This window comes from Canis lupus, chromosome 11 (genome assembly GCF_011100685.1).
Source record: "Canis lupus familiaris isolate Mischka breed German Shepherd chromosome 11, alternate assembly UU_Cfam_GSD_1.0, whole genome shotgun sequence".
Lineage (NCBI taxonomy): Eukaryota > Metazoa > Chordata > Mammalia > Carnivora > Canidae > Canis > Canis lupus.
The window spans coordinates 71868919-72013097 of record NC_049232.1 but is presented as its reverse complement, the minus strand read 5'-3'; the positions used below and the strand labels follow the sequence as shown (position 1 = coordinate 72013097).

The 144179-nt window shown below is 39.3% G+C and overlaps 3 long non-coding RNA genes across 5 annotated transcripts; 2 read left to right on the top strand and 1 right to left on the bottom strand.

The window, feature by feature from the left end:
* Positions 1 to 23316: 23316 nt before the first annotated feature.
* LOC102152863 lies at positions 23317 to 110011 on the bottom strand. 2 transcript variants are annotated; one of them, XR_005367235.1, is made up of 6 exons: positions 109440 to 110011; positions 87729 to 87877; positions 85054 to 85335; positions 35807 to 35902; positions 24348 to 24584; positions 23317 to 23624 (listed from the first exon to the last, which is right to left on the bottom strand). It is a non-coding gene; the product is annotated as an uncharacterized LOC102152863 (long non-coding RNA). The 2 variants fall into 2 exon arrangements; XR_005367234.1 differs by lacking the exon at positions 109440 to 110011 and adding an exon at positions 109032 to 109285.
* LOC111097893 lies at positions 109460 to 133585 on the top strand. 2 transcript variants are annotated; one of them, XR_005367237.1, is made up of 4 exons: positions 109460 to 109612; positions 127786 to 127895; positions 130676 to 130740; positions 131448 to 133585. It is a non-coding gene; the product is annotated as an uncharacterized LOC111097893 (long non-coding RNA). The 2 variants fall into 2 exon arrangements; XR_005367236.1 differs by lacking the exon at positions 109460 to 109612 and adding an exon at positions 121953 to 122220.
* Positions 133586 to 138375: 4790 nt separating this feature from the next.
* Positions 138376 to 142621, top strand: LOC119873989. Its single transcript, XR_005366453.1, has 3 exons — positions 138376 to 139245; positions 141189 to 141244; positions 141770 to 142621. It is a non-coding gene; the product is annotated as an uncharacterized LOC119873989 (long non-coding RNA).
* The last annotated feature ends 1558 nt before the right edge of the window (positions 142622 to 144179 follow it).

Genomic DNA, 144179 nt, shown 5'->3' with positions numbered 1-144179 from the left:
TCTCTGCTAAATTAAAATAATTAGTGCCCATCTATCAAGTACCCACTTTACAGCAATCACTGATTTAGGAATATTTCATGTATATTCTCATTCATTTCTCACAACACCTCTGCGAGGCGGCTGGAGTTTTTCCATTTATGGAGAAAGTGAGCATCTGAGATTTAAAGTCCCTTGTTCACAGCTAGTTAGCTAGTAGGTAGGGTGTCTTGATTGAGATTCATATCTTGTTTGTCTGATATACTGGATTTAGGTATCTTTTGCGGGGGTGGAGGGAGAGGAGGAGTCTTAATGTGTTTCTTGGGCCCAATCATATAAGTCAACAGGAGTCTATTGCATCTGTGGTCAAATTTCCTTCTCAAAATATCCCTCTCTACTGGATGAAGAACAGGAAACTTGGAAAGGATAAATTCTATGTGAAAACACATAATCGTGATAGACTCGTACTTAAAACTCAATCATTTTGGATGATTCAGATTATTACTCCAGGCCACACCCTCCTTCCCAGCACAGCTAGCTGCAAGCCCAGAGATTTAGGGATGTGCCATGCCGCATATATCCTCTCCTTGGCTTCCAATTCCCATTTCTTCCCTAATCATGGGAGGAATTCCATAGAAAGTAGTAATTTCTCCATGATCTGAGATCACAGCATGCAGCTAATTATAGAAATAAATAACTGGTGACTGGAACCATCTGTCCTTCCTTTGGCAAACACCTTTCTTTCCTGTGAAATTAGTGCCACCTGCAACCTGCAGGCCCCTCAGAGACCCAGGGGATGCCCCCTCCACATTCGGAGGTCGACTCCTTTGTTGCTCTCAACCCACAGTCACAACCCTATGGGCTGACACACATCCCCAGGGAGACACAGTTAATGAAGCCACTTGTGTTCCCAAGCTCTTTCCATGGTTGAGGGAACAGAGAATAGGGGCAGAGCTCGGGCCTCTGGCTTCCTCTCCCATTGTTCATTCCTCATGGCAGGAGGAGTGAGTTATACTCACTCTGTATAGTAGCAACATGGATTTCTAAAATATCTCAGCTCTTCCTTGTTCACTTTGGAAACAGGTAGTTCTAGTTCAATTCCCACCTCTCTACACTGTGATCTCAGATAAATCATTGTACTTCTTTTAGCTTCAATATCCTCCTTTGCATTTGAGGGAATAATAGGACCTACCAGTTAGGGCTGTTGTGAGGATTACATGAGATATAATGCATGGTATAGTGTAATATGTTAGTATTATATATCAGACTCCATATAGTGTGGCTTTCATTCACCATAAGTGAAAACTCTGGTTATAATAGAACTTGAAGGCTGTTAATCTGGGTTCCAAAGACTCTAAGGAATCCACAGATGCCTGAAAATATATGAAAGAGGCATGCATATGATGATTCTTTTAGAGGGTATGATATTGTGATTCATAATAAGAAACACTATTTGGCCTTTGTCCCCGTTTCTGGCACAGAACTCCTAAAACCCTTGGGATTTACTAATGGATGAGTGTGACCAAGGTGTTTCTTGCTATGTTAGTGAGGTGACTTTTGAGAAGCACCTGAGGATGGGAGTTGGTTGTCAGGGGAACCAACCAGGTGATTAGTGGGTCGGAGCTTTTAGCCTCAATCCCTGACCTCTGGGGAGGGGAGAGGAACTGGAGATTTAGTCACTAAAGGCTGATGATTTGATCAATCCTGACTAGGTAGTGTAGCCTCCATAAAAATCCAAAAGAATGGGGTTCTGAGAGCATGTAGGTTGGTGAACATGCAGAGATTTGGGGAGAGTGGTTCACTCAGGGCATGGAAGCTCCACAATATTTCCCCCTACTCCATGCCTCTCTTCCATCTGGCTGTTTCCGAGTTACATCCTTTTAATAATAATCCAGTAATCTAGTAAGTAAAACGTTTTTTTTTCTGGGTTCTGTGAGCTGATCTAGTAAATTAAACCCAAAGAGGAGGTCACTGCAACTTGTGAGCCATCGCCAGTCAGGAAGAAGCTTAAGCGACAGCCTGGACTTGCAGTTGACATCTGAAGTGTGGTGGGAAGAGTCACAGTCTTAGAGAACTGACCCTTTAACCTGTGGGTCCAGATGCTGTCTCCAGGTAGATAGTGCTAGGACACCCAGCTGGTGTCAGAGCATCGGTAGTTGGTGGAGGGACCTTCCCAATGGTGGAATTGGGTGCATAACCCATAGAGGGGGTGGAAACCATCCATAACCTTAATCAGAATCTCACTGGTGTTTTAGGACCTCTTCCTACTTTCCCAGTTTAGAGATTGGAAACTTGGAGGATTTTCTCCAGGTTTTTCAATTAGATTTCCTCCTGCTGTGGAAACTGCTCATAACAAAGCTACTCAGTGTCTTAGGGACCAAGAAGCAGGAGTTGTAAGCAGGCTTAATTCCTCTGGTCTCTATCTCACCAAAATAATGAAAAGTAGGTATCTCTATCACTACCTTTATAAGTATTTCATTCTATGTTGGTGATTCATTAATTTTATCACAATACCCTGTATGACTTGTCCAGTGTTGGGAACAATATTGTTTGGGAGCCCCCTGGCATCCATTATTACATGGACACAATTTCAGTTGTGGTTTCCTTGGCAGAGAATAGGAACGGATGCTAATAATGCTGCCAACCTTGGTAGCATCTAGCAGCTTACAAAACGATTTCACATTTATTCCTGGATCTCACCATAGATCTATTATGTATTCAAGGCAAAGGAATTTGTTCCCATTTTGTAGATAACTGAGGCTCAGTGAAAACAAGTGTTGGTATTAAATTGATTTAAGAAAACTCTCCCACCATTCAATATCCATAAAACCTAGATTTGTACAAACACCTGCTATCAGTTTTTACTTTTCTTTTTGTAGAAAGAGGAATTCAGAAAATGCTTCCAAGTACCCAGCTACCCACCCACATCCAGGATTCATTCAATTATGTGATCAGCCCAGATTTAACATTTAAGTTATCTCTAAGATTGACCCCATCACCTTCCACCACTAGATAATTGTTGCTATACTTCTATCTCAGCAACTAGGTACTGATCTTCTCTGATCATGAAATACTGATATATATATATATGTATAATATATACACACATATATGTATATGTATGTACACATAAATACACACGTGTATATACACGCATTAAAATATACAAAATTATATAGTTTTAAATCTGTAGAAAAAATCTAATAATTTATTTTATTTTTTTTTTTGTTTTTATTTTTGTTTTTATTTATTTATTTTTTTATATTCCATGCTCATGGATTGGCAGAATTAATATTGTGAAAATGTCAATGTTACCCAGGGCAATTTACACGTTTAATGCAATCCCTATCAAAATACCATGGAGAGTTAGAACAAATTATTTTAAGATTTGTGTGGAATCAGAAAAGACCCCGAATAGCCAGGGGAATTTTAAAAAAGAAAACCATAGCTGGGGGCATCACAATGCCAGATTTCAGGTTGTACTACAAAGCTGTGGTCATCAAGACAGTGTGGTACTGGCACAAAACAGACACATAGATCAATGGAACAGAATAGAGAACCCAGAAGTGGACCCTGAACTTTATGGCCAAATAATATTCGATAAAGGAGGAAAGACTATCCATTGGAAGAAAGACAGTCTCTTCAATAAATGGTGCTGGGAAAATTGGACATCCACATGCAGAAGAATGAGACTAGACCACTCCCTTGCACCATACACAAAGATAAACTCAAAATGGATGAAAGATCTAAATGTGAGACAGGATTCCATTAAATCTAATAATTTTTTAAAACTATAATGTTCTTTATTTGACATCTAGAACTCTAGGAATCTGCAAATGGGCTTCAGGAGGTCAAGAAATTCACATGCCCAAAACTTTTAAGAACAACTTCACAACATTGTGATAGTCACTCATACAAACAAAACTCTTCTGGAAGCCTGGAGGAGAAGTAGAAATTGTTAGGGTAAAGAAGGACCTCATGATTAAAAAAAAAAAAAAAATTTCAGAGGGACTGAACAAGAGATAATAAAGGAAGAGAAGTGGTGTGTACAAACTCTTATATCACTGTTCGTTTTGTCCAAAACACAACTTCAGATCTGTGGTTACCAGTTCCCCTGGGAATAGATACAACCTAGACTTTTCTTATATAGGCATTGCCTCATTAGCCGAAATGTTATTTTCATATTACCAGGATTCAGACCACTACTGAGGTGAGTAGAGGTCTCCCTTCATCTACCCAGTGTTTCATTAGTCCATTCATTCATCCAGTCATCTAATATTCATTCGTTGAGCATTGACACTATAGCACATTTGGTTAAAATCACTGAAGCAGACTGGAGGGAGAAATAGACAAGGAAATCAATGTCCCCAATACGGTGATAAGCACTAGGACAGAGGTATGGACTGGTTGCTACCAAAAGGTAAAAAGGAGAGGTGGACACATCGATCAAACTGGAGGCTGCAGAGAATGCCTCGCAAGGGTAGTATTGCTTGAGATAATTCTTAAAGGATGTGCTTATGTAGATATTATGGTTGGGAAAGTGGAGAGAAAACAGATTCCAGGTAGAAGGAACAGCCTGCATAAAGACCTAGAGATCTGAGGCAGCCTCATTGCTCCTAGTTGCCTCTGATTTAACCACCACCCGTACCTACAGCTCCATGCGTGGCTCCATCCCCCTGATGATGTCTGCTACGAAGACTTCCGTGGTAACTGCCCAGGATTTCTCACGTTAAGCAGCCTCTTCTTCACAGAGGGCCATTCTTACAAACCACAGGAACTATAGAGCTGATTCTGCACATTTAAAAACATTCATCTGCTTTACATAAAGGACATAAGGTTTAACATAGGATGTCCTCTTGATACAGGGATCACATGATGTGACATAAAAGGATGGTGACTCTCAGTTCTGCAAAAGTACATGTTTTGGATTGAGGGACACCCACCTTGGACATATTTTAAAGTTACATTTGCAAAATATCAAGATTCCAGAAATATCTGTTTTTAGGTTCTGTCTGTAGCCTCTTGCCTAATCAGAATCACTGACCCATTTTCTGTTTACATGCATGCATTTACTGAATGACCTTTGCCCTCTGTATTGCTTTGTCTATTCTCTCAAACTCTCATCCAACTCCCAAAAAGCTCGGGAGGTACTCCAGTGGAGGAAGTCTTTTTTATTTTTTTTTTTTTCTTTTTGCTTAGTTTTTGATCCTCCCCCTCCCAGGCTCAGCATAGAGGAATGGGACCTCAAATCAATTTTAAAATCATTATGAATTATTTGCATTTGACTTTTTAGCAGGAGCTTAAAAATATTTCAGAATTTTAGAGCCATAATTAGACCTATCATTTTAGACAAATGCCACATAATTTGTCCACTCCTGAAGCAAATCTGGCTTCTGAGAAGGAGGGCAAATATTTAAGAATGAAATGAGACCGAGGCTCACATGAATTAAAAAACAAGTGGTTTAAATCTTTAAAATGATTTCCCCAGTTCTTGCTCATTAGTCAATATTGCAAAAAGCCCCGTGCCAAAATTTTGAGCAGTCTCTGAATCTCAAAGACCATTCCTTTTCCCCCTCTTCATTATTAATGCTAATTTACATGAGCCTTGAGGTAAGCAATCGCTAATGTTCCTATCGCACCAGTTCCAGCCCTGGGAATTATAGGAGTGAAATGCTGGGCCTGGCACCTAATTTATGGTCATGCCCCCTTTTCACCTGAGCAAAGTAGAGAATGGAACATACTTTCAGGGGGAAACAATGAGTGCAAGGACGGCAGTCTGGGAGATGACAAATAAAGACGGGAGAGAAGACCCTCTCAGCCAAAGTGGTAATCAGAGAATTTAAAAATTATTTTTTGACAATGCAGACAGCCCTTGCAGAATGCCATTCCCTTTTAGATGAAGTTACTCAGTGAACCAATACAATGGAACAAGAAATAAAATGTCAGACAATGCATGAAACAGAAATGATTTCTCTTTACACATCTTATTTCCAAACCGTAGCTGGGGCAGCCTATCAAAACGTGACCCAGAGTTTCCTGTGGCTGGAAGGGCACCAGTCTCACACAATGACAAGAACCCAACAGTTGAAATAGATAGCTGACTGAATTCCCCAATCTTCTCTGCCATGTTCTTTGAAAACCCGCCCCTGCTTCAGTGATAATTATGATAATGATGATGACAGCAACAGCACCAGCCCAACGATAATAAAAGTACTTATTATATGGTATTTATTAGTGCCTACATTAACTTAACAATGGTATATATCGGGGATCAGCCAACCATGGCAGTGGGCCAGAGCCAGCCCATGACCTGTTTTTGTATGGTCCTTGAGCTAAGAATGAGTGTTACATTTTATAGGGCTATAAAAAAAAAAAAAAAAAAAAAAAAAAGGCAAGAATGTCACAGACACTCTGTGGTCTATAAAGCCCAAAGTATTTACTGTTTGGCCCTTTACAGAAATGTTTGCCAACCCTTGGTATATATTAATATTCATGTAGCATTTACTGGATACCAGCTTGTTGTATAATAAAGAATTTTGTTGGCCTTTGTTTTTGGTTCTTGGGAGAAAGCCTCTACACCCTTGGAATTTATTCATAGTGGACCTCTCAGACCACAGGTGACTTTATGCTACCGAGATGAAATTATGGGGAGATCCAAGGCAGATTAGGGATGGGGACTGGCCATGCCAGGGACACCAATATGGGTGCTTCTAGGTTACAGGTGCACATGGATTTGCAGGAGGGTGTTGTATCCGGAGGACATAGAAGCTCTACATTTGGGATTTCCTCGGATCTCATTCTATGTTCTCTTCATTTGATCGCCCTGACTTTGTTATCCTTTATAACAAAGCTGTAATCATACTATAGTGCCTTCCTGAATTTGTGAGTCACTCTACAGAATTATTGAGCCTGACAGAATGGCGGAAACTCCTAAATTTGTAGCCAGTTGGTCAGAAGGGTGAGTGGCTTGGGAACCCCGGATACTGTGGCTGATGTCTGCAGGAAGGGTGTCTGTGGAAGACCACCCTTAGACTGTGAGGTCTGCAGTAACTCCAGATAGTTAATGTCAGAATTGCACTGGCACTAGGCATTTTTAAAATCAAATTATAACAAGTATTCATTCTGAAACAACTCTATGAGGGAGGTGCTCTTTTTCCATATTTGCAGATGAGGAAATTGAAGCACAAAGAAATTGGGTAATTTGCCCCAAGCCACGCAGCCTGAAAGTGGTGGAGTCATGATTCAAATTCAGACAGTCTAGCTTTGGAGGCCAGCTGAGATCGTAACTATCATGCTACTAAATCATGATCCCTCGGGACGCCTGGGGGCTCAGTGGTTGAGCGTCTGCCTTGGGCTCAGGTCATGATCCCGGGGTCCTGGGATCGAGTCCCATGTCAGGCTCTCTATAGGGAGCCTGCTTCTCCCTCTGCCTGTGTCTCTGCCTCTCTCTCAGTGTCTCTCCTGAATAAATCAATAAAATCTTAAAAAATAATAAAAATAAATCATGATCCTTCTAAACGTCATCCGATGGTAGAAGGATGGTTGCAGAATTCTGTGTGCTCTAACACTGGGAATTCAATCCCTCCCTCGGTGTTGTGCTCTTTGCCTTGGCCTTGAAGCTCAGTTCTGATCCTAAGCTTCGGACCTTATAACCACAGTGTGTCCCAGTTTTACTGGCTGCATCCTTGATTTGTTCCACGTGTTCTCAATACCAAGACAAGGGTTGTCCAAGAGAAAAATAAAGGACTATGGAGTAGGGCAGACTTCACTGTGAATCTTCGCTCTGTCACATTCTTGCATCAGACATGTTACTTGATGTTCCCACACCTTGGTTTTCTCATTCATAAAATGGAAATGTGGAAGCAAAAGAATAAAAGTGCATTCAGGTGTTTTGATCGGAGCAGAACTGGGGTTAAAACTTTTCTGGCATGTGGAATTGAAGGCCGTACTTCAGTTTCCATCCACACAGCATCTACTTGGATCCAAGGATTGGCAGGGCAGCTAGGGTTCTCTGTGGGCGTGGGGAAAAGAGCACACCTGAAAGGGACGAATCGCAGGGAGGGTCTGTGTGTCTGTGTGTGAGCGAGAGCTTTCCTTTCTCTTCATCAAAGAAGAATCTAGGGAGAGGAGCCAGATTGAGCAACAGGGTCTGAAGGTGAGCTGGAGACGGGTGGTGGTTGTGACTCTACTAAACCTGTCCTTACCAAGGCACCTTGTTAACATGTGTGCCCCAGGGAAGGAAGGGCCGTGCTCATCAGCTAGGAGATGTTGCATTAGCTCCAACTCCTCCAGCTGCATGATCTTGCTGTGCATTCCCCTCTAACTCAAAACAACACAGAGGGAGGGTGGTTGCTCCCTTTTCCCTTCACAGCAAGGATGGGTTTAAAAACAGCAGGGCCCTGTGAAATCAGAATTTGCACTTCAGCAATGTGAGGGCAGTGAGCCCAGTGGATTTCAGGTTTGATTATCACTCAGTATAGCTGGAATACAGTAGGGACCCCTAACTATAATAAGGTGATTAGGGTGGGGGTGGCGTGTGGGAGAGGGAGTGGTGGTTTTACATATATAGCCCCCTACGTGGTTGTGATGTTATATTTTGGTTGCTCTATTTTGCATATGATAAGTACTGAGACTTTATATACTTTTTTGTTCTTCCCTTTACCTTCCTTCTTCCTCTTCCTTTTGCTTTTCCATTCAAGATATTCTCTGGTATAGTCTTGTCATACTCTGCCTTCCAGGGTGCGACCATCTGCCCTGAGGCCCAGTCCTATTGCCTGGTTCTCACTCCACCTTGCTGCTGCCTGCCTGCTTCGGCAGCTCACTCCTGCTCCTTTGTCCTCTCTCCCTGCTGTGACAACATTCCGAGAAGCTGGAATGTACTCAGGATCAAACAACAGAATATAGGGGACCTTCTGGAGGCAGATTTCAGTGGATGTTACTGAGAATCTTGGTTTCAGTCCCTGCTCAAGGCTTCAAGCTAATTGATGGCTGCCATCTAGATGGATCTATTGCCCAGAACCAACTCCATGCAGACCTACCCGTGCCTGAGTGCCCCACAATAATAAGCTTTAGGCTTCCAGATTCCTTCAGGTCTTGTCCCTGCCCCACCCTCAACCATTCTCTACCCCAAACTCTTTTCTATCCATCACCTTTTATGCCTGCACTGCCTCTAGTAGCCTCCAGCCACATGTGGCTATCAAGCTCTTGAAAAGTGGTTAGTTCAATCTGAGATGTGCTGTGAGTATAAAATATACATTGGATATTGAATTCTTGGTACAAAGAAAAGAATGTAGAATAAACCCGTTAATGTTGTTTGTGTTGATTTCATGTTGAAACAATAAAACGTTAGGTACATTGTATTACATGAACTGTATTAAAATTATTTAAATCTATCTCCTTTTTTAGAAGCTCCTAGAACGTTTAAAATTACAAGTGTCATTCACATTTTGGTTCATATTACATTTTTATTGAAGAGCAGTGTTAGGCAGACTCTTTAAAAACATAATCTGACCACTCTGTTCCCCTGATTGAAACCCTTCAAGGTTTTCTTAGTACAGTGCTCAAATTTCCTAGCAGGATTGGAACATTATGTGATCTGGGCCCTGTTTGCTTCTTCATCTCTCCCTGTGCTCCTCCCTCAAGGAGTCACGTGCAGCCATGCGAATGGGCTGTTTCTCCTCACCTCTAGACCTTTGCTCATGCCAATTTTTCCACCCGGAAAGCCCTTTCTTCCCATATTCCATCCCTAGCTCCTCTTCGTATTTCAGGCTAGATGTTCATTATCCTTGAGGTGCCCTTCCTCAATCTTCCACAGTGTCCAGTTCCTGAACCTCTTAGGACCCTCATCACATCATGTGACCACCACCCCTCCCCACTCCTGCACTCCATTATCATCCCTGAGTATGGGTCCTACCTCATTCACTGATGTGTATCTAATGCATTTATTAGTGCTTGCCACATAATGGTTACAATGCCTTTAAACTGAAGTAAAACATACACCTTTTTGAATAAATAAATGCATCAATCAATATTCATTCTTTTAAATCAATAGAGCATACCTGAGATACTGAATTCATCAACACACTGGTGAGAGAGCTATGTAGGATTGCTTTGGGGACTATCCCTAAGGACTCAAATTGCTTGGAAAGGGGCCTGATTCCATTTTCCCAGTGACTCATATCTAAGTTTACCAAGGTCATGGGTGCTGGAGGCAGCCATCCTCAAGTGCCTGCACAGCTGGCATTGGCCCCAGAAAGCCAATTGAGGAGGGTGCTCTTCTCTCCCCTTCAAAGTTGTCATTGTTCGTGCACTGTGGAGTAGTAACAGTACAAGGCCTTTGCTCCAAGACTCAAACCAATTATATTTCCAGCTAATTATTCAGGCCCCAGACCCTTCTCTGCACGATGTTTACAGAACAAGGGATCTTTCTGACCTTCAGCTTGTAAGTGTCCATGATAAAACCTGCTCCCCGTGTTTGATGTTGAGGTATTGTCTTCACCTACCTTGCCATAGTAAAGACATTCAAAAGTAAAACTGAGAGATCATTGCAAATCAGGATTTAATAATGATCTGTTTTTGGAAACTCCATTTTATGAATTCCAGTTCTCACAGTTGGGACATAGTATCCTGGAAACTCATGTTTCCTCATTCTCTGATCCAGCCAGCCCTTTTATGCATTGTCCCTCCAATTTATTTAGGTTCACCTATATGCTCTGCTTCTACTTGTGTCTTGCCTGACTTACCCTAATATCTTCTTTTTAAGGAGATCTTACCTATCTTTAATATCTTGGTCAAAGTTCTTTTCCTCTATGAAACAAAAATAGATCAACTCAATCCTCAATAATGTCTTCTTATCTCCCGTAATATTTATTATCCTTATTGTTCTCTTTGGCACTTCAATTTGGTCTTAATGCAGTCTTGGGATATTGATTATATCACTGTGTTAGTATTACTTAACCTTTCAAAAGATTATGTCATGTGTCTTCAAATATATCATATGCTCCCTGAGGGCACAGTCTGTCCTGTATGTCTTCATAGTCACCCTGGAGCCTAGCATATGGGTCAATAAATTAGTTTTGACTGACTGGTATGTAATAAAAAGAAAGCAGGATAATATCAAATATAGATTGAGTTAGTAAACTAGATCAATAACATTAAAAACTGATATACTTGAATTTAATGGAAGACCTTGGTTAGTCAGAGGAAAATGGGCTTAGAATCATCCATTTTTCAGCTTCATTCCTCTGAATAACTTGGAGTATAAGTTCTACCTGCATGCTGAGGATCTAGTGTTGAACAAAACAGGAACCTTTTGGCCTTTACAGCAGGGCTTAGAATTCTAGTGATAGAAGCAAATAAAAGCAAATATACTGTCTAACATGATACCTATTGTTTAAGTATTATGAAGAAAAAGGAGGCATGCTAGGGAGGTAGATGCTGCAATTATGAATTTTAAATTTTTAGGTCCAGCAGAATTAGGTTCAAAATAGGCTCAATCCTTTACACGGGTCATGCTCTACTGGGTTCCTTATGTAAACTTTATAGCTTTCTCTTTCTGTAAAATGATTAAACACGAATAACTACTTGTGCACAGAATATTGATAAAAAAGTATAAAATTCTTGACATGTTGTAGGCATTCGGTATATCGTACCAAATACAAGACTACATAAAAACCCACAGAGGTGAAAGTACTCACATATCTGCATAGTTGTAGTTGCGTTCCCTCCTGCATCTCTGCATCCTAATCTAGCCTTATTCGAAGACATGCTTCACATACCACCACCTTTGTGAAGTACAACCTAGGCCTCTTCTGCACTCCACAAAGCTTTTTACGTTTGTCTCTTATTTGTGAGCATATTCTCTCCTTACTAAGGCTATAAAGACTTTGAGGAAAAAAATGTGATTATTGGAATTTTATGATTTTTGACATTTTACTCACCATTGACATGCAATCTAAAGCCAAGGGCCATAGAATCTGCTTGCAAATTAGCTCTCGATGTCACCCATTTTTCAACTGTACTGCTTGAGTATAAGCAGTTACTGTCTCTCCATTGATCCCTGACCCTGCAACGTCCTTTAACTGATCTCCTTATTTTCGTTCCTAACTGCCTTCACTTATTTCCATCTCACAGGCAAAACTATCTTCTTTAAAAATGAATCTAATGAAGTTGTATCTTTTTCTTAAACCCTTCTGTAGATTCTCATTAAACTTAGAATAAAATACACACTCCTTATGCAAAGCCGGTGTGACCTGGCTCCGTCTGCATTTCACACGTTATAGCTCAGCAGGCGCCTCACTCACTGCCCTTCAGCTATTGTGGTCCTCTCTTAGTCCCTTAAAGTTTCCAATTTTTCCTCATTCTACCAGAAGCAATCTTTTTTTTTTACCCCCACCCCAATTCTTTGCCCAAATAAAGCCATATATCCTCTGAGTCTCACTTCAAAACTTATTCCTTCAGAGAAGCATTCTGAAATTGTCTAAATTTTCCACTTGTTTTCTTATTTCTAAAAACCCAATTAAGTTAGTTAATAGTACTTACCACAGTTTGTGGATTTACTTTTATTTATTTATTTTATTTATTTATTTATTTATTTATTGTGGATTTACTTTTAATCCCTTATTAGACTATGAGCTGCATGAGGGCAGAGCAGCAACTATGACAAAAAATGTCGAATGAATTAATGATTTAAAAAAATGCTTGATACCTTCTTGATAGGTGCTGCTGTTTGCTAGCTGAATTCATGGTTATCTGATTTTTAAAGTATTTTAAAAATATACTCAGCATTATGGAAACAGTGTCCGTTGAGGCTCTGATTTTGCAGAGTGCCTTCCTCTACCCTTCTTACCACCAGCAACCATGTTGCTGGAAACTGATGATTTTCTTAGCCATTCTTCTCCCCACAAGACATCTTCTTTCAGTGTCCTGTTCCCAATATCCTTTATCAGCTAATCTAGAAGGAAAAATGTATGACTCCTGTCAGTTTCCGGTTTCTGTGCGTGAGACTACGTTCTTGTCTACCTTCTTTATAATTATTATATTTTAATTCATGACAAGGGCTTAGTCATAGTTGGTTGAATCAAATAGGTTACATGAAAAGATTTGTATCTGAAGAGGTTTCCATAACCTGGATTGATAACGCTAACCAATTAGATGAGATTTCACATGAAGAAATGCAACCACCTGCCACTCTTCACTTAAAAAACTATAGAGGATGGGAAGCACATAAGTTAAACTCAGCATGGGTGAAATAGGCTCGGGGCTTTCAGCCGACTCAATGTGGTTCAGGAATATAATACATGTGGAGATCAGAAAAAATATATTTGATTTGGAATGAAGTAATAGAAATAGAATATGGAGAATATGTGTGATCAGACAATGTAAACTAAAACACTTCAGGACATGATAATTTAAGGAACATATTTACAGAGTGAGACACAGAAGGTCACTGGGAAGGTGAGGGAAGTGAAGACATGAAACTAGAGTAACGGAGTTATAGATCTTAAAAAAGAGAAAATAAAGCATACAGTAGGCTGGATAGAACAATCAAAAGAGCCAAGCTTAAAAATTCTTCAAACATAAATTTCAATTCAAGTCCTTCTAGTTTCTGGATATATGACCTTATATCTCAATTTTCTCATCTGAGAAAAACTGGTATATCAACTTCATAAATTATTTGTAGTATAAAATGAAAGCAATTAGTCCAGACCCTAAGATGTAGCAATTGTCCAATATATATTAGATGTAATTATTAATATTAATGTGAATAACCTTATAACGGAGTGGCTGAGAAGGAGTGATCTCCCTGTCAGTCCAGGAATTCAGAGATTGGATGGATGTAGGGGGATGTGGAAGAAATCCAGTGTCATAGAAAACTATAGTGACTTTCCACTCTGATTTGCTATTATTTTTCAATAACTGGTGGGAGGGGCAGGGGGCAGCTGAAAGAGAGAGATCCAGTCTTTAATGAACTACTTTCCATCTTCCAACATGTTTTCAGTCAGCTCATCATCAAAACACCTCTCTAGGCACCTCAAAGGCCACTCCCTTACCGTGTGTGTGTCCCCACCACTGCCTTGCCCCAGACAAGTTCCCATCCCATGCCAGGCTGGCAGGAGACCCACCCTGGAGGAGAGAAGGGCACAGGTGTGCAGGACTAGGTCTGGTCTGCTTCCCTCCGCCTCTCTTCTTCAGCCCCTCCCTCCTGCCTTGGTTTCAGTCAGCACATCACCCCGGGGACTGATAAGGCTCTCGTAACCCGTGGCAACCAGCTGCCTTTGGCTAGAAAATGGCTTTTCCATAATTTCATAATGTACTTCAGTGGAGGGGGCGGGGGAAGAAAATTGGAAAATAAATAAATAAGTCTGGCGGGGAAGCTGTTGTACTCAGGGCAAGGAACGATGGGTTGTAATATTCTCCAAGTTGATTACACTGCCCTTTCATAGGGAAATCAAGCTCTCTTTCAATAAATTTAGAAAGGCCCTCCTTAGTATGCCCTTTGAAAGAGCTGGAGGACTACCCACGTTCTAATTATTTTTAACATGAGTGTGGTGGCCCAATTTGGAGAGAGAGACTGACACCAACCTAAGTTGTTACCAATTTTTGAAATAGGTCCTTAGAATACACCTGGAAACTTATTTCTCCAAACGATGTACCTTCCTCAAGCCACCATAATTAGTACCCACCACCCATATACTAAGAATCACAGAATTGAGGGGCACCTGGGTGGCTCAGTGGTGGAGCATCTGCCTTTGGCTCAGGTCATGATTCCAGGGTCCTGAAATCAAGTCCTACATCGGGCTCCCCGCAGGGAGCCTGCTTCTCCCTCTGCCTGTGTCTCTGCCTCTTTCTGTGTCTCTCATGAATAAATAAAATAATAATAATAAACAAAGTAGAAAAAACTCATTGTCAAGAGTTTTCAATAGAAATCTCAGTGTTTTACAAATATTTACTTAAAATATTTTACTCATTTAATAAATGCTTATTGAGGGTATACTCTGCGCAGAGTCCTGTACAAGGCCTCTAAGAAACACCAACTAGCCTATTGAAAACTGTAACAACAAAAATAATAAAATGCATCCCAAGTGTTATAAGCCACATTTTAACAAAATGAGAAAACTTTGATTCTTAACCTTAGTTGCTCAGTTAACATGTTTTATTTATTTATTTATTTTTTAAATTTTATTTATTTATGATAGGCACACAGTGAGAGAGAGAGAGAGAGAGAGGCAGAGACACAGGCAGAGGGAGAAGCAGGCTCCATGCACCGGGAGCCCGATGTGGGATTTGATCCTGGGTCTCCAGGATCGCGCCCTGGGCCAAAGGCAGGCGCCAAACCGCTGCGCCACCCAGGGATCCCAGTTAACATGTTTTAGTGTAAAACTTATTTCCTTAATCTTGCTCACTTGAAAGATACGCTTGATATGTATTGTCAGGTGCATTGCTGAAAGACTGTTACCATTTAAAATTACTTTTCTATGCTATCAGAATTCTCTATTCTAAGATTTTAAAAAAGCAAATAGAACTCTGAGACTGACCCAACAATAATGACCTTCTCCAATCTTTCATTCCTATATTCATCAGAGTAACCTCATTTTTATTTAGGAATTAATGTTAATTTTTAATTTGACGTCACCGTTTTTTAGGAAGTCCTCATATCTTCAGTGTACATTTGAAATGTTTATTGAAGATATGATAGGGGATCCCTGGGTGGCTCAGCGGTTTGGCACTTGCCTTTGGCCCAGGGCGCAGTCCTGGAGTCCTGGGATCGAGTCCAGCGTCAGGCTCCCTGCATGGAGCCTGCTTGTCCCTCTTCCTGTGTCTCTGCCTCTCTCTCTCTCTCTCTCTCTCTCTCTCTCTGTCTATCATGAATAAATAAATAAATAAATCTTAAAAAAAAAAAAGACATGGTATAGTGAGGGGACAGCTGATTAAAACAGGGTGTTGGGGAGAGAAACGATGTGGCATTGGCCATGAGTTGACAATTATTGAATATGGGTGGTGAGCACCTTGGGGGATATTTGCTCAATAGCTTCTACTTCTGTATGTTTGAACTTTTCCATTATAAAAACATTACATTAAATATAACCTATTTTTTTTTTTCTCACCGAGGAGCTTCCAAATAGGGAAACAGCATACATTTGGGCTCATGAAATATATTTGTACTAATGACGTACTGCCCGTTGGTTTGTTTTGTTTCAGCACACACACAGTAAGATTTGTTTGGAGGTCTGCTACCTGTGGATGGTGAAAGTCCCTGTGCTATCTCATTTGTAGCTAATGCTCTCAGAGGTGGGTGTCACCAGCAGGCCAAGCAGAAAAGACAGCAGAAGGGCCTATAGGGCCACATGTCCAGCTAGGGACAAGCTGGGACGTAGACCCCATTTCCTAACCTTGAGCTGTCCTTCACCTAGAAGAAAAAGCAAATTGCCCTTTACAAATTCAATAGCTGAAGGAACAAAAAGTTATGGTCCTATGATAGATAGTATATGAGCTCTGTATACAATAGGCCTTTTCTACGTGGAAATGGCATTATCATAGTTTCACCATCCAAAGGTTCATGCTGACTCTGTGCCCCTACACTATATTAAATGCATTTATAGGCAAAAAGCTATTTCCCATGCAAATACAAGTTTATAGGAGAACAATCAACAGGCATTTGATGTAGTTGGTGGCAAACAGGAACTATCTGTTGACATTTTTGTGTTATTTTATGTACTGTGTGTGTGTTTATGCAATTTTTTTTTACATTAACTTCTCCCTTAAATATATCTTCCAGCCATCTTCATGATTGGATTTTCTTTTGTTATAAGAAGTGAACATAAATTACTCCTGTCGGGTGCAGATTAGGTTCCAGGATTTCTTTTCTTCTGTCACCATCAAAACCTGGGTGTCAGAAAGCTTTAATATTTAATGCAGGCCTAATTAGTCTCAGTTGGGCCCAGGGCACTTAGCAAAACCTGACACCAGCCATAGAGTCAAGTTCATTTAGAGAGCATAATTACCAGTTATTTCTATACTGCAATAAATGCCCCTATTAGAGTAGCCTTCCTCTCACCCTCTGATTTTACAAGTAAATTGAAAAATAGAGGAAAAGAAAAGGCTTTGATTCCCGGTGACAGTGGACAAAGATTATGTAATTTGATTCTGGGTCTGACATTTCTGAGATAACTTAAAGAACTTGCAAGTATATAAAAATAGAATCCGAGATGGCTGGATAAACCTGCCGAAGATGAATCTGTAACAGGTTGTTAAAGAAAGTTAGAAATTCATGAGGATAAATTGCTGTCCATGACCAACATTCTGAAAATAGTTTTTACATATGTCTGACCAGTCATTCAGAAAATGTGTATTGAAGCCTTATTATGGCCAGACATCATCCTGAGTCCTAGGGTTACGATGGTAAAAAATGAAAAGATTTCTGCTCTTAAGATGTACGTTCTAGCAAGGAGCTATAGAATGTTTTTTTGGAGCTATAGAATTTAAATCACATATTTAATTTGTATTTACACTTCTACTGACTGCTACGCTACAGAGTCATAAGATGCTATGATGATAGCAGGGTGACCTGACCTCAACTGAGATATCAAGAAAAGCATCCTTGAGGTATGGACATTTTCACTAAGATATGAAAAAAAAAAAAAAAAAAAGGAGAGGAGTGATGGGGAAACAGTAACAGAGAGAAGTACACGAAGTCTCTGGACAAGGAGGAAGCAGAGTGGCTTCATGGAATGAGAGAAGGCCTGTGTGATGACTCCCCAAGAGCTCTGGGACACGAGAGGGTGAAGTCCTTGGAAGTCAAATAATGCAAACCCTGATGGGCCACGTTGTGGGACTACACAGTAGTGTCATTAGCTGTACAGTGTCTGTCTTACTCTCTTCCCAAACCTGAGCACCTAACCTGCATGCATGGAATGAATCCATTGAATAATCGAGCAATGACAGTCACAGAGTCCCACACCCAGATTCTATCACAGCTTGCTTTTTATTTTTTGCACCAATTTACAATTCCAAACCCCCCTTTTCCTGTATGATGTAGTCCTCAGTGCCATCACCTAAGGCAGGCATGTATAATCATTGCCTTTAAATCCTAGGGAAGTTGGCTTCGATGGAACTCCTATGACTGCAGAGCTGAGACAGAAGGAGAGGTTCACATTCACCCAGAAAGGAGTTTGTTATCTGAATTCTGCAGTGTTTCTAGACAAACACATCCAACCTTATCTCCTACAGCAATCCCCTCCCTGCCTTCATCCCCCGTTTCCCCTTGTCAGTCCATGGTACCCACAAGTCTCTGTTCAAGACTAGACTTCCTTTGTGAGCTTCCCAGCTGTTTTAGCAGGTCAAGTCAGTATTACACGTTTTATCACTTGACTCTTCATGCTCTTCCTGTTCTTTCATTTCATCTGATAGTGAGCCTTTCTGCTCGAAATAGAGCATATGTCCCATGAGGGCAAAAACCTTGTGTTTGTTTCCGTTCTTGTTTTTCCTCCTCCTGCAGCCAGTACACAAAGCACAGGAGATGCTAAATAAACACTTGCTGATGGATTGGTCCCTGGGAGAAGCAGCAATTCCCTCACCTGAGTAGGAAGGACTTCTATCCCCCTTTTGTTTACCTATAAGATCCGGAAATTCTGAGAGGCTGACTATGGCTGAGTTGATCTGATGAATGGTGATGTGAGGGCAGAAGGATGGGAGGAGGGAGAGGTTACATCAATGATTTATCTGAAAACCCTTGCCAGCCAGAATTTGAAGCAGCCCCAGGTGACCCTCTTGATGGCTATCGATGACCTTTCAGTAGCCAAATTCAATGACGTTTGCTTAGTCCTCACCCGACTTAAATCTGGGAAGCATTTTTCACTGTGGATCTTTCCTCCCTGCATATTTTTGGAATTCATCCGCTCCCATATTAAAAGGATGTTGATTATGATCCTGTGCTTATCTCCTGGTTAACTCTTTCATCTTTCTAGATGTTTCTTCCCCTCCTTTATTAATGCATTTAAACAAAACATTTATAGTTTATGAAGTCAATAATTCAAGTTTAAAACAAAATATAAAGTAGTCCCCTACCTCATTTCTCCCCTTGAGTGAACTTCTTTCAACATTTTTTTTTTGTTTCTTCAAGTATTTATCTCATCTCTAAAACATAAGGTTGGCATTTTGTTTATAAAAACGCATAGCTGTCTTGAAATTATACTCTGGAAGAAAAGAATTTGGCTCTCTTACCTGAGCCGTCAATTAAAATTCTTTTCTCCATCCTCTCAATATAGTTATATCAATTTTATGCTAAATCTATACTCACAGCTTATATTATTATGACAATATAAATATAATTCACAGCTGAAGCATACAACATATCGCAATCGTGTGTGTGTGTATATGCATATACACATATACATTCTCCTAAAATTAGCAAGTGACTCATATTTTTCTGTTGGCTCCCTTTTCCGTGTTCTTATCACTAATTCCATCTCAAATGTCTTAATGTACTAAAATGCATCAGGAAATACTAATCCATTGTTTCCTTTTCTTCCCTTGGTCTTGGAGCAATCTACCGGGAGCCCTCCAGCTCTTTTAACCAGCACTGTTGGTCCATAGGCTGCTCATTAGCTTTTGACCCAGGATGCTCCTTAGTCCTCATACTGGGACCCACTTTCACTTTTTGCATGGGGGGGGAAGCCTATTTCCCGATTCTTGGATCTTCTTTCATGGATTACTCTCTCATTTAGGTGGCATGCAACCTCCATCCTCCTGCGAAAGTGTACACAAGGGTTAAGTATGTGAGTCACTTCCTTGATGTCTGAAATATTATTAATACTGAATCATGGTGTGTGTATAGAATTCTATGTTTGAAATCAGTTTCTCTCAGAATTTCTAAAGTATTTCTCTGCCATCTGACAGGTTCCAATATTGTCTTTAGAAAGCCTAATGCCATTCTGATTCCCAGTCCTTTGTATATGAGCTGTTTTCTATCTCTTTGAAGCTTTAAGAATATTTGATTTATTTGTCATGTTCCGAAATTTTATAATGATATGCTTTGATATGCTGGGTACTCCACAGGCCTTTGTTGAATTATTTCTTTGGTAAATACCTTTCTTCCATTTTGTCTGTTATTTGTAACTTACTTTAGTCAGATAGTAGACTTGCTGTAGTAATATTCTATGTTAGCTTTTATTTTCTATTTATTTTTCTAGTTACGTTTGGGGGGATTTTTGTGACTCTAATGTCTCTTTCTTTTGAATTATAAATGCGTTTGATTTTTGCTACCATTTTTTAAATTTCAAGATTTTTTTTTCCCCCATAACATTTTTACAACCTTGCTTTTTGTTTCAATGATCAAATGTCTTTTATTTTCTCAAAGGAGCAATTATATTTTTCTAGGCATTTCTTTCTGTTCTCTACATTATTTCTGTTTCCTTGGAGTTCCTCTTCTAAATTTGTTTTGATTTTTTTTTTCATATAAGCTTTAGTTTTATATCTCTATCTTACCTATTTATCTCACTAAGAAGCTTCTTTAGAGCAGCATGTGTGGTGCAGCTTATCAATCCATTGGGCTTCACTGAAAGGTGGTTGGACCAGGTCCTGGCCTTTATGCTGGCAGATGTCTGTCTGCTCACATAGATTTTTTCTGTTGGACCAGTCACTTTCCTCGAGATGAATATCTGGGGAACATAAGTTTTGATTCCAGCATTCTGGAAGCTGAGGAAGACAGACTTCTAATCACTACTTCTGTTTCCCATGCATTGCCCTTTGTCTAGCCTCAGCTATACCTACTGTGTCTGAGACTAGGGTAATCTCGAATTAAACTTTTAAGGGACTAAGTCTCCTGTCTTATTTTGGAGAGGGCAATCAGGCTTTTGAAGGAGTTCATCTGAGGCTCTAACTGTTCCTTCAATACTTTCAACCAACTCTTTTAATTACCAGTCCTATTGTTCATCCCTGACTTTACTGCTACGTGGCATCTCCAATTCCCGACTTTCTCCAGTTTCCGTGATGCCAGCCATTCAGACTTCTCTGGCAGGCCAGGTCAGTCACTACTTATCCACACACTTTTACCTTTTATTATTCAATGAATGTAATTTTGTTGACATTCTTCATTATTTACCAACTCTTCTCTCATTCTCTTTTACTCCATAGATTTAGTTCTTTTTTGGTCAATCACATCATTTCAGTTAGAATGGGGAAAGTTCAATTTACTCCTTTGTTTAACTCTAAGGCCATACTTTTCTCTAGCATGTTCTTTTTCTTTTTCATAAGCTTTTAGTCATTTTATGCCCAGAAAAGCCTTGCCTATACAGTCACAGCCCAAACCAGTTCTATGTGCAAAAGACATTTTCTAGTTAGGACTCACTGTTTTTTGCAGTACTCCGTGTACTGCGTCTAAATTAGAATGAATGCATCATCATTTTTCTGACCACAAAATAAACTCTTGGTTGATGTTCAACAGCATAATCCAAATGAAAATTAGTCATTTTGCCCTTAAATGTTGATCATAGAACTTGCAAAGCCTGCATTCAAATGTAATTTGCACTCTCACTCAACAGGTAATTACCAAGTGTCTCCTTTGTGTCTAGCACTGTGTTAAAACTGGCTGATAGACACATAAGACATTTACTTTGCTCTTACAGTGCTCAAGTTTTCATGAAGGAAACAAAAAATGTAAGCAAGAAATTGCCATGTAATGTGACAAATGCCATCATAGAAATGAGCACAAGGGGTTGGTTACACAGGCAGAGAAGGCTTCCCAGAGATAGCACCTGAGAGGGATATTGAAGAATTATTAGTTCTTCAAGGTACAGAAGGATGTGAGACCACTCTTGACAGAGCAGGTGGTATGTACAAATTCTAGGAAGCATAAAGCAAATGTGGTTCACTAAGAAAAATAATAATTCAGCTCTCATAGAGCCCTGAGTGGTGGAGTTGGCATGATAGGAAAGGAAACCAGCAGTACATCCCAGGCTAGACTATGAAGGGCTTTGAATGCCATTCTAAGGAATTTGGGTGCATCCCCAGAAGATTTAATTTTCCATTCGCTTAAGTATACTAATGGATCCTCTAGTCTAACATTGGAAACTTGAATATTTGTACTGACACATACACCTGTGTTCACAGACTCCTACATTCACATGTATCCTATGAGATCCACATTCCTGGATTTTTATATTTCCCGTGCTGGACTGGGTTATGTTGCCACATTCTGAGGCAAATGAAGGAAAGATAGGACTGTTGGGTGTTGTGCTTCTTGGGGCATGTGATACAGGCAAACAGAGCCAGGATAACCGACAGTGTCGTCTATTCCAAGCACCTCGGTGGAAATCAGAAGGCACATATATCAGGAATCTGAGGCCCCAAAGGAGTCACAGTGATCTCAGTAACAATTGGATTTTCTAATTATAATGTGTAGTAAGCTCCTTGCTCCTGGGACTGCAACCAGAAGCCACACAGTCATTCTCAGGGGATTTTGTAGAAAGAATCTGTACCCTGGGTGAAAGAATCTTTCCAGCCATAGGAAAGATCAGAACTCTAAAGTTCTAATATGGACACAATGGGTTTCCCTGATTTCTGGGCTCTAGAAAGAAAAGGCAAATTCAGAATTTGGGGAAATCCATACCAAGAGTCCATGAGGACAGTGATCGGTAATTGGAAGACAATAAAGAGGAGACCATACATGTGGACTGCTTATTATGGTTCGTAAAATATGTTCATACCTCGCTTTTAATTTGATGCTTACAACCTTTTGAGAAAAGCAGAGCAGTTTGCACCATCCCTACCTTTACAGATATAGAAGTATATTCCTTTTGTACTTTTTGAGCTGAAATTTGCTCAATACCATGAAAGTAGAATGCCACTGAACCCGAGTTAGAATCCTGTCTCCGTTCTAGTGTTCTAGAATCTTTTCATCATTCTTCTTTGCCCTGATTTTCTCTCTTGCTGGATATGGGTATATGGAGGTGGGTTTGGGCTGTAAGCATTCAGAACAGGTAGTGCTTACCACATGGTTTTGTGGTAGCCATGGTAGCTGACAGATATTCCAGGACTATTTTATAAGAAATACAATGTTCCCAAGACCATATCTGCAGTTTATTTAAGTCCTTAGAGCTTACATGCATTGTTCTGTGTGACAGCAGACTACAAGGGGTTAAAGATGGGGCCACAGGGAGGATAATTGACATGTGGGCCTATTGGTCTTTCCCCAGGCCATCTGGGAGCTTAAATAGCCAGCAGTTAATTAAAAATAAACTGACACTTTACTTTAAGGATAGTTTTAATAACCATTTATAAATGTTACATTAAAAATTCATGCACTGTTATCAACTCCTGCTAAGGATTTACAGCACAATGAAGGTGTTATGAATGTTTTATAGGTACTGGGGAGAAGGCTCTTCCTGTAGAGATATTTTCAGAAGACTATTTGTCTTTTCCAGGCCACATCGTAAGTGCTTAAGACAACAGCAGCTTGTGAAATAAAAACAGCTCCCAAAGTTCAGGTTGCGATCTTGTCCACATACTTCTAGCTGGCTGGAGCTCTTTCGTTGGGCATAGTTTGTCCTTAGCAACGTTTGTTCCAGGTTGTGGATGATATAGAGAGGGAGGAGAAGCTGGCAGTGACAACTCACAACATGGCATGCATGAAACCACCACCCCCAAAAGATCTGGAGAAAACGAGTAGAAACTGAAGGTGTGATATCTGGTGACCCACGGATTCCACCAACCAACAGTATCTACTGCTTTTAGAGATTCTGTTACACCACGAAGCGCTAGATTCTTACCTGCTCTACTTCGGTCACATCCTGTGATTTTGTTTAAAATTCCCAAATGTTGTAGATACCACTTTTTGACCATGAGTTTGGATATACATGCATTCAATTTGCAAGTGGCATTTGAGCATAAGATCATCTAGAACTAGGGAAAAGTGTCGGCTAGCTGCTGCTTTTTTTTTTTTTTTTTCCAGATAGGGGCCATAACAATATATATATCACAGAGATTAAAGAAGAGAATTCTAAGTTGTCTGCTTCACAGCTAACAAGTAGAGAGTGTATTTCCTTGTGCTTGGGCCAAGAATTAAAAGACTTTATCTCTTAGCAGTTTAAAGTGTGTGACTTTGTACAAATGCATGACTGGACTTTAAAGCCCTGGATAGTTGCATCCCAGGGTGGTCCAGCTTACCAGGAAAAGAAAAAAGAAGCAGAAATCAGTAGTACATTAAAAAAAAAAAAAAAAAAAGTTGTTGAGCATGTTTAGGTTCTACTGTCTTAGCAAATTTCAATGGTACTTTGTAGTGTTAGCAACTGTAGTCACCATGTTATACATTAGGACTTCAGACCCTATTCATCTAATCGCTGAAAGCTTGTGCCCTTTATCACCCTTTCTCCCACCTTCCAGGTCTTGGCAGCCACTTTTTGTCCCTGTTTCTACGAGCTGACTTTTCTTTAGATTCCCGGTATAGGTGATACCATGGAGTACGTTTGTTTTTATTTCTCTGTTATCCTTTTAGTTCTGTATGTACAGGTCAGTGTTCTTTGATCTTCTCCTTGCCTTGTAAGGAACTTCAGAGCTGTGCAGTAAATCTGGCGCTTGATGCCGTTCTGATGGATCAAAATATCAATAGGAACCTACAGTTGCAGAAACACAATACATGCTTTATTAGCAATAACCTAAAGGACTCAATATGAGAAATGTTTTTAGGTGTGTGTCCGTTTATATTTTAGGCCTCATTGCTTTCCCAGAATCTTTTTCACTTTATTTCTTTGGGTCTCATTAGGTCCCTGCCCTTACAATCACTCCAGTCTTTGAGTGGAGCTTGTGTCAGTAGCTTTTGTATATAGCACACCCATTTTTCTTTATTAATCATGAAATTTAAAACATCACAATTATCATATGTTATAGGACATAAATACATCCAGAAATCTTGATTTTTCTTTTCTTTTCTTTTCTTTTTTTCTGGACTGCTAGAAGAAACAACATTAACCTTTTAAAATTTCCAAACCATACCCTATAGAGTTGGAATAAACAAAAATCTCTAATTTCTCTCAATGTGAAGAGCACCTGGGTGGCTCATCCGGTTAGGCATCTGGCACTTGATTTCAGCTAAGATCATGATTTCAGGGTTGTGAGATCAAGCCCCATTGAGCTCCATGATGGGGTGTGGAGCCTACTTAAAATTCTCTATCTCTTGGGACACCTGGGTGGCTCAGTGGTTGAGCATCTGCCTTTGGGGTCCTGGGTCCCAGGATCGAGTCCCACATCGGGGACTTCCCCCCAGGACTTCCCCCCAGGAAGCCTGCTTCTCCCTCTGCCTGTGTCTCTGCCTCTCTCTCTGTGTCTCTCTTGAATAAATAAAATCTTAAAAAAAAAAAAAAGATTCTCTCTCTCTGTCTCTTCCCCCTCTCTAAATAAATAATTTACTTAATGAATTCTGTCCAGTGGAAACAGAAAGACTGAGAAGAGGATTAAGATAGATAGAGAGGAAGCCAGAATGCTCATGTGCGAGAGAATGAAAGAGATGAGAAAAGCAGAAGGGGGGTGGTCAGGAAGTGAGGGGTGGAAGGGACTGAGGCAAAAGGCAAGTTTACATTTTTGCAACCAGTTAAAATAATATCTGTTTGTTACAAGGTCAGATTTGGGAACCACTAGGCTGGTCTCATGTCATAACACACTTGTAAGACTTGGACTAGCATTGCTGTGCTTGCCTTACCACAGTGGCCGCTTTGCTGCCTCAATTTCCTTCATTATAATATCAGGCTAAGTTTAAACCCTTCACCTCCCCCCACCCAAAAAAGGCAACACCTTCCTCATGATTTTGTTGAGAATCAAATGAGATAATGAACCTAACTTAAAAATAACACTCTGTAGCCTATACGTTTTTACAGGTAAGGTGCTGTCAACTTAAAAGTTGTACCTGGTAACCTACCATTTCCCTACGCAACATAGAATCACCCTTCTAAAAATATATTGTCAGGACAATAGAATTGTGTGTAAGGAAACAGGAAGCCATGAACAACAGATGCCTCCATCCGTCCTCCACACTGAATCCCTGCTCTTCCTTTTCTCTTCCTTTTCCCCACCTTCCTTCTGAGATTTTGCCTGTAAAGCTGGTTTTCCCATTGTCATCCATGGGCTGCTACTTTGTTCTTTACAAACCTCTATCTGGGAGGCCAAATTCACTAAAGCATACACAAGAGGGATTACTGCTGCTCTGGCTTCAAAAAAGTTTGTTTCATTTGTTTTATCCTTTCATTCAAACATGCTGGATCGGACTCCCACTGCTCCTCAGCCTTATCAGCTACCATGTCTGTCATGGATTTTCAGGCAGTGCAGGGGGAAAAAAAAGCTTACAGTTGGCTGCTTTCTTACCATCCTCATCACATATACAGACAGATTGTCTTTCCAATGAACTATCTAAGCTCCTTCCCACTTACACTTTCTCACATGGTGACCTATGGAAATATACCATATGGATGTATCTTTATATGCATTTAAACATAATAATTAGCCTTTAGCACTCAAAAGTGTGGAAGCTTTATAATTCATTACTCTTTAGATAAATGGGAAAGAGTACTGAATTTGGATTGAGGGTAAAGTCTGAATTTCTTTCTGTTCCTGCCAGTAACTGGCTGCTGTCTATGTGATCTTGGGGCACGGTCTTCTTGCTGCCTCCGAGTTTTCTACACAGAAAGTTAAAGAGACGAATTCAACGGTGAGAGATATGTGGCACATGTGTTGCTACTTCCTACCTCCAAGCCCATAGAAGCCAGTCTAATATTAGAAATTGTATATATTTACTAGCCATTTTGGATTGAATGTTTGTATCGCCCAAAATGTATATGTTGAAGCCTAACTCCCAATATGATGGTATTAGAAGGTGGGGTGTTTGGGAAGTGATTAGGTCATGAGGGTAGAACCCTCATGAATGGGATTAGTGCCCTTGTAAAAGAGACCCCAGAGAGCCCTCTCACCTCATTTGTCATGTGAGGATACAGTGAGGAGATAGCACTCTGTGAGCCTGAAGAACTATGACAAATAAATGTTTAAGCTGCTCAGGCTATGGTATGTTTGTGGTAGCCGCCCAAATGGACTAAGATCCTAATAACCCTAAATTGATTGCTTCAGGCTGAGAATTTAAGAATTGGAGAAGTGGCCTTTTAACTAGACCTTGAATATTGAAGTAGGAGTCACATAGGTACAGATGATCGTAAGGCATTCCAGATGATGTCCAGAGATAGGATAGAACAGCATATTCATTCATTCATTCATTCATTCATTCAGCAGTAGTTAGATGTCTACTCTGTGACAGTCACTATTTTAGGGTTTGGGGAGTCAGCAGTGAACAAGACAGGCCAAAGTCGCCAAGCTCTCATGACATTTGCATTCTAGCTGGGAGAGAACTTGAAATTCCATTCAGCTGGAGCAGAGAATGAGTTAAAGAGAGCAGTGGTAGTTGTGTGGAATTACACTGGGGTTAGACGATTGGAAGACCTTCCATTCCAGCCTAACTTTGAATTCCATGGTGATACATCGGTGCTATTCTTTAAAACCTGCTAATGGGCCATGGGAATCAATAGAGATTTTCCTAACTAGAGTAGCAATGCAGGGACAAATGTGCGTGTGATATGATCTCTGGAAGTGGTCATAGACAGTGGGGCTATAGATGTGGATTGGCTGAAGTAGAAGAGAAAGTGGTCCATCTATGATGGAAATAACTCAGGTGGATTCCGATTGCTACTTACTAGTTGTGAGACTCCAGAGGAGTTACTTAATCTCTTTTGTTTCTTCTTTTGTAAAATAAAACCTGATTTATATACTTCCTGTGAGGATTAACTTACAGGACTGACCTACTCAAATCAAGCCAAGAGCCCAGTACCTAACTGCTTAATAAATGGTAATGGGGTATCGTAGGGCCAAGTTCTCTCAAGTGGGTTAAGAACTTAGATGAGAACCTTGGCAGATGTTGCTGAAGAAGAATGTGAACAAGGAACTCTACTAAGAAACAAAAGAATCCTCTTCCCTAAGCTGAGAAGTCTTGGTTGCAGCCGGCTTTGCAGAAGAGCAGAAATGAGAGAAGTGGTCTGCTAACGTGCGACAGACACAGAAGGTAGATCACAAGTATGTCTCGTTAAATATTTCCATTGTGAGCTAAGAAAATTTCAACTCAAACATCTGCCAGCAGATTGCATTCTCTTTTTAAAAAGCCTTTTTGTGAAATGAAAGTTAAAAATAGACCTGCCCTAGACCCAGCAATTGCACTGCTGGGGATTTACCCCAAAGACACAGATGCAATGAAAGGCCGGGACACCTGCACCCCGATGTTTCTAGCAGCAATGTCCACAATAGCCAGACTGTGGAAGGAGCCTCGGTGTCCATCGAAAGATGATGGAGAAAGAAGATGTGGTCTATGTATACAAGGGAATATTCCTCAGCCATCAGAGACAACAAATTGCCTCAACCCACCATTTGCTTCGACGAGGATAGAACTGGAGGGTATTATGCTGAGTGAAATAAGTCAATCAGAGAAGGACAAACGTTATATGGTCTCATTCCTTTGGGGAACATAAAAAATAGTGACAGGGAATAAAGGGGAAAGGGGAAAAAATGAGTGGGAAATATCAGAAAGGGAGACAGAACATGAGAGGCTCCTTTTTTTTTTTTTTTTTTTTTTCGAGAGACTCCTAACTCTGGGAAACGAACAAGGGGTGGAAGAAAGGGAGGTGGGCAGGGGGTGGGGATGACTGGGTGATGAGCACTGAGGGGGGCACTTGATGGGATGAGCACTGGGTGTTATTCTATATGTTGGCAAATTGAACACCAATAAAAGATAAAAAAATAAAATAAAAAATAAAATAAAACCTTTCATGAAATGTGATCTTAGCCTCTCTGGACACTTGTAAGAAAGGCAGCGATCAGTGGAAAACTCCCCTGCAAATTAAGATACAGAACAGGTTCGCGTTTCAGCCCGTGGCCATCCAGTAAAACATGGTTAGCCCAAGAAGGTAAGTCTTCTGACTTGGATTGCAAAATCCCTTCTACTAGATCCCTCTACATCTTTGCTGAGAAGCACTGTCCGGTGAGGAATAAGAATCCTTTATGCCATCTCATTAAAAACAATTAGACGGAGAATATCCACAAGCAGAAGCTGTGTGGATAATGGACTCACAGGTGCCATGAGTTGGGAGATTTCAAATAAAGCCAGCTTCAAGTTCTACCTCTGAATATTACTAGTTATATGAAGTAGATAGGAATCTCATAAATTTGCAGAGAGCCATGGTAATTATGTATGTGAGGTCATTTAGCCCTGTGCCTGGCTGGCAAATATTAATATATGAAAGGTACAAATAACTCTGTTAACGTGTCATCCAATGAATTATACTACACACTACTCCCCTCTGCCTCCCAGAGCCACGCAGTCAGCACTGGCCTGGCCGAGCCAGTGATAGATGGCTCAGTTCTTTCAGGGCAACTTATTCAGTCGCTGGAGAGCACTCATTAGGAGTGGCCTTCTTACACTGAGTTTAAGTGTCCTAACGCTCGTATGTGCTCCCTGTTCTATGGGAAATAGAACTCTAGACTCTATTTCAACTGATTTCCTTTAAACTTCAGTTCTTCGTTGCTCCAAAATACGTGTTATGGTGTACGTAGTCTTCTTTAAGCTTAACATTTCTAGCTTCCTCCACTTGTTTATTGAGTTACATTAACCTTGAGATTGTTTTCTAGGTCTGTGACTCATCGTGATAGCGCAACCCTTTGAAAGCTAAAAACTGGTTTGCGTGTTTGTTTTTATTTTTTTTTATTTTATTTAAAAAAAATTTTTTTTTAATTTATGATAGTCACAGAGAGAGAGAGAGAGAAAGAGAGAGAGAGGCATAGACATAGGCAGAGGGAGAAGCAGGCTCCATGAACCGGGAGCCCGACGTGGGATTCGATACCAGGTCTCCAGGATTGCGCCCTGGGCCAAAGGCAGGCGCTAAACCACTGCACCACCCAGGGATCCCTGTTTTTATTTTTTTAAAAAGATTTTATTTATTCATTCATGAGGGACACAGAGAGAGACAGAGGGGGAGGGAGAAGCAGGTTCCCTGCGAAGAGCCCAACGTGGGACTCGATCCCGGGACCCCAGGATCACAACCTGAGCCGAAGGCAGATGCCCAACCACTGAGCCACCCAGGTGCCTGCTTGTTTGTTTTTAATTTACTCAATTCCACCAGTTCTGTGTGCCAGTAGCAACATATGTATTTCTCTTCTAGACAAGCTCCTTAAATACAATCTTTTTCTTTGTGTTTTCACTTTTTCTTCCTTTCATCTGGCCCATTTTCTTCTTTCCCACCCTCCCTCTGTCCATCTCTGTTAGTCATGTGTACTCTGCGCCTCTTCGAGCCACACTCTTTTCCCTGAGACATTTTGTTCATGTAGTTGAATGAATTTACTCTATAACATCTTTACTTGGTTCTAGACCTTTCAAACATTTCATCCTTTCAGAGGTTATATCAATGGGTACAAAGGTCATATCTTTAATTTTTATCCTTGCTACAAGTCTGAGTTTTAATCAGCCTTTACTACTCAAAAGCCTTCTCAATTTTATTCTTTGCCATTTGGTATTGGGAAGTAATTTCCTTTTCCAATTCTAAAAATCCCTGAATTAATGAATTCTGTCTATTCCCTTCTATTTTCACTTACAAGCCGGGCAATACCTTTCTGAAACCATCTCTTTATTAATACATTGCCAGATGGATCCAGAAGTACTAAATTCTCTTTCATGGCTGTTTCTCTTAGACTCACAAGTTTGTAAGATACATGATCTTTTCCCTACGGTACCACAGATCTTTTTTTTTTTTTTTTTTTTTTTTTTTTTAACCAAACGTTTTTCCTTTGCAAAACTGACCAGTTTTCTTGCCACCTGTCAGATAATTACTAGGTGAGGCCAGTGCCACATACTTCAGAGTTTTGCTTCCGGAGAGTCTGATTTCTAGATACCCTCCACTACATCAGCCAGGATAGGGTGTGTTGTGCTTCAGTAATCAACAATATAAAACTCTCAGTAAATTAAGCCAAAAAATATTTTCATTCATTTTCCATGTCCACCTCAGGTCAGCTGAGGGCTCAGTTCCATGTGACCCTCAGTCCAGGATCTAGCTTGTTAGAGGCACGGCTGCCTGGATTTTGCCCATTGCTGTGGCAGGGTTCTAAAAGCTGCTGGCTAGAAAATATACAAATCCCTTCCATTCAAATTCTGTTGGCGAGGGCGTCCCTGGGTGGCTCAGCAGTTGGGCGCCTGCCTTCAGCCCGGGCGTGACCCTAGGGTCTCGGGATCGAGTCCCACATCGGGCTCCCCGCATGGAGCCTGCTTCTCCCTCTGCCTGTGTCTCTGCCTCTCTCTCTCTCTCTCTCTCTCTCTGTGTCTCTCATGAATAAATAAATAAAATACTTAAAAAAAAAAAAAAAACAAATTCTGACTTGGTTCAGATGACCATAGACAACTTCAAGTTTGGCAAGGAGCAAAAGACCCATAATGCCAAATAGGGAGAGTGGAGAACGGGAAGATAGCAATCAAGAGAGTTAGATGTCCTAGAACTCAAAGCATGAAATATTCCATAAGGAGAATGCCATCAGCGACAACACACAGGAGTGAGAAATGAAGATGAGGACTTGTAGATAAAATGGTGACAAGATTTGTAATATTTGTGGAACAAGATTCTAACTGCAAGAACACTGAGAGACAGATGTGATCTCACCCTTGTCAATACAGGTTTAAATTTACCTAAATTGCCTGAAAGTTTGCCTATGTCCCATATGAACACTTCTATAGACTCGGGATTCCAATGTGTGGAAATCAGTCTTTTAATTTTCAAACAAATAGATGCAGGCCCCTATTGTAAACTGGCAGTAAGTTCCATATTTTCCATTCAGCTAAACTGTGGGAGAAATCTGGAGGCCCACGCGGTTCAAAAGAAAAGTCCAGCTTCCTCAGCAGAAGTCAGCCACTGCCAGCTCCACTCACTACCACACACAGCCTTGTAAGAATAGAGACTCAGCCCTACAGATGATGTCAGTCAACTCCTGCTCCAGTTCCCTGAACAGGTTCTTAGGCCTTCCAGGAAGGCTCATTCTACTCCTTTAGTGCTACAACCGGCTACAGGTCCCCTCACTGGAGTTCTTAGATCTGTACATCTTGGTATTTGCTTCTTTCACTCCCATACGCAGCCGTGCTTGGAAGACGGGCCTTATCAATAATGATGTCGTCTTTGCTTTCTGTCTTCATCCCTTGCAGACAGAGAACTACTTTCCCATTTTCCCCCAGGGGTTCCACACAACAGGACTTGCAATGTATCACCTTTCCAACCCTTAACAGTCCTGTTTCATCCCCTTTCGCAGATAATAGGAATCCACACACATCCTTCTAGGGGCTGTTCACACCTCTCTAAGGTCTTATATGTGGGGAGGTTGGGAGAATGCTGCTTTCATGAACTCAAAATGAATTTACTCTCGTGAATGTGACTGTGTTGACTTTCTGTCGCCGTCTTCTCCTAGGTAAAGTAAAACAAAACAGAAACCAATCAATAAACAAGCAAAACTACATAATCCTGGTCTGTGGAGCCTCCCACTAATTGTTCGGAGAAGGATTGTCTACGAGTGACCGTTTTGTATTTTATAATTGATGTTTTTAAAAGGCAGTATTTTAGTAATGAGAAAGTAAATTTGAATATCCAGATGTACCTGGCAATCAATGTTTGTTGAATGAATGAATGAATGAATGAATGAATGCAACATATCCATTATTACTGACTGTTTATAGCTCAGACGGCATCATCGATGAACCAGTAACATGTAGAAATACCTGAATTACCTGGGAGCATTACAGCAGCTGCTGTATCAGCAGGTATTTTGCCAGTTGTTTAGAGGCTGTGAAAATTAACACAAATTGGCAGAAACCCTGGCAATATATCTGGGAGCCAGGTTTGCCTAGAATAAAGGTGATTTCTTTAGATAAAACACTGTCTGCAGGCTCACAGAGGATGAGAGGCACACTGAGCAGAGATGAGCATCAGGTACCAAAAACAAAAAGCACCGTAGGAGAACCCCGTACCATGTGCCGCTAGGTGGACTATGATGAAGCTCTGCTATCATCCAGGCAAATATATTATCCGCTTGCCTCTAATGATGGGCCATCTAAATATTGAGGCAGTTTAAGAAAAAAATTGGGAAGCCTCCTGGGCTGGGTGGGTGAGTGTGCACTAATGGGTTCAACAGGATCAAACGCATGGTATTTGTCGTGGACTAGGCACTGGGCTAGATCCGTGTCACGTGGAGTGGACCGATCAGAAGCCAGCCCTCTTGAAACGCACAGCTTTGCACTGAGTGCACACTTTATAAGAAATTCCCTTGAGGAAAGCCAGGCGAAGGGGAAAAAAATAGCAGAATGACGTCGGCCCCATGAAAGACTAGACTCTTGGCCCCCAAACGTGAATTCAGATGTTACCCCATGTTTGTCAACACCAGTGCACCTCCCTGTCAACAAGCTCCCCACCCCCTTGCACAGGTGCACACGTACCTTGGCGCACTCGCGCCCACTGACCGACAGACACCGTGCTGGTTCCAGGGCCCATTCCTTGCTGGATCTCCAGTCTCCTTTTTCCTCCTCCCTTTCCCAAGTTAGTTACTCTGAGATTGCTCACCCAAGTCTCCCTGAGGCACTTTTAATCTAATCTTCTTTGTAACACTGAGGTGAGGGTCATTTATAGATAGTTTTCATAAAAACAGTATTTCAGAGAAAATGAAAACTAGACCTCAGTGGTCAAAAACCCCATCAGGGCAATCTCTGAGGTTTGTCTCCCTCCACTGTTCAACCAGGGGATCAGCAGGACATTTCTCTGCTTGCCTAGTCCCGGCTGGACTGAAGGGCACCTGATTTCCTCTTTGAAGAGGGCAAAGCCTGGAGAAGGGCTGACCGGGAAGATCATTTCCATGGCCCTGATGCCGCTATCACTGATGCAGGATCCAAAGGGCTGACGACATGCATTTTGCTTTCACAGGCTCTCTGAGCATTTGCCTGAATCCTTTCCCTTGGTAACAAACTGAGAGTCTATCCAGGAGGATCACTGACTAAGTGATGGAGGAGGAAGTCAGGGTTAGCAGAAGCCGGGTCCCCATTCGGACTCTGCAACCCTGTGGTCACAGGGCTTGCTTGCCTTTGGGGATGTCACAGTCACTTCCTAAATCTCAGTGTCTTCCCCTATAATAGGAGAGAGGAATCCTGCAGATGACAAGATGAACAGACTGATGCAATTTAGGAACCGGGAGTGACTTTAAGCATCATGCAGCCTGACTTCCTTGCCATCTTACAAGCTAAGGAAAGCAAAGGTCTCACAAACCTGCTGCTCCATAAAGTCTCTTGGGAAGCTTTTTATAAAAGTACGCGCATGCCTAAACCCAGCTTCCAGCAATTCTCATTTAAATGATCTGGGATGAGGCTCAGTATTGGTCTTTTTAAAGGCTCCCTAAATGATGCTAATGTGCAACCTGAGAGTCAACACAAAAACACCGGCCTGTAGGGGAGGGACGCACTGCTCACTATCTGCTCCAGGAGCTCCTGGAGAACTGAACTGGGACATGAATGCATATTTAATATATTCTAATACAGCACTGATTCTTCCTCTTCGGTGGGCAGATGACCCACCCTACTCTGTCCAGCTGGGTTGCAATTTCTCCCCACATTAGGCTACCAGAGCAGTTTATCACTTCAAGAGGATTTACTTACATCTTTATTTAGACTTTGTAAGAATGTCAGCTTCTTAAGAAGGGAGACCACGTCTACACCACTCGATAATTCCCTATTTCTGGGGACGATGCTACCATGTTGTGCACAAAGAAATATGTGCTGAACACTAGGCTTCATCAACCCCTCTGGTCCCCCTCCCTTCCGTGCATCTCCTACCGTCTTCCCTACATTCCTTCTCTACCTTCTTTATCCCAAGCTGTCTTGTCTTCTGTATAATTCACCCAAATTCTTTCTTTCCTCCTCTTTGCTTTAATGTCTTACATCTCTGCCAAACATTGCTCTTTTTTTTCCTTTAGGGAAAGGAATCCAACCCTTTGAGCATACCCCCAAATTACCAGCCACAATGACTGAAGCAATTAGTGCCTCTTCAGTATCTTGGGATTAGTTTCACTCTTACTATTCTTGGGATTGTGGTTAAAGGGCCATGAATGGATAAGCTCTTTTCTCCAAGGGAGAAAATGAAAGTCCCCTGAGTCAGCCCCAAATCTGCTGTACATTCTGATATTTGCTCATATTCCATTATCCAATTACATTTTGCTCTTTGCTATGAATATTACCTGTCTGCCACCTGCCATTCCATCACACACACACACATATCTTAAAGTACATTGATTTTAAATACCTTTGCTCTTGTTATTTATCCAATACCCACTTCCCTTTTTTCATTAACATCCTTCTGGCCCATATTTTCAGAGCAAAGGTAAGATTCTAGCTCTTTTTTTTCTTTTTTTTTTAAAGACTTCCCTGACCTAGCCCTAGCCCCTATTGATAGCTGTCATCCCAACATAGCTGATTCAAAATCACCTGCCTCATCAGGTGATCACTTATAGTTTTATTTTTTTAATTAATACTTCGTTTTATAATACTTTAATAATACTTATTTTTTTAATTAATACTTCGTTTCTTTATTTCACACACACAAACACAAGCAGGAGGAGCAGGAGAGGGAGAAGGCTCCCTGCCCAGCAGGACCCTAGGATCACGACCCACTCCTAAGGTAGATGCTTAGCCCACTGAGCCACCCAGGCACTCCAAACTTACAGTTTTAGTAAGAAACTGTTTTCTTACTGTTTTTTTTTTTTTTTCTTCAACCAGAATGTCAGCTCAAGATAGGAGATCTTTCATCTGTTTCTTCCCTATCGTTAGGGTCTTCCCAATGCAGTCCTAGGGAAACAGTAACGTCGTTATGAGAAGCCAAAAGTACTGCACACTGACTATGTGCAGGATTTTTGTCTAAGCACTTTTTAAGATTGACAAGTGTAATCCCAACACCCCTGAGATGTTATCCTCCTATTACAGAGAAAATGATGCACAGAAAAACCAGCTAACTCAAGTTTACACAGCTAGTAAGTGGCAGAGACAGTACTGGGCCATCTAACTTCAGAGCTTCTGCTCTAAACCACTATGCGAAATTATGAGGAACAGAGGAGATGGTAATGTGAGCCCCTTAGGACAGGGCGTGGCACACGATTCCTCAGGAAACGGTGGATGTTATTACACAGAAGGGTCCTGGCTCTGCTCCTTAGTGTGTGGTCTTGCCCAGATCACCAATAATCCCTGTTATCACAAGATCCACACGGGAGGGAGTTAGACTGCAGGGGCCTTTCAAATGCATGGTTAGAGTTACTGGCACAGGAGGAGCATTTCTGGTTGCCACAATGACTGAGGTGCTACTGGCTTGGAGGGGAGGGTACATGGCGAGGACACTGAATACTGAGCCCTTTCCAGACCTATATGACAGAGCTCATTCTTGCCCAAAACTCAAACAGCGCTGTAAGTAACACTGGGCCAAGAATTTTTAAGGCCCCTTCAAGATTTTAAATACCACAGTATTAATATTAGGCTTTTTGCTAAGAGATGATTGCCTGTCAAAGATTCTAACCTTTATCACTTACTAAAAAATCAGCTCAGCACAACTCATCAACTAGCCAGTATTTAAAATACAGGGTTATGTATTTATAATTAATATGGATTAGATACTATTTTCCATGCAGCCTGGAAGACAAGTCAATTTTGGAGAGCCACACAGCTGCTCAATAATGCAAATGATGCCTATTTAAAATAGTGTATTACATTGCTTTTTAAAGTGTGGGAGGCAGTATGGCATAGTTGGAGAAGTACAGCCTGGAAGCAGAGAAGCCATTTCCCGATCCTGGATCTATCAATTATTAGCTATGTAAACTTGGGTGTACCGTTTTACCTTTGTGGGACACCGGCTTCCCAGATGAGAAACTGCAGCAACAGAGTCCGTTTTAAGGATGTTGTAAGAATTAAAGCAACATATTTAGGAAGTCTGGCGCATATTGATGGCTTAATAAACGGTACCCATGCACATTTCTCCTATTCTTTTCATCATGGAGAAGATATCTGTTGGTTTTCCCTAATGTACTAAAAGAGAAAATGTGATTTTGGATCTGGATCTTGGAAGATAATTAAGTTTTGGCCTGATAGATAAGTGGGCAATTTTGTGACCATGGGATGCAATGACCCTAATGTATGTTTTCATTCATTCCACAAATATTTCTTGAGTTGCTGTTACATACCAAACACTATAACAGGCCCCTAAAGATAGAATGAAGAGGGTCTTTACACTCCTAGAGCTGGCACTCTGGACGATTTTCCCTTGAATCTCCACAAGAAGTACTGACCGGACGCTGCATTTTCAAAACTTGTTTTTACAACTTTCAGGAACATCACCCTACACCTATTGAATATTTCTATTCATCAGCCTTCTTGCTTATGCAAAGAAAGTCCCCAAATTCATTTAATCCTGGAATTTCACCTTCTGCAGCAGAGCATGCACACGCGCGCACACACGTGTAGGTTACCATGTACCTCGGTAGCATGAATATCGATGGGCACATTACTTGCTCATGGTTGCCTTGATTTTTTTTCTCATTACTAAAGTTGGTTTGTAAAGCTCCTTGGTATTACTTGAAAAAATTGATTTAGCAGTAAAAAATGCTTGGGAAATGCAGGACTTCACTGAGTCTTTAATGTGCATCCAAGTTCTTTAAGAGGCTGATACACTCTATTTAGCATTTCACAAATAAATTTGACCTGGGGGCCCTCTTAAAAAATATTTTTCCCATTACATCTGACTTGATAACAAATGCTGGTAAATTCTTATATACCTATTACTCTTATCTCATGGTTTTCACTGACATATTTAGTGGACATTGTTTTGAACACATGGCTTATAAGATTATGTTTCTCTTCCTGGAAAAGTGGGAAATTATTTTAGTTTTTAAATCTGTGGCTAGAGCAAGCTAATTTTATTTTCAATTTAAGGATATCAGGAGACATAGCAGCCAATATTCAATGTTTGAATTATTTCATTTAGGTCTCTTTGTCTCTGCCACAAAATACCAGTGATCTTTGAGTGACAGCTAACAAATGAACCCCATAAATTTGCATTCATCAAATAAGATTTGGGTGTCTATTATAATATGTGTGCTATATAGTAGGCATTGAAGAAAATTAAATTATGGCTCATGCCTCAAGGAGCTTATAGTCTAATAGAGATGACAGTTATGTTAATAGGCAATTATAATATAATAAGTACATATTAGAAATATGTCACAGGGAAGAGAGTGATTATCTGGTTGGGGAAATATCTGGAAAAAAAAGGGCTTATAACCAAGGAAGATGATTTATTACAACTGAGTGGGAACTATTTAAAATCAAATCCCCTCTACTTGGAGCTTAGAAAGAAACAAGAGAACATCATAACAACAGTAGGTCAGGATACTTGAACTTCTCTTACCCCCTCAAAACCTTTCCAGGAATGACTGGATGAAGACTTTTTACTTAATAGAACCCATGAGAGCAATTGCACTTTGAGGAAAGACTATGACCACCTAAAATAAGAAATGTCTACAAACACACTTTGAATTCCACCTCCACAAAGCAGCCCTGGATAACATATTTTCACTCTAAATTATCACCCCATCTGATAACTATCAAAACCATTTCCCCCGCAGTACCCTCTTAAAACGCTTCCCTTAGGTAAACCTGATGCATGGAAAACATTTCTCTGAAAAACATTGATGCTATTGGTAATGATAGTAATTCCCCATCACATTTTGCTGTGTTCCTTCCATATTCTAACATTTCATTTTAACCCAAATCCATAATCCACATTTTATAATTAAGAGCACTTAGTACTCTTAGTACTCAGTGATCTGAGATCAGTAACTTCGTGTCACACAGGTACAAATCAAGGGCACAAAGACAGTGTCCAGTCATTTGACCTAAGCTTGGGGTTTTGCTTTTTTTAACCAAATTTTGTGAGGTTCATCTGAATACTGAGCTGCTAAGAAAGCATCTTGAATAGAAATTGTGACTTAGGCCATTATTATTTGTGAGCTAGAAGTAGCCTCTCTTCTGAAGCTATTGTTATGCAGAAGGTGACATGAAACTATTCTCAGACAAAACCTGCCTATCAGCCTAATAGACCCATAAGACTTTTTATAGTGTTATAATTGAAAATAATAATCTTCAAAGTTATATAACTCACTTAACTGACTAGATCATGAGTTCTGAATGTTAACATGAAACAGATTCTTGAGATCTTACTCAAGGTTGTATGAAATTGCCACCCAATTAACTATAAATCCACTTCTTTCTCAGAAAAGCATATTAGAATTCAGATGAGTGACAATAATAGTGCATAAACTTAAATCTACATGATCATGAAAAGTAAACTATTGTAAACTTTTATACTTTGTTATTTTTAAGACACTAATACTCCTTACGACAGATCAAGGTTCACCAGGGTGCCACAATATGATCATTTAGAAGATTGATTTATTCATTCATCACATATTTGTGGGGGTTTTTTTTTGTTGTTTTTACAAAGTCATATTTTAGGAGTACTTTCAAATACTGACAGGTCTTTAATCCTTGGCTTTCGCCCAATATCATTTAAAATTCACCAAAAAATCCAATAATAATTGTAATAATAAAATGAAGAGATTAACTAGTATCACCTTAGTGTTCTATAATTTACCAAGTATTTTCATGCCTGTTACACTCAATCCTCAATAATCCTGTAATATGCTCAGCAATTCCCATTTTACAGATAAAGAAGCTGAGAATCATAAAGGAAATGAGGGAGATAAGAGAAAGTGTGCTTATTGACAATTTTATCATTCTAAGGTTAGTGTGCCTATAAAGGAAAGAGAAAAAAAAAGTTAGAAACCTACAAATCCAGGGAGAATTACCTCAGCCACCAAATCAGAAAAACTAGCATTAACCTGGGATTCTTAATTCCAATTGGTTTGTTCTGCATCAATACCGTTAATTAATATACAACTCCAAATTAGCTTTTGCAGGCAGGGAAATGTCAGCGGGTTTCTTCTTGTCCTCCTGCTAAGTGGAGGACATTAAATCATTATTACACATAATAGTTCCTAATTTGCAGGTGGAAATATTAGCTCCCAAATGCATAAAAATCATTCTGAGCCTGAAGGTCAACAGTCGCATATCAGATTGTTTTGGTTTCCTGCTGGTCACTTTACAACATGGTTTAATGGTTACCATAGTATCTTTCTTCCAAAGTGAATTATGACCTGAACTTTAACTTTTCATTTTTGCTTAACTATGAGGTAGCTAGGAGACCAGATTATCAACTGCATTTTTCTAACATAGGAAAGCCCAGAGAGGTCAAGTGACTCACCAAAGGGCACACAGAAAACCTGATTGCTCCGTGGGTCTTCCAGATTGGTGCAAGCTTTGGAAGGAACTGATCCATCCATTTCTTCTTGCTTATCTAAATGTCTCTCTCTGCCCTTATAATTCTGCATCCCATGACATTCAAGGAGACAGTGGAAAATGCATGGCTTAACCAGCAGCATATACCCCCTGTAAATAAGACCAGCTACTGGCTGAGAAGATGGGGACTCACTATTGCAGTATTTTATCTGCTGGGTGGCCAATTCATTAAAACAGATATCTAGTGTTTTAATCACTCTGCCAAACCACCATCTGTTTTCATCCCTGCCTCCCCCAATCCTAAACATCGCCCTATACCTTCTGCCACAGTCCCAATCAGGTTTCTGTACAGGAATGGACAGCTTGCAAGTGGTATGTCGGGGGCCTGTGCAATAATTCATCTTTTGGGCATGACGGAACAAGCTGTTGGGTGCTGTGAATATGCATAGCAGGTCTTGCTGGGCGAAATTCTGGATCTGAACGGAGAACAGCTCCCACTTGGTGGAAATAAATGCTTTATCCCTCTCCTCACTCCACTCAAAATGCGTACCAATCCTAGTAGAAAGTCTGAGGTCTATTTCGGAGCCCAGGACTAAGCTTCCTGGATGAAGGGGTTGTGAACTCCAATACTTGGACATGAGTCCAGATCAAACGTGTCCCTGTATTTATGATTAGTCATATGACTATCACGTAATGGATTCTTACTATGAGTTAGGACCAAGCCAAGCACTTTACATAAACTACCTCTTTTTCATTCTTAAAATAACCTTTCTGGATATTGGTTGTATTCCCGTTTTACAGATGAATTAACTAAATGACATTCACACTTGGGTCGTTAATCCAAGGTCACAGCGATTAGACAACAGTCCAGATTGGAACTTGTGTTTCTTTGACTCCAAATCCTGTGCCCACAGTGACTATATTACCTGTCCACTTTCATAACTACACAGAGATGTTAACAATGGGCTGCTTTTCTGAGATCATCTTGCTATGTGCTGTAGCCTACAAGATTATTACCTTTTTATTTTCATTGCGACTGTTTTTTTCCCTTAATTGTGACTTTTATAAAATAACAAAAACCAACCAACAACCAACAAAACAAACTCTTGTTGAGAAGGTTAAATTCTTTTGTGCAAAATAATTCAGAATCTCGATAGGATAGGTCTTTTGGATAGGATAGGTCTTTTGGTGCCTCAGCCCAAAGCTTTTTCTAAGCCATGTATAACCATAAATACCCATCCAAGACCTTGATAAACTGGACAAGTGTTTTCTAAAACAGGAATAATCCTCAGTCTTGCTGCCTCCCCACTTTCTGATCTGTAGGGGCCAGGTGCACGTATTCGTGGCCAGCAGTGGACTGGAGCGATCTCTTATTGGCTCAGCATTGTGCATTCCATAAAATCAAATTGGTAAATCAGGCAGGTCCAGGGGCATAATTTGCAGGATGCAAAGCAAAATAAAAATGCAAGACACCTTGTTTCAAAATTATTAAGAATTTCAAAAGAGCAACACTGGGAATTAAAGCAAGAGAGGACCTGCACCTGCACAGGTCCCATGCCCATGAAGCTGGCCCTGACTGTCTAAATCTCCAAGAATGGTCCTATTTTCCTCCACCTTATTCTTTTCATATAACCCAGAATAGAAACAAAAAAATCTTGGAGTCAGAGGCTCTAGTCCTTGGTCCTGGTTTAAGGTATATGGTTAACTAGCTTTTGACTTTGTCATTTAACCAGTGATGCTGAGAGTCCTCATACTCTGTAAAGTCCATCCATACTGGCCCAGCCTACAATACTTAGGCCAGGCAGTTGCCTCCCGTGTTCTACTTCATTTATCTTTTCAGTTTCCCTTTCTGCGAAAGCAACTCAGAAAATGGTCAGCCTCCTTAATAATACCTGAACCACCATCAACCATGGTCTTCAGGTTCCCCAGCTTCTTGATCATGCTGGGGAAGTACTCCTCCCACCTCAGTTACCAGGTCACCATTGCTCATTCCACACCTTCTCACTGTCTCAGATACCTACCCTGGACCATTAAAAGAAAGTTATTTTGAGATTCTTTAAGAGAAAAAAAAATGTTCCTGTTAGGTCTACTAACTCCATGATAGTGAGGGAAAAAGCAGCAGATTTTCCCCAAAGGAACACATTTGTTAAAATCAGGTATTTCTTATTTTGTTTTGTTTTTTAAAAATATTTCTGTATCGTGAAGATAAAGTCATACTAAAATGACTTCTTTAGGTATACTTCAGAATAAAAATCTTCAAACCATAACCTCTATCCAGTGAAAAATTATAGTGCGACTAACATAACCTATCTTTTCTCCATCTCCAGTCTTCCTCCACTTGTCCTCCCTACTGAGAATAAATAAGGTTCTTCTCCTTTTGCCTCACTCCCATTCCTGAGCCCAGGCTAAATTTCTTTCATTCTTACTTTAAAACTCTTTGAGTCATCTTCAGGTCCCTCCACCCCCTAACCACTACGGCTCGCCCCCATTACCTCCTACCCATGAGCTTTAGTAACTTTTCTCCCTGCCCTGGGGAGTATATTTCTATAGCTCTGCATTAAAAAGCCCTTGCATTTTGCTTGAGCCAGATTTGGGAGTTTTATAAAATCACTACTCCTTCAAAAATGAGCTCAGTTTTCTACTTTCTAACTAAACTTTCCTGCCTTCCATCCATCCAAACCGATGTGATCTTTTGCTTTGCACCACCCTTTCAGAATACTTATCACTTCTTAAGGTTGGTTAAGAGTATGCATGCACATGCCTCGTCTCCCCGTCTGGCTTGTAAGTAATATGAGGACAAGGAATAAGCCCTCAGTGGGGAAAAGCATGGTTTGATTAGATTCGAGTCACAGGGAGTGTTTGTTGAGTGAATGACTGTGAACTATTATCAGAGACAAGTTAAAACAGGAACAACCGGATTAGAGTCTTATCTCAGCTGACCTCTCCCCCTTATGTTCCTTGTTCATGTTTCTCAACTTCTGAGTCTATCAAAAGCCAAGTGAAGAGGCTGTTTCTCTGAGATCATTCATCTGTCCTGTTAATTTGTGTTAAGTGGTACTTTATCAGAGCCAAGCTTTTAAGTCCATTAAAAGTCTTAGAGCTTCTCTCGAAGCTGGGAACACTATAAAAGACAACATCAATCCTGTGGCTCTGCTTTACACTCAGGACAAGCTGATACTTTCAGCACAAGTCTCCGGATCCGCCTTCAGGACTTCCAGAATGACCCATGGAATGAATGACATCAGGCCGTGGAGTGTCACTTCTTCTGAGATAAGAAACAGGCTGTCCTGAACTCAAGAATCCCTTATAAAGATATCAGCTGGGGAAGCAACAAACTTGCATGCTATTATCCTCAAATACCCTCATCTCTCAAGCTTTATAATGCACTTTTTAAAACTCTTTTTAAAAACAACAAATTTGACAGGCCAGACACAGCTCACTAACCTGGGAGATTTGTTTTAAAAATACAGATTTCCACATACCATCTGTAGAGAATTTCCGGGGTGAGGCTCAAAATTATGTATTTTTGAAAGCTCCCTATGTTATTCTTATTTGTAACTAGGGTTTAGAACTTCTAGAAGCCTATTGCAGACTGCAAAGCAATTTAACATGATCTATTATTTCATTTGATGTTTACAGAAATAGCTAGGAATATTATTCCCATTTTAGGAATGAGAAACCAAAGCTTAGATTTGATGACTGAACCTAGGGTGACTTCTAAGGTTGGTCTTCACTTAGGACACAAGCTCAGGTCTTCTGAATCCCAGTCCAGGGCTTGTCCACTGTTAACTTTGAGATCTGACAACTGCAGTTACCAACGTATTAACTTGAACTGATTTATCAGGTTGCACTTACAAAGGATGAGAAAACGAAGGGTAGAGCATTTTTGTCAGAAAGAGAACCACATGAGCAAGAACAATTTATAAAAGGGAGAAGCCTTTCAAAAGCCTTTGCAATTTGTGAACCAAGGCCTTTGCAATTTGTGAACCAAGGAAGGGGGAAAAAAGTCTTAATTCCATAGATGGTCAAGCCTTCTTCTATTTTTTTTTTTCTTTCTCATCTCCATCACAACTTTTCTTCCTTCTTCCTAGTTAATGACTTAGACCCATTACCAATACAAAAGTGTGACATTGCACAGTCTCAATAAAAAATGAGGCAGTGGGAATGAATTATGCACATAAGTGCCAAGATGGTTGGTTCTGAACTATTACTCTCATGTGGAGGGTGCCTTATTGCCCTTCTTCTCTTTTTTTTTTTTTTTGCCCCTATCCTTCTAACAATAAGTTCCTTCTCCAAAGAGAGAAAGAACAACTGATTTGATTAATCAGAGTTCAGGGCTTTTACTGAGCTATATTTTAGTAGTTGGATGAGTTTGCTCTGCCCCAAAGTTAACACCTGAATTCATCTATTATCTTAATAAGACTTGCATGTATACAGTATACAAATATATTTTAAATTTCATTTATAAGTTCAAGATCCTAAAAAATATACATATACTTACAGATTTGATAACTAGTGCAAAGAAAATTTTAAGGACTGAGCCTTTGAGAACTTCAATATTTCCTGATCAAGACAAACAGAAAATTAAAAGAGAAATGTCCAGTGAGATAGGTGGGAGACCAAGAGAGAGCAGTGCTCCAGAATCCAAAGAGAAAATATATCTAGAAGAAAGACTGATCAACTCTGTACAGGTAAAAGAGCAAGACAAAGACTGAGAAATTACCATTGCATTTGGGCAATATGGAAGTTTTGAAAACTTGACAAAAGTAGTTACAGTGCATTTTGGTGAATGAAGTTTGAATAGAGTGATTTGACAAAGATTGTAAAGTTGAGAGATGGGGAAAGTATGAACAATTCTTGCGAGGAAGGTTTTTATTCTTAAATTTTGTTTTCATTATTTTAGGGGAATAGGGAAATACAGCAGTAGTTTCATGGAATTTGATAACAAGGAAGGTTTTATGGGTTGTTTTGTTTAGTTTGGTTTCCCTGTTCTAAAAAAAAAAAAAAATCAAAACTCATATATCACAGCATGGCTGTATGATAATGGGAATGGCCAAGTAGAAAGGAAACAAGTTTGGCAGGGAGGAAATGATGTTTAGTAAGACGTGACGTGTTGACCTAAGAGAGGAACAAGCACAGCTAATCTACTAGAGCTGAAAATAAAAGAGTGTATGTGGATGTAGAAGCAGGTATGTTAGTATATTTGGGGGGGGGGGGGGAGAGACTTTTAGGTTATCCTCTGACTTTCCAGATCTCAAATTCCATGATTATACCCCAGTACCCTCATATAACCGATCCCACTAAATAATGAAGGGAGTGATTTCCCAATGTTATTCAGAAAATTATAGACACATTCAGAACCAGGACTTTAGTTTTCTGATGACTATATCTGCAATGTTTAGATCATTTGTACATTTATTAGATAGATTATTATTGAAATCTGCTTGCCAAGAACTCTTTTAGACACTAGGAGTAAGTGGTAAATGATATTTCTTTCTTTCAGTGTATTTTAATCTAGAGAATGAGACAGGCATAATTGCATAATTAATTAATTTGAGTTGCTGTAAGTTCTACAAAAAACAAGATGATTTTGCAATAAGAACCAACTATTGAGACTGACCTAGGATAGCTGGAGAAAGATAAATCATTGATAATCTGAGATTTGAAGGATAAATAGGACTCACATGTGTGAATTATAGTATAGGAAGTATGAATATGGACATTAGAGGAAGCACAAATACCATATAAGAGCACCTCAAAATATTCAAGTGTGGCAAGGGAAATGAGAACAAGGGAGAAAGAAGTGTACATTGCAAGAGTAGGCTGGGGCCATATTGCATAGGGACATGATTAAAAGTTCATATCTTGTTTGGAGGATATTAAGAATCCGGAATCAGCTAGGATAGATCTGTTACAAAAGGATAACTGTACTGTATGAAAAAGGAATTGAAGAAAACAAATACATATGTAAGGAAACCGGTTGGAATATTATTAAAATAGTTCCCATGTGAAATGATCATAGCATAGACTAAGTTGGTTTATGGAGAGATGGGGAAAATTGGGTGGATTTGAGAGATATCCTGGAGTGTGGATTAATAGGATATGGTGGTAGGTGGTTGGTTAGAGAGAAAGAAACATACTTTGGAGGATGACTTCCAGGATTTGCAGAATATATAGGTTGATAGTGTTGCCCTTACAAAGAGAAGGTTTTGGGGTTATAAAAATAATGAGTTTGTACTGGACAATTACAATGTCAATTAGATGTCAGGGAGAATTTTAGGTGAAGATGGCAAACATCCAGCTTCCTGCCAAGGGCTATGTTGTGTTCTGTCAATAGAGAGATAAATGAAAGTCACTTTCTACCCTCAAAAACCTCATAGTTTAGCAGCTCATACTCTAGGTTGCTGTAGCACCTTTCTCATTCTGAATCTGCTGTCAGATCTGAAAGGCAAAACTTGCCCAGGAATGGCTGGAAGGAAGCAAGGAAAAAAAAAAAAAAATCCAAGTTGATATACTTTAACTAGGCAACAGTTACTCCTAAAAAAGATCAGAATGTGGTGTGAAATGTGCTAATAACATTTATGCAAATGAAAGTTCACTGTATTAACTACAAGATCAAGGGATAACTGCAAGTAATTTGGTAATGGGCTATAATTACCCTTCCATCTATAGTATGGGGGATAAGGGTAATGCATGAATCAAACACTGTTACTAAATACTTTTGCATTTCATCAGTGCCTTTTCTTCTTCATTGTACTTGAAGATACCTGGAAAGCTATCACAAAATAAATAAGTCAATTTTAATACCAGGCTAAAGGTATTAGGTAGAATATTTATAATTGTTGATTCTTACTTTTTCCTTTTCCTTTTTTTTTTTTTTTTTCTCTTTCTTATTTTGGACTTGGTCATGCCTGACAGAGAAGTTTTTCTTAAAGTATTAGACAATTCCATATAGTCTAAGAACTAGCTGCATGACTTTGGGTAAAGTTACCGATCTTTGCAACTTAGTTTCCCCATTATTTATACAGGGATGTTAAGATTCATAATGGCCGCTTCCAAAGAATCAGAAATGACCACTTTTTATATCCTTGGAAATATTGAAACCATTTTTTCTTTTTTACTTTTTATTTTGAAGTATTTTTGAAAGTTGCGTAACAAAGAGCTTTTCTTCCCACCACCCTCATCCCCTGCCCTGAATCCTGTGAACACAGGTCGTAGGCATGGGTCCCATTACCCCTGAATACTTCAAGATGTCTTCCTACAAACATGATGTTACCCTATGTAGTCACAGTATGGCCTTCGATGTTAAGAAATTAGCACGGATACAATCTACTTCCTACTGTTCAATACACAACACATTACGTGTGTGTTAGTTGCTCCAGTGAGATGTTTTGTAGCAGAAGGATTACGTGTAGGATCACGGGTTCCTTCAGTGTGGAACAGTTGGCCAGTCTTCCCTTGACTTCCACAACTTTGATACTTTTGAAGATTCAAAGTCAATTGTTTCCTAGAATGTTCTTCAATTTGGATTTGCCTGGTCTTTTCAAATAATTAGATTTAACTTATGACCTTTTAATTTGGGGGGAAGGAGGCAGAAATAAGACAGAATTAATGTGCTCTTTATGCATTCTGTGGGGTGGTACACAGTTCCAGTTTGAAGCATTGATTAACGTGGTTTCTCCCAAGTTTCTCTTTTGCAGTTATTCTTTTTCTCATTGAAATAAAGAAGCATTTGTGGGGAAATATTTAAGATATGTAAATATCTCATACTTTTATCCACTTGTTTTAGTGTTCATTTATTTTTTCATTTGCCTTATTCCATTATTATTCAGGTGCTTGAAATAGTGTTTTTTTTTTTGAAATTCCATTTGTTTGAAGTTTATTCCTTAGCATTTTACTGTAAAGAGATGCTTTCTCTTCTTCCACCTTGTTCATTTATGTCAGTATGAGACCATCTATCCCTATTTTATTCAAAGTGTAATAATCTGTTATTATTTATTTTACTTACTTTGGCTTTGGCTAGTAGTATCTCCTCGAGATGGATTCTACTCTGTTTTTGTCTTTGATTTTAATATATTTCCATGGTTCTCTGAGCCCTCCTTTACTATTGGCACAATAAGACATTCTAGGCACTTGTACTTCTTCTGCCCCAGCTTTGGAATCAGCCAATTTTTCAAAGATCCCTCCTTTGTAGTGGAGGGTAGTGGTGTGAAACCAAAATCTGTATATAAGATGCATGCACTGTGCTGGATGATGTGGTACCTTACAAGGATTCCAACTGCTGTGGAAATGCTACACTCAAGTACCCCTTGAGTGTCAAACCCTTTCAGGGACCACCTCAACTGAAGAAAGCTATCTTGGGGCTCTCAGTCATTTTTGCTATTGGAGATACCCCCATAGTGAATTACTGATTATTAAAAGTTTGGACTCCTTGCTTCAAATCGGGAATATTCTGAATTATGATCTCAGTTCCAGGGCTCCCTTTCGGACCAGCTGAAGCCTTCATTGGGTCTGCATTCTAGGTTAACTTCTTTCTTTGCCCAATTCTGCTGCTTTTCCCTTCCTTCCACAAGCAGTCTCTTCTAAATGTCCCGTCTCAAAGTCAGCTTTCTAGAGAATACAACTGTAGGAGGTGTGGGCTGTCAGTGTGCTCATGCCTTCTCAATGAACAGAGCTAGAAAATACATGTATGTATTTCCTCTGCATATACCTTTATCTCTAGCTATCTCTCTATATATTTATCTCTATGTTGAATATCACAAATGTGACATTGGCCCTGAAAATGGCCCTCCAAAGAAGCCCACATCTCTGGAGACTGAATAGGCTAGGTTATATGGCAAAAGAGAATTAAGGCTACAGGAAAATTAAAATTGTTATTTGACTGACCTTAAAATGTTAACCTGGAGTATCTGGGTAGACCCAATGTAATAATAAAAATTCTTTTTTTTATTAAAGTTTTTTTTAACCTTAATTCCTGTATAGTTAACATACAGTATTATAATAGTTTCAGGTGTACAATATAGTGGTTCATCAATTTTGTACATTACTCAGTGCTCATCACAATAAGTGTCTCCTTAATCCCCATCACCTATTTCACCCATTCTCCCACCCATGTCCCCTCTGGCAACCATCTGTTCTCTATAGTTAAGAATCTGTTTTTTAGTTTGTCTCTCTTTTTTTGTTTTGTTTTGTTTCTTAAATTCCACATGAGAGATATCCTATGGTATTTATATTCCTCTGACTGATTTATTTTGCTTGGCATTATACTTAGTAGCTTTATGTTGCTGCAAATGGCAAGATTTCATTCTTTTTTATGGCTGAATAATATGCCATTGTGTATATACCACATCTTCTTTATCCATTCATCAGTTGACATACATTTAGGTTCTTTCCATAATTTGTCTATCATTAATAATGCTGTGATAAACAGCAGGATGCATGTGTCCCTTTGAATTAGTGGTTTTATTATTTTTTTTTAATTTTTTTTTTTTTTGGGTGGGTAAGTACCCAGTAGTGTGATTACTGGACCATAGGGCAGTTCTACTTTTAACCTGTTGAGGAAACTCCATACTGTTTTCCACAGTAGCTGTACCAGCTTGCATTCCTCCAACAATGTATGTTTTTCTCCCCATCTTTACCCACAGTGTTTCTTGGATTTCTGATTTTAGCCATTCTGACAGGTGTGAGGTGGTATCTCATTGCAATTTTGATTTGCATTCCCCTGATGATGAGTGGTATTGAGTATCTTTTCATGTGTTCCTTGGCCATCTGTATGTCTTCGTTGGAGAAATGTCTGTTCATGTCTTCTGCTCATATTTTAATTGGATTTTGTTTTGGGAGTGTTAAGTTGTATCAGCTCTTTATGTTTTGGATATTAAACTTTTATCAGATATGCCTTTTGCAAATGTGTTCTCCCGTTCAATAGGTTGCCTTTTAGTTTTGTGGGTGGTTTCCTTTGCTGTGCAGAAGCTTTTTATTTTAATGTAGCTTCAATAGTTTCTAGAAAAATGTTGCTTTGGTCAATGTCAAAGAAATTATTGCCTGTGCTCTCTTATAGGATTTTTATGGTTTCAGGTGCCACATTTAGGTCTCTAATCCATTTTGAGTTTATTTTTTTGTATGTGAAAGAAGTGATCCAGTTTCATTCTTTTGCATGTAGCTGTCCAGACTTTTTCCCATTGTGTATTTTTTCTCCTTTGTCAAAGATTGATTGAATTTAAGACTGTGGATTTATTTCTGGGATTTTTATTCTGTTCCATTGATCTATGTGTTTATATTCATTCCAGTACTATATTGTTTTAAGTACTACCACTTTGTAATATGACTCGAAGTCTGGAATAGTGATACTCCAATTTTGTTTTTTTTTTTTTTTTTTTTCAAAATTGCTTTGGTTATTCAGGGTCTTATGTGGTTCCATGCAGATTTTAGGATTGTTATTGTTCATTCTAATTCTGTGAAAAATACTGTTGGTATTTTGATAGGGATTGCATTAAATCTGTAGTTAGCTTTGCATAGTACAGACATTTTAACAATATTTGTTCTTTCAAGCCATGAGCATAAAATGTCTTTGCATTTGCTTGTGTCATCTTCAATTTCTTTCATTAATGTTTTAGTTTTCAGAGTACAGGTCTTTCACCTTTTCAGTTAAGTTTATCCCTAGGTATTTCTATATTTTAGCTGCAGTTGTAAATAGAATTATTTTCTTAATTTCTCTTTCTGTTGCTTCATTATTAGTGTATAGAAATGCAATATATTTCTGTACTTTATTTTGAATCTTGGAATTTTAATGAATTCATTTATCGGTTGTAATTTTTTGGTGGAATCTTTAAGGTTTTATATATGTAATCATGTCATCTGCAAATAGTAAAATTTTTACTCCTTCCTTACCAATTTATATCCCTTTTATGTCTTTTTTTTTTTTTTTGGTCCAATTCCTATAGCTAGTATTTCAGTACTATGTTGAATAAAAATGGTGAGAGTGGACATCCTTGTCTTAAGGAATCTTAGGCTTAGACATCCTTGTCTTAAGGAATCCTAATATTAGAGGAAAAGCTCTGTTTTTCCCCACTAAGGATGATGTTAGCTGTGGGTTTTTCACAGATGGCCTTTTTTATGTTGAGGTATGTTTCCCATAAACCCACTTTGTTGAGTTTTTATCATGAATGTATGTTGTACATTGTCAAATGCTTTTCTGCATTTATTGAAATTATAATATGATTTTTATCCTTTCTTTTATTGATGTGATATATCACATCGATTGTGGATTTTGAACCATTCTTGCATCTCAGGAATAATCATACTTGATTATGGTCAATTATTTTTTCAAAGATATTGCTGGATTCTGTTTGCAAGTATTTTGTTCAGGATTTTTGCATTGATGCTTATCAGAGATACTGCTTTATAGTTTTTTTTTTGTGTGTTGTCTTTATCTGATTTTGGTATCAGGATAACACTGGCCTCATACAATGAACTTGGAAGTTTTCCTTCCTCTTTAATTTGAGAAAATGGTATTAACTCCTCTTTAAATGTTTGGTAGAGGGGCATCTGGATAGCTCAGTCATTTAAGTATCTGCCTTGCTCAGGTTATGAAATCAAGGTCTTGGGATTATGCCCTGAGTTGGGCTCTCAGCTCATCAGGGAGTCTGCTTCTCCCTCTTCCCCTCCCAGCAGCTTGTGCCCCCTTTCTTTCTTTGTTTCTCAAATAAATAAAAATCTTTAAGATAGATGATAGATAGATAGATAGATAGATAGATAGATAGATAGATAGATTTGGTAAAATTCGCCTGTGAAGTTGTCTGGTCCTGGAATTTTGTTTTTTGATTATTGATTCAATTTCATTGCTTGTAATCAGTTGCTCAAATTTTCTATTCCTTCCTACTTCAGTTTCGGTAGATTATATGTTTCTGGGAATTATGTTTCTAGTAACTTATCTATCTACTACTTTTACTACTACTACAGCTGCTTTTAGGGATCTATCTACCTACTACTAGTATTACTACTACTACTCTTCCCCCTGCCACCCCCCACTAGAGGTTTATCAATCTCTGCTCTACTCTTTATTATTTCCTTCCTTCTGCTGGTTTGGGGTTTTGTTTGTTCTTTTTCTACACCTTTAGGTGTAAGGTTAGGCTGTTTATTTGAGATGTGTCTTGCTTCTTGAGATAGGTCTGTACTGCTATAAAATTCCTTCTAAGAACCACTTTTGCTGCATCCTGAAGGTTTTGGATCATTGCATTTTTGTTTTCATTTGTTTCCATGTAATTTTTAAAAATTTCTTCTTTGATTTCTTGGTTGACTCATTCATTGTTTAGTAGCATGTTATTTAACCTCTGTGTATTTGTGCTCTATCCAGATTTTTTTTTTCTTGTGGTCGATTTCTCATCTCATAGCATTGTGATCTGAAAAGATGCATGGTATAATTTCCTTATTTTTGAATTTGTTGAGACCTGTTTCGTGGCCTAATATGTCATCTGTTCTGGAGAATGTTCTATGTACACTTGAAAAGACTGTGTGTTCGGCTGTTCTGGGATAAAATATTCTGAATATAGCAATTAAATCTACCTGGCCCAGTGTGTCATTCAAAACCATTGTTTCCTTGTTGATTTTCTGTTTGGATGATCTATCCAAACATATAGTAGGGTATTAAAATCCCTAATATTATTGTATTACTCTCAGTTAGTTCCTTTATGTTTGATATTAACTAGTGGTAACAAATAAAAAACCAGTAATAGCTGTGCACAGAATAAAGAGAAAGGAATCCAAGTACATTACTAAAGAAAGCAAGCAAACCATAAAAAAAGAGAAAGAATCAGAGAAAAACTACAAATACAATCACAAAACAAGTAACATCCTCTGCATATAGCAATCTATATTAAGTTGATGCTCTCTTAAGCTTGAGCCCATTCCTTATTCCTCTTCGCACATGGGATAGAAATGGCACCTGTTAGCTGCTTTGCTCCTGAAAGGATCTTCCTGTGGTACATGCCTCTCTAGGACATGCTTTTGAGATGAGTAAATAATTTACCCTCCCATATGCGTCAGGTGTTTGTTTTTTTTTAAGATTTTATTTATTTATTCATGAGAGAGAGAGAGAGAGAGAGAGGCAGAGACACAGGCAGAGGGAGAAGCAGGCTCCAGGCGGGGAGATGGACGTGGGACTTGATCTGGAACTCCAGGATCACACACAGGCACTAAACCGCTGAGCCAGCCAGGGATCCCCAACAGGTGTTTTTTTTTTCAAACTGCTGCCTCTAGGCTGTATCTCTGCTGGCTGTTGTCTTATTATCTCCTTAAGAATGGGGACTCAGCTTCCTAAAGCCCTTGGGGGGCTCTTCCAGAGCTGAACCTGCTGATTTTTAAATTTCCGGGTTTTAAATCCTACTAGTTGTAAGAACTCACAAGAGTCTGCCCTTCTCACTATGGAGGCCAAGTATTTCAGGGATTTGTCTTCCCCACAAGGGTCCCTGGTATGACAGTCCATATCTTGCCCTTTACTGCACCCCTGAGTCACTCCTGATTGCATATAGCTGTGCTTTACTCTCAAACTATTTCCACTGTTCCTACCTTCTTCATTGTGGCCTCTTCTTTACTTTTAGTTGTAGAGTTTGTTCTGTCCGTCTTTGGGTCATTTTCTGGGTTATTTACACTAATGTGAGTGTCATTTGGTTGTATCTTTCCACGGAGGTGAGCTTAGGGTCCTTCTACTCAGCCATCTTCCCAGCCTCTCCTTCAGGAACAAAGATTCTTAAAAGTGGAAGTGGGAGGCAGAAGTTGGAAATTAGAAGGAGATTAACAACAGAAGGTGGAATTGGAGCATTGTAAAGACCTGACCCACAGATGCTGGCTTTGAAGGTGGAAGAAAGAGACCATAACCCAAAGAATGTTGGCAGCCTCTATCAACTGGAAGAGGTAGGGGAAGTAATTCCCTCTAGAAGCTCCAGAAAGGAACCTAGTTCTAGTGATAACCTTATTTTTGCCCAATGAGAACCCAGGTTGGACTTCCTACTTACAGAAGTATAAGGTAATAAATTTGCATTGTTTTAAGCTAGTGAGGTTGTATAATTTGTTACAGCTATGATAGACAACTAATATAATAGCTTATATTCCACTAATTTCAGTACAGTACTGTAGGTTATTACAACTCCCTTTCCGTATTTTAACTCCCTTTTCCAGCGTTGAGAAACTTGACCTCCATTATGTTGAACATATTTACTTATTTGATTAATCCCAAATCCACTGGGCCACTGCCCTCTATGGCCATCTTGTTCACTGGGACTCTACTCCTCTGCCCAGCCACCACTGCTAATGACACTTAACTAAGTTATTATAGAAGGAAGGAAGAGAGGTAGTGGGGGAGGGGAGAGGAAAGAATAGCAGCCAAATCATTGATTTTTTTTTTCCCCCAGGGTCTATGGATAGACCTTGAGGAGTTGTATTATAATCCCTGCCCTTAGAATTTTCTGAAAAAAATCAGTGCTTATGTTTGCTTACACAGGGTATATGTCCATAGTTTGTATTACTTTCTCAAAAGAGATGCCTGAACTTTAACCTTAAAAAAAAAAAAAAAAACAAAACACTGATTTTATAACTATTTAGTCAAAAAGTGGAGTGATGACCTAAATGTCCTCCTTAAAATCCATTTACAAGCCTCTTAATAGACCATAATAGATCTTTAAAACACTCACAACACATTCACTCTTGGTAGGAGTTGTTAAAATTTACTTTCTTTTCTCAGTTTCATCTGACTTTCTAAGGATCAGAAAAATTACCTATAGGTCCCCAGAATCCTCACATTTTAAAGAGAGATAGTAGAGGAATTAGGGGGAATGCTATAGAATCATGAGGTTTTTTTCATGCTAGTGTTACAACTCTAGCTTCTATAAGGATTTAGATCAAAGAGACCTCAAAGGATGAATATATTGAAGATATTTATTGGTGGGTGTATTTACCTATTCCTCCCAAACCCTGCAACTCCCAACTATGGGTCACTTGTAGAAGGAGTGTCCAACCAGAGGTCCTGAAACTCTTCATGAAAGAAAAAGACAGCTTTCAGCCAAGTGCAGATGATAATGAACCTGGCCACCAAAAACCATACCTCCACTGCTGTCCTGAGGTTTACTATAGAGGGATCAAAAACCAAGGTTTACAAGGGGGAGATAAAAAGCAGCAAAGGGAGGGAGAATCAGTTTATTATAATCCTGTTGCCCACTATAGATGTAAACTGAAAGCCATATAACTTTCAGGGGGGAAATGTCTAAATTAGCTAAGATTTGGCAGCTTTGGGATTTTTGCATCAGGCTGTAGATTTTAATAACAGAAAGTAGATTGATTCTAACTGAAAGTTACCAAAGGACTACTTTATTTTCTAAAAAAGGGGGGGATATGGTACCTTCCCCCAAATTCTATACAAGAAGTGTGGGGGGAAATATGTCCATGGCTTGTGTTTGAGTGAACTGTGGAGGAAAAATAAAGTTGTCTTCTGTTTATTTTCTTGGGTAGCTCCTGTCACAAATGGCTCCTTTCTATCAAATATGATATTGAAACAGTGGTAGTTTTTTTTTTTTTTTTTTTTTTTTTAACATGGTTAAAAAAAAGCTCTGAGAAGCTTATTTATTCTTTCCTGTTTTTCATCTGACACATGGGTGGGCAGGTTACCTTAACTCTAAATCTAGTATCCAGCTGTGACATTCTCAGTCCTTAAAAGCTGCTTTTCAGTGGTCTTTAAGCATCCTAAATGAGGGGGTTTGAGTAAGGTGATGTTTCCAGAACTTTGAGGGCTGATTACATGTACATCAACCTTGGGATATTTTAGTAAATATTTTTTTCCCTCATCTGAAAACCCTTAAACACTTATAAAGTTTCTGAGATTGATTTTTTTTTATTCAAATGTACTTTCTCTCTAATAGCCAAGGCCATTCCATGAGTGCACTGCTCCCCTACTCTGCCTCCCCAGGCATTTAGTTAGATTTTTTTTTTTTTTTTAAGATTTTATCCACTTCAGAGAGGGAGAGCATGAGAAGGGAGAGGGGTAAAGGGATCTGGGGAGGGAAAAAATCCCAAACAGACTCACCACTGAGCATGGAGCATGATGTGGGACCCCATCTCATGACCCTCAATCATGACCTGAGCCAAAATCACGAGTCAGATGCCTAACCAACTGAGACTCTGGGTGCTCACCCAGTTCCTTTTTTCCCATGGAAATACAATGATTATTAGTAGGAAGAGTAAATGGGATAAAGATTCTAAAAGTCATAAGAAATTATAAGTCCTTTGGAGGTATTATTTTAGTAGTTCCTCTATCTTTCAGCTTGGTAATCTTAAATGTGCCTCGTAAAAAAGGATTTAATTATTGCATAAACAAGTATTTTGGGAAAAAATCTATTTTGAGCAATGTCTTAAACTAGGGACTCAGTAGAGAAACTTTTTAATCTAAAGAAACTCTATAAACTTTGTCATATTCCTCCCATGGTCTGACAACTCTTATTTTGAAGAACCCATTTCTAGGTTCTGCATATTATGCTCCAATCCTATATTCACAAAACATTGGTATTTGTTGCCTTAAATCACCTATGTGTAGACTTGTCAAATATGTGTCTATACATAGATGTCTACACACATATGAATTGTTCTATTTGTAGCCTGGGGAAGGAACAAAATAAAGAAAGTCTGAAATAGACTTGACTTTACAAGTGGATGGTAGAAGGAGGGCTTTCTTTTGTAATATTATTTAGAAGTTAAGTAGCAAGGTCCCTGCCTTTTAAGTCAAACTGACTTGAGATGAGTCTTACCTGTGTCTGCTTACTAGCTTTCTGCACTGGCACAAGTCATTTATCTTGTGTCAGCCTCACTATTCTCATCTGAAAAGTGGGAGATATAACAACCTGCCTCATTGAGTGTTAAGAGTTATTAAAAGAGAGGAAACACAAGTGCTAGTATCTGGCACATAATTTGTGCTCAATGAGTAGTAGCTTTTTAGTGCTTGTTTTGTGCTTGTGATCATGATAATCGTATACAGTTACATGAATTCATTTGCCATCATCATTTTTTTCCTTATGAAAAACTCAGACTGAGAAAATTTAGATGATTATCTGTGTATATGCAGCTAGTAAGTGACAGTCTTATCTCTAGCTGTGACATTCTGCTAACTCCCTTTTTCTCCCTGGTATACATGTTTTGCACCCACAAACACACAAGCATAGATGAGCCTAGACCGTCCATCTTCTTGTGATGTCTTAAAACTAAGGAATCCTGGAAATATAGAGCTGTAAAGGAACTATCTTGGTAATATTGGGAATGTAATTCTAAATCCTTAATATTCCTATTGAAATTTATAGGCCTAACAGATTTTTGCATATTTTATGTATTTCAGTTCTGGAGTTCACCAATATATCTTGAGCTGGACAGAGCATACTCTGTGAATGCCAGTTTACAGAAGAGGAAAAAATAAGGATTCAGCATTTTCTTTGACTTTGCTTCATTCTCAACAGAGTGACTTCTTCAAAGCCACACATTTCGTAAGTGGTAAAATTTAGACTTGAACCCTTCAAACCTCAAGTGCAGTGTTCTCGTAGACACATTACTTAACACATGAATTATAATACCTTTCATTTACTGACAGTTTCAGTATCTGTTCAACACTCCTCTAGAGTGTTCTGTGCCAAAACTAGCTGAAGCTTTGAAACACTTTTAAGGTGTATGTGTGTGTATGTATATGAAAAAGAAGAAAAGGCCTGGAGAATTTAAGTAAATTACTCAAGATCTAACAAAAAACAAGTTTAGAAACAGGCACATAAATTCAGGTCATTGTACTGTGGAAGTTAATTCTCTACCACTCTACCACATTGCCTGAAGACTAAGACCAGAGAGCATCACCATGGAAGATTTTCATACTAAGTCCCCACTGAAAACCATTGCTGCTTTCACGCATGACTTGTTATCCAGCTTAAATATGTTGTTCAAGGTCAAACGGCTATTTGATAGATTCCATCTCTTTTTAACTTAGAGTCAAGCCATCATCTAATGTGCATAATAATTGAATTTAGTTTTCATGAGAAAATGCAATGTACCCTTCTCCTTGTTGCTACATCCTTTTCTTCATCTCTACACTCAATTAAGGATGGTTCAGAGCAGTGGAAGTAATGTTTTAAAAAGCATGGTGTCCTAAATACCTAGAGCTATAGTTTTCTTGCTCTCTAGATTCTAAGTGGCCACTAGCTGAACCTGAAAGATATAATAACTTCCTGTGGGACTTCTCTGGGTTGTTGTTTTAAAGGGACAAACTGAGAGGAAAGACATGGCTTTTAACATCCACTTATCCTCTAACCCATTGGGTCTTTTTGCTGTGATACATGATGGAGCAGAACATGTTTAAAATGGCAGTGTGTGTTGGTGGAAGGATAAATGAGAGCACCATTTCTGGAGGGCAGTCTGACAACATAGATCAAACTGAAGATGTGCAGATCCTTTAACCCAATGATTCTACTCCAGAAATAAATTATAAGGAACAGTTTGCATAAGAATAGGCGGGAAGAAAAAAGAGAGGGAGGGAAGGGGTGGAAAGAGATTGAAATATTGACAAACTGGAAGTAAGCTAAATATTACTCAGGAAACTAGTTGAATACACCATAACAAACAGTTCAATAGATTTATAAGGTTTTTAACAAATAATGATGTAAACCTATATGTAATTGCAAGAAAAGAAGTTTAGGCATTTTTGATAAGTGGAAGAACAGGTTATAGGTAAGTATGCCTGTGTGTTTATGAACGTAACAAATGTTTTTTGAGCAATGATTAAATTCCAAGAATTGCTTTGATGTAGTGAAATTTGTATCATGGATGTTTTGTGTGCATTTCTGTTTTACATACAGCAGGAGAGATATCTAAAGGGTTGTTCATATAATGATAAAGATATGGGATTAGGGGAACAAATTGTGCTTTTATTTTCTTTTCGGGTCAGAATTCATTGCATTTCATGGGTAGCCCGGGTGGCTCAGCGGTTTAACGCCACCTTCACCCCAGGGCCTGATCCTGGAGTCCCGGAATTGAGTCCCATGTCAGGCTCCCTGCATGGAGCCTGCTTCTCCCTCTGCCTGTGTCTCTGCCTCTCTCTCTCTCATGAATAAATAAATACAATCTTGTAAAAAAAAATAATTAGCATGTATTGTTTTTACAATTAGACAAGTCACATTCATTTAAAGAAAAGGTGAAGTGCCTGTCCACTGGCACATGGGATTTCTGCTCCAACAAGCCCAGAGGAGAAGGCGAGGGGTAAAAATGCCAGTGATGCTCTAGTTTCCCAGGAAGTGAAAAAAGGAAACCCTTTCCCAGTTCTACCCTGGAGGGGTCATCTTTTAGGCACAGAGAAGGGATCCAGGAAAGACTGTACTAACTGCTGAGGCAATGGGGCTCAGCGCCTGAAGTTCTCAGAGGGAGTCAGAGAAGCAGTTGCATTAATTACATGAATGAAGTTTGCAAAAGGGAGGCCAGAGGAGGGCCGTGTCAACAACTGTCCCTAGAGCCCAAAGTCACTTCATTATGCTGGACCTTAGCCAGAGCTGAGATCTGTTTATCTGGCCTCTGCCGGAGACAATGCATTTGGGTTCATGGAAAAGATCCCTGCTCTTGAATATTAGTTATATATGTACATGGATAGAGTCATTATCTAAATTCTGGTAATTCTCACCTCTGGTTTTAAAATTATTCAGAAGAAGACTTTCAGAAAACATCAGAGCATGAGTGAATAAAACAAATCTGTGATTGCGTAGCCTGGTTTGCGCCTATGCATGAGCATATTTCAAAAGCTCATTAGGTGATGCTGGACATACTGCCAGCATTGACTACTGGCTTTAGAGAGAAAACTCTTGCATTCTTGTCTTATCTCAAATACTTACTAGTCATGTAGCCTTGGGCATATTTCATATGAGTTATCATTTGAAAAACAAAATGAAGATACAAATATTCATTTTATGAAACTCATGGTTGATGTATTATGTGAGATAATATATATAAAAGTACATTGTGAAGTGCTAAGTAAATAATATTATTTCATAAATTTAACAAGCTTCCCCCCCTGCCCCATCCAAATATGTCACCTAATTCAAGGTCAATGAGCAATGAATTGTTTCTCAATATGTAGAATGTGAACTATATACATCAAAATCACCTGAGCTGCTTATTAGAAATGTAAAGTAAAAATTTTCAAATGTCTGGAAATACAGTCCAAGATTGGCATTTTAAACAGGCAATACAGTTTGCCTCTGTGAAATAAGATTGAGAACCAGTGCTAAATTCTTGTGAGGGGTTGCAGCAGACTGTGGTAACTCTCAGATACAGGACACAGACGGGCAACAGTTCAAAAGGAGCACCCCTACAAGCATTAGGTTAATATAAACAAACTTATATAAGTTGACTCTCAGCCTTGACCATGTCAGGGTGAATTTCCTTAGTGCTCTCATGACTTTCTGTTCTGTGTTTTGTAAAAAGGACTTATCCCATCCCTGTTAGGTCTCAGACAAGAATAGCTTGCCATTAGTGAAGCTTCACGTGAGTTAAATGCATGGTATTGGTTGCTGTCACATCAGTCCCCTATTACACTAAAGATACAACCAGCCAGCTCTTGTGAGTAGTTGACTTTTAGAGGTTCCTAACTCCAAGGACTGATTCTCTACCTTGTCCAGCATGGTGCTTTCCTCATGTCTGGTCTCATTGTTTCTATGGCCTAGAGAAATGACTATACTTAAGTTGAAAATGCTCTGAGATCTTTTTCTGGAAATATTATATCGTTTTAAACATTGTTTTTTTTTTGTATTTTTTTTATTGGAGTTTGATTTGCCAACATATAACATAATACCCAGTGCTCATTCTGTCAAGTGTCCCCCTCAGTGCCCGTCACCCAGTCACCCCCACCCCCACCCACCTCCCTTTCCACTACCCCTTGTTCATTTCCCAGAGTTAGGAGTCTCTCATGGTTTGTCACCCTTTCTGATATTTCCCACTCATATTCTCTCCTTTCCCCTTTATTCCCCTTTCACTATTTTCTATAGTCCCCAAATGAATGAAACAATATAGTGTTTGTCCTTCTCTAATTGACTTACTTCACTCTGCATAATGCCCTCCAGTTCTATATCAGATAAAGGGCTAGTTTCCAAGATCTATAAAGAACTGATTAAACTCAACAGCAAAGAAACAAACAATCCAATCATGAAATGGGCAAAAGACATGAAGAGAAATCTCACAGAGGAAGACATAGACATGGCCAACACGCACATGAGAAAATGCTCCACATCACTTGCCATCAGGGAAATACAAATCAAAACCACAATGAGATCCCACCTCACACCAGTGAGAATGGGGAAAATTAACAAGACCAGAAACAACAAATGTTGGAGAGGATGCAGAGAAAGGGGAACCCTCCTGCACTGTTGGTGGGAATGTGAACTGGAGCAGCCACTCTGGAAACTGTGTGGAGGTTCCTCAAAGAGTTAAACATAGACCTGCCCTACGACCCAGCAATTGCACTGCTGGGGATTTACCCCAAAGATACAGATGCAGTGAAACTCCGGGACACCTGCACCCCGATGTTCATAGCAGCAATGTCCACAATAGCCAAACTGTGGAAGGAGCCTCGGTGTCCATTGACAGATGATGGATAAGGAAGATGTGGTCTATATATACAATGGGATATTCCTCAGCCATTAGAAATGACAAATACCCACCATTTGCTTCAACATGGATGGAACTGGAGGGTATTATGCTGAGTGAAGTAAGTCAATCAGAGAAGGACAAACATTATATAGTTTCCTTATATATGTTCTTAAATGTTATAACCTGCGTCCAGCAGCACAGACAACTCCCTAAGATAGAGAAGGAGCTTAGGATACTTGATTATAGCATGATTGATTCTGTTTTTTTTTAAGATTTTATTTATTTATTCATAGAGAGAGAGAGAGAGAGAGGCAGAGACACAGGCAAAGGGAGAAGCAGGCTCCATGCAGAGAGCCCGACGTGGGACTCGATCCAGGGTCTCCAGGATCACACCCTGGGCTGCAGGCAGCGCTAAACCGCTGCGCCACCGGGGCTGCCCCTGATTTTTTTGAGTACTTGGAACAATTGCCAGGAGATAGCTCAAGGGAACAAGGGAACATTGTCTAAGTCTATCAAATATTCCATGCTCCAGAGGTAAAGAGCACCAGGCATGTACTACTCATGAGCTAATCTAAGCCTCAATTTATAAATCTATAAAGTAGGGAAAGTAAAACTTTTCAAGCATTTCTCCAGAAACAAAAGATTGTGTGAGGTTACATTGAGTAAATGATAGGATAATGCTTGGAACACCACTAAAGGTTGTACAAAGTTCTGCAGGAATTTACATGACGGTAGGCAATGATGTGATAATTATCCCTCAATCAATGCTCTCCTCCCTAAATAGTACACTTTGCAAGTGCTCAGTGATTCCTAAAACTTCTTTATAAGAGACAAATGCCCATCTTGCCATAAATTGAAGTCATATTTTGGAGTGCAAATGACTTGCAGAACATCTGCTATCAAGGGGACATAATGGTACAAAGCACTAAGAGTAGAGTACATGTTCCCCAGCAGTCCCAAGGAAAGTATACAGACTCATAGAGCCCCAAAATAAACCTGACAAAGCAGAAAGAATTAGGGCCAGGAAAGTGGGGAGATTCAAGATTTCTGAGTGGAAACATGTTAGGGATGTCCTTTGATACAAAATTCATGGAAGTTTTTAAATTGAGAATAACCTCCTTTTTGAAAAACTCCTCTGACTTGGGAGAAGACTGAATATGACACGGGAACTGGGGAGAGCCCTGTCTGAAACAGAGAGGACATCTCCATGGTGGACATGAAGGACGGGTGCTGGGCCCGGCATAGCAGAGCAGATTAGTGGCAGGTCAGCCCTTTCACAAGGATAAGCTCTTTCTCCATGAAAGCGTGCTGCCTAGCAGACAAGGGCAGGAAACACTAATTCACAGGCTTTTAGTAGCTGACAGACACTTCAAATTCATAACTCGCTCTCTGCTTGCCACAGCCATTAAAGCAGTGGCAGGAGGCTTGAGCCTCCAAAGAGAGCAAGATGACCTTGGTCAGAGTTGGTGGGGAAGAGGAGACAGGGGTAGCCCAGGGAGATATTGAGATCTACTCTTATAGAAGTAAAAATAGAATTAAAACAGTCTAAGATCATCGCTACTTAACTCTCACCCAGATAACCTGATCTTTAGTACAGACCCATAGATGGTCAGAATCAGAATAAGACAAGAATAGAACCTAGTACTCCCCCTTCCTTTATAAAGGTCTAGACAGGCTAAGCTGTCTTTCCTTAGAAACCAGTATGTTAGATATCGATCTATGTGGTGGCATATTCACACTGGAGATGCTGGTATAGGAGTACTTCTTGCACTATACCATTTAGCAGATCTGAAATTTCTAGAGAAAATTTACCATTCTACATTTTGAATGTACGTTGCGTATTTTAAATGCTAAAAAAAGTAAAATATTTTACTTAGCTATTTCGATTATGGGCAAAATAAAACACACATATAGTTGCAATAATGCTAGTATTAAAAATGTGTATTGGGTGCTTATTGTAATAAGTGGCTCATGTGGATTATCTCATTTAGCCCTCACAAGAACTCTGTGAGTCTGGGTGATTTGTTTTCCTATTTCTCAGAAAATAAAATCAAAGCTTAATATGGTTAAGACACTTGTTTATGATCACTCAGTTAGTAGGAGGCAGAGCTCATAGTTAAGCTCAAATTATAGGCCCTCAATAATCAAGTATTCAGACTCTAAAGAAAAGCAGCCACATGCAATGGTTTGAACATAAACCTTGGAGGCCAAAGTGTCTGGGTTCAATATGGGCTTTATTGTTTACTAGCTATGAAACCCTAGCAAGTTATATAATCTCTTTGCCTTAGTTTTCTCATCTGTAAGATGGGATCATTTTGGGCACCTATATCAGAGAATTGCTATGAGAATAAATTAAGTACACAAAGGATGGAGAGCAGTGTCTGTAAGTGTAAGCTTTGTACACATTAGCTGGAATTACTAATAAATGGAAAGTCAGAAGGTTTTAAGAAGTAAAATATAGCCTAAAATCTAAGCTATGACTTATGATTCAACCAACAAATACCGAAGACCTACGCCAGGCAATGTGACTCCAATAACAAAACTGTACAAGTTCAGTTTATTTCTTCATTTGCACATATGAGTGAAATCATATGGTATTTGTCTTTATCTCACTTACTTCACTCAGCATTATACTTTCTAACTCTATCCATGCCCTTGCAAATGGCAAGATGCCAATCTTTTTCATGGCTGAGTAATATTCCATTGCATATATATACACCACATCTTCCTTATCCATTCATCATTTGACAGACACTTGGGTTGTTTCCATAATTTGGCTATTGTTCATAATGTTGCTATAAACAATGGGGTGCATGTATCCCTTTGAATTAGTATTTTTGTATTCCTTGGGTGAATACTCAGTTTTGCAATTGCTTGATCGTAGGATAGCTCTAGTTTAACTTTTTGAGGAACCTCCAGACTGCTTTCCAGAGTGGCTTCAGCAGCTTGCATTCCCACCAAGAGTGCACGGTGCATGAGGGTTCCCCTTTCTCTACATCCTTGCTGACACCTATTGTTTCTTGCATTATTGATTTTAGCCATTCTGACATGTGTGAGGTGATATCTCATTGTAGTTTTGATTACTCACTGGAAATTGAATAGAAATCTCAAAAGATGTGGTACACAGACACACACACACAGGAATATTATGCAGCCATAAAAAAGAATGAAATCTTCTCATTTGCAAACAACATACTTGAAGATATGCTAAGATAAATGAGTCAGAGAAAGACAAATACCATATGATTTCACTCATATATGGACTTTAAGAAACAAAACAAATGAGCAAAGAGAAATAAAAGAGAGGCAAACCAAGAAAAAGACTATCAAGTATGGAGAACAAACTGATGGTTATCAAAAGGGAAGTGGGTGTGGGGATGAGTTAAATAGGTGATAAGGATTAAGGAGGGCACTTGTGATGAACACCAGGTATTGTATGGAAATGTTGAATCACTATATTGTACACCTGAATATGCTGTGTGCTAACTGGAATTTAAATATATTTTTTTAAAAAATTACAAGTTCAATAATGAATAAAGCCTGTTCAACTTTCACAAACCAGTGTAAGTATTTCATATCTAGTTTATAGATGAGGAAATTGAGGCTTAAGGGGGAATGCTTGCCAAGGTTACAGGAATAATGAGGGACTGAATCAGAATTAAAATTAGTCTTTATTGTTCTGATTTTTAAAATCTGTGTTCTTAATCTGCTCCATTATCCTGCATCTTACAAGTGTGTATCCTAACTTCAACAACAACAATGCTAGTGGCCAAGGGAATGCAGAAAGCTAGATCTCTGACTTTCAATTAAAGTTCTTTTTATCCACATGATTGGTTAGAGATATAAAAGTACTAGAAATTATAAAGAAAACCCTGAGATTGAACTCTGAGATTGTCAGAGCTTTTTGGGTATCATAAAAGAATTATAGTTAGACTAGATTAAGTTACAGAAATAAATTTTACTCATACCTGATGGGTATCTTATCTGCCTGCCTTGCACCTCTTTTCACAACCAGAGGCACAAAGCCGATGACTTTAATGATGTAAAAGGAAGCTTGACTTTACAACACAATCTATACATGAGTGAACTCCAGGTGGATTACCTTCCTAAATGAGGGTATGTAATACAAGTTTAAAAGGGGGATATCTTTATGACCTTAAGATTAGGAAGCATTTCTAAAATCAAGACCTAAAAATCATAAACCACAAAGGAAAACATTGGTGGATTTTAATATACCAAAAATTAAATATAACTTCTTAACAAAAGATAGCATAGACAAAGTTAACAGACAGGTGCCAGTCTCAGAGAAGATAATTGCCAAATTAATAACTGAAAAAGAATTAATTAAAATTCCTGCAAAACAGCAAGAAAAGGTTATGAAACCCAAAAGAAAAGTGGACTAATTATGTGAAGAGCACATGAGGAAAAACTTGAAAGACTGCTTACTTGGAAGAAATGTTCAACCTCCATACTGACCAGAGTAATGCAAATTACAACAGTAACAAGATGTGATTTTACACAATCAGGATGGCAGCCATTAGAAAACCTGATCCAGCATGCTTGTGATGATAGGTCAAATGGGACCTTTCATGAACTGCTGATGTGAGTTAATAAGCTAATAAGACACTTGGGGGGGAAAAAAAAAAAGTCATGTTCCCTTCATCCCATATGGAACCCATCCCATCCCAAGTAGCTAAGTAAAATATTTTATTCCTTTTTTAGCATTTCATCCTATGAGTTTTGTTCATACTTTGAAATATTACCAGTTGGGCTCTTATGTGTACCTCCCAGAAAAGCTTTTATGGGTCCACTAAGAGCCATGTATTTTATGGTACACTGCCCTTTTCTTCATATGAGGAGGTAAAGAGTTGGGTGCAATCTATGTCTATCAATAAAACAGCAGATTATAAAATGAAGTACATACCTACAATTTATACTATGTAATGATCAGAAGAACTCAACTGTGTATGTGGTGATGTGGTTTGTTCCTCAAAATAGAATATTAAGGAAAAAAACTATGAAAGCAATATTTATAATGTAATATGACTTGTCATAATTTAAGTGCCATATACCCACTCCACAAGCCATATATTTGTAAGACTTTCATATATGTAAATAGATGTATGAAAGTATATTGGAAGGGATTACTTGAATAGAAAATTTATAGGTCCCCATCAGGAGAAGGAAATAAGATTATAAATGTAAAATGCAGGGGGAATGATAAAATACATGATGACTATGTACTACGAATTTTAGAGTGGCAAAGGCTGTCTGAAGTAAGAGAAAAATGATAAGGGAGTCATATATAGTAATATTTTACCATTTGTTGAGCACTTACTATATGCCTCATTCTGCACTTTCCGTTAATTATCACATTTGACTGCCACATAACACTATAGAGTGATTATTGCACAGCTGTTTTACAAAGGAGAAAATTGAGGCATCAGGTGACAAAATTGCCAAAGCTTACAAGAATAATGAGGGGTTGATACAAAGTTGATACAGTAGAACACTGTTTGAGTCCAAATCCTGTGTCCTTATCGCCATTGTCCTGCTTCATGATTATAGGATAGAACCCTATGTTAAAGTGTACAGAAGAAGATAGTAAAGTAAAAAATTATTTCAGCCTAGGGTGTCATGAATCATTGTAGTTTTGAATTTCCAGTTACTAATCACTTTGAAAGTCAGGCAGCAAAACAAAAGCTAATCTTGAATACATTTTGCTCCATTTTGAATAAGGAGGCAGTGGATGCGATGAAACCTCCAAACCCTAGCTAGCATCGTTTGATACATGGTAGGTACCAAACAATTGTTCTCCCGACAATAAAATGGCTAAATCAAGAGATAGGCTTAAGTTAGGGCTGAAGTGGAGTACAAAGTAGCTCAAGTTTTAAACAATAGCCACGTCTAGACTAAGAAGATTTGAATCAGAAACTAAATTAATGCCTTTATCATTGAGGGTGGAATCGCAAAGGGTTTAATTTATTTGGGCATTTGAAAAGTAATTATAAGCAAATGTCAACACAGAATCAGTAGAAAAGTGAGTTGTGTTTCCATTGATAGATAGAATTCAAGACCACAGGTCAAATGCCAGAGATGATGTTCGATCAGAACCCTGGACAGCACACGGGCTTAGCCAAGACCTAGACCATTACCCTTTGTCCCCTGCATTGCCTATTTCCTGCCCCCCTAATCCATGATGCCATCCCCTGGGCTGTAAACAGTCCACCCTACTTCAGTCAGGTCCTATTCCCCAGTGTAAGAGCTTGCATACTCTTTCTTCTGAGGATCCACAGTCTGTGTGATGGCCAGACTCTAAAGGTAGGTGTACATTTTAGCCTGAGAAGTTTTATGAAGCAGACTGTAGGGAGTATCAGGGGATCATCTTCATCAGGACACCCTTACTCTGGGATCTACTCATTTATCCCTCTCCACTAGATCCGAAGCAGCCATCCTGATCCTAGGATGAAAATTTCATCCACCACGTAGGATAGAAAAACTATTTCCATTAAAGCCACACCTTGTAAAAGAAATGCCCAGGTTCTTAATGAGGGTCTCACGTTTGTCTCTGTCTTTCCATTTACCTGCCAATATGCAATGTTTCCCAAATGAAAGGACAACAGAAATAAAGAAAGAATCCTTATGAAGGAGTAAGCAAAGGCAAGTCATGCCATCAAGAAGCATGGAGATGAAAGAGACCCTAGAAGATACCATGCAGAAGGAGAAAGCACAGGGGCAAGAATAATAAGATGTGGATTCTATTTCTGAAATTTCCAGAAATAAGCTGGCTCACTTTGGATTAGTCATTTCATCTCACTCTGCTTCAATTTTCTTATCTGCCAAATGGGAAAATTAGATTTATGTTGTGTGACTCACTGGACCTTTAGAGGCCAAATAAGACAATACTTACAGAGGCTATTTGGGAAATATTATATGATTGCTGTTGGAACCCAAAAGGTTATTAATGGTAATATATGGCCAGACAAAGGTGCATTTTAATTGATGATAGCTTAGATATATCAAGAGGAAAATTTATTCTCACCTATGTGGGGCTGCAGTAGTAGGGGAAGTAAAAGTATAACCGTAATAAATTTAGGAAATATTTATTAAAAATGGAATAAAAGGGTATTTTGTGACACAGAACATCATTAGAGTGTGAGGAGACCTAACAGCAGATATCTTTTAGGCCAAGAAAATAATATAGAAAAACACTGGGGACATTCAAGAAATAATTAGATGTCTTCCGTGGGGAAAGGGGGCTGTATGTGGTGAGAAAGATAAAATGGAGCACAAAGATAGGACATACGAAGTTAATAATAAGACAGTCCAGGAAGATCCAGTGGAAGATTTCTTGCTTTCCCCAAGAGAAGTTTGTTGGTTGTTGTTAATGAGCATCTCAGTTGTGGACACATGAAGGTAGAATCGCATTCCACATGGTCACCAATGTCTTTTATGAAATGACACTGTTTGTGTCAAAATGTCGAGAGCATTTTAGAGTCAAGAGAGTCTGAGATTGATTAACAATTCCCTGCTTCATGCAGGAATTATGGATATACATTTACTTGATTCCAGAGAAGAGGGGCTCACGACCTCATAAGCTACCCTATGCCATTATCATACAGCACTTTTCCTTCAACATCCCTTCTTTACGAGGAGATGACACTTGCTCCTTCTAACAAATAGCTTCATCCTGTGCATCAGAAAGAAACTCCCACCTCTTAGTGTTTTCTGAATCCCTGCTCTGTGCTGGGCACTGGACAAAACAGTAGGGACATAAAGAAGAAAAACACATCCTTCAACGATTCATAGATCTAGAGACGTTGGGGGTGCAGAACTGCACCCTCCTCTGTGATCCTTCAAATATTTGATCTGAATCTTTTCTTGATCTTTTATCCTTCTACACAAATAGATACAGTTTATCACAAATTACTTATTTCATATTCTTTTCAGATCCTCTCATGTTCTTTTTCTTTTCTGGACATGATCTAGTTTTTCAACATCCATAATATATGGTATCCCAAAACTTAAATGTTCATTTCTTTGGAACTGTGCATCCTCCCAAAGTAAGAAGTGCACTGTTAAGAACTTATGAAAGATATCTCATGATCATAAGAAAGAACAAACTCGGGAACTCACAGAATAGCCCAGATTTTGCTGGCATGATAGTGAAACTTTCAACAATAGAGAACAGTTGTGGATTTTAGTGATTTGGGCAGCATGGAGCAATGAGATAAACCTTGACCTTACAGCTTAAACAAAACTGAATTTGAATCCTGTTGCTATCATTTATTAGCTGTAATATCTTGGCCATAATATAACACTCTCTGAGCACATTTGATCATATTTAAAACAGGAATATTATCTACCTATTTCATATGGTACCGGGAAGAAAAAATGAAAACAAAATGAGATCATATCTATGTAAGTGCTTCATAAACAATAAAATGTAATGCAAATGTAATATGGTATTGCTATTCTTATAATCAAATGGGTTGACACAGAGCAAAATGTTCCATTCTGTAATTACCTGAATTCAGTGAAAGTGCATTATATTCTAACGAATTAAAATCCCAGTAGTAGTAATAGCTACCATTTATTGAAGTTTTATTATGTGCCAGGCAGTGCCAGGTGCTTTACAAACATTATCCCATTTGGTTCCTGAGATACAGACAATACTATGAGTTTACCCAACCTGTTTCATTTTCTTCTTGGGCACAAGCAAAACCACATTTCCCAACCTAACTTGTAGTTAATTGGAGCCATGTGATTGAATACTGTCCTACCCAGGAGTACCCATAAAATGTCCTGCGTGGTCTCCCACTCCGTCTTGTTCCCTATCGGCTGGAAGGGTACAAATGCTCAGATCACTTTTTGGTACCATGATCACTGAAGATTACTGAAGATTACAGCTTCTCTGTCAGCCCTTGGTCCCTGAATGATATTATGGATCAGAGTCTCCTCTCGAAAGCCTCCATGCTACCCTGACTTGTTGGAATGTGTTGTGAGCAAGAAATAAACTTTTGCTATGTTAAGCTATTAAAGTTTGGAACCTGTTTATTTCCAGAACATAGCATTAATTATCCTGTCTACTAGAATTCCTTAAAACATTTACTTTTTTTGCCACAATCGGGAAAGAATGTCCATAATATCCCACTACTTCATCTATCAACCTCCCAGCCGCTGGGCTTATGAATTTCATTTTCCTTCTTTCTTGGCCATAGGGATTTTCATCTTCCTTGTTCATTGCTTTATCTTATTTTCCTAGAAGAGGATTCAATCAGTATCTGCTGAATAAATATATAAACTTACAAAAATCTTTTAATGTTGATGGTTGCTTTTAATCTCAGTTTTCCAGATAAGGAAGTAGTAATGCTGACATATGTCTATCTTATTCCAGAGTCTTACACTCTATGCTGAACTACCCCATTTGACCATTCCAAACCTGCCGTTAAAGGTGATGGTCATGTATCAGCTGCAACTTACTATTATCAAGATGTTCTCTCTCTGCTAAAGAACAAATTCTGTGGCTCATACTGATGGGATCATCCCAGGTCCTCCAGTGAGTGAAGTTATGGGATCAATATAGATTTAACATTAACAAATTTTATTCCTTTCTCTTTAGCCAGCCATATAGAACTTGATGTCTCATGGACAATCATTCTTAGGCAACTAAACAAAGAAGCTCAGAGAGAAAAATAAGGAAATAAAATGTTGAAGGGAGGGCAGAAAACCTTACCGATTTTCATTTTCTCCAAGCTATGTTAAGGAATTAAAGGAAAGAACACTATTAACTAAATGCAGTGAATCACATTTCATGCTAATTAAGAACATAAAGAGTGTTATTTCCCTTTTATTTCTTTTTTTCAGATTTAGCAAGTTGAAGTTCAACAAGTTGAAGGCTACTGTATAATTTCACAGAGCTGTTGCATGGTACAGCCTGATTCTAACCTAAGTCTTTGGTTTTAAAATCATCAGCTGCTTCAATTAATATTCTTTCAATAGCTTAGTATCATGCATTTGCCACTACCAACTGGCAACAGAAGCACTGTTGTACAGGGCAATGGTTAAGGGCAGAGTTTGTAAGAAAATCAGAATTTGAGATTGAAATCTGGTTCTGCTATTAATCAGCTGTAAAATCTTGGGCAGTTCAATTAACTTCTCTGGACGTCAGTTTCAATGTATGATGGAGGCTTTGTTAGTACTAATTGAGTTAATATAGTACAACACCTTCATGGTGATTTTCACACATTAAATGCTCGAATAACACGACTATTTGTATCATTGTGATTAATATTCGAGTCAGTATCCCACTGAAAGCTTTTTGATGTTAAAGATTTGTTCTTCCCTCACGAGGACTTTGAGTTCAATAATAGATACTTTACTTCTGGATTTAGCTCATTCACTGATATAGATTTACCAAGCACATACTAAGTTCCATGCACAGTATTAGATTTCAGGAACAGACATAAAATAGGCTACTGCCATCAAATCTTACTGAAATTACATACCATCAGTGGCATTTAGTAACGAAGGGACAGAGAAGAATAACAAAAAGAAATACCTGATATAAATAACTGATTGAATAAATAAATAAGGAAACTGGAGATAGTAGATCTTCAATGCAGAGCAATTCAAAATAATTTGTGTACAAACTCCAAGGTGATAAAGCATAACTCCCAACTTCTTAAGTGTGGGCTGCACACAGTATTTTCCTTCCAGAGAGTGTGATATTAAAAGGGGAGGGGGTAACCTCGCCATGAAGAAACTTACCTCAGCCAGATGATCAAAATTCACATCAGTAGTAACAAATCATGTTGATGGCATGTACTCTTGATATGATGTGATAAGAATGATGCTTCACCCTTGTGGTCTCCACCTCAACACCCATAATTCCTCTTTAATCATGAACTGCCATTCCAACTAATCTTGAAAACGTCAGACAAATCTCAAATAAAGAACATTCTATAAAATTCCTGACCAGTACTGAAAATCATGAAGGTCAAAAACATTCTGAGGAACTGTTACTGCCAAGATGAGCCTAAGTAGATATGATAACTAGATATAATATGCTATCCTTAAATGGGTTCCTGAGCACTTGCAAAGCAAACAAAAAAGACATTAGGTGAAAACTAAAAGAATCTAAAGTATGGCCTTTAGTTATGTTTTAAAATGAGATACTATTGACTACCAGAATAGCTCAAACTAAAAAGAACAAAAATATTAAATATTAGTATGCGGAGCAACCTACAACCACCTCAGAAACAGGTTTTTGGATCTTACAAAGTTAAATGCACACCTGCTGTGAGACCTAGATATTCATATTCTCTAGATTTATCTCAAATAAATGAAATCATATGTCCACACAAATATTTGAACATGAATGTGTATAACAGCCTTTTTCTGTAAAGTTCAAAAAACTTGAAAATTTGAAAATCCAAATGTCCCTTTTGCAGATCAATAAATAAATAGATTCTCGTACATTTATGCAACAATATTTTCTCTGCGATACAAAGGAACAAACTAATGATGTGTACAAAAAACATGGATGAATCTCAAAAATGTTATGCTGAGTGAAAGATATCAGAGAAAAGTACACTGTGTATGATTCCATTTAAATAATTGCATTCTAGAAAATGCAAACTAATGCATAGTGACAGAAATCAGATCAGGGGTTTCTTGAGAATAGGTGTAGAGTAACGATGGATTACCAAGGGTACAAGAAAGCTTTTGAAAGTGACGGAAATATTTGTGATTTTGATTGTGGTGATGGTTTTATGCGTACATATACAGCTAGCTGTATATGCAGCTTATTATATGTCATCTATTCAAAAAAGAAAAGTCTGTTCAAAAAATAGTTGTAAAAAATGTGTCACCTACTCTATTGTCAATCATGTCTAATGCTATAAGTGACATATTGCCCCAATCAATACAATAGTTTGAAAAGTATTTTAATCCATTTTATCTATTTTTTTAATTTTTATTTATTTATGATAGTCACACAGAGATAGAGAGAGAGGTAGAGACATAGGCAGAGGGAGAAGCAGGCTCCATGCACCGGGAGCCCGACGTGGGATTCGATTCCGGGTCTCCAGAATCGCGCCCTGGGCCAAAGGCAGTCGCTAAACCGCTGTGCCACCCAGGGATCCCCCATTTTATCTATTTTTTAATAAAATACTAAAAGGAAGCTATATACGTACACTTAGATTAAAATGAAGCTGTTCTGCTTGAGTGGGTTGGATGTTCTGGAAACGCGGCACTCTTACTGCCCCCTACTTTCCACTCAGTCCTAGCTCTCCTGCATTGCCCTCCACAGAACCTGTGCTGTTATTAAATGGACATCTGCCTCTGTGTTTTATTCTAAGTTGTAAGTTTGCAGGTCTGATTATGCCAATCAATGACCATAGCAACTCTGACAGTATATCATAATGGACTTGGATAAGTCATTTCATTTCTCTGGATCTCAGTCTACCCATTTTCTAAAGAAAATTAGAGTGATGAGCCATATTATTTACAGTTACTTACTTGACAAATATTACCTCTAAATAATTATGTTTTTAAAAAGTATATATATTGGAAAACCTCTCAAGGGTTCAATGTGGAAAGTAGGAGCCAATATAGGTATTTCAATCAGGAAAGAATTTAATACAGGGAATTAAATTCTGACAAAACCTTTGGAAGACAGGTAGAAATAGAAATGGTCAGGGAAGAGACTGATACCACTTGGAAATCCAAGGAGTACAAAAATATCAGATAATTTCTGCCAATTATATCAGATGCTATGCTAGGACCATTGAAGTAAGCAATTTATAGGAGAATATATGCAAGTCAATGACAAAATATTACACTTGCCATCTACTACTACCAGAGAGATAATGGCTTCTCTTTCTTTTGAGCTTTCTAGATATCTTGCCAATATTTTTCACTGGTAAAAAATCTTAATTTGAATGGGCTAACAGAAAAGTTTAGGAAATGTGGATTTTTGCCATCCAGTTGCTATGATACAGGAAATAGCCTAATATGGTAAAATGCTAACATAATCTAGTGCAGGCAGTATTTAATGTGATGAAGTACCAAAGTTTATTACCAGTAAAATACTAATGAGCAATCACTAAGTATTTGTTCAATGAGTGAATATGTTCAATGTAGCCTGAAATTACAAGAGTAGGCTTTATTGAAGAAACAGAATCCAACCAAGTCTTGAACGATGTGTAAAGATCTTCATAAAAGTCATGTAGAAAGCTCCATATATCAGTTGGCTTTTGCTGCATAACAAATGATTCCAAAAAGTTGGGCTTTAAACAACTGTTAATTTAGCTCATAATTCTCTGGGTCAACAATTTAGTCTGGGCTCAGTAGAGATTTTTTTCTGGTTTTATCTGGGCACACTCAAACATTTGCAGTCAGCTGTCATATCATCTGAGTGTTGGTTTGTCTCTTCAGGTATAATGACTCAGTTCTGCTGCATGTGTACTCTCATCCTCCAGGATATTACACTGAACTTGTTTTTTGGAGGGAATTTTTTGGGGGGGTTTCTTTGGTTTGTTTTGGTTTGCTTCTTTTGTAGCTTCTCAGGGTTCAGACAGAAGAGTAGAAACATACAAAACATTTTGATGTCTAGGCTATGGGACTTACACCATGTCAAATCCAAGACAGTCTCTTGGTCTGAATAGGTCATAAGGCCAGTTCAAGTTTAAGGAGTAGAGAAAGAGTAAATTTATGGCGGATGTAGGTATAGAAAGCCTGAATATGACTATTTTTGCATACTAGTACAGTCTGATAATGGATTTAGTCAATATTTCAAAGCTGTGTAGACAGGAATATTATTTATAGATTGGAAGATCAGGGAGTGTTGGGAGATTAGTTATGTGAACATAGTCCAATTCTGCAGTATTAGGTAGTATGAGGTTTTCAGACTCCTGTGCTTACAACATTAAATAAAACAGGAAGCAAAGATAATCTTCCTCAGTGGCCTTGTTTTATAGATGACAGATATTTGACCCAGAAATGTTAAGTGAATTTCTCAAGGTCTTACATCTATCAGGTCCGTCTGTTAGTCCAGCATCTTGAATGTCATGAAAACACTGTTTTAACTTCTCTGGAATACAGAGTGGATTTAGAAGACACGTGTGTGGATGTATTTGCATAGGTGTGTGTCTGCACAGGTTTGTATTTAGTACATGCGTACACATACAGTAGGAAGAGGAGGCATAAGAGTTCAATTTTGCATAGGCCTATTGCCTAATTTTAATTTGGCTCACCTCCTAATTTCTTTTATACCCCGAGCAGAAGTTATTCCCAGAGCTAATTCATACAAACACTGTTTAGCACAGGCCATCTGCTTGTAAAACCTGTGGCTGCACACAACACGTGTCCTGTAAGGTAACTAGGTTCTGATATTGTTCTAGAATCAATACAGATCCTGCATTCCTTTTGGAAAAGTGAAGAAATAGGTAATGATAATCCTTTCATACAGCCATTTCCTCTGGCTTATGAAAGACATACAAGACATACCCTTATTAAAAAACAAAAACAAAAACAACAAAAAAACAAAACAAAAAAAAACCTCATCATTGTATTCTCCAAAATGCTTATTGATTCACACTGAAATATATGGAATCTCCAATGTAAAAACAATAAAGTCTGAATTAACGAAAAGTACTAGTTATAGGAAAAATTTAAAAGAAATTTAATATTTTGAGGGATATTAAAAAATGAATAATAGTTCATGCAAGTTTGCTGAGTCAAATAGCTATGATTTTCAGTCCCATTCAATCCCATTCTGTGGATTTTTTTAGTTTCGTGATCTTAGATAATTCACTTGACATCTCTGACACTCAGTGATCTCATCTTTAAAAAGAAAAAGGTGGGTTATAAGAGGAGTTATAGATCCTCTGATTGTTATAATCATAACTAGTGATGAATGCATACAAAACAGTGTGCAATGCCTGGCACAGAGTAAATAATCAGCCAACGTTAGCCAATTATATGGTTATATTATAAAAGTCATGAGAAAAATAGTAAAAGTTTTTAATTAAGCCGTTATAATTTCTGTAATTCATGAATTAATCATTGAAGATAAATAAGGTGAATATCATCAAGTCAAGGTGCCAGTAAACAGGAAAAAAACAGTTCCTGTAATTGTGCAAAGTATATGCTAGATATTATATCAGGGACTTCACATACATTATTTTATTGAGTCCTCTTCATTAACCCTATTTTATAGATTGGAAAACTGAGGCTCAGAGAAGTTAGATAAATAGCCTGTAGCCTTTAGCTTAAGAAGCAGGATTTCAACCCAGCTATGGCTGACTTCAAAGCCGTTTATTTTAAAGAAGTTTGGAGATTTATCAGATGTTTTCATGCCCCCAGATCACTTCCTGTTCTTTTCCACCATATTTAACCTAGATAAGCATTCAGAACATGAGCCCTGGATCTGGACTACCATACTTTGCCCCATTAAGTGTTGGTTATAATAACATTTGTTGAGCTTCCCTTATATAGATTGCTCCAATGTAGTCCCTCTCAAGAGTATTTTTATCACCTGAGATTTGAAGACTAATCAGTTGATGAAATCTTGAATTTAAGAAAACCAAACTTAACAGGTCAGAGTACATCTGCATACATAGTCAGTGTTCCTTAAATACCTATAGCTGATCATTAAAGTTCATGTTCCTGTGGGAACAGCAGAGGGTTCAAATGGAGAAGCCTGGTTTTGACCTTTAGTTTGTACCAATTCATTTTAACTCTCTTTTAATTTCTCTTTACTCCTCCCTGAATCAAGGCTTAGAGCATTGCATTTTTTAGGATGAGAGAAGAAAATAAGAATTATAAAAATATTTATATTTTCTACATAAATCCCAGGAGTTATTTATATGTGTTAATATATGTTGTATATATATATATGTTAATATATGTTATATATTACTAGACAGTTGACTAAGGCTCATACACAATGATTCCAATACTTGAGCTCAATTTGAAGAATATCAGAGAAGACAATGCCCCCATGATCCATTTGACAGACCTGTAGTAAGTGACAGCCACTTCCCTACTAAGGAGCTCTTCCATCTTTCTTTTGGGAACCTTTTTCCAGGAGTAGCTGGTAACATGTTGTGCATCTACTTTGTAACTTCAACCAGGGAGCTAGTAGTCATTTCAAAAATTTAATTTTAATTTTTATTGTCCAGTTTTGTTAAGCTATAACTGACATATAACTTTGTATAAGTTTAAGGAGTACATCATGATTTGATCTACGTATATACTGAGAAATGATCACCAGGATAAGTTTAGTTACATCCGTCACCTCACAAAGTTAGTCTTTTTTCTTATGATGATAACTCTTAAGATCTCCTCTCTTAGCAGTTTTCAAATATACAATACAGTGTTATTAGCTATAGTCACCATGTTATACATGACATCCCCAGAACGTATTTATAACTGGAACTTTGTACCTTTTGACCATCTTCACCGTTTCTCTCATACCTATCCTCTACCTCTGGCAACCATCAATCTTTTTATTTTGTTTCATGAGCCTTTTTAAAAAATTCCACACATAAGTGAGATCATACAATTGTTCGTCTTCCTCTATCTGACTTACTTTACTTAGAAGGCATTTAAAAAATATTCCCCTCCTCACCATGCATATCCCCTCAGTCACCCACTCTATGGCTCTACAGTTCCCTCTGTCTCCACTGTCCTTTTTCTAGTCCTCTTGAACTTTCATATGAATCTTCAAACCTGTCTTTCCATTTCAGGTCTTACTGCCTCTGCCAGGATGGTGATTGTGTAAAGATAACGTGAAAAATACCATGACCAACAGGGTCATGAAAACTCTTAGTTTAATATCCTTACACAGCTTCTCTTACTTTTAAGACAGAATCCAAACCTCCTACAAACCATTACAGGACCTTTCATAGTGTGAGCCTTTTTTATTTCATCATATTACCTCTCCATTTTAGGCTGTACTCCAGTTCAAGCTCTGTTCCATGAACCCTCCATGTACTCCTGCCTGCAATTTTATTCTCTTCCTAATACCTTTGTCCTTGTGCTCCCTGCCCATGGGTCTCAGTGTAAATGCCACTTCTTGGAGTGACTCACTGAGCTCTAGACCCCTTGATGAACCCTGCGCTATGCTCTTAAATCTTCCTGTACTTTTCTTATAATCTTCAGTACTGCATCGCTCATGTTAAAAGCAGAAAAATTGTCTGCTAGACGAACAATGAATGAATATACATGTGAACTCAATGTTTTTTAAACCATAGTTTGTATTTTTTCTCCATGACAGAGATGATCCATCCCTCCCAGAGCATTTCTTCTAATTCCTAAAAAATGTTCTTGCTCTCAAAAATTTAATGAATTAATGAATTTATCTGAACTAAACTCAACAGGCTGCATTAGTTCAATTCCCCCTTTTTAGGGAGCCGTGAGATATGCTGAAATATAGCTCAAGCTGATTATTAGTTATATAAAAAACAGTATATTTGTTTCTGGAGGCCAAGTTGAGAGGGAAGAAACTCCGGTCCCTCTGTAACAAAAAGAGTCCTACATTTGAAATGAGTCCTAACATTCAGCCTCCCTGACCTCTCTTTATCTCTGGCCTCTTAGATTTGAGGCCTGAAAAGATCTGGCTGCCTACAAAGATGTAAGGCTGTAAGTTAATTTATAAGATCGTAGACAGCTAGAGAGTTGGTTTAATTGAAAGATATAATTACCAGGTGTTGAAGGCGAAGGGGTTCATTAATTTCACAGACACTCTGTTGACTGAACTGTCCTCATTTTAATTTTTCACGACACATCAAGGAGGGGGACACCTGTGGGTCATGAGCACAGACCAATCCTGGGCTTGCAGGCACTTAAAATTCCACCCTAGGGGCAAGCAATTTTTCAAAAGTGGAAGGCCAAGTTGTTTTCTCCTGTTTAGAGCTCCTCTTTCTAAAACTGAAAAGATCCTCCATTGCCCCCTTGGGCTCTGCAAAACTCTTAGTAACTTGGCTTTTGCTTACTTCTCCTGCCTCAATTTTCAATACACTCCCCCATCCCTGTACTGTCTGCTTCAGACACTTCCAACGGATAATCAAATAATAATTATTGTTATTAGAATCATTTTTCATTATTACTACTGCTGTTAATATTTACTATACTCTCTCTGTGTACAAATCACTGCTCTAAGCATTCAATTCCATTAGTTCGTGAGGTCTTCTCAATGACCCATGGCAGGTACTATTCCCATTTTAATGCAGAAGCCTGGGAGCCATACAATTACTTGCCCAAATCAAACAGCTTGATCAAAGCAAGACTTGAATTAGACAGTAAATCTGCCTGACTTCAAAATCTGTCTTTTAAATACAGACTTTTGTTTGTTCCATCCTGTTGTCTCCCACCTCCATTTGTGTGTTCTTTGAGAGTGAATACTATGTCTTGGTATGTGTCCCCAATAAATAGCAGGATGCTGGGCCTTTAGAAGGCTCTGAGGAAATCTAATGAATGAAGAAATGGACAAATGACTTTTTTTGTTCCCACTCACTGATAGGAGCAGCAGTGTCTGGAAAGGAAAAGTTGGTTGTGCCATTGTCATTGCCCAGGTAGGGATGTCAATGACATCACCTCCTAGAAAAGGGGTTTAAAAGTCCAGGGTCATTACAGTGAAGTCCTCAGAGATTCCAGGGAGTCTTATTTGAGGAGTAGGATGGAAAGGGCCTTCCTTACACATCACCTTGCTTGTCTTGACCATACAAGTCAGATGTTCTCCACTCTGATAATATACTTCCTAAACATGGGCATACCAGTATCTGTGGGAGTCATGAGATATTCTTATATGCATGGGATTGTGAGGACTTTTTTTTATTAATATTTGACTACAATCTAGAAGACTAAGAATAAATGTAATGGCAATAATAGAAATAATAACCACTAATTATTAACTACTTTATGTCTGGTGCTATGCAAACATCATTATTTCTGGTATCTCACAATACTATGAAATACCGATTAATATCAGCTTCATTTAACCAAGAAACTAAGAACTAACTCTCCTTCCATTAATTATTACCTTTAAGAAGAGGAATTCCAACTTATACATTTTTTGTAAGATTTTATTTGTTTATTTATTTGAGAGACAAAAAGAGAATGATGGGGGGGGGGGGGTAGCAGAGAGACAGGAACAAACAGATTCTACCCTGAGCATGGAGCCCCATACGGGGCTGAGTCCCATGACTCTGAGATTATAACCAAATGGAAATCAAGAGTCTGATGTTCAACTCACTGAGCCAGCCAGCAGAATCCCCTTGGATCTTTCTAATGGTAAAACCCTGTCATATTTTTTCAATAAATATCTCACTATTTCAGCATCTTAATTTTTAAATATATTTTTTAACTGTGACTGTTGAATGAATATGTTTCACATAAAGTATGCAAGTGTATAGCCAAAATAGGGAGCCATTTTAATAGGAAAAAAACTGACCTTGAAATTGAATATCCCCGATGTTACTGGCCCAAATTATCCACATACCCAAGACCACAGCAGAGGCTGACAGTTCAATTAACCATATATTGGGGAAAATAGCATTGATTAAGTAGGAATCTTAGGAAGTGGTTAATTACATTTCCTGGATAACTGAAGACATTTTGTGTTTCAGCCCATCTTAATGAAAATCTAAATATATCAGACCCTTTGCAGAGAACAGATCACAATGCATTTATTTCTGTGTCCTTGAAGCTTACTTAATCAGGCTTTGCAGAACATACACAGTCTTCTTTAGTGTCTCTGCAATTATTGCCGTGCTTAGTAATGATTTCTGATTTTAGAGAAAAGATCATTTCCTAATGTTTGCAATAAGACTATGCTATGACATCATAACACTTGAAACTATATCACATCAGAGAATCTGTATTTAATGATTGCCAATTCATAGATCCTCAATTTCATTCTTCTATGTCTCATAGATGTCTTCTTTTCAACTTTGTTTTTGTATACTTATTCTGAGTCGGATACAAGTTTCCTTTTTTTAATTTTTTTTTTTTTAATAGGAGAGAGAACATGCACATGTGCACATGAGCAGGGGAGCGGCTGAGGGCAAGAGAGAAGCAGACTCCCCACTGAGCAGCAAGCCCAATGTCTGGCTTGATCCCAGGACCCTGGGATCATGACCTGAGCTGAAGGCAGGCACTTAACTAACTGAGCCACCCACGAGCCCCCATGTATAAGTCTCAAACTCCTGGAGTTGATTTTTAAAAAATAGATTTTTAGGCATTTATAACCTTTTCTGCTTATTGATTCCTTGTTTTTCCTGTTTTTGTTTTTGCTTTCCACTATGCAACATATTTACAGCACACATTTATTCCTATGATTAAAATCCAAATACATGACGCCCCACCAGTAAATATGCACAAATATTGCAACGTTGATATCAGTGCCCAGATCCCAATTATTCTGAGTCTCTTCTTCTGTATTCCCCAGTTCCTCCACCACCAGGGTGGTGATGTTTTGCATAGGTTTAGGAGAAAGTCTACTTACTATCTATTCTCTTCAAGGTGTCTTCTTGCCATCCCTGCTTCATTAGCTGTGACTATCCAAACCTGGTGACTACCCAAGCACACAGAGTAAGCAAGCTGCACTCTGGCCCACTGCGGACTACTAGGGGCAAGGACCTGTCCACAATTTAAAATTCATCAGGTGGCCTTCAAAGCAGAGCTGATTTACCCCTAGAGTCTTAAGTAGTTTTGCTTGACTTACTCTACTTTCCACTCTTTCTTTATGATCTCAAATCTAACTCTGTCACAGGGTGGAAAGAACATGTGTTATTTCTATTGTCCCCTCTCCCAGAAGCTTCTGGGATGGAGGTGAGAGGAAATAACACCAAGAACAACAAATCATTTCTTGTTTGTGTGGTGGTTTTCACTACATACAGATGATAAGGCAGACTTTGGGGCAGCACAATCTTTCTAGGAGTTAACACCTGTGAAAGAATGAGCGTAGAGGTAGAACTGGGTATAGGAGGAAGGTGAGCTGCAATATAGGCCTAACAAAGCTTCTCTCAACATTGTAGAAAGCTCTAGAGTGAGCTTTGCCCATGAGAGTTCTGATACTGGGCTGAAATGGTCAGGCCTTTGCATCCCTAATTAGTCACAAGTGAACTGACCTCAGAAGCACATGACTTCAATGAGGTGGTTCTCTGCAGTTGAGGCTGACTCTGAAGAAAATGATAATTGGAAGGCGTTTGTAGGAAGACAGTTCTTCCTACAGCAGAGCAGCCACTCCTTTCCTGAAGGAGGAGCGGGGCTTTGTCTATCATGGCTTCCAAGCAAAATGACTTCTCACAGCTCTTTAATGGAAATAAATACATGGGCATTGAGATGATGTCTAACTCTTCTCCCGGAAGCATCTGAGCTCTAGCACCACCACCCCAACCCAGGAGCTTTCGCCCTTATATTAGCTTTAAGTGTATGCAGATTTGAAGACATCTATGGGAAGAACATGAACCATTATAGTATTCTTAAGATGTATCAAGTGTAAGGTCTCAGTCCTTCTCACTGAGGAAATGTGAATGTTCATGCTCCACGCAGACACCGAGTGGAGCCAGAAAGGAGTTGTCCACTTGCCAGGCTTGAGTTAGATGGATAGAGATCAAGTTCAGAATTTAAGAAGATACAAAACAAAGAGAGAAAGCTTGGGAACTTACATGGTCAGAGCCAGACTGCAAAATCAGGGCCATAGTTCCCTATGATAAGACTCATTCCAAGATAGAGACTCATTACTGAAAGCAACATAAGGCCAGAAAAGTGAATTTTGACAGGAAAGAGAAAATCTAGAATCATCTGACATGGATCTTTACATTCTACTAGTATTTGCATTAGTACCATTGATACACTTTTTTAAAACAGTTTTTTGGGAACATACTATGTATGAGGCACTGTACTGGATCCACTCTACACACTAACATGATTAATCCTTAAAATAAACCTATGATTTAGGAGTTATCCTGTCTGTTGTAGAAATTCTTATTCGTATTACAAATTTGCCCTGGGTCAATAGTTAGTAAATGGTGGAACCTCTCTTCTCAGCCATATTCTGCTGTACCCAGAGGGTAGAAGGAAGACCAATAATTCTGAGTCACAGAGAACAAATTTAGGTTAAATACAGGAAACATTATAATGATAAGAAATGTCCAAACACAGAATTGGCTGCCCTGGTGGAGATCTCTCCATTACTGGAAGGGTTCCAGCAAAGGCTAGGTGGCCATCTGTCATGCTCATTGCAGAGGCAAATCTGACTGGCTAGGAGGTTGAACTTAATGATTTTACAATGTCTTTTCCAATCCTGAGGCTCTAATTTAAAATCCCTGGTAACCCCTGCAATTTCCATTCCAATTCTGTTTCTGAGTCTTTATACAGCTGACTTGCTTCTCCAATATTTAGACTTTCCCTTGATTTAGAGTGAACACTTCCAGTTAAGAATGGAATTTGGATAATTTATACTTTAATATAATTCTTATTGGAAAAAGATAGATGCTCAACTATATACTATGCCAGCATAACCAAGATAAAGCTAGGCTATTCTAGGGCTTGCCTCAGCACAGTGTCACATTTAGAAGAAACTCTAATTTTATATGAACAAATATTTGAAAATTGAAAAGGCTATTTAAATCTTTAATAAAGTTTCTAAAAAATAGATGCCAAGCATAATACTCAAAGAAAAAGAAACTCCTTAAAGTAGTTTTTCTCAATGTATTTGTCTTCTACTTAAGATGAGTAGGAACTGCCCCTAAATGTTTCCCCTTTTCAAAAGCCTCAAGCTCTCAAATTCTAATCCATGCTCATCTCTTTATCTTAAAAATAACTCTCTGCCCTTTCTTGTTTAAAACAAGTATTCTCTCCCTTCCTTCTGATTTTTCATTGTACCCATTAACTCTGAACATCATTTTCTTAGAAGGCAAGAAAGAAGGGAGCTTCTGAATACTCACATTTTATAATAAAACTTCAGTGAAATGTTTAAGAAGGTCCTCAAAGAAGGGAACATGTCTACAAGCACCAGCCATAGGTCCTTCTCATCCACAGCGTAAACCCCTACTTCCTTCCCTTATCCTCTCTTACAGGATCCAGTGGGATCTTCTAAGGGCTAGACATTGGCTATGCCCATTGAAGCAATGTCTAACAAACCTAGATGTGAGTGACCTAGACAAGTCCAGAGTGTCAATTGTGTTGGTTTCATATTCAGTCACCTTCCAATCCTGTTTGTATTTCTCCTGAGAAGAAAGGAAGATGGAATGTTGATAAAGTTTTTGCCCACAGTTAGTTGCTGTTTCTCTTAAGGTTCAGTTTGTCCCTGACATTTCCCCTTCCTTTCATGGGTCCACAGTACGCCAGGAACATTTTCTATTAGGGCCCATTTTTCATAGTGGATATGATTTAGGAGATGCAGCTTCTGGCTGTCTCTGAAGCACCAGTGGATGGAGTTGTAACAACTCATTTCTGTCTATCTGGGTCACATTTTGTCTACCTGGGTCTATGTGGGTCTCATTTTGGGGGATCCACGTCAGGCGTCTGTAGTATCTCTGAATTCCTGCACATTATCTGGAGTTTCAGTCTGAGTTCCACTATTTTGTTTGTTCCAAGGGAGACATCATGCTCACCCTTATTTTTTTCTTTTTTCTTCCTTCCTCTAATTAGCTTTACTAACAGCAAAAATTCAGACATTTCATATGGGTAGTGAAATCTGAAGTAGTTTATAACTATGGGCTATAAATTGCTATTGCAGTGACCTGGTCTAGGAGTTTCTGATCCTCCAAGCCACCTTCTACCACCTGCTGCCCAATTATCAGCTGCAAAAGTCTCTCCATTCTGGAAGAGTATGCAACTCATAAGTCCCTTTCCTGCCCATGTGCAGCTATCAACTAGACACAAACATCGCAGTCTCTCTTTACTTTTTCTAGGAGATTCAGTCAGGCAGCCCACGCCAAAATAGATTGCATAGAGTGCATAAATAAATCCTAATCCTGGACCCTGTAGACCTACTTAATTGCCAATATTTCTCCTCCTTCCTCAATCTCTTGGTTCACTGCAAGTTTTATCCACAGCTCAATGTTTCATGTACTTACTTTTTCTCCTTACGTTGCCATTATAGTTATCATTGCACATCATCACGTTTCTTGAAGATGCATGCATGTCTTTGTATAAGGATCATAACTTTAAAAATATTAAATAATTGAAGATTAATCCTGACACAGGGCATCAGGTCTTTCTGTTTAACAGCTGAAGTCATGAACTGCTTTGTAGCCCTATCAAATACACAGTTTGTAACACACAGACCCCACTTTGAAATTATGGAATTATTGATAAATTGTTTTTAATTTGAATGAGTCATGGTGTTAAATATTATGCATAAAGAGAGACATTGATATTTTATATGGTGGTATTTCTGATTTGCAGATTCCAAATTCACAAGATGCTATCATACTGTAGCCTGTAATATCCGTTCCAAAGTGTGCTTGATAGAATACCACAGAGCTGGATCTTACTCCTCAGAATCTTGTCTTAAAAATCTGACCTAGGACAAAGCCTTGAATTAGTCCATTATGCTTACCACTGATCACCTGTCCCTTTTGAGAATGGTCTATAACTCTTTAAGATACTGAATCTCCATAGGAGCCAGGTTAAAATAGTAAATATATCCAGTCAAAATTCACTGTGGTATCCATGGAAATGCATGGCTCCCATTGTGAGGAGCCTAGTTGACAGATGGCCCCAGTTATTGACCCACGGATCTGTCACCCTTGACACCATACTTCTTATGGGACGCTCCCAGCCAATAACTAAACACAATGAAGGTACAATTGCCAGCTCATTTTTGTGGGTTGCAGCACTCCTCTGATGGGTGATTTTGACCCATCTTGAAGCCTTTTTAAACAAATACAGACTGAGGATGTTCTTACCCAATTCTCCTTCCTTCCTGTCCTCCTTCCCTGGAGTCAGACCTGCATCCCAAACTGAAGGTTCTCCCTGCCTTCTCCTGCTTGTTCCCTATTATCCCTCATAGGCATTTCTACCTCAATAATCTCTTGCAGTCGAATCCTGTCTTTGTGTACACTGCTTCACAATAATCTCCCTTAGATTTACTCAGTTCAGTGAACATCTGTGTTTATTTGCCCAACTATATTGCCTAAGTACCATAATTCTGACTTCAAAGTGGGGTCCATGATGTCTTTCCAGCAATGAGGAGGCATTCCTAGGACCACTGTTGCTCGTGTTGGATCAACATCTATCCTGTGTGCCACAGGCCCATTAATTTGGCAGCCTTGAAGAAAATACCCTCTGGGCTCAGTTGCAGGGTGATGGTTTTTTAAAGGAGTTGAATCAGAATATCGTACTTTTTATCCCAAACCCCAGATGTATCTTCCAGAATGAAGCTGAATAATGTTTAGCTACTCCATTTTAGTACAATATGTTGCATTTGTAAGGAACTCTGGTCTGCCATCCAAGAAATTTTCATCTTATTTTATAGTCTCTTGTGATTCTTCAAACAAGGAGTTCATTATTAAAACACAATAAAAATTTCTTGAAACTCAATTCTTTAACTTTTCCAACAATTGTTAAATGCCCCCTACTCTGTACAAACTTGCTAAAATTCTTTCATACTCACCCAGTCCACCATGGCTCATGTGATTCTTAATCCCTGCTCACACTCTTCTAGATTCTTCTTTTCCTCCCCAGAGCAGCCTTGCCCTTTCCAGCATATGTAAAATCAACATTTTGGTTCTCCAGTCCACCATTCATTCATTGTCTCTTTCTCTTCAAAAACAGAAAATGAGGAAGAATGTCAGAATTCTGCATTAACAGTCGTCTTTGTTCCTGTTACCCCCTCACACGGGTATAGGATTATTCCGTATCCAAGAGCTTAAACTATAGTACCTTCTCACACCCCAGCAGATTTGCGGCCAGTGAGAAACTCTCAGCTAACTTCTGGGTTCTTCCAAGTGAGGGATACGTGAAACTAGCCCAAATGTTAGCAATTCAGCACCTTTTATAATGAAAAATCCCTTCATCCAAGAAAATTTAGGCGGCAGCAGGATGCGTGGCCTTGTGGCTAATTCAGCAGTGATCTCTCATTCGCACCACTGAGGTCTGGCAGCTCCAGTGGAGGCTGGCGAGGCCAGAAGAGAAGGAGGTACATCCCTGCAGGCTGGTCATGGCCCTCCTCCTGTCAGCGCTCCCCGCTTCACACCCCAGAATCAATCCTGGCCACCACTGCCCGCTCGCTACTCCTTGGCCGGCATTGGTATTCCTTTTGCCTTACCAGTCTGCACTTAGATTTATGATTTATTTAGAATTGGATTACATCAAGGCTCAAGGCCAAGGCTCCATAATCCGTCACCGTCTCCACCGTGGCCAAACACAAACATTTGTTTTAGCTGCATCAGCATCCCTAAGCCCTGTTCGAAGGATACCCGTTGTCAATCGCTATAGCAACCACATCTTCTTGTGTTTTTTTCTTTGCCTCCCTCCTTCCCCATTCCAAATAAAAGCATTGACTCCATCAGGTGATAGATATTCATAATTTAACAGAATGGTGGCAAGCCTAAGTTATGCTGTTGAAATACATCACAGCCAGAGTTGCTTTGCTATTTGTTTTTGTGCTGAATAGCAGCAAGTGTTTTAAGTTATGGGCCTTACACACACATAAGGAGAAGAGAGGAGGTATATGCAATTGTCGCCAATATTGATGATGGCTTCTCACCCGCCAAGTGAAGTCTCATGACACAAAATGAGGGTGCTGCTACCATAACTGCTGCTAATATTTTTCTACTTTATTATTGTTTACAATTATAGTGAAAACCCATATTTAATTTTTCAGGAGCTCATCACAGTTAACAAAGGGCAAACCTTATCCAAACATTACAGTATTTTGTTAAATGAGGTATTTATACTCTGTTTTATGAATGAGGAAATATAAGTGTAGAGGCGTGAAGTAGTAAGCCTGTGCTCATAGCGTTACTAAGGCACAGAGAACTGAGGGCAGATCATCAGATACTAAGCTGAAAGCCCCTTCTCTTAAACTATCAATGCCTCCTTCACAAAGGAGACATCTATATGGACTAATTCATACAGTAATTTAAAAGTGACTTGGAGAAGGGCATCAGGAGTTTGTCTTGATGAAATATATCTCTATGAAGCTGTACAGAAGTGGAAGTACAATGGGTTAAGTGACCAATACTTTTGGGGATCAGGAGCATGCTTAGGTATTGGAGAAATAAATCAAACAGCAAGATATATAAAAAGTGAAGTGGATTGAGGAGACCTAGCTTTTAGTCAGGTTCAGCCATTAAAGATGACTCTTAGAGTCATTTTTTCCTAACAGTTTTTGTGTGTGTGTGTAAATTGTGGGAATTGAAAGAGATTATTTTTAAGTTGGAAAAGTTGCAATATTCTCAAATTCTATCTTAAGTGCACATTGCATGCTTTACTTTGAGCTTGACACCCTGAGGAGTGAAAACAGAAGAAAAGAATGAAATGTCTATCCTCCGGCATCTTATAAATAATGTTCACAGGCTCAGACATACCACACCAAACAAAGGGGTGTGAAACTATACTTAAATGTGATGTGTTAAGGTTCAGATGTAAATGGTATAGTTGGCCCTCAAAGAAAAGTATTCAAGGAGGGTTTGGTTGATCAGAAGATATCCATGGTGTAAGACAGACCTGACTGCATGAGGAAGGGCAAGAGAGATTTGAAGGTGGGAAAAAATGGACATCCACACTTCATAGGAAAGGCAAAGGATGTGAAATCCCAGTAAAGGGAGTGAAACAGAACACCTCCCTTTAGCTGTTAAGTGTTGACTTTTCTGTACCACAACTTTCTGCTTAGTTGAGAACCTTAGAAGTTGGACCAAAGCCAGGTACAAAATGAACTTAAATTATCCTCCATTTATTCAAAATTCAACTTTTAAAAATTTATACTGAAGGAGGTAGCAAAGGAGAAGGAAAAAGAATAGAAAATAAAAAATAAATAAAAGATCACAGTATAATTAGTATAGAAACAGAGATTGAATCCAATCAACTAAATATGGAGGGAAAAGGAGGCACAAGAAATGAAGCGACTCTTCCAATGGCATACAGTGACCACACACAACATTTGTATCCTCATTCTGGTGCTCTTAGGCTCTGCAGAAGCAAAGAAAGGAAACCGAAAAGGAAGACAGAAAGAGTAACCAAGAAGGAAGAGATGAGTAGGCGGAGAAGGACCAGAAAACTACTCCTGTGGGATTCCTGCAGATACATGTGCCTATCAGATGAGGGAGGGCTGATTCAAAGCTGCCAAGACCTGGTGGGAAACAGAAATGCTGCTCATGCTCATCACCTTGAGCACTCCTTTGAGTCTCTTGATGGCTGACCAACATAGGAGGTCACCAAAGTTAGATCTCTAGTCCATCGGTCGTCTGTTTCTGTCTGCGTTGGATCCCCACTTTGGGTACTTTACGTGACACAGGCAATTGAATCAGAATAAAAATGGCTTTCAATGAATGGCAATCTGGACGAGTGCTTCTAAAATGAATCACATTAGGAGATATAAAAAGTTCCCAGGCCTGTACCTACTTGAAAAGATTCTTAGTTAATTGGACATAGTAGGAAGTAAGATTAGTAGCTTTTTGTTCATTTATTTACCATTTACCCATTTTATAAAAAGTGAACTTGAGGGGTGCCTGGGTGGCTCAGTCAATTAAGTGTCTGCCTTTGGCTCAGGTCATGATCCGAGGGTCCTGAGATAGAGCCCTACATCAAATTCTCTGCTTATCAGGGAACCTGCTTCTCTCTTGTGCTCTGGATGCTGCTCTGCCTAATTGTGCTGTCTCTCTCAAAATAATAAATAAAATATTTTTTTAAATGAACTTTATAGTAATCTTAATCAGAACCAGTATCTGACTATCCCAGACCGTTGCATCTAGAATATGAGCCAACAGCTGAAATGAATGGGCATCAGGGTCAGAATTAGGGAAGATCATTGATGATTTACTCCTACATTGGAGCGTTGAGGATTTTAGGGAACTGTGTATCTGTAATCTGTATCTATTACCCTTTCCCATCAGCACTTAATGCCCTTCCAGAGATGATGGGTCTCCTAAGAAAAAAATCATAAGAAGTTAATTCCAAAGCCTCTGGAATACATCACCAAAGGGAACAAAATACTTACTTTAAAGGACTACAGGGGTCACTCATAATCTGTTAGGTATCTGAATTCAGAGATTTGCAGCCCACACTGAAGGTCACTTATCCCTGACACTGACTGGTTTGGATCAAAAAAATAAGATGACTCAAGGAGAAAATGGAGGTCCCTCAGCTAGTCATACCCTTAATTTCCCCAGGCTGTCTTTACACAGGTAGCGTGGTGCTGACTTTTCTAGGTCCCAGATCCTGAGCCTGAACTGTACTTGCCTACTAATAAGAATGGACATGGGTAAAGAGACATTTATTCAGAGACAGACTGAAACAAGGTCCTAGGGGTCAGTGGGATTCCCCTTCCTATATTTTAAGCTGAGACTATCAGCACCTTGATAAGAGCAATCAATGACTCTGACCCCTCATGAACTCTGGAGTGTTGAGTCTCTACCTCTCTTCTGGGCAATGCTAACCTCTGTGAGTCACACTCCTCCAGAGGGAAAGCTATACAGAAGCTCTTGTCCTATAAACTGAATGAGTTGCCAACAGACTAAGGAGAATTATGGCTGTGCTTGAGGACACTCCGAAGGCAAAACATCTCAGCCTCTGCCACAGTACCTGTGGGGACTCTCTTTGAAAAGTGCTTATGACAGTGGTAAAATTGATGGTGATTATAATAAGCTATTTGTGTTTACTATTTGCTAACATTTTGTAGAGATATATACACTAACTTGAAAACAATGAAAGCTTTTACTATTAATATGCATTAGTATAAAAACTGTTGAACTAGAGAGTTGCATGTATGACATACATTTATATAGTTGCATTATTATATGCATAGATAAATATATGCATGGTATAAGTTGAACTAGAGAGTTGAACAAAATGTTTTAGAAGCACTGATTAGAAGGTAATCTATTCTTATAAGGCAATGGTAGTGGGATTAAAGATGTTTTAAAGAGTCTGTGCCTTCTGAATCAGATTTTGAGGTTGAGGTATTTAGTGGGGTTGAGAATATTGGGGAGAGGCTCCTTACTGGAGGAGAGCTTGGGAAAACAGACTCAAGAGTTTCTGGATTATCCACCTATCTGAGAGACATTGTCTGGTAGGGCTTGAGGGCACAGCTGGGGCAGCATAAGCCAAACTGGTAACATCACTTCCTGAAACCCTTCCATGGCTCCCTATTGTCCTTAGGACAGAGTTCAAACTTCTTAACCTGGCCCTACAATGCTTTCAAGACTCCATGCTTCTCTGTCTAGATCTTTACCTTATGTCCTACCCTCTCCACTTTAGCTACTCCTCAGCCCTGTTTTTTTCACTCATCTTTGAGTTCTAACAGGGATTCTTCTGCCTGGAAAAACCTCCCCCTTAATCTTCACCTTGTTAAAACCTGCTCATCCTTGAGATTTCAGCTAAAATACTGCTTTTTTAAAGTGACATTTGTAAGTCTACAGACCAACCTGAATTTACTCCTATTTCCTCTTTCGTAACATTCATCATCCATGTATTTACTTCTTCAGGGTTTCTATCCCTATTAGACATCAGTTGGTACCAGCATGCCCTTGGTACTTAGTATCTTCCTTAGCATCTAGTAGGCTTAAACAACAACAACAACAATAAAAACTTGTTATAAGAGAGAATAAGGCCAGATTGTGAAGGACCATTAATGGCAGCATCAGAACTTTATCCTGCAGGTAATAGGAATTCAGTGTAGATCTTTTTTAAAGAGCTCAAAAATCATTTATTTATTTATTTATTTATTTATTTATTTATTCATTCATTCATTCATTCATCCATCCATCCATCCATTCATTCGTTTGTTCATTCGTTTGTTCATTCATTCATTTTAGAGAAGGCACACAAGAGGTGGGGAGGAGCAGAAAGAGACTCCTCTCTGAGCATGGAGCCCAACATGGGGCTGGATCTCACAACCCTGAGATTATGACACTGAGATCATAACCTGAGCTGAAATAAAAAGTTGGATGCTGTACTGACTAAGCCAGCCAGGCCCTCCTCATTGTGGATTTTATAAACGAGGGAGAAGCACTGTCAAAGCTGAGCCCTTGAGAGCTCTCTCTCTGTTTGGGTGGTGCTGAAATCAGCAGTGGCTGAGGCTTCCAGCATGGAGACTCCCTGATTGCATATCTTAAGAAGCCATGTTAGCTAGTCTGTCACCAGACCAGAATCCTGTATTGTTGTTGCTATTTTTACTGTAGAAAATGATTCTTCTCCAGCCTCCCTCCCCTATCATAATCCCAACTGATGAAAAGTACAGCCAATCAGGTAAAGCAAGGGTGAAGGAGGAAGAGGAAAAAACCTTTCTTCAATTGCTTCCCAAATCTCCCCAGTGCTTTGATTTGCTTTCAGAGAACCCTTTAGCTCAACAAACAATTGCAAACTACCCGGTTGCAAGGTAAAATGAAAAGCCCACAGGCATTAATTATATATAGAGATATTTAAAAAGAAGCTACTGCTTAATTATTGTTTGCAAATCTCAGTATTTAAATTGACTTATTTGCAAATGTCTGTTTAGAAATTGACTTTGTAATTATAAAGTCAGTGCAGGGATGTCTCAGGCCCTGGAGGAGTCTCTAACGAGGAATGATAATGTAACAGCCAGAGTGAGACGTCCTGAGCTGCATTTTAATAACTAGAGGTGGTTGGCAGGGGGTTGTGATACTTAAAGGAAAATCCGTAAACTGGCAAAGAAAGGGGCCAGGGTCTCCCTCTTGCCAAAGAGGGATCACCGGAAGAGACAGGAAGGTACAGTCAAGAAGTATAGAATTCTAAGAACGTGGCAAGGGTGGGGTTAGAGCTCAGGGAGAGTGTAAGCATGTGCTGTGTTCAGCATGAGAATGAGTCCTCCTTTGGAATCAAATATGGAAGTTTTAAGAGGTCACCTGCCATGATTCACGCCCTTTGCAATTGCTGAAATCCAGGTACTGGTTTTATAAATTGAATTGCATCCCCCTAAAATCCACATGCTGATTTTTCAAACCTCAGTACCTAAGTTTGTGAACTTTTTCATAAATGGTCACTGTAGAGATTGTTAGTTAAGATGTGGTCATGCTGGAGTAGAGTGGGTCCTTGATCTAATATAATTGGCATCCTCATAAAAAGGAAAGTTGGACAAAGATATACACACAAGAAGAATGCATTGGAAGATGAAGACAGAGATTGGGATGAAGCTTCTACAAGCCCAGGGATTCCAGATTGCCAGGAAGCTACCAGAACCAAGGGAGAGTGGCAGGGAGCCAATTCGCCCTCAAAGCCCTCGGAAGAAACCAACCCTCCTGACACCATAACCTCACACTTCCAGCCTCCAGATTAGTAAGACAATACATTTCTGTTGTTTAAACCACCTTGTTTGTGGTACTTCATAACGGCAGCCCTAGGAAATTAATATAACTGGTATGTGTAATTCTCGATGACATTACCTAACTCTACCAAGGAATTGAAGATGAACCAAACAGGAGGTAACCAGAAGTTCTCTCAAAACACTAGAATATTAGACATTGAAGGGCTCTGACCTTAAAACCATTAAGATGATCAATGATTCTCAAACATGGTTGTGTGTTGGAATCATCTGGGGAATTTCAAAAATAATGATGCCTGTATTATATCTCAGGGATCCTGGCTTAATTAATCTTGGGTGCCTCCTGGGCATTAGTCTTTTACAAGTACCCGGGGAGAGCCTAATTTGCAGCCAAGGTTGAAAACCAGTCTTGTAGATTTTAGATTATCTTCTCCATTTAACAAGTGAGGAAAAGAAGTCTCAGACAGGGGAAGGAATAATTTCCCAGGTCACATTGTTAATGACTCCAAGAGGTGAGAAGTAGCCCAGACACCTTGACTTTCAGTTCACCGTTCTCATGGGGCGGCACTGTGTCCTTTTGTTTCTAGATAAAGAGTGTAAGTACTAATTTCCATTTCTCTGGGCATCCTCTAGTACCAGGCAAATGGGGACCTTGGCCTTTGGTGTCTAGGGAAAAGTGTCAACCTCAACATGGGCACAGTAAATTTATAAGATCATTTCACACATCTCTCATTATATTTCTTCACAGCAAATCTATAATATTAATTGGGGCAGTTATATTCCACCTTTCAAATATTTATTTATTTATTTTAGAGAGAGAGCATTAGTGGAGAGAGGCAGAGGGAGAGAGAATCTCAGGCAGACTCTGTGCTGAGTATAGAGCCTGACAGGGGGCTCAGTCTTGCAACCCTGATACCATGACTTGAGCCAAAACCAAGACTCAGATGCTCAACTAACTCTGTCACCCAGGAGCCCTTGTTTTAACTTTTAGGGAGAGAATGAGTAAGCACAGAGAAATGAGACAGGGCCCCAAACCACATCATTGGTTAAAAGCAGAACCAGGATTTAAACAGGTCTTTTAAAACTATCCAAATATCCTTTCATACTTTCCCACTGAGAAGTTAAACTGTCTTGATACAATTTTGGTTTAAAATCTTTCTAAGCACCGTTTATCACTTCCCTGCCTCCAAGGGAAGAATTTTTGAACATAAGTATACTGGATTCAACTCAAATGGTTGTAGTCCATTCTTTCCAAGAGATAAATATCTTGCATGAACTCTGAGCCTTCATTTCATATATGCTGTCTTAAGACTCAAAGTAATGGTAGAGAGTCTCTGTCCATCATGATATTAGAGGAATACACAAAGAAGTGAAATGCTGCCATTTTCCATCTAAAAATAGGCTTGTTACCCTCGTATAAGCTGACCATCCTAGTTCTCATCTCAGTCACCTCCACTGCCACTTCACAAGGATATCTAACTAGAGCTACTTGATTCCTATCTGTAATTCTAATAGTACTCTAAGCTAATCTTGATAGTAGAGAGAATCCAGACTTTGTACTTATGCAGGTATAGATCCAACATTCAAGTTCTGGCTCCTGTGTTCACTAATTATGGAACTGTGAGGAATCAAGTAATTTAAGCTTTAATTTTCTCAACTGGATAATGGAAAGAGTAATGCCTATTGCAGAATAGTCTGATAAATATATTGTGATCATATATATATATATATATATATATATATATATATATAATTTATTGAGTCTTCAACAAAGTCGGTTTGAATCCTTTTCCCCAAATGAGAAGCTAAACACAATGGATATAAGACAGTCATGGTGGATCCTGCTTTGCACCATTACATGAACTGACCATATTCCCAAGCACTATCTTGTAATTTCTTGCTTGACTGCTTCCCAGTTTGGGGACTTGGTTTCTTTGTACCAGATCCAGACTTCTCACTAATCCTTCCAGTGACTTAAATTTTGCCCATGATTCAGCTCTCAGCTCTTGCTTCTGTTACCTCTCTGAAACATCATCTATCTTATTTCATGTTCTTCTTCCTTTCTCTTAAATTCCTTTCTCTTCATATTAAATGCCCCTAGTCATAATAATCTGACTAGGCCAATGTTATTTCCCAGAGAAAAAGAATATGAATGGTGGAACATTTGTAGGATGAAAATTCCCCAGCTCTTGAGGAAGAAGACTTCAAACCAAAGAGTAAGGTAAACATGGTGGGACTCAGAAAACCAAAGGAGATTAATTCTCATATCGTTGAGGATCAAGTACTTAGAATAACATTCTGGTCATGTTATTAAAAATGGTAGAGGTGGCCTTTGATCTCTGTTGATAGATACCCTTCTCCTCCTAAGGAACCTCTGAACCTCTCTTCTATTATTGTAAGCTAACCTGGAGAAAGTAATCGCCGTGGCCTGACCCTCAGGGATTGCAGAGCTGGAAAGTGATGCTTGTAAAAATGTGATCTTTGAAATCTTGCAATTTTACTTGATTCATTGAAAAAATGCAAGCAACTATTTTTAGATAAAGCTCATTATTTGCATGAACAGCCTCAACAATATCCATATATCTTTTTCTGCTTGGTATAAAGACCATAACATTGAGAAATCTACATATAAAACAAAGAATGTTAAAACTACATTTTATGTGGGACATTCTATGGGCCAAGCATTTTTTGAATCCTCATAATACCTATAACAAAATGCATGTTATTCTTGTTTTACAGATGAGGAAACTGAGGTTTAGAGAAAATAAATAATTTATTCAATGCAAGTTAGCTCTCAGCCCAGAACCCCTTCAGGAAAGAATAAGATAGAGATTCAGCACTATTTTTATCTATATACCTGTAGTTTTCTCCATCCTGTTACCACATTTGTAAAAGTACAGGATGCATTCATCTAGAAAACCTCTTTAAGCCCCAATGTTTTATTATTCTGATGCAAATACTTCCAGTCAAAGCAAGCAACTACTGCTGAAGGGAAGGAATTAACACCCCACAATTAATACTCCATTTCATTAACAATTAGATATGTTAAATGCCATTCAATTTGTTTGCACCATCAAGTCCTGGGAAGGTGCCCGTGCTTCTTGCAACTTTCCAATAACTCTCTATCACCAACTAAGTTAATTTCCCAAAGAGGCAGGCATCAGATTTTAATACCCAATCTTTAATATTCTCTAGCCCTTGGGCCACTGGTGGACCTACGTGAGCTGGTGTTGTCAGCTGCTTTCTGAATTCAAGTTAAGACTCTTCCTTTGGGTTAAGGGTGTGCTCTCCCTGCACCAGGAAGACCAACCCTAACACAGTCCAAGTATGGAGCTGTTCTTCTCCATGCCCACCTCTACCACACTCCCAGTGATTTTCAAGTGGCAGACACCATAAATTTATAAGAGGGTAGATTTTAAGATCCAATACATGTATCATCTCCACAATGAAGCTTATACCTACCCCTGTAGCCTGGAGTGAAGGGACCGTGGAACACCAAGTTTGGAAGACATGACAAAAACAGCAATAACACTAATAGCAGGGGCAGCAGGAACAGCATTCATTTATGCATTTACCACATGCCCAACACAGCAATCAATGCTTTCTATACAGGTGTGCCCTTAATCTTGACAACAACCCAATAAGGTGGGTATTATAGTTCCCCCCATTTTACTTTCTAGGAAATTGTTATTTATTATACCAGATATTGGTTGTTTATTACTACATACCAAATTACTCCCAAATTTAGAAGCTTAAAGCAACGAATATTATCTCAAATGGTTTCTGAGTGTCAGGAATCTGAAAGCATCTTAGGTGGGTGGTTCAGGCTGTGAGTCTCTCATGAGTTTACAATGAAGTATTAAAGTACAATGTATAAGTACAAGGCAGAGTGAAGTCATCTAAAGGCTCGACTGGGGCTGGAGGATTGACTCAGAAATTCAGTCACATAGCTGTAACAACTAGGTATCCTTGAAACATGGCATCTGGTTTCCTTCAGAGCAAATAAACCAAGAGAGGGAGAGACAGAAACTTCAGTGTCCTTATGACCTTTACTCAGAAGTAACACACCATCACTTGTGCAGTATTCTATTAATCATACTCCCCAACCCTGATATACTATGAGAGGGGACTACACAGGGAATACATACCGGGAGTTGAAGGTCATGGGGAGTCATCTTGGAGGTTTCCTATACCACAAGCTAAGGGTAAACAATTCACAGAATGGCAGGAAGGAAGGGGATTTACAAGCTAAAGTTATGTCTGACTTCATAACCCAGTCTTTTAATCCCATGTGGGCTACCTCCTTAAAGGTCATATACAATTTATCTTCTAGGGTCTATCAGTACCAATCAGAATTTGACCAGAGAAGCTGAACCACTAAGAGTGACTTGGCTCTAGGGACTTATTATAGGAAGTTGACCTTATATGGTTCTGGGTGCTGGTTGTACAGTCTGCGTAAGGTGGATTCTTTGGTAGGTATTTAGGTCTGAAGTGATGTGTGCATGGCAGGCAGTCAAAAAGGAAAAATAGACATGAAGAGAGGGAGACCAAGGATAACCTGGATCCTACAAAGACAAACTGGAACCTATAAGGATGAAATGGAACCTGTGTTGCACTTTTAATGCCTCCAGCCCTCCAAATCTAATGGAGTATGTGGGTCTTCTGCAGGAGAAGCAGGAGAAGCTGGTACCCTTCATCATGGGAAGCTAGAAAAGCTTAAGGAAATCTAATGGGAGCCGGAGGAATTGCGAGCCAGCCCTTGACCTGTGCCTCAGGGGAGACTGGGAGATAAGCAACACTGTTTGATCTGCAACAGCCCCTGGTATCCTGCATAGACCTTCCATGTCCAAACAGGATGTGGTTACCACTTCACTTCCTCCTTTCACATGTTGTATAAAATGACTCTGGTGGCCCATAGTAACCCTCAATTACCCAGGGAAAGGGATCCTTGGAAAATCAGTACTTAGATAGCAGGATTAACATGGTACAAACCCACCATACTATCACTTCTGCTTTGTTGCCCGTCTCCATCTCCACCTACAAACCCATTTATGCATCATATCCATGTGCATATGCCATAATCTAGTAAGACCCCAAACACATCAAGCCTCTTCATGTATCCATGTTTTTGTAGATACCAATTTCTCTGTCTGGAGTAGTTTACTCCCAGCCAGGACCAACTTTATGAGCATGAGATATGTGCAGAGCCCAGAGTTTGGTTTCATGTTCAGCACGTCAGCCCTCTTTCCAGCATCAGCACCAACATCCCAACTGCAGGGACAGCTCTTTACTGCCTCAAGAAGCCAACTGTGGACAGCTTCGAAGAGCTGCGATTGTTAAAAAATTCTTCCTCATGAAGAAATCTAAGTTCGTCTACATTTATCTTCACATAGAGTCTCTACACTGGTCATAATTTCACCCAGCTAGCACAGAAAAAAATGAATCTGCTCCCCTAATGATATTCTTCAGGTATGCAAAGGCAAAAATCATGTGCTACTTATAATTCTGCTTATATTTGCATATTTAAGTGTCTCTGTAGCCTGGATTCATATCTAACATATCTTTGTGTTTATTCACAGGGCCTAAGAGTTCTTAGGCTGGTGGCAGATTTAGGCTGTCCAGGGTTGGGGAAACTAAATGATTTGGCTTCCCTCCCCCCGGGGTGTTTCTCATTCTCCTGAAGGCTATTCTTTTTTCATGGTGATGAAGTACCACAAAAGAGAAGACAAGCCCACTTAGCAAGTTCTTTCTTAGTCTCTGTTATGCCACATCCCACTGGCCAATAGGGTGTCAACCATCCTGGTGTTTCTGACTGAGGGATGTCCCTCCGCCTGAGGAGCCTCTCCCAATGTGAGATCTTCAATACTAAAACCAAGACATTCCAGAGCAAACCAGGAAAGTTGAACACCTGCCCAGTCACACAGTTTGGTTCAGAATCAGAGTGGGAGGCACTGCAAAGCGATTGGACTAAAGGGTATAGATTTGAAGGGTGAAGAATTGGGGCCATTAGTGTAATCAATCTACTGCTGTTGGGCTACATATTTTCCACATCACTTCTAACAGTGTTTAGATCAAATTGGTGCATGTTGTCTTCATTCTGTTTTAAACTAAAAAGATCCCAAACATAGCCAAGAAAAATGGAAGGCATGTTGCTAAAAAAAAACACAGTAAGTTTTTATTTTTTGAAAAATCCTCATATAGCTATATTTCAAGTTGATAGCAGAGGTCTCTTGGTCAGCTGCTCCCTAGAGCATTCCCAAAACAAACCTATGTACTTTCCAATTAAGCCCAGGTGAACTTAGCCCTGACCTGTAGCTCTGAGCGTCAGTGCAATGCCAAAACCACTAGATGAAAAATGTAAAGCGCAGCAAGCTGGATTTTGTTTTTGTTTTTATGTTTTGTCTCCACTATTTCAAGCAATGTTTGATTGGGTTTTCTCTCCAGTCAGGTCAAACTCCTCCTGCATGATGACCTGGTGAGCAGAGCCTTCAAGACTTCATCAGCTACTGCCACCTACCTAACTCACTTATTTCTCTCATATTGACGCTGCTCTTAACAGGAAGTGCTGCTCAGTCAGTCAGTCATTCATCACCCACTTAATGAGCACCTGTTATTGAGTAGCTATGATGCTAAACTGAAGGAATACGAGAATGAATAAGTAAACCAATGACTTCAAAGAAGCAGAGATAGGTTTCTAAACAGATAATGAGGGCAAATGTTTATATAAGGTAAATGCAAAGGATACCACCATAGAGATGTGTGTAAAGTAAATGTAAGGGACAGGGCTGCTGTCTTTGCCTAGATAAGTCAGGAGAGATTTCAGAGATTAAATGCCCTTGGACTAGGTCTTGGAGGATGATTAGAAGCTCACTTGTCATAAAGCAGAGCAGTTAAGAACATGGGCTTTAAAGTCAAACCAGGTTTGGAATGATACTCTGCCACTGGCTATCTTTGTGCCCTTGGGTGAGTTAATTAACTTCCCATTTTCCATTTCAATTTTCTCATAAGTAAAATGGTCTTTTAAGAATTACACAAGAGGTAATTATGTGTGTGGGTATATATATGTACACCCACAAATGGTACTTAGCACTATGCTTCTAGGAGAGAGATCACTCATAGCGTAGCTATTTCCATTGCAGTTACTTCTGATTGAGAAGTGGCAAGAGTGGTTTGAGCAGAACATTTCAGAGAGAGAAAACACTAAGTTCAGGAGCATGGAAAAGCGAGGTTTGTTCTTGGAATTAAAAAAAAAAAACAAAAGTCTGATTATGGCTTTGGGGGTCATGTGTCAAGATCCATGTCAGCTTAATAGATTGTTAAGGCAATGAAGGAGTTTGAAGAGGTAACTGAGTGAAGGATCGTGAATGTCACGTCAAGGGGGCCGATCAGTAGACACTAGCAAGAGGTCCACCTACTGATCCACTAGAATTAAAGAAGGTGCGTAAGTGCAAGGGTCATATCCGGTTTACCTCTTCTCCTGGGGACCTAACAGAGTGCCTTCCTGGGTGTAGATGCCCCATGAATATCAGAAATGAGCAAGTGAGTGAGTGGAGTGGCATCTGGAAGGCTATTAAACAGAACTTGCTGCAGCCACCCAGATAAATACCAACCGTTTGACTAGTGTCAATGGCAACAGTGATATTTTAAGAAAAAACTGGGAGACAGAACTGTTAGGATGTGGTCACTCACTGTTTGTGAGTAGTGAGAAGAAGAAGGACGTCGAGGGTGATCCACTGTAGCGTGGATCTTTAGGCAGTACCCCAGAGCAGCAGAATTATAGTGAACTACCCCTCCTTTGTATGTCCGGTTGAAATGCTTTGCCATATTTGTGTAGAATACTGTTGAGGGAATTTTATGGTATCATAGATTTGCAAGCACTTTCTAAGTTGTAAGCAACTCTGTGGTGGTGAAAGGTACTTCACTCACAGAGAGGTTGATTGCTCATTATGTGCCCAGCATAATTCTAGGTGTGAGGAATATATAGCATTAAGTAGACAATGACTCGTTGCTCATGGAATTTGCATTGTACTGTAATTACTATAATTACTGCTGAGAATCATATGTGCTTCTCCACTCCATAAGAACTAACGTAACTCTTTCATTGTAAAAAGAGTTTTCTAGACAGAATTTCACTTAATTCTTATAGAAGCCTCAAAATAAGTATATAATTCCCATTTTGAAGATGAGAAAATTGAGACATACTATTTAAATAGCATGTCAAGGGGGATCCCTGGGTGGTGCAGCGGTTTAGCGCCTGCCTTTGGCCCAGGGCGCGATCCTGGAGACCCAGGATCAAATCCCACGTCGGGCTCCCGGTGCATGGAGCCTGCTTCTCCCTCTGCCTATGTCTCTGCCTCTCTCTCTCCCTCTCTCTCTCTCTGTGACTATCATAAATAAATAAAAATAAAAAAATTAAAAATAAATAAATAAATAAATAAATAAATAAATAAATAGCATGTCAAGGTGCACATTGTTACAAAGTGGTTAAAACCAAGATTTGAAACTAAGCAGGGAGGAGGTCATAATGGACTGTTCCGGGGCGGGGGACAGTATAGGAAAACTACAGTTTAGAAAGCTTTCGTATTAAAAATGCATATTTGGGAACTAAACTAATTTTGTTTTCATAATATAAGCTATAAATATAAAGCTCAACCAATCTTCTCAGGGGCATGGGTTTAAAAGACTAGGGAGGGCTTCTAGATAAAAGATTGATGAGGCTTTCATAAGGACCCTTCCTGGTTAAGAACCTCAGCCACTTACATTTCAACCTAAAACTATTAAAAACAGCATCTCAACAACCCCATGAAGTTAAATACCCTTGTTAAAGTGATCACATATATTTCAGTTAAATAATAGCCGTGGGAGAGGGCAATTAGCAGATGCGGTCAGGAGAGAAAAAGATATGTTTTCAGATGAGATTGGAAATGAGATGGAGAGTCAATGAGGCAGAAATATACAAGACACTTTTTTTCCCGTGAAGTTTCTTGAATTCTGTTACTAATGATACCTTAAGATTCGGAGGGCTGTGACCGGAAAAGACACATCATGATCAAGGAGGTTCAAGGAGACTGGCTCAAAGCCTAACCGCCATTGCTTTCTGCCCAGCTCTTTCTTGAGAGTGGCATTCTTGCCTCATCTGGTTGCATTTGTCTATCACTTGAACTGAGGAGGAATCAGGCACTATGTTAGGGTACCTCGTGCGAAGGGAAGAGGGTACAATTGTGCTCGCACCAAAGGGAAGGAAGACACCAAGCCAGGGACAGCAAACGAGGCAGTCGGCTCAGATTCTTTCCCCCGATTCCTGCAAGTGAGTTCAGTCTCCACCACTATTTTGTCATCGTTTAGGATTTGGGCATTATTTGGTCTTCTCTGTAGCTGCAGAGATGCAAATACCCATTTGTGGTCTTTCGCAGGGTAGGTATGCTATACTTCTAAGTACGAAAAGCAGAAGGAAGATGGTAGTCATCTCTGTGGGCCCACGAACAGGGTATAAATTTGTGTTCTTATGAACGGGGTGTAAATTCTGACCCCTTCATTTACTCACACTTGTCCATCTTGTTCATCACTGTATCCAGTGAACCAAGAATATTTCATGGCAATTCAATAAATATTTGTTAGAAGATAAATGAGTGACCTTGAACAACTCTCTCTCGCTTTCCTTCTTGCACTCACTTGCTCTCGTGTGTGCTCTTTCTCTCTTTGTCCTCATGATAGAAACCCATTAAGAATATAATTTGAAGCATTGGATGAAATAACATGTAAAAATCTGACCCAGGCCCTGATCCACAATAAATATTTTAAAAATCTCATTTCCCTTCCTCTAATAATTGCAAAAGTTCAAGTCCCAGCTATGCTATGTACTAGCCCTATCCTTGACCGGATCAATCACTATCTCTGAGACTTGATTTCCTCCTTGCTACAAAGGGAAGGACAAAGCTGTTTCATTCACCTCTCAGGGTTGCTCTAAAGATTACACGAGTTTATGGAATTGGACACATTAGTAAGTGGTAAATTGCTATTTAACTTTTTCTTATCACTATTCCAATCATGATTTTAATAATTTGGGTCAAATTCTCTCACTGGAGATACATCTTCCTTCAGTTGTAGGAGCATCTGCCTAGAGTGATTATTTTAAAAACCCACTATATTTTTCTTAACTAAGTCTATCTCTAAGAAGCTGGATGCTTTCTACTATATCTAATTGCATAAAGCAAAAGATCCTAAATGAATTTATGTGGCCTCAAGGAGCATTATTAATGGGGTTCTTCTGGGACCCCTTCTAGGGGTCCCATCTAAGGATGTAATTTTGGAAGCAATTTTCCATGAAACTGCTTATGGTGTACATCCATATAAATTTGAGCCTATCTGGTGCAATTTTCATTTACTCCAATGATTGCATTATTTTTCAATAAATAACTTTAAGAGGAAGAGATGCATTTATCTATTGAATGTGTCTGGAAAACATACTTCAAACTGACTTATCAGATAAACGTTTCTATGAAGGTTCCCATTTTATATTTACCTTCACTGATATGCTACCACAGAGGCTTTTACAACTGAGTAACGAAAAGGTCTGGGTCACTGAGTTGTTTTTAGTTAGCACTGAAACATACATCAACAAAAGGAATTACATCTCACCCCATTTTATGACCGGACAGACTAACATAGCAAGTGGCTTAAAAGATGGATTTTTGGAACCAGGCAGACCCAGTTTTGAATTTCAGATCATCCCTACACAGAGGGATTGCCCCGAGCTTTAGTTTTCCATACTTAAAAAAAAGGTATGGTAATATTATTCTCCAAAGGTCTCCCATGGTGGTTGTCAGAATGAAAAGCTAAAAATGTAGGTAAAGTGCTTAGCATGATGCCGGGCAGGAAGTCCACTTGCTAAAGGACCGATGCACACGGTATCCTCACAGGGTGTCCATGCCGCACAGAGCCCAAATAAAGGGTGTGTTGTTTGTGTGTGTGAGTGAGACCTGAAGTCTAAAATGGTTATGTGATAGTTCCAAGTGAATCCAGAGCCACACAATTAATTAAGTAGTTATGCAGGAAGCAGGATGAGCTTCAAAGGACCTTGGACATGACTCAGACCAGCCTCTTGTAATTCAAGTGAGGAAACTGAAGTATTGAGACGATAAATGACTTGCCATAACTAGTGGAGGTGACAAGGCTAGACTATTAGGCTTCTTAAACACTCATTCAATATAATTTCATTAAAGCATTCCTTCTGGAGCACCTGGCTGGCTCAGTCAGTTAAGTATCTGCCTTCAGCTCTGGTCATGATCCCAGGGTCCTGGGATCAAGCCTTGCGTCCAGCTCCCTGCTCAGTGGAGAGCCTGCTTCTCTCTCTGCCCCTCCCTGTGCTCATGCTTGTGCTCTCCCGAGAGAGAGAGAGAGAGAGAGAGAGAGAGAGAGAGAGAGAGAAGAAAGCAAGCATTCCTTCTCCCAGAGTTCCACACAACCCTTTTGTCCGCCTGTCTGCCTTTAGCTTATCCTTATTCCATACATAGAGGTTATAGTGCAGCTGTTTTCAGAAATAAAACCCACTATGTCATCACAAATCATACATCTTTTTTATTTTTATTTTTTTTGCTATTTTTCCCAAATCAGAAAGTAGGTGTTGGAGAGCATTTTCCATGTCTTCCACTTTCAGAAAACCAAAATGCCTCTCTCTCTGACGCTCTAGTGTGTACGTGTGTTCACACATGCACTCACATGCGCCTATGTCATGTCCCCTCTCAGTTGTATTAAGGTAGGTCAGCAGCAGCAGCAACGTATAGGCTGCTATATCTGTCCATTATCCTCAAAGTATCAGTATCAGGGATAATCATGGTGATGGTGTTGATCCCACAAATATTGGGTATTCATAGATGCTCTACTGTCTTACCCCTACAGCCAGCCAGGTTCTCTTAGCCTCAGTTGGCAAAATCCCCACGGCCACACTGCTATTGATTCCCATAACATGGTTCTCCCTCATGTCCCTCATGCTGTCATTAGGACAGTCTACACTTTCACTGCTTCCTTCCATCTGCAGATATTTCCAAATTAAACCAATCTGTCACCTTTTCTCTCTCATCCTTCAGAATCACACAAGTCATTTTATAATTTTCAAAAGACATTATTTCACCTCATTATAACTTATTATCTTATTCCCTTATCCACTCCTTGGCCTAACTTTTCCAAGAAAATTAATTAATATATTATTAGTCAAGCAATTTGCCTCTATGTCCTCCCCAATAGCTTCCTTTAACTCTCCAAGGCATGGCTTATGCCCCTCTTCTCTGATATTAATCTCTCTCTCCAAGATAACAATGGTTGCCCATTGGTAAAGGCAATTGGCTTGTTTATCCTTTATTTATTTATTTTGCCTTGACACTGTTGATCACCCTGACCCCACTGTTCTCTAAATTTGAGCCTTGTATGGGAAAAGGTGCCCATGAAGGAAAAAAGTGAGACTGAACATTTACTGCTATGACTCACCCAGAATCCTAGCAAGGAAAAATACCAGCTTTCATAGACTGGTAAAATGATCCTCTGACTTAACCACGAACACTCTAGATTCATAGGCACTTTCTACTATCCAGGATTATCCCACAAATATGGTGACTTTTTTTTCAGTGTTCAGTTGTCTTCCGGCTTTCTTGACACTCATTTTGAAATCAAAGGATCTCGTTCCACATTAGAAAAACACAGCACTGATAGCTGAATCAGATCTTCTCAGTTTGTGTTTTGTTTGTTTAATTTCACTTTATTTTACTCTTATACAATCTATGTTAAAAATATTTTTCTCTAGAGGTGCTGGGCTGGCTCAGTCAATGGAGCATGATTTATGGTAGTGAATTCGAGCTCGATGTTGGGCTTAGAGCTTAGTTAAAAAAAAAAAAAAGAAATCTTCAGTTTAATTTTGTTGGTAAGTGATTTCAACAGCTAGATTTTTGCTGTCTTGTTTGGATTTGTATGCCTGGGTTCTGTTTTACATCATATGGCCAGCCTGTCCAAACCACGATGGTTCGCGGCTCTCACCTGTAACAAATCAAATCAAATCATTGGTTTGCAAAGTTCTTAAAAAACAGAATCACTTTTCTAACAAGAATTTTTGTCCATGATATTGAGATTTTACCCACTTTATTTCCATTTTGTTTTGTTTTGTCAGAGGATATACTCAGTATAATGCACCATTACTTGGAATTATCTGAAATTCCATTTGGCCTTTTTCTGTCTGTATTGTTGGATGGAGACAAAGCTCATAAATATTTCACCCTCTTGGTGTACTGTTAGCTTTATTAATATGAAATATTATATTTTCACCCTGTTAGCTCTAAATTCCAGCTTATCTGACAGTAAGATAATTAGTCTTTCTTTTGGTTTATAAGACCCGGTGTATATGTTTTTCCTTTTTGTTTGAGAGAAATATTTCTTGTAAGTAGTATATCACTGGCTTTTTAAAATTAATTTATTTCCATTGTCTATTGTCTTTAAAAAAAAAAAATTTCTTCCCTGCTCTGTTAAATTGATAGTGTTTCAGTTATTTTAGTGATTTCCTTAAATAGTGCCTGAACTTTTTTTTCTAGCAAAATCTGAGTTTAATCAGTATTTATAGCTTCCATCCATTCAAGAAACAAAATTTAGCTATGTTCTTGTCTCCAAGTTTTATCACCTGTTTGGTAGCATTTTAATTCCAGATTGTTATAGAAACTATGTATATATGTATATTTGCATGTCTAATCTGGACACCAGATGTTATTATTTTCTTTATTCATAAGTACTCATTACCTAGCATTACTTCCTTCTGTATTCATTTTTCTTTAAGTATATGTTCTAATCATTACTTTTAAATATTTTTGCTGGTGATTTCCTAAGTACTTGTCCATCTGTACATATCATTATTCTCTCTCACATTTAAATTATAATATATTTGGACATAGAATTATTTTTTCCATTGAAGTATAGTTGACATGCAATATTATATTAGTGTCAGGTGTACAACATAGTGATTTGACAATTATGAACATTACAAAGTGATCACCACAATAAGTGTAGTTACCATCTGTCATCATGCCAATTTTATGCAATATTGCTGACTATATTCCCTGTGCTGTACTTTTCATTCCCATGGCTTATTTATTTTATAGCTGGAAGTTTGTACCTCTTCATCCCCTTCACCTAGTTCATTCATCTCCCCATCTCCCTCCCCTTGAATATAGAATTCTTATTTTATTTTTATTTTTATTTTTTTTTAAGATTTTATTTATTTATTCATGAAAGACACACACCCAGAGAGAGAGAGAGACAGAGACAGAGACACAGGCAGAGGGAAAAGCAGGCTCCATGGTGGGAGCCCCATGTGAGACTTGATCCCGGGTCTCCAGGATCACACCCAGGGCCTAAGGCAGGCACCAAACCGCTGAGCCCCCCAGGGATCCCCCAGAATTCTTATTTTAAATTTATTTTGTCATAGTCTGCCTACCATACCTGTGTATCCATGCTCCACGTTTCTTAGCTTCTGTTTTATGCCTCACACATCTCTATACCTTTCTGATGCTGTGACAGCTTTGGTTTTCCAGGCACCAGATGTTGTGATGGAATTAGGAGGGCAAACACTTTGTGGGGCACCTGGGGGGCTTAGTTGGTTAAGTGTCTGACTCTTGATTTCGGCTCAGGTCATGGCTTCAGGGTTGTGAGATCAAACCCCTTTGTGGGACTCTATGCTGAGCATGAAGCCTGCTTAAAATTCTCTCTCTCCCTTTCCCTCTGCACTTTCCCCCTGGATCCTTGCTCTCTCTCTCTCTCTCTCAAAAAAAAAAAAAAAAAAAAAAAAGAGTAGAAACACTTTAAAGAGATTAAATACCTATGATGTCACAAGGGAGTGGCTATACTTACCTGACAATCCCTGCCATCTCAGAAGGGCACTCCAGGACAAAGACTGCTCATTAGAGGAGCCCCCACATATCACCCTTGCTGTGTCAAAGGCCAGGAGGTGCCCTGAGAATAGCATGACTTTGACTCAGGAGCCCCAGTAGCCATTTATAAAGCTGACAGCTGGAGATTTTCAGGTACACGCACCCCATGCAGCTGGACCTTGAATCCTTTCTTGCAGGGGATGTGGGTGTGCATCTCACATGGCACAGGTACATTCTGGGAGATTTTTACAGCATGATCTTCTAGACCACTGGTTTCTGTTTGACTCGATCTGTTCTACATTGTCTGTCTCTTGTGCTGTTCCCATTGTGACTCCCATTATGTAAGCATTTCCATCTCACTACTGAGATCCCCTGTGCTCTCTGCTTTATAACCTCTTCTTGGTTGTGCTTCATAGAAGCTCCGCCTTCCTTTTTCACTGAGAATGTGAATCATGCTTATGACAAGTTTCTTTTCTGATCTTATCAGCCCTGTTTGTCTCTTTTTGTTGTTTCTCCTTTGTGGTGCCAGGGCTCACATACCTTGTGGTGCCAGGGCTCACATACCTTGTAATGATGGCTGACCAGCTTATTTCCAGTTGAGTTTACCTTCAAGGCTACCAGCTTCTATCTTCTAAGACTGGAAGCTTCCGGTGAGGTCTTTGCTATTTCAATTAAGATTGAACAATGGGTGGGATGGGGCAGGAGAAGGAGTTCCTTGCCCCCAACCTCTCCCCAAATTACTGGCTGCTCAGGTGCTGCCTGTTTCCCACCTAGAAATGCCCCCCCACCCCCACCCCCAATTGTAACTGCTTGTTCAGAAGGCCTAGAATGAGGTCGGTTCACAGAGCCTGGTCACCCCTCAATCCTTACCAATTTCCTCCTTCCCATGTGTGCTTGACCTTCACATTCAGGGGTGTGAGACACCCACAGTGCTACCCCCTGTGCCTGCTGGTGCTAACCATGTTGCCAGCCAGTCTGGAGCTTCTGCTTCTTTTTGGTCAACTCCCACCCCCCTCTCAGCCTGTCTTATATTTCTCTCAGTGTCTAGTTAGAATAGGTCTCTGCACTTGCTCAATTATAAAGCTTTTTTTTTTTTTTTTTTTTTTTGCCATTTCATGTGTTAGATGAGATCACGGAGATAGTGGTGTGAACTCCGAATACCATGTTGACTAGAAGTCCCACCTTAATGATATTTCAATTCCCGCCCCCACCGGCCCAGTGGAGACATGGAGCTGCTTTCATTGAAGCGAAAGACAGAGGTCTGAAGCCTTTATTTCTGCAGCACACTTTGCATCTCTCCTAAGGCTCCATGAAACACAGTGTTTAAAATCCTTGTATTGGATGATCTTCAGGGTTACTTTACTCATGCATTTTATGTTTCTCAGGGTCCAGGAGTCACTGTGTTTTCTGTAAGGATACTGCAGATGCAAAGGACAGGGTGAATAGAATTATCTCTCTTTACTTTTTTCTGTTTCACAAACATAGACTGTTATAGATTAGGGAAATCCCATAGGCTATTTGCCAGGTCCAATAATAAAGACAGGACCCTCACTTCCATTTAATACTTTGAGCCTCTTCTACACATCTGTCAGAGAACAACTCCATTTTTCCCCATTCAATCAATCTTTCTTCTTTCTCATTATTGATTATCTCCATGATGGTAATTACCGATAGATTGAGGGAAATGCAGACAGAAGCAAATTGTGAGTATCAACTGTATGTTTAGTCCAGATCAGGGAAATAGCTCTAGAAATGGTTGGCCACTTGTGAGAACTTGGTAACTTTTTTTCTCATTTTGATAAAAATTACTAAGTTAAGTCTTGTTTGGCTTTTTTGGTTTGTTTGATGGGGTTTGTGTGTGTGTGTGTTGTTGTTTTGTGTTTGGTCAGTTTTTCACACACTTTAGTTTTGAAACTTGAGTTTAAGGAAAGGACTCTGAAACATACCAGGTGAGTGGCTCTGGTGAAATGTCTCTGATTGAATAGAAATGTCTGTATGGTGTTTGAGGGAGGAAAAAAAAAAGTGAGAGTCATGAAATTTCTTGGAAAGGAAAGTATAGGTGCCATTAACATTCCCCACACAACATGGAGTTACATGAAGACAAGTCTCTTCCAGATGTTCAGTGAAATTTATAGCATATGCAGGCAGACAGAAATTTGGACAAATTAATATTCTATAACGGAGCTGATTATCTGATTTTGCGCACTATGAGCACCTACACTTTGGCACTGATAATTAAGTAGAGTTCACTCCAATAAAATGTCAGTCTATAAAACATTTCCAAATGTGCATTCCACAGTACAGTAGTCTTGGGACGTGTGCTGTGAAAAAGACCCTGTAGTCACATCTAGGAAATACCGACCTTTGAGAAATCTCTCCTGCATGTTTTCAAATGAATCAGTTTACTTATATTAATCTGGCATTTCTCAAAACTGTTTACCATAGCACCCTCTCTGGTAAAGTTACTTGATACCTGTTGATGTGCACAGGTGGCATATCCTCATAGTTAAGAGCATGGATCATAGAAAGAAGGACCTGATTTTCAATCCTTATCTTTCCACTTACACATTATCCTCTTTGACTTCACTTTCCTCATCCGTAAAAGCAAAAAAGTGACAGTTGCCTTAAGAACTGGTATGTTGACAGGGACTAACACATCTGAAGACTCTATACCAAGGATATGCAAGAGGCTCAGAAAATAGGAGCTGAATCAGTAAGTAGCAATTATCATGATGAGATTATTAATAACAATAGAAACTCAAAGAAAGACCTGGAAGACTATAGAGTTGTAAACACCTGGATAGTTTACTCTTCATTTGGTTCCTGAGGTAGATGGAGAAAAGAAACCCAGAAAAAGGGTTGCTATGAAGGGGGAAAAAAAAAGAGAGAAAGAGAGAGAGAGAGAGAGAGATACATTCCTTGAAGTCCTTTTTCTTTATTGCTTCTTCTGTGCAGCCCTCTCTGCACCAGCAGCCCTTCCAGCAATGACCTACAATGCTATTTCCTTTTTGCCCTTTACTATTATATTTGCCCCAACAAGGAAATTTTTTTGTTTGTTTTTTGTTTTTTTTTTTTTTTTTTACAATCCCTACATTCTTCTTGCCCCAGTATTTCTTTCTCAGTGATGAACTCTTCACATCCTTAAATACAACCATTGTACTGCGTAGCTGAGGAGGTCTCAGAGGAGCTTGGGGAGAGATGCATTTTTGCCATAAGTTGATTCTCAGGTCAAATTTGAACTGAAGTTTCCAGCAATTGTGCTTTAAACAGAACCGCTAACAGTGGTAGGTTTAAATTGTCCTCTTAGTTTCTGTTGTTTACTCCTGGATTAGGTAAAAATAAAACAAAGCAACAAACATTCAAATTCTTTGTCAACTGGTCTTATAACTCCTGCTCAGAATTTCAACATTAAGCCTGATTAAACATTAATCATGATTCAGAATTCAAAGTATGTGGTATAATATGATGATTGAATACGTGAGCTTTGGAGTTGGGATCTGCTTACTTTTGGAAAATTCACTAGTCTTGATAGGTTTCACTTTCTTTATCTGTATATTGGAAAAAAAAATACCTAATTATGAGGGTGATTGCTGAGATTAAACGGAACAATGCAGAATATTTGAGTAAAGAGACTTAGATTTAATGAAAGTATAAAATGTGACAGCGTTTAGCATGAGTTAGATTGCTATTCTAGAATGCGAGATTTTGTTGACCATTAAGTATGTCCATACAGATTTTAAAGCATCTTGTGTCCATTAAAGAGGTTGCAGATGAGGCCATCTACAAGGAAATGTTATGTTTCAAAGTCAGAAATGTGAGACCCAAAGAGTGTCTGCTCTGATCTAAAAGAGACCTTACCTTTTCAGAATCTATTGATAGGCATGCATTAGTTTCAGAGGAAGAAAGTCATAGAAATGTCCTTCACAAAGTGTATAAAGGCTGTACTGCTAATTGGCTGGCTTAGGGCAGTGTTTTTTTTTTTTTTTTTTAAGATTTTATTTATTCATTCATGAGAGACACAGAGAGAGAGAGGCAGAGACACAAGCAGAGGGAGAAGCAGGCTCCACGCAGGGAGCCCGATGTGGGACTCGATTCCAGGACTCCAGGATCACGCCCCGGGCCGAAGGCAGGCGCTAAACCACTGAGCCACCCAGGGATCCCGCTTAGGGCAGTTTTATAAGAAAATGCACAGGAAGTAGTGTTTTCTCCGATCTAGGTCTTCTTGGCCCAGGTTATTTTCAAGCATGTGGGAGAACCCGAGATAGCGTAACTTGGCTCGGTACATAGTCTACAGGTAAAGAATCAAGGTCCTGTTCATCAATTCTTTCTCTGGCTGTGTTTAAACTGCTGTTCTACAGTGTGATGAGTATTTGACATCAAATGAGCATATTAATATTTATTTTATCATTGTATTTTAATCACTGCTTATGTTTTTAGCATTCTCTTTATAGGTTCCTAGTTTTTAAAATACACTTATGTTATAGTTTATATCCTATGGCTCTATTAATTGAAATGGTAGTAGATCTACTGCTATGTCAGCCGTTTCTTGCATATGTTGCCTCTTGCTCATGCTGGATCATTTCCTCCTTACATTTTCTGATTTGGGGTTTTAGGCTCCTGTGCAGCCTGAGGTGAGGACATATCTCTCGAGAGAAGAACCATGTTGGAATTTTCCAGGTGCCTGAAGGTGGACCACAGACCTGTGATCATTAATAAGTTAATAGTAAAACCCATGACTTCACAAACTGTAAAGATATATTTATATTCAAACCTACACTTAAAAGTGAAACAGGGTTCTGATTTTAATTTCATAGATTCTTAGAGGATTTTTTTCCACTGAGAGACTAGCAACAGATGGACATGTTTTCTTGAATTTAGACCATGCTAAAGGATGGTTTTATATACCTTCTTCTTTCCATGAGGGAGTCCCTCTTTAATCTCAGGACCAATTGGATCTTAGAATCCAATTCTCATTTTTACCACTGGTGAGCCCAAGGTCATGCCTTCCTGTCTCTGAAGATGTGTTAACTCTCTAGTCCCTAGGTTTAGGGGCCACCCTCACTCCCAGTTATAGTGTTAGCTCATGCATATATATTCATTTTTATTCATGGCAGTGCGAGATTTCCCTCTGTTGTGGCAAGCTAGGCTATGCTTTTAGAAGAAAGTTTGCATCATTTTGTTAAGAATGCTTAAGCTTTTATAGCAGGAGGATTTGGGGTTTCTGTCATCGATCATGTTGCTGCAACCAAGTCAAGCAGGGTTGTTTCAACCTGGGGTCATTTGGTGATTCTGAGGAGTTAGCAGCACTGAGGGAAAATCCAGTGTGTTGGCTCTTAGCTTTCAGCAGGAAGGCTTTGCTTTTTTCTATTTTATACATGGGACTTCTGAATAAGAATTGATTGCATGTAAAGGCTCAATATTTTAAAATAAAGTTTGAAAATCCTGCCTTAAAGTTTATAATAGGAAACATCGAGGTGTGGCATGAACATGAATCTCATTATGAAATAGGTGCGAGCATCTAACAAATTCCAAACTGCTATAGTCATTCTACAAACTACCATCCATTCTCTTTATGTTCCTGGAACAGGAATCACCTCGCAACCTGAGATACAGTTGAGGCACTCACACTTCCCCAGGGAGTAAACTGCTCCAGGAATACAGTGAGCAAGGCCAGAGGCCCATTAACTCTGTGAACTAGGAAAAGTTCCTTCATTAATGCTGGCAGCAGTGGGGACCTTATGTCTGGAAAGAGTCAATAATGCATTAGGTTACTTAAGCTGTGGAAAGACTTCATTGACTACATTCTTTTAAAGGCTGTCTTCAAGGGATGAAAACCATGGAGGCAAGAACTCCTCCAGTCCCCAAGAGGCTCCCGATAGGTGGGAATGTTGGTTATGGAGCCCCGTCCCTAGATAAAGTATAGCAAAGGGAACAGAACAAACAGGGGGTTTGAGAAGTTTGGTAAAATAAGAAAAAAATGAAAGTAAAAGTGTAGAGACGAGATGGCTACAGAAGAGAGAACAAAAGGATGTGCTAACATGGACAAAATCATCAGGTGTTGAGTGTGAGATGCTGTAAAGACTTGCTGGAACCAGTGGAACCACCTGCACCAACTAATTTACAAGTATAAATACTTCCTATGTCTCCAAGTCTGATTAGTACCACCTTGTGAACCTCTAGAGAGACTCTCTCCCACTCTCTTTGGTTGCACTGTATTGGCCCTCACTCTTGGCCCTCTTCACACCAAGGCAAGCTCTGAATGACGTTGAAGTCCTAGACATGCTATTGCTTCCATCACTGACACTTTCCCGTTGGACTTCTTCACCTTAAATGTTTCTTCCTCGGGGATATCATCCATGCTCTTCAACACACACCTCCATGCAAAGCTAAGATAGTTTCCCCTTTGACATACTTTTTTTTCACCCTAGGTAGCTTTTCTTGAACACACTTATCACACAATTATGGTAATATAATTGTTCTTGTTATCTTAAAAAATATGTATTTCTTGCCTTCCTAGAATGAATATTCTGCGAAGGCAGGGATATCTGTTTTCAGTATCTAGAATAGTTCCTGGCACTCAACAGATATTTCTTGGGGAAATGCACGAAATGATGAAAAAGTGGAAACCACATTTTTAAACATGAAATACAATTAGTCTTATAATAAAGTACTTCATGGAGTCAACTGTTGATTCCCCAATAGACTACCAGAAAAGTCTATTGATCAAGGGAAACTAAGCTTATTAGATTTTTGTGCAGGAAAGGACACAGAGACTTAGTAGTGTCTTAAAATAGAAATATATAAAGTTTGGGGGCCTGGGATGGATGAATTTAGGGTAGGTCTTGCAAGACAGAAACTCGTTGGAATTGGTTAGAGATTGTAACATAACACTTTTGGATTGCTGTGTGCAGTGAGGAGAGGGTCTTGAAGTAATTCCTGATGAGTAGGGTATCAATCTTGAAAAATAAGCTGTTTATTCAGTTCACTGTCTTATCTACTGGGTGCAGATATTTCCTAAAGCAAGCAGTTAAGTTATTTTTGTTTATTATAAATTATTTTATTCTCAGCATTGTTTAGCAAAGAAACAGGTAAGTATACATCATCCTAAAGTTGTTTAGCCTGGGGAGAGGAAAGTATGCCTATTTCCAATATTGTCAAGCACAGAGACTGAGAATTATTGTGGCTTGAGTGCTGAATCCCTTCTTTTGGTCATACTTTGGTCTGAGCTTGAGAATTATGGTCTGACCATAATTGTCTAGAGATCTGATTGATTGATTGATTGAAATTTCCAGTACTGTTCAACCATTGTATGATCATATAGAGCTTCAGACATGAAAAAGCATCAGATTCTCTTACTCCTTTTTACTAGAAGATAGTCAGATCATTTGATGGGACAGTTGCTTCAAAACAACTGCTAAGAGGATTTATAACCACCTTGTGCAGTCCGCTTTTCAGCGTGGAGCCAGAGGTCTCAAACCAAGAGCACACAGAACCACATCTGGGAGTATTAGGTAACATAACTAATTTCATCTCTTTCTTTGTGCTTATAATCCATGAAGGACATTCACTCTTTTCAACCCCACTTCCAAAAACAAAACTACAAAAACTCCCAAGAATCTGTATTTATGTGGCTTAATTATCCATATCTAAATTAAATCCTTCGAGCCTTGAGGATTGCCTCTGAAGGTAAATATTTCGGGTGGGGAGAGAAGTTAGAAGGACAGGAAGTTTGTCTTTTGATAACCTTGTATATGCTGGCATGACAATGTCATAGGTTCTGACAATAAAAACGAGGTATAGAGAAAGGAAGTAATTTGCTAAAAATGGGATAAACAATAAATATTGAATACTGGATATAAATCAGAGTCCCTCCAATTCCAGAGACCATGTACATCCTACCATTCCATATCCTCTCCCTTTGAAGGATAAGATGGAATGCAATGGAGTTAACCCCATACATTTTTTCTATTAATATAATCGTATCACTGTCACCCGATATTTATCTTTTGAAGGATAAACGGGGGCTTGAGTTTTTTCCTGGAGACAATGGGAGGCCATAAGAGGGGCTAGGAAAGGACTCAGGATCAGTTTTTGCTCCTATTATTGTCATGAGTGGGATGCTAGCAAACACAGCTGGAGTCACAGAGATCCCTGTTTATAAACCATTGAGGGTTAAAAATAAACGTCTCCTTAGAGATAAGGGTATCTGCATAGATCCACTGTCAGATGGGAAGGGCTGTTGTTTTCTAACTTTAAGAAGGATGCATAATTTAGGCCAAGATAATCACCAGTGATGCATACAGCAGAGATTAATTTGAAAATTTAATATCAAAAGATTGGAGGACTTGCTTATGAAGCCACAGCTTCTAAATTATATTGAGGCATTGGTTGGTAACAAGTGCTCAGGAGCCTCAATGTGCAGAAGAATATTAAAAGATACCACATGTCCTCTAATTAAAATCACAGCAAAATGGAGTAATGATTGCAGATATGATATTAGCAAAGGGTAGGGGGAGAACCGCAGAGCAGGGCCAGGAAGCCAACGGGGCTGGAAACCATGGCCTCCGCGGGGAGAGGCCTTTCTCCAAATTGCAGTGAAGTCCCTGGAAATTAGCAAAAGCCAGAGAGAAAGCTAATGTTCATTGCTGGCATTATAGGAAATGAAAATGTTGCTCTATCACACATGATTTGGACAAAGGTTTGGTCTGTTTGTTCAGAGCAAAGTGGCAACTGGGAGCAATTAAAAACCAAGCCTGAGTTTGCAAGTGACTCACACCCAACAGTAACAGTCAGATGTTCCCAAACACTTGATGCTTTAGGAATTTCTGGTTGGTCGATTATATTGTCTTTGTTGGCCTGCCTGTTTTCTTCGTGGTTTTTTCTTCGGTCAGGAGGACAAAGCTGGCAAATGGACAATTTCCATTTGTTCCTAACAGGACAGAATCAGGTCTATTCACGAGGCCCGGTAGAACTTGGACATACGAATCTTTCCAGGAAGTTGGCATGAGAAAGTGTGTCATGAAGAGCACGTCCAACATTTTGGAGGCATGGGTTTCTAGGGCAGTGGTATGTATTTGCGATGATGTCAGACTGTGAGCTTTTCTGATGGTTTCTCTCCGAGGTGGTGACAGCTGGATGGAATTAACATGACCCATATAATAGCAAATGAGACAGGATGAAGGCAGATGCGGATAATCGTTCTCTCTTTATCAGCCCATCCCTATTTCACCCTCCAAGCCAGATCCTACTCCTCCGCAGGTTGTATTTCTCAGCTTCTAACCAAAGAATGGAATGAAACTAGACCAAGGTCACCTCGTAAGGGGGGGTAGTGCCACATGTTGCACAGTCGCTGCAATCTCCCATTTGACGTTCACAGCGGACATCACTAGTCTATCACAGCACCCTTTCCTGGTGACTCCGGAAGCACACACAGAAGCCTCAATAGAGGGTTCCAAAGCTCACTGCTAATCAGATGACAGATGACATGGAAGGCGCTAGATAAATGCTAGGGAAATTCTGGAAATTTAGAAGATTCGTGAATATTTCTCATCATCAGGGAAGAAAGGTCAACCATCAGAAGTCCAGGGCTTCTATTTCCTCTCCTGCCTACTACCCTTGCGATCTTGAACAGCAGTGCCTCTTTGATACTCAGTCGCTTCATTTGTAAAATGGAAGTAATGTGCAGTACTTTTGTAAATGATGGAATGACAAAATTCAATAGCTTGAATATTTTGTGAGTCATACGATGATATGAAAGCTGAAGTCTATTATTGGTATTAAAATCCAATAATCGCTAAGTCTCAATTGTTTGACTCCCAGCTGCCGCAGAGTTCCTGGCAGACACATCTTCGGCCACGCTTCTGTTACCTTGCTTTCTACTGCATGCTCTACGTCAGTTGTCCCCAAACTTGAATGGTCATCAGAATCACCTACGAGGGGGCTCCTTCAAACACAGAGTGCTGGACCCTGCCCCAGAGTTCCTGACCCAGTAGGACTGAGGGGTGGGTGGGGGAGGCAAGAATTTACAGTTTTAACAAGTTCCCCGAGTGGTTTTGCTGTTGCAGGTCCCAGGACGATAGGTTTGGAAACTTCTGCCTCTAAGACAATATAGAACTAAATTCCATATCAGAGTGTTTAGCTCGTTTACCGCATCGTCCAGGTGTCCTCTGCATGAGTCCAGCCTAAGAGAGCTTCCATTTCCCAGAGCTGCTACCACAATGCTCTACTTTGCTGTGAGGCTTAGCATCTTTATGGGTTTTTTAGGAAGCACCTTTTTGTTGGAGATGCTTCGTATTCCTGGAGAGACTAGGAAGTGCCCCAAGGCTTCAGATTTATGAACATTTATGAACATTTATATCTTTCTCTGATGCTAGTGACACTGGTCTGAGCACCTACCTGCTTTATTGCCCCCAAAGGACATCCCTCAAAACATCTCGTGGGTGCTTCTGCAGATGCCCTAGGTTGCTGCTTACGGGATGCTAAGGAACATCTCCCAGGCATCCTTTTCTCCTAGCCACCACCTGCAACCACCTTGCTGCTGTGTTCCAGAGACAGTAGCTTTCCACGGGACACAGCTACCCTTTGCGGGTGACCCTACTGCTACCATCACTCTGCCCGCAGGGGAGGAGACATGTGCCCAAATCCCCAGCTCCTTTGCCTTGAAAGCCCCGTAATGAGGCCCGGCCTTTCATTAATTTTCTATAGTAAGTAGAGAGAAGGCTATCATGTAATTGGAGGGCTGCAGAGATTAATACATATAGAAAGAAGTAACTGCAGAGATTAATTTGCAATTACAGCTCAGACCTGGACCCACACTACAGTCCTGATGTTCTGACTTGCCCCCAGGGAGTTTCCTCATGGCCAGCCCTGCCACTGGAGGTAATCCAGTTTTCTTTGCAGCTTGAGCTCTGAGATCCAGAGAAAGACAGACCAGCACCTCCCCCCACTGCCACCGTTACAGTCTCTGACTCACCTGCTGGGTCTCCACCTCCTCCCAGGACTCTCTGAGAGTAGAAACAGTTTGTTCAGGGAAAACCTTGCCACTCCCTGAAAGGAATGGTCTGGTTCCAGGGGCCCAGTGATAATAATCATAGAGTAACCGGATATTAGTGTATTCCTACGTATCTAGTTAAGTAGTCTTGAAATATCAATGGCTCCACTCCTTTTTCAGTTTCTATTTTTTTAAAAAATATTTTACTTATTTATTCATGAGAGACACAGAGAGAGAGAGAGGCAGAAACACAGGCAGAGGGAGAAGCAGGCTCCATGCAGGGAGCCCAACGTGGGACTCGATGCTGGGACTCCAGGATCACACCCTGGGCTGAAGGCAGGTGCTCAACCCCCAGGCACCCCCTTTTTCAGTTTCTATTTACTAATTTGACTTCTCAGTATCTTTCTAAAGGCCACTGTGTCCTGGAAAACACATTCAAACTGCTCCAACAGACCCTAGACTCCTCAGCCTCTCCTCTGCTCGTAATGACATTTCTCTTCACATATAGTGAACCCCCACTGCATCCTGGTACTTTTGCAGCAGATGAAAGTCCTTGAGTCATTTGTCCACACAATAGGCCAACCTTCTATCAATTCTCTCCCCTCCTGAATAATTCTGTGCTTTGCATCTGCCCGTGTTTTTACCCAGGCACCTGCAGGTGCTTGCTTTGAAGCCCCTGCCTTGAGCGAAGATCACCAGTTTGAGACAAAGCAGTTTGTCCCCATTGGTTATTTGTTAAGATGAGCCCGTCCATCTGTCCCCATGCCATGGACCCTGGGTGGTAAAAAGTAATAAAAGAAAACCACTCTTTGACAGCCCTCCCGGCATAATGCCGGCATGAGCAGAGGTTATTATCTTGTAATGTCACTGCTATTTCCAACGGCCCCCGATGGATCTGATGACTGGCGAGACAAAAGGGGAGACACTGTTAACACAGCCCCTGTGCTTTGGAAGGAGCAGCATTGTGCTGGGCTTTCACAGTGGCTTTTACTGCCTATCGATTGGTGTTTTGACTGCAAGTCAACGCCCCTTCTCCCATTGAAGTTGTCACTGCTGTATTTATTTAATAAATCCCGTCTTGGGCCATGACCACTGCAGGGCTGACGTGGCTTCTGTGCTTCTTGGTGGACTGGGGAGAAAAATAGGCTAAAAGTGTGAAGATGTTCACCAGTCCCCGGTCTGTCACTAAATTGCTATATGACCTTGGATGAATCCCTTCTCCCCTCTAAGCCTCAAATCCTTCCTTTATATCCCAGGTCTGACCAAGAGGGGTTGATGATTCTGTGATTCTTATTTCAAGGCTTCCAACTCCCGTGGGTTGCAGCATGAACTGCTTGAGAAAGCCCCCAAAATAGCAGCAAAGTAATTGCAATGTATATTCTAATAGCAGTAGCTGTAGTAACAGAGCCGCCCCCTCCCCGGGTTTCCTCTTTAGGGGTGATATGCCAGCATGAGAAACAAAATTACTGTGTCTGTTCAGCAAATTCCTCCTGACAAAATCTTTAAGCGTTGACAAGAGTAATATACTGAAAATTAGTTTAGAAGTGTTTCAAGTTTCAAAAATCAATCAAAATCAAATTAGGTTCTGAAGACGCTGTCTGTTGAGTTTTAGGAAAAAATAAAGATTCGCTTCAGCAACTCGGGAAAGTGGCTTTGACCCCAAAGGAGGTGACTCTCACACAGAAAGAGACTGTCCTTCCTTACATCTACCTGTTGGGCCCTCTCCAAGGACTTGGCTGGGTGTCCCTGTGTTCTCTCATCTCGGGCATTTGTAAGTAACTTACCAGCTGACCTACATTTTAATCCCATTTCCTTCCTTTCCATCTCCTAAACCCCCAAGCCCCGTCCTAAGCTAAAAGTGTAAATAAGTAAGTAAGTAAGTATATGTGTAAGTAAAAGAATTAATCTTACCTCTCAGAATGGTAAAAAAAAAAAAAAAAAAAAAAGTCTGGTGGTGGGGAGAAAAAGGGAATTAATACCTGCAAACTCCCCTAATTTGGTCTGATGGTTGAGGGCAAAAGAGCAGATGGTAGAAAAAGAGCCATAATCAGGACACAGGAATGCATGCCTCTGTGGGGGCACATACTAAGCAGGAGTTCCAGGCCGGCTTCATTTCTTCTCCAGATCCCTAGCTCATAAAGTAGGGTCTTCCCCAGCCTGGAAGGACAATAGTGATGACGTTGACATCTCTGCTCGAGCCAGGCTGGCAACTACCATCACCACAAAGAGGCCCCTTGTCTTTTCTGTCCCTGTCATCCCTGAAGCTGCCATCACTGACGTGCCCCTTAGAGGCACTGGTGCCTGGGCCGACCGTGTTATTAGCCAGCGTTTCCAAGCCTTTCATCCTCTGTGTGCAGCTGAAACTATGGCCTCCTTCTATTCTCTGCAGGCAGGGCCTCCAAACATCTCTGCTTGGACCTAGAATCCCTTTGTTCACAAAATATGTTGTTAAAACATTACATTCAATTTCTGGCAAAGCCCCTCTAATCATCAAGGCTTAGACCCTGACAGGGGCTGACAGGGTGTGTGTGTGTGTGTGTGTGTGTGTGTGTGTGTGTTTGTACTGAGGGACTCTACGCGATGATGTGCTTTGCTATTAATTCATAACTTATCTTGAAGTTTATCTTTGGAAGTCTCAGCATGGATTATCTCCCCAAATCCCCAATATTAATGGGTGAGGATGCTTATCAATAAGTACCACATAGGAATCTGGAAAACTCAATGTATATAGACAAAACTAAAAGTTATAATTAAATCCATACATGAGGAAAACTACTGTTAAAATGCTGTTATGTTTCTCTGCAGATGTTTTCTTTCTTTTTTTTCTTTTTTAGAAAGAGAGAGCGTGTGCAAGGTGGGGGGCGGGTAGAGGGAGAGAGAATCTCAACCAGGTTCCATGCTCAGCGTGAAGCTCGACACAGGGTTTGACCTGGGGCTGGATCTCAGGAGCCTGAGATCATGACCTCAGCTGAAATCAAGAGTGGGATGCTAAAAAAAAAAAAAAAAAAAAAAAAAAAGAGTGGGATGCTTATATGACTGACCCCTGCCTCCCCAGGCACCTTCTCTATGGTTGTTTTCTATGCATAGAATCCAAACATATTTTCCTTATTAAAATTCCTGTTTGTATAATCTGCTTTATAACCTCCCCCCTTTTTTTTTACACTTAAGTCATACAATGGGAGGATTTTTCTTCTATATGTTTGTGGTTTTCTTGTAAGGCATGATTTTTAATGGCTTCGCAGTAGTACTCTCTTGTATTGATATACTCCCATGTTTAATTTTCTATTCTTTGACAAATGAGATCTTTCTTTCTTTCTTTCTTTCTCTCTCTTTTTCTTTTTTTCTTTCTTTCTTTCTTTCTTTTTGAGAGTGCATGTGCCTGAGTGGGGGAGATGAAAAGACAGAGAGAAAGGGAGAGAGAGAATCCTAAGCAGGCTCCACAGCCAGCCTGGAGCCAGATGCTGGGCTCAAGCTCATGACCTGAAATCATGAACTGAGCCAAAATCAAGAGTCAGACGCTTAACCACCTAAGCCATCCAGGAGCCTGACACTTGAGTTTTTTTTAAGTGTCTTTATAAATTATAAATAATTATGCCATAACAACCTTACATATTTGGCACATATTTTAAGAAATATTTGGAGAGGGGCGTCTAAGTGGCTGTTAGTTAAGCATCTGCCTTTGGCTCAGGTCATGATCTCAAGGTCCTGGCATCAAGCCCCACGTCGGGCTCCCTGCCCATGAGGGAATCTGCTTCTCCTTTTCATTCTCTTCTGTGTTCTCTCTCTCAAATAAAATCTTTAAAAATAAATAGAAGAAGAAGTATTAGGATATTTATGTGTACATATCCACACATATATCTATGCCATATCCTTTTATCATCTATCTAAATATCTACCTATCATCTACTTATCTATTATCTATCTATTTTGATGCCATCAGGTGATCACCAATTTCATAGTACTCTCCCTTTTCTCACTTTTGGGTACTTCATGAAAGCAATGAAGAAAGGGAATGCTACATTCAATTCTAATAGATTTTCATAAATAACTTTACTAAATTATGTAAGTTATATGAATAGGGTAAGGCTACAGTTTTCCTAAATTAAAAACCAGGAATCGTTCCGATTGTTCCATTTCTCTCTTTTCTGACATCCAAGGAATCATTAAGCCTTCTCCATATTTCCTTCATAATGTGTTCCCTAAGCCTTCTTTCTTCTCTAATCCATCTGGCACTGTTGTAGTTCAGGCATCAGGCTTGCTCTCCTGAGTTATCTAAATTGCTCCTTGCAAGGGCTCATTGCCTACAGTCTCTCTTTTTAATCTAACATTTCCCATGGGTTTCTATGGAACACTGGTCCCCATGGGATACATGATGAAAGAAATTCCATGACAAATAAAATGATAAAAACTCACCTGTTTTCTCTATTCTCCTTCTTGGGGGTACACCAAGCATATCAATGATTAGTTGTTCTGGGAAGTCATATAATTAAATAATCAAAAGGAAAATAATAAAAAAAAATCTTAATTAGCTTGGTGGAAACAAAAAATTACTAACCTTAATTCATTTATTTTCTTTCAACAAACATTTGTTGTATAACTACAATGCATGATAGTCTTGAGGGTGTGGATGTGGGTGTCTACATGAGAGCACCTTTTAATCACCAGTTGAACTTGTGCCTTAATATATTTTGAAGGGTACTTCTATGTTGGATTCTTCACACAGCTGGTGAAGTAATTTTCTAAACACTAATTATAACTACACTTCTAAACTTTAAAAAGAAGTTAAGAAAGGAGTTAAACTTTTTTTTTTTTAAAAGAGAGTCATGCTCTTAAAAACTCTTAAAAAGAGAGTTCTCCTGGATAGTATAAATTACATATCCCTACCCTGGCTTCTGAGACCCTTCATAGTTTGTCTTAATCACAGTTTTTCAGTCTCCAGTTGCTCTCCTGAATCACTAGAAAATCTAAGCATATCAGAGTTCTCTCTCTTACCTGAAAGTGCCATAGATTTTCATCTTTTCACATCTAGATTTATGCTCTTTCTTCTGTTGATGTTCTCCTAGTGGTGACATTTGATTTACCTCCAATAGCAAATATCAGAATCTTGCAAACTCTTTCCCACTTTCTCCAGTGGTCACTTCTTTCTTGTCCTTCAAATTCCAACTAAAATGGTCTATGAAGCATTTCCTAATGTCTTGGGAAAAACTACTCATTCTTCCTTAATAGCCTCCAAGACTGGCAGGCTGGTAACCATCATCTTCCTTTTTTATGACGAGAAAACAGGTCTGCAGAGAAATTTGCTGGAATGATGGATTCAGTAGGGAGAACAGCACATTTACCTGTTTGCATAGTTGTGGGTTCTCTGCATCCTCTGTGGTCTTTGCTGACCATCTAATTATATGCCAAGGAGATCAGAGATCAGAGAATGGAGGGCGGAGGAAGTGAGCGTCTAGGCACTTTCTGGAATCCTGAGGAGGATGAACACTTAGCTCAGACGCAGGAGGCTTTAGCTAAATCCTGAGCTTGTTTATGACCATCAGAATTATGCCTGGCATGCTCAGTTCAGATTTTCAGGGATTTAGGTTTTAACTGGCAAAGGAAGTTGTTTAAACCCAGAAAATGGGAAGGAAAAAACAGAGAGAAAGCCAGCTAATCAAAAGCTATTAAGCTCATAAAAAAAAGTGTTGGCTTGAGTTTGAGTTTGAGGGGAAATGTTAGTTTCAGCTCACTATTTAGTAACTATTGGCCTTTTGGGTCTCCAAATTAGCTGTTGACTAACTCCTTTAAGCCAAGAATTAACATTTCCAAGCTATGAGCATCCTGGGGTGTGTTTGATAAATACTGTTTTTAATAGCTTACATTTTATTGACATGTAATATGTTGAATGATTTTGCATCTCCTTGTTTGCTAGGATACTTGTCATTATATCCCTTTTTGGAGAGTGGAAAAATGAAATACAGACATGCAAGTAGTTCTCCAGAGTTGACATAAGCAAGAAAGGCAATATTAGGACTTGAACCCATATATTCGAAAGTCTAGTGATACAAAGAAGGCTCTGTTAGCAGAGTCTGGCACTGGAGATCATGACTCAGCAGCTATTTCTCAGTTTTTAGAACTTCTCAGGTATTGAGGGAGCAGAGGCATCTCTGTGACAGAGGCAGAGAAAGGGTAGTCAAGGGAATGCAGTTCCTACTGGCAGGCTGGATGGAAACTTTGCAGACATGACCTTCTGGGCAGAGGGAAGGGGCCAGAGTCTGTCCCCCTTGGCCTGCTGTCTCCTCTCTTATGACTCTTGAATCTTGCATTCTCTTATCAGGAATAATGGTATTATGTTTGTTATCTGCACAATGGTCTAATCTTTCACAGCCACTGGTGCTAAGATAAATTGGGTTGGAACACATTAGAAAGGGTAAGACTTGAGTAGTTATTAGCTATGTATAGCTAGATTTTTGAAAAAATGGTGATATGCATTCTCCATTTTAACTGCAAAGACTGTTATATGTGTTCATTATCTAATTAACTGATTTTACAAACATTTACTAAAATTTTACTCTGTGTCAGACCCTGTGCAAAGCTCTGAGGTATATGAAAAAGACAGAGTTCTCTGCATTGAAGGAACACAGAGTCTAGCAGACATAGTAGTGAGGTAGTTCTTCTCCAAGGGATCCTGGAACTCTTTAATAGGTAACAAAAATGATGGGTTTTCCTATCTTCTAGAAACACACACACACACACACACACACACACACACACACAATGTTGGGAGGGGAATATCAGCACCTGTTCAGACCCTCTAATGACCAAGCACAGTCCTCCAAGAAGTCCAAAAACCTTAAGCTAAAGTATTGTGGAACTAAGAGCATCATTGGAATAAATAAATGTTTGCTGCACTCCTAGCATATTCAAGGCAGCAGAAATAAAGGGGAATGTTCCACTGACTATCAGCAACTCATATCACTACTACCTTCTTCTATGTCTCCTTTACATTGTGGAGGAGAAGCCAAATGGCACGTCCTAGAACGCTGATGCCCAGTTTGGTTGTAGCTTAACGTTTAACAATGGGAGATACTAGATTTGGGAAGTAGAAAAGAAGAAACCATTATCGTCTAGGGCAGTTGCAGCCAGATATGTGGAGATGTCACAAGATTTACAGAGGCTTGCCAGAAAGCTCTTAAAATCCACATACTCTCACCACAGCAGATTCAGACAGATGTCAGGAACTTTCCAAAGGTTTTTGGGAATTACAGTAGTGTCATGGATAATGTTTGAGAAGCCCCCACTTCTGTGTTTCAGGATGAGTTCTTTTGTAACAATTTCCTAACCTTTCTTCCTTTAGCTTCCAGGGGTTGAGTTACCCCTTAATTTCTATATTCAGCCATTTTTAAGTAGAAGAAGACATAGAATGGCTCGTTTCTTGACTGAACACTGACAGACATGAGGAGGAAGGTATGGTCTCTTTTCTATTCTCCAGGGTGGATCCTTTTTTCTATACAGACACCTGGCGACCCTTTCTGGCTTTGCAGGGTGGTCTGTCCCTGCTGTACGTATGCATTTCTGCCATTATATCACAAAAACAGCCATAGGAAGTATGTAAACTAATGAGAGTGCCTGTTTTCTGATAAAGCTTTATTCACAAAACCAGGTGGAAGGCAAGATTGGATCCATGGGCTATGATTTCCCAACCCTTTTAGAGGACTGACCTATTAGCATTTCTCAGTGCATGACTTATGGTCTTCTTTGATCTATGCAAAGCCCTTTACTTGATTTCTTTTTAATATACATAGTCCTCATATAATCTATTCTCTTCTGTTTCCCTCTCTACTCAGATGGATGGATGGATGGATGGATGGATAGAAAATAGATATATAAACATATATAAAAGCATTTTAATATAATCAATTTATATTTTCCTTTATGCATATTTCTGCAAATGTGTATCGCTTTGCTGCACATATTTTAACTTTGTATGCATTTCAATTTTATGTCATGTTCCATTTCTTTCTTCATTTTTAATGGTTTTTATAATTCTACACATAAGTTGTTTGTGGTTTTTTTTTTTATTTCAGTTAACATACAGTGCTATTAGTTTCAAATATACAATATAGTGATCCAACAATTCCATACATCACCCGGTGCTCTTCACGACAAGTGTACTGTTTAATACCTATTACCTATTTAATCCATCTCCCACACCCACCTCCCCTCTGGTAACCATCATTTTGTTCTCTATAGTTAAGAGTCGGCCCCTTGATTTGTTTCTCTCTCTTTTTCTTTTTTCCCCCTTTGCTCATCTGTTTCTTAAATTCCACATATGAGCGAAATCACATGGTATTTTTCTTTCTCTGACTTATTTCACTGAGCATTATACTCTCTAGCTCCATCCATGCCATTGCAAAAGTCAAGATTTCATTCTCTTTTATGGCTGGATAATATTTCATTGTTACATATATACTACATCATCCCTAACCATTCATCAATTCATGGACATTTAGGCTGACTCCCATATCTTTGTTATCATAAATAGTGCTACTATAAACTTAAGGGTACATATATCTCCACTATTTCAAAGGAATTAGTATTTTTGTATCCTTTGGGTAAATACCCAGTAGTATCATTGCTGGATCTTAGGGTAGTTCTATTTTTAACTTTTTGAGGAACCTCTGTACTATATTCAATAGCGGCTACACCAGTTTGCATTTCCACCAAAAGTACAAGAGACTTCCCTTTTCTCTGCATCCTTGCCAACACCTGTTGCTTCTTGTGCTGTTGATTTTAGCCATTCTGACAGATATGAGGTGATATCACATTGGGTTTTGATTTGCATTTCCCTGATGATGAGTGATGATGAGCATCTTTTCATGTGTCTGTTGACAATCTGTCTTTTTTTTTTTTTTTTTAGAGAGAAATGTCTGTTCATGTCTTCTGCCCATTTTCAAATTAGATTATTTTTGGGTGTTGAGTTTTTAAGTTCTTTATAGATCTTGGATACTAACCCTTTATCAGATATGTCATTTGCAAATATCTTCTCCTACTTGGTAGGTTGCCTTCTAGTTTTGTTGATTGTTTCCTTTGCTGTGCAGAAGCTTTTTATTTTGGTGTAGTCCCAATAGTTTAGTTTTGCTTTTGTTTCCCCTACCTCAGGAGACATACCTAGAAAAATGTTCCTATGACCAGTGTCAGAGACGTTACTTCCTATGTCCTCTTCTAGGATTTTTATATTTTCAGGTCTCATGCTCAGGTCTTTAATCCACTTTGAATTTATTTTCATGTATAGTATTAGAAAGTGGTCCAGTTTCATTTTTTTGCGTGTTTTCTCAGCACCATTTGCTGAAGAAACATTCTTTTTTTCCCATTGGATATGTTTTCCTGCTTTGTCAAAAATTAATTGACACTGAATTGTAGGTTTACTTCTGGGTTTTCTCTTCTGTTCCATTGATCTATGTATCTATTTTTGTGCCAGTACCATACTGTTTTAATTACTACAGCTTTGTAGTATGACTTTAAATCTGGAATAGTGATGCCTCCACCTTTGCTTCTCTTTTTTCAAGATTGCTTTGGCTATTCTGGGTCTTTGGTGGTTCCATACAAATTTTAGGTTTGCTTGTAGTTCTATGAAAAGTGCTGCTGATATTTTGATAGGGTTTGCATTGTATATGTAGACTGCATTGGGAAGTATAGAAATTTTAACAATATTGGCTCTTTCAATGCATGAGCATGGGATGTCTTTTCATTTCTTTGTGTCATTTTTCATTTCTTTCATCAGTGTTTTATAGTTTTCAGAGTACAGGTCTTTCACTGGTTCTGTTAGGTTTATTCCTAGGTATCTTACTATTTTTGGTGCTTTCATAGTCTTTAATAGTCTTTCTTATTATAATCTGTCCATCTATTTCACTATTTTTAGCTTATGAATAATATTCTATGGTGGGAGTGGAAGATGTTAGTAATGTCCACCAGCATCAGGTTCTTATTCCCTGGATCATCAAATGATTATGCTGCCTTGAAGAGTTTGTCTAGATAGTTACTCACTGCCCTCTGCAGAAATTAAAAAGTAAATTTCTGTTAGTACTTGGTTATTACCATGCCATTACCTAGCTTATACTAATATATTGCTCCTAAATACTAAATAAGTTCCTATGATATACATCCAAAACATGACACTGGTCTAATATACTGTCAGTGGATCACTGAATTGTTTAAGTAACCTAACATAATGATTAAAATCACAGGTCCTAGAACCCAAGTGCCTGAGTTCAAAATCTGGTGCTATAACTTACTGAATATGTAATTTGAGGTAAGTTTTTTTTTTTAACCCTTTTTGCCTTTGATTCTTCATCTATACTATGGCGACATTGCTAATACATACTTTACCCAACTATCATTAAGATTACATTAAGATTAAGATAGTGATTTAAAAATTAAAGTACATTTTAGCATTGAAAGAGTATTCCATATGTGTTTTTAAATTAAAATTAAACCATTTGCCACTAAAATTTTCAAATACAGGATTTAGCATCTAGAGCCTGTCCATCGTAAATGCTCTGTGCTTAAAGGGGTTAGGCAAGGCAGCCAGTGTTGCCCTCAATTTGCAGAAAAGGACATCAAGGCTAAGATAGGTGAAATCAGGTCTCTAAGGTCATGGTGCTTATCACAACAGAGCTCGATTCAAACCTGTGTCCTCTGGCTCAAAGAGAGTAATTCCTTGGCTTCTTCTGTCCATAGCAATAGGGGAATCTGTGTTTGGAAAAAGCCATCCAGCAGAACATGTTATCATGGGTTTTAACACAGGAGCTCCAAAAGGAAGACATGCTGAATTCTAACTAGGCAGTGGGGAAAGGGGAGTGGGGGAGGAGAATGAAAGACAGGCATGTGGGAGGGCAGTAGCTACCAGTAAAGTGAGAAGAGACCATTGCGTTTCCCCAAGGATAGAGGAAAGGAAGGTTAAAGGCATATTGATCTTGAGTGAGAAAACATTCTCCTGACTTTTCATGCTGCTTTTAGATCATCTGGCATCAAAAAAGGGTCGGTTACTGAGCTCAGCTTTGGAGATGGCGCGAGAGATACAACAGAGGAACGACCATATGCTAACATGGAGGGCACAAGAGTGGTTTTTGATGATATGAGCTGAGCTGCAAAGTAGAAGTGATGTGGAAACTGATAAAACATGCATTCAGTGATGGGCAGGCAGCAGCCAAGCACACGCATCCTCTCAAAAAAATAATCCATTTCCTGACCTGAAAGGGGGCCGACTATCTTTTCAAAAGAACTTGCAAAACTACCCAGGTCAAACCCAGGGGGGCAACGGAGCATGTTACAGTTGCCAAAGTGCTTCCCCAACAATTACCTTGTAGGATTCTCAAAGCTACCCCATAAGAATAGGCTGGGTGCCATTTACGATTTTCGTTTCACAGATGACAAAACTGACAATGAGAAAAGGCAAGAACATGGGGCCAGAGAAGTGGTGGAAGACGTAGGAGCAGACTGTGGCTTCCCCATAATTGCCTGATTATCCTCGCACCAAAGCACAGCATGTTTGGCCAAATGACTTTTACAAAATGGAATTGATGGCATCCCTATATGAATATATATGAACCTACCTATCAATAGCATGTAATTATATATTCATAGATCTTCATTTCCCATTCATGTTTGTATTCTATCATCTATGACCAGTTCCTACACCTTTTAACATTTTTATAATTATCTGATTCAATGTATCTATAATTGATCTATCTGTTGTACTTCCTGATTGGTCATCTGGACACAGATACACTGACTGATGTGACATATATAAGATTGATTACACCATGAGGGAAAGCACACGGACATTGAAAGTATAAACACATGCTTATAAACCTTGCATCCGTGGATTTCATTGTTTTACTAATTTATTTAATCTCTCTGAACTTCAGTTTTGCACCTTGCCAAGTAGAGCTAAAAATGCTGTGAGAGCTAGAATAAGACTGTGATTATGAGCTGCACAGTGTCTGGCTCAATGCTAGTTCCTGCTTGCTTGCTTTCTCCAGGACACTGTATTCCCTTCTGGTCATCTAGCTTCTCTACTGATTCCACATGGTGTTCATTCACCTTCCCTCTGAACCTCAATGTCATGCATCACATGAGTCGACTATGTAAGCATTGGACACATGCTTCCAGAGATTATCCATTTTGGATCAGATGACGTGGTTCATCAATCTGGCTGTAAGATTCTTTAGATAGAGCTTCTCCTTTATCATCTAAGAAAGCCAGAAGTAATTCTGAGTCTACTCTTCTGAATCATCTGAAGGACTTTGCATACAGCATTGCTCATAATTGGTGCCATGTAAATATTTGATAAAGCAGATAGAGAAAAAGTTCCCACGTAGTGCTTTGAGAGTCGGAGAGTGGAAGCACAAAGGAGCTGATCCTACATGTACAGAAAAACTGGGATAGCAGATTCCTCCACAGTTTTAACAAGAAATTCACCAATTCATTCCTTAAACCTGTGTTTATTGAGCAACGAACGCATGTTACCTGTGACACCTGCTAAGAGTAGACAAAGGCATCAGACACATGTATGCGATCTGGAAAAGTAAAGAAATCATTCAATTCTAATGTAATCAGCACTATGATATGGTGAGCATGGTGACGCATGGTGAGCTTTGGGAGCAGAGAGACGGTAGACATTTGATCCTTGTCTCTGTCAATTGTCCAGTGTTTCTTTGTCCCTTCCTCTGGTAATAGCACCCGCTTACTTTGAAGAGCTGAATGTTGACTACTCTATGCAGTTCATGGCATTCATGTGGCCAGGTCTGGCTAACTACAAACCCCTCTCCTTGGCCATGGTTATTGACCCCGATATGGTCATGTGATCATGGATCATGTGGTCCAATTAGAGTTGTACCCTGGAAATTGATTAGCAGAAACTGATACAAGATCTCTCTTTCCTATATATGACTACTGACAGTATAAGCCAGGAGACAGATGCGATTTGCCACCTTCCCTCTACCCATTGCCTGGAAAAACTCTTTAAGGTATAAGAAAAAAGAAGTCAAACCATAGGGTGATACAAGTAATAAGGATAAAGGAAAAAACAGATTCTGGATAACTTTTAAGTACCTAGTCCTCCCTGGGGCCATCTGTACCTTTGGCTTTTCCAATTACATGAGACAATAAACTCATTTTTGCTCAAACTTTGAACTCTTTATACAGACCTTCCCATACAGCCATTTTATTACTCTAAGTATAAATAGAATTTGTTACCATTTCAAAACCACTTTGTGCCTGTTATCTTGCATGAGTCTCAGGACAGTATTCTGTGATAGTTTGCTGTTTTTTTTAATGATTCTACTAGGTGAGAAAATTAAAAAGAAAAGAGGTGATGCGGCCAAGGTTGGTCAAGTTAATTGTGGGTAAGCTTGAGAGGGAAATTAAACTTTCTGATATTTAGGGCCAAGTTCTCACCATATTTATCCTAAAGTTCGTTACCAGGCCGCATATTTAAGTGTTCAGTCCTAACTCTAATTGGCCATGTGAAGCCTACCGCAACACCCTACTATTCCCTGTCTAGCGAAGTGGGGATAGAGTTCACTCCATCCTTCAACATTGCTGACTACATGTGGGTTTAATCTCTCTGTCTCTCTCGGTGTATCTATTACTCTTACTCAGAAAATTTGATCAAGAAATATTATCTGGAGGTGCGGATCAGAGGGTCCCCGGCTAGGCTCCTATGTAAATGCCACTTCATAATAAGACTTTCTTTTATTGCTAAAATGTAACCTGTCAGGCTTAAATTGAAACTGGCTGATGCAACTTGATCACACTGCATTAGACGGACTCCGGTGTGGTGCTGTGCTTGAAATGTAAGAGGGTGACATTAGTTTCAGCAATATATTTTAAAGATTCAGTGAGTCACTTGTTTCTGGGCATTGCAATCTCTGAATTTCTGGGCACCCCTGTGTACATGGTCAGCCCGTGCCTGACCTCTGTTGTAAAGAAGCCAATTATCTGACAGCAAATGATGTCAAAGCACTTTCAACTGACCTCAGTCCTGGAAGTGAGCTAGTTGAAAAGCTCCGTATTGATCCTTTTTTCCCCAAATATTGTTTGAATCTTTCGTTAATTAGAGTATCAGAATCTTGTTAATTTAGACCCCATCCACATAAATTGACATAGACCTTTACAAGTTTATTTTAAATGCATTTTTAAAAAGATTTTAGCACCATTTCCTGTGTTGTTGCTGTTACGTGAATGTGAGGAGGAGTATTTGCTGATTTATTTGGTAGTTGTAAGGCAAGTGTATAAAAAAGAAACACTCTTGGAAACATTGATTTTTTTTTTTTCCAGCCAAAACCTTGTCTAAGTCATCATGTAAAGTGCTGCTCATTGACCCCTTTGAACCATCCACATGATAACTCTTCAAAATTGAATATCAAAAAAAGTTTGTGTTCTTAAGAATGGGTATGCTTGTTTGTGTCAAACCACATTTTACCAGTTCTTTAACACCTTACTTGAAGTTGAAGTCCAAATTTAATGGTAAATCATAGAGTTTTTCTTAAACTTATTTCTTCAACAATCATTATACCGAAACTGCCACTCACTGAACGATTATTATCTGTTAAATACTTTGCTGATTTCTTCCATTCTTTATCTCATTTATCTCCCCAATGGAAGTTTTATTTCTGGCTTTTTATTTTACAGTTTAATCAAAATGTATACATGCCTAGGGTTTCAAGAAAATAACCAGAAAGTCTTAAAATTATTTCCAGAAGTATCACACCCAATTTTTTGTTCTTATTGCTCAAAAGAAACCTTATTCCTCACAAACAACATTGGCATTATTTTCTAATATGGAGCACTGTATTTCTAAAGATTATGTTCTCAGTAATATTGTTTGGTTTTTTCAGCTTTAAGCATTATTTTTCCTGTACTTATGTCTTTCCGCAAGCAAACATAGTTATAATAACTTTAATTTAAATAAGACATCTGTGTTAATATTTATATAAATGAACATGAAATTTGTTTTTCCTTTCTTGCGTATTTTTGGGGTATATTTTTACTAGAGTTAGTAACCACCTATCTTTACTTTCATAACATTCTATTAACATCACTACTACACTGATGCATTCTAATTCTTTTTGCTTTTCATAGATGATCTTTCCCTCTCAAAGTGGAAGTTTTTAGAATCTTCTATTTGCTCTTGATAATGGTCAAATTATGAGAGGTTATGATTATGTGGTTTATGGGGGAGGTCTTTTTTAAAAAATCTGTTCATTTATTGGGAACTTTCGAATCTTTATCTTTTAAGGAATTTTCTTTCTTTCTTTCTTTCTTTCTTTCTTTCTTTCTTTCTTTCTTCTTTCTTTCTTTCTTTTTTTTAAATAGAACTTCTATTATCTGTATATCGTTCTTTCTAAATTGGTTCCTTAATGTTCTTTATCTTTTATCTCCTACCATAACAATTAGGTCCAATTAGGAGACCAAAATCACATAGTACTTTTAACAGAAAAAGTTTAATACGAAGAATTATAAATTACAACATGGTATAGTAATGGGGTATTGACCAGAAAAAGGTAAAGACAACTCTGAAAAATCTAGGAATAGTAGATACAAGTAGGGACCACTATCCCTAGTGATATGATGGCACAAGAAGAGCCCCTCCTCTAGCTGGAGGGTGAGCTATAGATCTCATGGGAGAGGCTGCACCATAGCTCAGTGGATAATAGGAAGTTGACTGCAGGGCTTCACCAGCAGAACTCACTCCAATCCGTCCTCCGGAGTGCCAGGGGAATACTCCGCGGTGGGGGTTGAGGGGAAGCTACGCCTAAGAACACAGAACAAAGGCACACAGGAGGATCCTGGGGGAGGTTTGATGTATCGCTGACCACTGGGTGCTGCTGGCCCCTAAGCTCTGCAAGAACTGGGTACTGGGATCCTGAGATGGGAGCAAACTGGAACCTATAAGATGGATAAGTTTATTTATCCATCTACCTACTGAAGGACATCTCTCAGTTTGGGCAACTATGAATAAAACTGCTGTAAACATCTGTACACAGGCTTTTGTGTGGACATAAGTTTTCAGCTCCTCTGGATAAACACCAAGCGGTGTGATTGTTAGATCCTATGATGACAAGAATGTGTTGAGTTTTGAAACAGCCGAACTGTCTTCCAAAGTGGTTGGACCAGTTTGCATTTCCAACCAGCAATAAATGAGAGTTTCTGTTGCTCCAAATCCCCATCAGCATTTGATGTTGCCAGTGTCCTGGGTTTGGGCAATTCTAATAGTTGTGTAGTGTATCTTATTGTTATTTTAATTTGCATTTCCCCAATAAGAGATGGGGAGCATCTTTTCATTAACTTATTTGCCATTTTGATATCTTCTTTGGTAAAGTCTTTGTTCAGGTCTTTGGATCAGTTTTTAATCAGCTTCATTGTTTATTTATTGATGAGTTGTAAGAGTTCTTTGTGTACTTTGCATAACAGTTTTTAATTGTTAATATATAAGTGTTTTGCAAATGTTTTCTCTCATCCTGTGTCTTTTTTTTTTTTTTTTTTTTTTCATTTTCTTGACAGAATCTTTTGCAGGGCAGGCCCAGACACTTTTTTTTTTTTTTTTTTTTTTTTTGCCTTTTTCTACTCTCTGAAGATTGTTTCAACTTTATCTTATAACTCTTTTATTGGATATGTATATCTATAATTTATAAGACTTATTCTTGTTATCTACTGTTATTTTTTTTTATAATACTATTTTCCTTTTTGCAGATACAACATCCAGCTTATATTATTAATAAGCTTTGGTCATGAAGTTTTACTCTACTCCCTGCCTTGTATATTTTCTCCCAGCTTTCTCCTTTCCTATTTATTTGTTTCAGATTTTCTCCCTTGTTTCAGAAGCTTCTCTGAATTTTCCGTTGATCCTTTACTACCTGTTATTCTTCTAGATGCATAAAACAGATAGAAGATTTGTGGTCAGGGAGAGGCTTATTATTATTGGGCTTTAGATCAGAGTGAAGGGGTTGTGGCCACTAATTTTATTGATTGATCACAAAAATTCATATTTGAAATTTCTTTTTCTAGAATCATGCAGCTTCCCATCCAATCCCCTGCCCTTGGTCTATGTGCACAACTGCTGATTGATGAAATCTCAGAGCATGGAGTGATGTTCATCTGCTTTGTACACAGACATTCAATCAGCCTCCCAATCTTCCTCCATCCTCTGTGATATCTGTCGCCTTTATCTATTGACTTCTTAGAACTAATTGGTTTGTTTTTCATCAGTGTCTCCCTCTGCAGGCACTTATTTTATAGGTTCTGTTCTTTGTTGACTCTTCCATCTTCAATTTCTGAAACTTGTTGAAGTCCCTCACGGAGTGCCAAATCTCTTCTTCTTCTTCAATTCTCTTGGTTGTTATGGATTTATATGATTTTTTTATTCCTTTACTATCCACTTGAGAGATCCATTTGGGAAGGAAAAGATAAATGGATTCTCCTATTGTGTTTCCTTTTCTAATTCATCAGCCTTGTTGGGCAGCCATTTATGGAAGCCAAAATTTTTCTTAGGAATGATCTGGCCACGATTGATAAATAGTTTTAAAATTTCATGTTGAAGGAATGATAGTGTGGGACAGTGAGAAAGAATAAATGATAAATGGAGTGAATGAAGAAACAGATGAAACAAGAAAGGATTATCTTATTAGTGGACAGCAGGTTGTGGTGGGAAGGACACCAGGTGGACAGAATTTTTGTCCTGAGTGTGTGTCTCACTTGCCTTCAAGCCCCGGGCAAGTCATCTCACCATTGATCTAAATCTCATCTATACAGTGGATCAGGTAAGGTTGAGAGTAGAAATATGAAGCATCCCTCAGGACTTAAACACATCTCTGTTCCTTACTCCGTATCTTCTTTTTAAAAGTTAACAAATTTAGGAGCATCTGGCTGGCTTAGTGTGTCGAACATGCAACACTTGATCTGAGGGTTGTGGGTTCAAGCCCCAAGTCGGGTGTGCTACTTAATTTAAAAGAAAAAGAAAATTAACAGATTCAAAGATAGGGAAATCCTGGATTTCCTTAGATTATTAGGTTTCATCCACTGGGGAGGCACAGACTCCAGTGAGAACCTAATCTTTATTTTCTCTAGAACAGTGCACATGTGCAAATGTACAATATGTGTGCAATTCCTGAGGGTTCTCAGGCATCCTGAAGCTCACGTGAGGATCCCATGGGAGTAATGTTGATCTCAGAACCTTCATCCCCTCCAAAGTGACCTCTGGTCTTTGCTTTCTTGAGGGGACTGCTGATGTATATTTCCTTAGGATTTTGAGGCTTCCCAGAACGCAGCTAGAAAATTGCAAAGAAGAACATTTCCCTCACATACAAACCTTGTCATTCAGGTGAACCAATTTTCTCTTTGTAAATCAGGACATTTGCAAATGTTTCATTAGCTTTGGCCCAGATAGCTCTGTAACAAATGCATTTGCAGTGTGGTGCAGATGATGTATCAGCACAAACAGCTCACTGGGCTTCCATTAATTATACGGGGAGAATGAGGGACTGTTTAAATGGAGACACAGAAATTCCATTTGAGGGTATATTTGCCTGAGAAAGAAAGCACTCCCATACTGCAAGAATCCTATATGCTTTCTGATCTATTTCTTTTCAACAACCATGACATTGACTCATTCATTCATTCTTTCATTTCTTTACCATTTACTGAGTACTGGTACAAGGATGCCAGATGCTGGAGATGAAGGAATAAAAGACCTACAGCCCCTGCCCTCATGAAACTAACTTGTGGAGCCAACAGTAAACAATATAAAATTACTGTAAGTATCAGGAGGCTTGAGAACAAATAAAGGGGTGGAGTAAGGGATGCTGAGCTAGCAAGGTGCGGTCAAGGACATTTTCCCAAAGGAAGTGACCCTAAAGTTGAATTTTCAAGGATAAGTAGGAAGTAAACTAGCTGACCGAGGGGAGTGAAGAGTAACGATATGCTGGGCTGAAGCATGTGTACAGTATTTGCTGAACAGAAAAAAAATCCAGTGTGGCAGGAGTACAAAAAGGGTATAATTAGAAGAGGCTAAAGAGTTACATGGGTCACTCATGTAAGGCTTATAACCATCTGAAAATTTTGATTTTTACTGAAAGGGCAATAATAAGCCTATGGGGAATTGAAGGGATACAGAAATTAACCAGAAACCCATGCAAGGAACTTCAGACTAAGACTTGGTATGTGAAAAGCATTTATTCAAGGCTTTCTATGTCTATGTGTTCCATCAGACCAGGGATAGGTAAACTCTTGTAAAAAGCCAAGGAATAAATATTTTAGGCTTTATGAGCTATATACAAATCTTTGTCACATTTACTTTTTTAAAAAAGCATAAAACCAATCTCAGCTCAAAGACTGCAAAAACAGGTCAAGGGCAGGATTTAGGCCATAGGCTGTGCAGTAAGTTTGCCAACACCTACACCCGACCAATAGCTCATCAAAGGTACAGACAATATTTTTGTTCATTGTAAGGATCTCTACTGCCCATCCCAATGCCAGGCACATAGTGGATACTTAATATACATTCACTAAATGAATTAATGACCAAAGTAAGCTTTTTAAGTATGTAATATCTATTCATGACAAAAACCAATGCTAGCATTGTTGTTGGCTCTGTGTTGTTACCATTAGTATTGCTCTTATTATCAGTGTATCACAGAAAAGGAAAATAGTTTAGTTTTCCCAATATTCCATAAAATGACAGGGCCAGGATTTAAACCAGTTCTGTAAAATTTCTAAGCCCATTTTCTTCCTTCTGATCATTCTGCTTCTTAGGTAAAGAATAAACAACTCTGTGTAATATAGGTAAACATCAAACGATAGAAGCACAACCTAATATTATGAGAGAGACCTGCCATTCAAAATAAGGGATGAAAACCATGTATCAACCTCCCCTTCGGTCTCAGCCAGTTTGGGCTGCTATAACAAATTACCATCGCCTGGGTGCCTTAGACAACAAATAATTTATTTCTCACAGTTCTGGATACTGGAAAGCTAAGATCAAGAGATCAGGGAGTTAGCACAGTCATGTTCTCAGTGAGGGACACCTCTCTAGCGATGTCTTCATATGGCCTTTCTTTGGTGTGTGCACACAGAAAGATCCTGTGTCTCCTCTTCTTTTTATAAGGACAGTAATGTCAACATGAGTGCCCCACCCTCATGACCTCATCTAATCCCTAATTATCCCCCAAAAGCCCCATCTCCAAATACCACCATAATGGAGGTTAGGGGTTCAACACATTAATTACAGGGGACACATAGCACCTTCCTCCTGAGATTCCTGTTAAAATGAAAGTAAGGGAGGGTTTAAATGCAGAAAACCTAAGTAAAAGTAAGGAAGAAAGAGAAAGGAGAGAAAACAGGAGGGGCATGATGGCTAAGAAAAGTTAAAACACTGTTCAGGATCAGATGGGACTGTCACTAAGGAGACAAATTGAGCCACAGGCTAAGATGTGCAGGGATGCATGGAGGAAACTTTTGCTGAAGAAAGAATTGTCCTGCCCAGTAGGACACAGATATGATTTCCTCTCCAAATCTCCTACCACCAGGAATTCTTGCCGGTTCTGTGTCCTTTATCAGGGAAGGAATAAGCCAGTCTTCTCTTATAGGCATTCCAAATCTTTATGATTTTTTTTCTTTTTGTATTTCTGTTATTTAGTCTGGAGGATACTGAGAATTTCCTTTGCCTTTTCTCCTTAAGATTTTCCTTTTCGTTGGTAGGGAAAAGCCATGTTATCAAGAAAACAACACTTTCCACAAGGCCAGCAATGACTCAGGTGACTCTGATGATCCCTATCCCCTTTACTACCCTAATCCTCTTCTCATGTAGTCTAAAGAATAAGGAAAAGGGATGCTGGTCTCTGTGATAACAGGATCAGTTGTTGCTTCTTGGAAAGACCTATGGGTCACTGGATGACATTGGCCCCCAAATTGATGATTTCTAGGTTTCTCTTTAGAATACAAGTGACTTAGGACAGTTTAACTTCAGCTTTCAGATTTAGGTACCATTTATCGATGACAAGAAATAATCACTTCATCATATATCTTATTATGGTAGTATTCAATTCAGTTTGGAAAATAGGATATTGATGGTGGGCTTGATTTGATAGATACTACTGTATAATTGCAATCTTGGAAAAACTTGAAGATATAGTAAAAGGACAGAACATAAGTAAAAAATAAAGATAATTAGAAATTCTGGAAATAAACACCTAAACCAAAAGTTACTAATAATTTATTTTAAGTTTAAATTTAACTGAAGCATGATACGATTTTGAACTTTTTTTTGGTCTGATGAGAAGAGACTGTATTTGTACTGCTGTTAAGAACATCTTCTTTGTTCCTGATGGTGGTCAGTGACATTAGAACTGATGCGAAGGTAAAATGTGAGTACACTCTTGGGCTCTATCTTAACTCAGTTTTCAAACTGAGTTAGAATCAACCTAGAAACAAATTATAGCAGATTAAACTAGGAGGCACTTGCACTCGGGTCCTCAGGGCACAAGTTCAGCACTTGCTCTATTTTGCTTTCTTTAATGTTGGTCCCTCATGCCTGGCTTGCTTGACCCTAGTCCCAACGCTACTCCACATTCCTGACTGCCCTGCAATATTATGTGATTTTACTTTTTTGCCATCTCCATGGAGAACTAACTGGCATCCCTTAGCCTTGCTACTCAAAGAGGGGTCCAAGCACCAGCAGCAGGAGCTTCATCTGGAACCTTGTTTGAAACGTAGAATCTCAGATCCTACCAGATACCCATTAGATTAGCATTTGCATTTTAACAAAATCTCCAGATGAATAGTATGTTCACTGAAATTTCACATCACTGCCCTAACCCACTCTCCTTCCTGAGGAGCTTGCCACTCTTCAGTCTATTAAAAGTAGCTGTTGTTGTTTTAAAGCAGTCACTGTAAAATATAGGAAAGTCAGATGGAACCAGAAATACAGAGGAAGAATAATACAATGGTCAAGATCAGACAATTTATAGTAGACAGAGCTGACCTCAAGTTTCAGCTTTACTACTCAATAGTTGGGCACCTACTTAACCTCTCTTGACTTCATTACATTATTATTATTATTATTATTATTATTATTATTATTGCTTTCAGAACAAAACAACTTCAACTTTTTACAAGTTGAAAAAAAAAAAGTAAAAGCTGTCCGAAGTGGCTTACTATAGCCAAGCAAAATAGATAGTTATTGCATGGCAACCTGCGTAGGCTCCATCTAGCTACATTCCAAGTCTCATGGAAAGGCCTGGAATCCCATCAACATACAATTAAGATTATGAAATAGGAAAAGCCTGTGACAAATTAATGTAGGACACTGAACTGCTGACCATATTCATTCCCATTATTTTTTTTATTCTTTTTCTTTTTTTAATTCATTACCCTTAAATGGCATATTAGTTGGTTTGGCAAGGCTATGCTGTGTAATGATTAATCCCAAACTCTCAGGATTCTTTCCTAATATGCCCATGTGTGGCTGTGACCTTCCTCTGTATTGTCTTCACTTTGAGACCCAGGTTGACTGGACATCTCCATCTGGGACCTCATTGGTCTGATGATAAAGAAAACCAGGATACGCTATGTCAGAGCAGAGACAGAATCTTAAAGCTTCTGCTTAGCAGTGATACCTGTCACTACCACTCACCTGTCACACTGGGGGGCCTGCCTTCCGTGACCCAATCCGCTGACTGAGAGAGGCACTGCAGGGAGGGAGACAGAGAAGAGACGCAATGCAACTCACTGGGAAAAGATCACAGTAGTTTGAGAACTGAATGAGTTAAGGCAGGAGCTGTCCTTGATGCTTTGCTCTGTAGCTGGGTGGCTACTTTGCCTTTCTGAACTTCATTTTATTTGTAAAATAGGGACAGTGATACCAGCACTTAATAAAACTTTGAAAGGAATGACCGAGCAGCACATAGTAGGCACTTAATGCAAAGAAACTCTAAACATAAAAGGAATAATTACCCCTTTTCCAGCTCTCGGAGTCAGAAACTGCCTAATCCTTCCAGAAACCCCTGGATTGGAGATGCTGGAGGATGCAGAAACAGCCATGAGCTCCTTCATTCTCTGTTTCCTCTGGGTCTGCAGCCTTCCTTCCTTGCCCTAGCTTGATAGGAAGCCTGCTCTCCTGCGGAGACAGAGGATGGAAGAAGGTGTGTGTTCTCAGAGATAACGTGGGGCGAGTTCAGGGGTTACTAATTGAGTTTCTGCTTACCTTTCATATTCATTCCGAATCCCAACCCGAACAGGGGTGCGTTACAGCGGCTCCCTCCCTTTCTGTCAACCCCTCCCTCCTCTGCCGACAGCACTCAGGTCTCTTCCAAAGTTGCTTCCTCACTCAGATTGTAACTCCAATCAGAAACCCATGTGACAGCAGAATTGGGGAGAGACAAATATGTGGCCTAGGAGGGTATTTCAAGATTGGATTTGCTAACATATTACAAGCTCATAGAAGGAAGTTTAAAGCCTGTCTCCGAAATGGAATCTGTCAGAGCCCCAACCCTCTGTTTGTCCACAGAAATACTACTTGTGGTTTGAGAGTGGTCAGAGGATCCAGGATACAATGCCTAATTATAAAGTTCTTTAAAGTTTACGAATCGTTTAGGTGTGGGGTGGCTTGGCTTATTTTGAACTCTGAGGAGCTCATGGTCCCACTTTATGGTTGAGGACGCAGCGGGTCCACAAGGTAAAGAAAGCAACAGG